The 144,179-nt window shown below is 41.7% G+C and overlaps 5 protein-coding genes across 9 annotated transcripts; 3 read left to right on the top strand and 2 right to left on the bottom strand.

The window, feature by feature from the left end:
* The first annotated feature begins 4,637 nt into the window (after positions 1-4,637).
* Positions 4,638-19,323, top strand: itga6b (integrin, alpha 6b). 2 transcript variants are annotated; one of them, XM_054624275.1, is made up of 26 exons: positions 4,638-4,862; positions 9,924-10,051; positions 10,165-10,244; positions 11,249-11,510; positions 11,869-12,000; positions 12,220-12,433; positions 12,535-12,728; positions 12,862-12,959; positions 13,403-13,530; positions 13,615-13,704; positions 13,814-13,875; positions 14,057-14,220; positions 14,302-14,445; positions 14,538-14,656; positions 14,740-14,896; positions 14,993-15,076; positions 15,169-15,248; positions 15,417-15,494; positions 15,583-15,685; positions 15,844-16,011; positions 16,192-16,299; positions 16,402-16,512; positions 16,846-16,944; positions 17,214-17,339; positions 17,522-17,604; positions 18,512-18,598. In XM_054624275.1, exons 1-25 carry the CDS (start codon positions 4,690-4,692, stop codon positions 17,588-17,590), a joined length of 3,171 nt encoding a protein of 1,056 aa, XP_054480250.1. In that variant the 5' UTR covers positions 4,638-4,689; the 3' UTR covers positions 17,591-17,604; positions 18,512-18,598. The 2 variants fall into 2 exon arrangements, with proteins under 2 accessions (XP_054480250.1, XP_054480241.1); XM_054624266.1 differs by lacking the exon at positions 17,522-17,604 and having other exon boundaries at positions 18,512-19,323.
* An 89-nt stretch (positions 19,324-19,412) lies between these two features.
* On the bottom strand, positions 19,413-29,270 carry LOC129116209 (neurabin-1-like). Its single transcript, XM_054627214.1, is given in 19 exon segments — positions 19,413-20,072; positions 20,794-20,982; positions 21,408-21,612; positions 21,716-21,781; positions 22,010-22,239; positions 22,340-22,476; positions 22,731-22,800; positions 22,890-22,986; positions 23,114-23,242; positions 23,458-23,558; positions 24,072-24,125; positions 24,344-24,481; positions 24,586-24,676; positions 25,493-25,597; positions 25,700-25,820; positions 26,152-26,284; positions 26,961-27,736; positions 27,739-29,083; positions 29,237-29,270. Coding segments are annotated over 18 exon segments (3,918 nt in total). The 5' UTR covers positions 28,781-29,083; positions 29,237-29,270; the 3' UTR covers positions 19,413-19,838.
* A 7,428-nt stretch (positions 29,271-36,698) lies between these two features.
* Positions 36,699-58,032, top strand: LOC129112767 (rap guanine nucleotide exchange factor 4-like). 4 transcript variants are annotated; one of them, XM_054624987.1, is made up of 30 exons: positions 36,699-36,766; positions 41,232-41,374; positions 42,324-42,412; positions 44,035-44,181; positions 48,215-48,287; positions 48,490-48,545; positions 49,399-49,505; positions 49,613-49,734; positions 50,132-50,315; positions 51,007-51,091; positions 51,662-51,722; positions 52,115-52,191; positions 52,777-52,923; positions 53,296-53,390; positions 53,491-53,576; positions 53,810-53,888; positions 54,487-54,637; positions 54,733-54,821; positions 54,921-54,948; positions 55,051-55,126; positions 55,282-55,428; positions 55,683-55,780; positions 56,100-56,225; positions 56,429-56,607; positions 56,695-56,785; positions 56,886-56,936; positions 57,143-57,230; positions 57,511-57,575; positions 57,691-57,745; positions 57,849-58,032. In XM_054624987.1, the coding sequence occupies exons 1-30, from the start codon at positions 36,699-36,701 to the stop codon at positions 57,974-57,976; spliced, it is 2,991 nt and encodes a 996-aa protein (XP_054480962.1). In that variant the 3' UTR covers positions 57,977-58,032. The 4 variants fall into 4 exon arrangements, with proteins under 4 accessions (XP_054480962.1, XP_054480971.1, XP_054480979.1 ...); XM_054624996.1 differs by having other exon boundaries at positions 48,490-48,509; XM_054625004.1 differs by lacking the exon at positions 55,282-55,428 and having other exon boundaries at positions 48,490-48,509.
* A 2,410-nt stretch (positions 58,033-60,442) lies between these two features.
* Positions 60,443-70,061, top strand: LOC129088916 (mitogen-activated protein kinase kinase kinase 20). Its single transcript, XM_054596187.1, has 11 exons — positions 60,443-60,819; positions 62,554-62,641; positions 63,767-63,868; positions 64,578-64,643; positions 64,751-64,779; positions 64,897-65,034; positions 65,532-65,618; positions 67,504-67,578; positions 67,714-67,820; positions 69,270-69,450; positions 69,559-70,061. Exons 1-11 carry the CDS (start codon positions 60,661-60,663, stop codon positions 70,054-70,056), a joined length of 1,530 nt encoding a protein of 509 aa, XP_054452162.1. The 5' UTR covers positions 60,443-60,660; the 3' UTR covers positions 70,057-70,061.
* A 1,194-nt stretch (positions 70,062-71,255) lies between these two features.
* Positions 71,256-104,364, bottom strand: dnah9l (dynein, axonemal, heavy polypeptide 9 like). Its single transcript, XM_054596186.1, has 89 exons — positions 104,272-104,364; positions 103,816-103,915; positions 103,231-103,442; positions 102,905-103,138; positions 102,542-102,709; positions 101,906-102,022; positions 101,528-101,665; positions 101,135-101,259; positions 100,472-100,667; positions 99,631-99,735; positions 99,330-99,521; positions 98,737-98,937; positions 98,271-98,606; positions 98,098-98,175; positions 97,971-98,026; positions 97,665-97,785; positions 97,342-97,511; positions 96,905-97,127; positions 96,686-96,802; positions 96,392-96,478; positions 96,116-96,274; positions 95,826-95,909; positions 95,557-95,715; positions 95,158-95,280; positions 94,771-94,893; positions 94,286-94,510; positions 93,961-94,179; positions 93,547-93,714; positions 93,108-93,233; positions 92,916-93,023; positions 92,691-92,822; positions 92,440-92,600; positions 91,784-91,940; positions 91,513-91,658; positions 91,284-91,400; positions 91,067-91,205; positions 90,495-90,587; positions 90,215-90,409; positions 89,617-89,694; positions 89,339-89,471; positions 88,871-88,998; positions 88,568-88,716; positions 88,337-88,487; positions 88,057-88,188; positions 87,760-87,933; positions 87,456-87,660; positions 86,091-86,256; positions 85,853-85,955; positions 85,350-85,487; positions 85,057-85,158; positions 84,816-84,977; positions 84,485-84,568; positions 83,984-84,093; positions 83,678-83,840; positions 83,411-83,534; positions 82,900-83,042; positions 82,614-82,775; positions 82,277-82,336; positions 82,029-82,202; positions 81,775-81,921; positions 81,358-81,471; positions 81,005-81,148; positions 80,256-80,438; positions 80,105-80,110; positions 79,782-79,883; positions 79,127-79,261; positions 78,790-78,963; positions 78,132-78,264; positions 77,883-77,985; positions 77,576-77,698; positions 77,251-77,455; positions 76,735-76,899; positions 76,450-76,590; positions 76,175-76,345; positions 75,981-76,103; positions 75,685-75,878; positions 75,416-75,564; positions 75,156-75,283; positions 74,932-75,069; positions 74,685-74,774; positions 74,420-74,611; positions 74,205-74,324; positions 73,775-73,834; positions 73,414-73,596; positions 72,752-72,934; positions 72,471-72,586; positions 72,033-72,145; positions 71,769-71,909; positions 71,256-71,560 (listed from the first exon to the last, which is right to left on the bottom strand). Exons 1-89 carry the CDS (start codon positions 104,362-104,364, stop codon positions 71,313-71,315), a joined length of 12,768 nt encoding a protein of 4,255 aa, XP_054452161.1. The 3' UTR covers positions 71,256-71,312.
* Between the last annotated feature and the right edge of the window lie 39,815 nt (positions 104,365-144,179).

Here is a 144,179-nt window from a genome sequence, read left to right on the forward strand (position 1 = left end):
AAGCATTCAAATTGTTAGTTTTATGGGTATAAGACTTTCATGGGATGTTAAGAATGCATTAAAATGCATTAGACCAGGAAGTCTCTTTTATATTATTTTATTATTAGATTCAGTGCCACGAATTGTGTTTTCTCATAATCAACTGAAAAAGAAATATTACAAAAATATGGAGGAAACAGCTAGCTTGACTCTGTGCCAAGGTGTAAAAAGCCACCTACCAGCATTTTTACAGGTTCTGTTTGATCCATACAAAAACTAGTATATAAAGTTATGGATTAAATAACTAGGGAGTTTCAGATATTTTAGGCAGGCTAGCCGTCCCCCCCTGTATCCAGTCTTTATGCTAAGCTAGCTTCCTTCTGGTTGTAGCTTCATATTAACTGTACAGATTTGAGAAAGGTATTATACTCCTTGCAAAAAAAGTGTATTTCCCAACTGGCCTGCTGTTTGTTGAGAAAAGCTGTGTCAGCACTCATTCATCCTCTGTCTGTCCTTGGTCTTTGTTAAAAGCACTGGATTTTTAGCTAACAAATGTTTCATACATTTCTGTGATCTGAATCTGAATCAGCCATAAACTAATTCAGAGATGATCTTCTGCGAACATATTTACAGGCTTACACAAGTGCTCAGGGAAAGTGCATTAATGTGTGGCAGCTGGGAAAGAACTCCAGTTTGGAGTTCATAATGATTGTGAAACTGATTGTGCGTGTGTGTGTGTGTGTATTTATCAGTATCCCAAGGCTATGTGTTTCTACAGCGTCATAAAGACAAACACACCCTACCACTCAGCTCATGCCGCCACACCCTCAGGTGAGTGTGCGTTTGCTTTTCCTTAGTATACCTGGAGCTTTAAGAACAAATAAAGGAAGGGATGTGGCTCAGGCAAGTCTAGGCGCTGATTATTTTAGCTGTGTGTGTGTGTGTGTGTGTGTGTGTGTGTGTGTGTGTGTGTGTGTCAGAGAACATTGCTTTCACTGTCATTCCTCTACTTCAGCACCCAAGGCGAGGTCTGTGCTCCTCTGCTGTCGTAATACTGAACATGCTGCACACAGAGCACACACACATGACTCAGTTCTTAATTCTAGTTAGAGGTAATTAAACTAATTTGCAGTGTGTGTGGCAATGTATAAAGTTTTATCAGGATTCTTGTTTGTTAAAGATGAATTAAAGCTCTTTGAAATAAGCAGTCACTCATATGTATGTAACTAATGATTAATTATGCTTATGTGCCACTCAGCTCCTGAGTTACAAAGCGATCAGGAAGCAAATTGAAACACATGATTCTAACTAATAATTTAATGGTGGTTCATTTAACACTCTGTCTTCCAGTATCTTAGCAATTTTACCTATTTTTTGGTTTATTTAATGTTGGGAACTACATGTTTTTCTCTTTCTCTCATTATGATCTTTGGTATATGCAGGCTTCTGTGTGCCTTTACACTAAAATCATGACTGAATGTAAATAGATTGGTGCTCGACTGGAGCTGCAATGGTCTTTCAGTCTGTTTAAGTGAAGACACAATGTGTGACCTTTCTTTCCCTGGATGATTGTAGAGGAGAAGAAGAAAATGAGGGGATAATTATGTTGACAGGCCGTGGAGTTGAGAATAGACAATTGAAAAAAACATGAACACAATAAAGAATGTTGTTTGTCTGTCATTAAACCCAGCAGTAGTCAATGTCAGACAGAGGAAGTGTCATATGTCTGTTAATTAATTTGTGGTCCTTCAGTTGTCACTGTGTCAATATGTTATCATACATATTCACACACACACTTGTGAGTAACACATCTCACCTCCCTTTACAGTGCTTCTTATCAGTGATTAGGCCTGTTCCTTTTACTGACCTTCTGCAGACAGAGCCCAAATCAACTGCTGATTGTCCAGCAGGCTGCTGCTCTTACCTGGAACTAGAACAGTCCAAACTGAATGGGAAAAACTATAACAAAGATGCAAAAATAGAGTCAATAAGCATCTAACATAAAAGTAACATTTATTCACCCAGCTGATCCTCAATGGAGATCATGAAGACTTGCACATTGAACCACATTCTTCCCCTGTCCATTTTGCCCTCTCGGCATTCCCTTCTTCCACCATTATTTGTGCCTTTTATACTGTATGTGGACAGTTTCTTTCTCCCTCTCCCTTTCTGCCAGCCCTCTTTCTCAGTGTGCAGACAAAGACGGCATTGTCCGCTGAAATGCTGTAATGCTGTGTTGTGGGGACAGGCTTTGGGTCAGCCTCTCACGGAATGCCTTGAAAACCATCTAGTGAGGGAGTGTGTTAATGTGCAGGTCTGTGCCCAGGCTGGTCTCTGCGTCTGTGACTCATCCAATGAGTCAGTACAGAAGACACATGCCCCATGGTGATAACATGTAATGATTATTATTATATTCCTTTATTGATCCCCATGGGGGGAATTCGAGTGAATCTGAGGGAGAACCCAGAAAGGATTGTAACTCTAAATTCTGACTAATTTATGCCTCTGTATTTCTGAACCATGGTTTTGGAGAAGCCAGCTACTGTATTTCAAACACACTTCTTCATATCTCTATTTCTTCTATTCCTTTGGTCAAAATTGTGTCTTTATCTCAGTCTCTGTTTCAATATGTCCCTCCCACTCTATGTCACATTGCTATTGTTGTTCAAAGTCAAAAAGGAATATTGGTATTTCTTTCAAAATGACTATATTGACTAGCTACTGTACCAGATTATCTCTCTTGTCTCTCCCAGCCTGTTGTCTCTACTTCTACTTGTTAATAGCAAGGATGTTAGTCAACACAATTGACTGTGACAACATGAAGCAAATGTTCAGACAGCACTCTCATGTCAACGGATATTTTGCCAATATTTTCCTTTTGTGGGACTTTGCACATGCTTTGTTTACGCCTGTGTCCAAGTTTAACAGAAGTCTTTATTATAGTGTCATACTTAGGCCACGTCCACACTAACCCGTTTTCAAATGAATCCGCATATCTTTTTCTGCGTTTGCACCGAGCGTCCACACTACACGGCGTTTTAGGGCACCGAAAACGAATACGTTTGAAAACGCTCCCGAGGACGGAGAAGTTTGAAAACGCCGCGTTTTCATGATAGTGTGGATGACGGAAAACGAAGAAGTCCGAAAACGATGACGTAGGCACCGGCGTTAGCTATTTGATTGGTTCTCACCAGTTATGACGTGACATTCCCTGATTCGTCACCCCCTTACCACGTGACCCCTTTCTTTAAGAGAACAACAGCCTTGATACCGATCGCCTACCAGGTTAATTCAACATGGAGAATGTGGTATTTGTTACAAATGTTTGTACATAGACGTTCAAACATGTAGGGACTTAGGAGCACAGGTGACCCATGGCCACCCGGAGGGGGTTAGCGGTCTTTGGCTTCAGCTGATATGGAGCGATTAGAGCGGCGTGTCCAGTGACGTCATCAGCCCTACAGAACGGACTAATGACGGACCTGTGTTGACCAAATGTATGGACCCACAATCTAGTAAACTTCATTTAATGACTGTTCATTTAAAGTACATGTGCTGTCTGTGTGGGAGAGATAGAGTTAGACCTGCAGTGTTGTAACTAAGCTTGAAAAATAAAACTTCTAAAAACTTCCACGAAATGTGTCTGTTTGAGTTCATGGAGGAAGATTTTAGAGGAAGTTGGAGGAGTATCAAGAGTAGTGTAATCTATTATCTGTAACCAAGCAACCAATGCACTTCCTGTTTACACCGGCATGGCATGCCCAGTGTACGTGAATAGTCACGTGATATTCGTTTTCAGGGGAGCAAGTCTGGACGCACATCGAAAACGATGCTGAAACGATGTGTGTGGACGGAGATCTGAAAACCCCGTTTTCATTTGAAAACCAGTGAAAACGTGTTAATGTGGACGTGGAGAGGTCTGCAGTCAGAAGCTGACAGTGTGCCCCTGAAGCACCATGTCATTGCTGCAAATGTCTTTTGACAAAGCCTCAGGCATCATTGACCCAGTTAGATTACAGTATTGATCTGATGCAAACGAGGTATTGATCTTTTCCATCCAAAAATGTTTAACTTAACAATAGATATAAAAGCATTACAACAACAAAAAATACACTTAACAAAATAAATCAGATTAAAAAGCACCCCACTGTACAACACAGTGTACACCCCACTGTACACTGTCGGGGCGGCTGTGGCGTAGTGGAGAGCAAGGTAGTTCTCCAATCAGAGGGTCGGTGGTTCGATACCCGGCTTCGGCAGTCGATGTGTCCTTGGGCAAGACACTTAACCCCAAGTTGCTCCTGAAGGCTTGCCATCGGTGTGGACTGGATGTTGCATGAATGTTAGTTAGAGTCTGATGGTGGCATGGTAGCCTGTCATCAGTGTGTGAATGGGTGAATGATATGTAATATACTACTGACTGTAAGTCACTTTGGATAAAAGCGTCTGCTAAATGACTGTAATGTAATGTAATGTAATGTAATGTTGTACAGTGGGGTGTACACTGTGTTGTACAGTGGGGTGTACAGTGGGGTGTACACTGTGTTGTACAGTGTACAGTGGGGTGTGTGCTTGTCAGGTGGGAGGCGGAGGCTGCAAAGTAAAGTGCTCATTATTCAACCCCTCCAGCAGTCAGTCGCACTCTGCACCTCCGTCAGTGAAGACACACCTTTCAGCGGTCCAGTGGAGTTGTGTATCTGACCGTGTCTCATGGAGAGGATCACCTGTGGACTGTGGACGGTCGTCTTTCTCTTGGGATGTGGACGACTGTCGGCGTTCAACCTGGACACCGAGAATGTCCTGCGGAAGACCGGAGACAAAGGCAGCTTGTTCGGCTTCTCTCTCGCCATGCACCGGCAGCTCGACCCGGTGGATAAGAGAATGTACGTTGTTTTTTTTGGAAACACGTTTTGTATGTCATTGAAATAACTCTTGTAAATATGCAAATGAAAAAAAATGTCACAGCTTTGTTGACGACATGTTTAGTTCATTTTTGAGTGTAAGAGTTTGAAAGTTTTTTCCAGAAATGCTCAGCAAATGAGTTCCTTCAGTTAATTCTGAACTGTTCCTTATACTCCTGTTGGAAGTTTAAACCTAGCACTACATCGTGTTAATATTTCCCTCCAGGTTATCTATTTGTGCGTTTTTATTGGACCACAGCAGATTCTTGCACGTCCACATATCTCTCTCTCTCTCTCTCTCTCTCTCTCTCTCTCTCTCTCTCTCTCTCTCTCTCTTTGCTTTGGCTTTAAAGTGCCAAAACATCTAATTGAATCATTGTTGGCATTTTTATGGGCATTGATTCAGAGGGATTTGTCATCCTGCATAAAGGCTAACTGCTGGTTTCAATAACCTGAACATTAACTACCAGTGGAATTCTGTAATCTGGGAGTCTTTTTTTTTTACTGTAATGGACCAGACAGACATACTGGGTTTGTCATCTAAGGACTTTTGCTGGTCCATAATAATTAATGGAGGAAGTATTCAGATTAAAAATAGCAATGCCACAAAAAGTCCTGAATTGAAAATGTATCATAAGTAAAAGTTAGTAACTATCAAAGTGATGTATTTTAATTGTCAAAAGTTAAAGTAGATAATGTATTTAAAAAAAACCATCATTGTATTATTATTGGTGCGTGGATGTGCAAGTATTTTAATGTTGTAGTTAGTTGAGGTGGAGCTGATTTTAACTGCTTAACTGTATATATGGTTTTTAGTTTAATCCATAACAAGGCATTATATTGGTAACCTCATTATAAATGTTATTTATGCCAGATCTTGATTAAATTAAGTTAGGTAACTGTGGCCGCTTAATAAATATAAATAAAGTATTTACTTAAGTATAGTATTAAGGTATATTACACCACTGTCCCTTATACAACATACAATGAAGTTCTTTAGATTATGTCGTTTAAAGTTCCTTACAGTACCAGAAACAGCATGTGAGCATCTAGCGATCTCAATCTTATGATGGTAATGATAACATAAACTATTTGTGCTATAATTAACTGGCGTTTTACACAGAAATGGTCAATACACAGCCTTTTCTATCTTGTAATGGGTCAGGGGATTGGGTGATACTGTGCTCCAAATAGCATTTTGTATTTGTACAACTAATGCCTAAAGGTCACCACAGTGTGTACCACTATAAGATACTGCGACCTATTATGTCCAGGAGTTGTTAAGCATTCCCAACTCGTTAACCTTTCTCCAGACATTGGCAGTGGCACACAGCGGCAGTGTGTGTCCTAGTTTTAGGTTGTGACTAGATTAAAGACACATGGTGATCAGCACAAGACCAAAGCCACCACAAGAACACCCCTGCTTCAGAGTGTTAAGTTAAACACAAGAAAACCTAACATGGCAGGATTCTGTAGATAATGCACACTAAGTTGTCAGTGGAGGTATAAACTGCTGAAACAACTAGGCGATTACAGTAACCGAGAAGTAGTAAAACAGAAAATGAATCCGTCAATTTTGATAATCCATTAATTAATTAGGTCATTTTAAATCAAAAAAGATGAAGAAGATATGCTTCTTTTCCTCATCGTCTATGATGCTAAACTGCATATTTTGAGTTTTGGACTGTTAGTCAAACACCTATTACCTATTGTAATCAACAATTGTGGCTCTGGGAAATTGTGATAGGTATTATGTTATAATACAAGTATATTCCACATAGTTGAATAAGTCTTTTGCAGCATGCTCTTGGCCGATGACCTTGATCCATCAGCACAAGTTTGAATGTGTGTGTGCATGTTGGAGCCGGAGGCCATGTTTGTTTTTGCAAATGACGCTGCTCATACTGCTGTTATAGAGGCGCAATGTGCTCTCGCTGTTGACTGCGTATTTGTGTGTATGCACATGCATTGATGTGCTGCCTGTGGATGCACGTGTGTGTTTGCGTGTATGTGAGTGCCTGTTCGGTGTGTTTAACTGTAATGGTGCTGATGCATGCTGTGGCTGATCATTGAGGCGTTGCCTTGTTGTCAGTCACTTGGAAGAGTGTTAGAGAGCTCAATGTCTTGGCTGGAACATTCCTAACCTGAGGCAAAGAGTAGAGAGAGTGAGAAAAGAAATAGATAGATAGATAGATAGATAGATAGATAGATAGATAGATAGATAGATAGATAGATAGATAGATAGATAGATAGATAGATAGATAGATAGATAGATAGATAGATCATTTGCCAGCCACGCATGCCAACATTTATTCAGTTTTATATATTCCAGTATCGTTCATGCCCCACAGAGATGAGTCGTACGTGTCAGTGTGTGCATTGCATTCCGTGGTCTGTCATAATTGCCAGATGGAGCTGTCTGTATATTAAAATCAAGAATGGAGAGAGGAGGGAGAAGGAGACCGAGTGAGATGTTAGGGAAGTTAAAGAGTTCTGATCCAGTCTGAGAAATGTGTATGTGTGAGAAATAGAACTTGCTCTTGTGAAATAAAGAAGTAGCAAGAAGAGTAAAAGATATCGGGACACACTGTATGAAAGACCAAAGCAAGACATGCGGGCATGTTGAATAGTAATGTCAATGTCATGCTCTGTTAGATTGTAGAAATGGTCGATGAGGGGGATGGAAAGACTGGAGAGTTTAGTATTTCAGTCAACTTTGTGTGTGAGAGTGTACGGTCTGTGTACAAGTATGAGAGTCAGATTTAGTCCTCCCCCCCCACCCTTTTCCTTCAGGTTAGTTGAGGATATCCAACATCAAAGAAAGAAAATAACTGAGGGAAAGAGAGAGTTGATGGCTGAAAGAACATAAATCAGTATTACATCTGGGCACTGAATGTCAGCTGTTATTCAGACTGAGCGGGCCTCGATCCTGGCAGACGGGTGGAGAGAGAAAGTTGGACAACACATGACATGAACCTCTGGATCTGCAACCCATTTCGAGGTCTAGATGATTGGGTGCCTCTGGCTGTTGCTAAGGCAACGGGGCTGTGCCCTAGCCGGCAGCCAGTTTGCTGTTGTGAAAAATGTTTAAAACACACCTCTCTCAATGGGATATCTGGTCACTCTGCACACACACACCACACACACACACACACACACACACACACACACACACACACACACACACACACACACACACACACACACACACACACACACACACACACACACACACACACACACACACACTTTCTCCCTGTGTATTGGTGAACAATTAAATAAACAGTTTGGTCGCTGTCAGTAAGGCGGCGGGTCAACCTTATCACCAGTCCAGTGCCAGTCCCTGCTACATCATGTCAGAACTTCAATCCTCAATCTGTAGCAACAATAATGTGTCTATTAACATTAGTCTCCAATTTAGATTAAAAAACATATTTTATAATTTGCATCATATGGAAAGAACTGCTCCAACTGTCTGCTATCTATTTCATTTGATTAATCAGTAACATAATCTTGATATAATGCTGTTTGTGTACTATTGTTTGTTGCATTTACCCGGAAGGAGTACCACAGTGTGATTATGTAACAGTAGAACTACACGTTTATTCATTAATGTAGCAGAGACCCTAGACCCACTGACCCCCATTTCCCAGAGTCCAATCGGTCCTGGCAGAGCTCTTTCCGTCCATGCTCCTGACTTCCTGTGTCTCTGAGGATGATGGGAGCCTAGATGTATCCACCTGGGGATCACCGTTAGTCACTCATCTTTGAAGTGACTAATTTGAATCAGTTTTCTTCTTTTCTGTTTGGTACGGTAGTGCACGTAGAGGTGGAGAGTTGACCTCTGTCAAGTGTCTTTCCCTCCCCTTGTAGTTTAAAAAAAGCAGGATTGGACACTTACTGGGTGGGATAACGGCACAAATTATAGTGCTCTGGATTTTGAAACAAGGCCAAACCAATCCAGTGGTTCAAATTGGATAAACAGTGTGTAAGTTTGTTTTCCATTTGGATGACTTGATGTAATGCATTTCTTAAAAAGACATTTCTTCACACTTTCTCAATATCTCCTGTAAAACCAATTTGAATCCACCTAATCACTGCAGCTTTATAAGACTGCGGATAACCAGCCATATTTTTGAATGTCATAAGAATTCATTTATTAGTTGTTCGCTAATCCCCATCATGCCCGCTAAAGTGAATATTCACAATAATATACACTGTTACGCTTTATATTTTGACATCTTCTCCTCCCACGTGCAGCTAGTGTTTGAAGTGATGACTGGCTACATCTACACTGCAAACATGCTGATCACATTAGGCTTCACCTATTCACTCTAACTATATCTCTGTAGATTCCTTCCCAGATGGGGTGCGTATCTAAGAATGCTTTGTGTTCCAGCTAAAAATGTCTGTGCAACATTAACTCCTGGAGTTCATAGGACGGACAAAGCATGCCAGAGAGAGCTCCTGGATCATACTGAGAGACAGAGAGGGGGAGAGCGATAGAGAGAGATGGGCACTTTTTAGGGGTAAACTTGCCTTAAGCATCCGTTCAGAGGATGACATCCTTGACTTGTTTGATTTACTCTGTAGGAAACCCTGGGAACTGGATGCCCATCGTCAAGACTTGGATGTGGCATTTGCTCTTGTCCTATGTTCACAATGGCAGCCTCTGTGTGTGTGTGTGTGTGTGTGTGTGTGTGTGTGTGTGTGTGTGTGTGTGGAGATGGATAGAAAGCCTGGTTCAATCAACCACAGCAGGCGTTTGAAAGGGGTCTTTGACTCAGTTGGACCGTGAGGACATGAACATCATGTTGGTGGCGGATGTTTGTGTGCTCGTTTCTGTGTGTGAATGCGGCTGCTGCGTGACACAGTAGACTGGTATGTGTGATAACATAATGTGCAAGTGGAAGAAATGCCAGAATGCTTCTCATTCTGAGTGCTCGATGAAAATGAGTGTCACAGCTTGAACCCTTTTTTTTGCGATGTGCATTTGATCGTGCTGTATGTGCTTCAAAGGATTAATTTGTGTGTCTGCTACAGGCTGCTGGTTGGTGCCCCGAGAGCAAAAGCATTGAGTGGTCAGAAATCTGCAGTGACAGGAGGACTGTACAACTGTGACATTACCTCCACCTCACCTAATTGCGCCAGAGTCATTTTTGATAACAACGGTGAGATATCTGCTGACAACTGTGCATTTCTCAGATATGATTTGAGTTATTTTAAACACTTTCCGAGTCGCAATCACCTCTTCATGTCTATTTGTGTCCCTGTCTCTGTTTAGAGGATACAGCGAGAGAAAGCAAAGAAAACCAGTGGATGGGAGTGTCAGTCAACAGTCAGGGCCCAGGAGGCAAGATTGTGGTAAGACTGTCTGTCTTTGTATCTGACCACAACATTGACATTGAATGACTACAATTTGATATTACAAACAAAGATGTAGAGCTGAAACTGTTAGTTGACCTAATCGATTTGTCAATCGAGAGAAAATGAATCAGATTTAGATCTATTAATCATTTCAGTCATTATGCAAAAGTGGAGAAAACGTCTCTGGTTTCAACTTTCCCATTGGGAGGATTTTTATATCGTTATAAATCTTCGGGTTTTGGACTGTTGATTGGATAAAAAATAGACATTTGAAGGTGGCATTAGACTCTGGGATAATGTAAGAGGCATTTTTCACTATTTTATGATATTTTATAAACTTCACGGTCAAGTAGATTAATTGATAATGACAATATTCATCAGGTTCAGCCCCACAGAAAATAACCCAGTGTAATCAAACTTGCCATGCTGGCATACAGGGAAATAAAGAAAAAGATAAAGATAAAGAGGTTTTTATTGTCATTGTAGTGATACAACGAAATTCCGTTTGTATGTATAACAACATTTTAAATCGTCCATTATTAGTACAGCCATAAAAGTTGTGTCTTGTTGCACTCAATACGTTAAATGCAATGAAGCTCTGAATCAAGAAAAGAAGTTTAAAGCTATATGATTGATCCGAAAATATTTTTTTTGATGAATCCCTCAATTCTTGTCACTACATTACAATTTCGCCCGAGGTGAGGTCTTATTTCGTCCAACATATAATTGTAAACTCGATTCTTTATTTCTTTTTTGATATAAAACAGAGCATATAAAAAAGCAGCATGATCTACTAAAAGTTTCGGCACTTCAACATATATGCTATGTCAAATATACGAGTGATTGGATTATCTGGCTTTGAAACTACTATTTACGGGCATTGGAGTTCAAATGGTAAACCAATTTAGCATCAAAACTCTAATTGGTCATTTCAACAAGCCTTTTTTCCTTTATTCAACATTACCTCAATTTGACTCTGTGTTTTTGTGTTTTCCTGGAAGACTTGTGCCCATCGCTACCAGGATCGGAATCGTGTGGGAGAACTCTCCGAGTCCCGTGACATTATCGGCCGCTGCTACGTGCTTAGTCAGTCCTTGACTATTGATCCCTTAACGAATGAAGAGGGAGACAGCTGGCATTTCTGCAAAGGCCGGCCCAGAGGCCACGAAATGTTCGGCTCCTGCCAGCAGGGCATGTCTGCCACATTCGACAAGGACTACCACTACCTCATCTTTGGTGCTCCTGGAGCATACAACTGGAAAGGTACTCGTGTGTGTGTGTGTGTGTGTGTGTGTGTGTGTGTGTGTGTGTGTGTGTGTGTGTGTGTGTGTGTGTGTGTGTGTGTGTGTGTGTGTGTGTGTGTGTGTGTTTGTGCTAGCTAGCAGCTTGCAGTTATTGAGTAAGCTATGAAAGATTAACTGTAAGAGAACTTAACTTCACATGTGCTTTATCATCAATATATTCCATATGATTTATGATGTTTGCTTTTCATTATAGAAATTTCAGTCATGTGTTCAACATTACCGCTAATTATTTTGTAATGGGTTTTGCATCCCTTTACTACAAGCAAGATCTCTCCCGTCTTCACCTGTCTCCCCTCTCCTCTTTATTTCCTCAACAGGTGTGGTACAATTGGAACAAAGGAACGATTCATTTGCAGCGATGGAAATTTTTGAGGACGGTCCTTTCGCGGTTGGAGGTGATGATAAAAGGGACCGTAACCTGGTCCCTGTCCCTGACAGTAGCTACCTGGGTAATATTACATTACATTACATTACATTACAGTCATTTGGCAGACGCTTTTATCCAAAGCGACTTACAGGAAGTGATATGCAAGTAATATGCAACCCTGCGCTCTTCGTCCATTCATTGCCAATCTAACACCTTTGCTCCTTTGTCACAAAGAAGCGCATTCAAGTACCTGACTACCTCTGACTATGTTAGCAAGTATTCCTTTGTCTCTGTGTCCCAGGCTTCTCTCTGGACTCGGGGAAGGGTCTGACCAATAAGAAGCAGCTCACAGTGGTGGCAGGAGCTCCCAGAGCAAACCACAGTGGAATGGTTGTGCTGCTGAAGAAAGGCGATGACACATCCAAGATCTTGCTTGAAGAGTACACCCTGGAAGGGGAAGGGCTGGCCTCGTCTTTCGGCTACGATCTGACCGTGCTCGATCTCAATTCGGACGGGTGAGTAACGCGGGGCGATGCACACAACCTTTAACTTCTGTTTTGAAAAGAGCGATATCTATTTCTGCATACTCACTAACAAACATGCCCTTGTTTGTTAGTTGGCTGGACATAGTGGTGGGAGCGCCCCAGTTCTTTGTGAAGGACGGGGATATAGGAGGAGCCGTCTATGTTTATGTCAACAAAGCTGGAGATTGGAACAAAGTCACCCCCATCAGAATAGACGGACGTAAGAACTCCATGTTTGGAGTGGCTGTGGAAAACCTCGGGGACATCAATCAGGATGGTTACAATGGTAAGGTTGCAATGTGTTTGTGTGTGCATATGTATACTACTGTCAGCAGGTCGTTCTTGATGCCCATAATTGAATGGAAAATATGTTCTTGTATAACCATGCTGTAAGTCACTGTTGTCTTTCTTGCTGTCAGATTTTGCAGTGGGAGCTCCTTACGAGGATGACGGTGCAGGGAGTGTTCACATCTTCCACGGAGCAGCCACGGATCTCAGCTTTGAGAAAGCCTCACAGGTATGTAATAAACTGGTATTTCATGGCATTTTCCACAATATGCATTTGTGGAAAATCATATATACATTTTGTCCAAATGTGTAATGTTTTTTTTTCTAAGAAACAGTCCAAAGACATGCAGCTTAGGTTAAATGAAGACTCTAAATTACCCGTAGGTGTGGCGTGAATGGTTGTCTGTCTATTTATGTCAGCCCTACCTTCGCCCAATAACAGCTGGGATTGGCTCCAGCCCCCCGCGACCCTTAACAGGATAAGCGGTTACGGATAATGAATGATTGAATGAATGAATGTGGATATTGTCAAGCATAATGCTATTTTTCTTAGATCGCTCTCACTCTAAATTTCCGATTGTTGGTTTTTGATCAGATGCTCGGCATGAATTTGGATGAATACATACTCTGCAGTAAGTGGCTGTAATCAAAATGTGTGTTTCTTTGATTCAGGTTTTGTCCGGCAAGTCATTAGGGGTGAGTCTGTTTGGCTACTCTTTAGCAGGAAACATGGACCTGGATAAGAACACCTACCCTGATTTGGCTGTCGGAACGCTTTCTGACTCTGTCTTTGTCTTCAGGTGAATGAACAGGCACATTCTCACTGTACATCTCTCCTTGTGGTTATTGTCAGCGTTTGCTCACTTGAGTTCTGTTCTCCCCAGAGCCCGCCCAGTTATTACCATCAAGAAGGAAATCAGCTTCACGCCAAAGAAAATCGACCTCACCAACAAGGACTGTGACGGCAGCGCATGGTTTGTGTATATTTTTTCTGTGGGTGCTACGATTAACTTATGAGGAAAAACTGTTAAACACCACGTCAATACTGTGTCTGGTTGTGACTAAACTTTATTGTGTCCCCAGCTTGGAGGTGAAGGCATGCTTCATCTACACTGCCATTCCAGAGAACTACACTCCCAGTCTGAGTAAGCTTAGACATCTGTTTTTAATTAAAGCAACATGTCGTCTTTATAGTGTCTTTTGCTTCTCATCATCAGAGATCCAACAGGAAGAAACCATACGTAGTCATTTTAATGATATACTGTTATATTTATCTGTCATTCTTTATCCTCCGCTTTCTCACGGTCCTGTCTCCGCCCTATCTAGCCGTGGAGTACACCCTTGAGGTAGACGCTGACCACAGGAAAAAGGGTCTTAACCCCAGAGCAACCATCTCTGAGCCCTCTGAAAAGGCCTACCAGTCCAAAGGGACCATCATCATGGACAATAAAGGAGTGAAAAAGTGTATTATGCGTCAGCTTAAAATACAGGTAATAGCTCTCTCTGGAAATGTCTTTCCCCTCTATTCATCAAAGTGCATTGTGGGTGGTGAGTAATGTGTCATTCTACAGGAAAATATTCGAGACAAGTTGCACGGGATCTCCATCGAAGTGTCAGTGGACATCAAGGGCAGCAGCCGTAAACGCAGACAGAGCCCATCTTCTGATCTGCCACCTGTCCTAGACGCCAATGAGAAAGCGATAACTCGATCAGAGGTGCTTGTGCATGAATGATAGATTATATATACATGTAGGTGAGGTGCTGTATCTACGTGATCTCTTTTTTGTCTGTGTGAATACGATTGTAGGTGCCTTTCCTGAAAGAAGGGTGTGGCAGCGATCAATGTCGAAGCAACTTGCAGGTGAAATATCGCTACGGCCATGGGACAACTGACAAAGGCGCATTCACATTCACTCCTCTAGAACTGTAAGATGATACATTATTCGCAAGAGCACCATGTTTATTTCTTCTGTGGCATACGCGATAATAACTTGTGTGTGTCTCTAAAGGGAGGGCGGCGTGCCGCTGATCAAGCTCAGTGACCAGAAGGACATTGCCTTGGAGGTCAAAGTGTCCAATATAAATGGAGATGATGCACACGAAGCCTCTGTGATCGCCTCCCTCCCATCCTCCCTTACCTACTCTACTTACCGCATTCAACCAACTGTGAGTTTCTCTTTCTCAAACACTCTCTCTCTCCTTCACACACACAGGAACACACAGTCCAATGTGGTTCTGATTGGAACTTGTAATTAATTTCAGGAGCGGCATGTAATCTGTAAAGCCAATAAAGAGGGTTCTCAGGCTGAGTGTGAGCTCGGCAACCCCTTCAAGGGTAACTCAGAGGTGAGAGAAAATCATCTTTTTGACAATGTGTACTTCCTCTGCACAAGGTGCACTGTTAATACTTATTAATGGCTATGTATTTGTGCATATAGACGACCTTCTACATTATTCTGGGTACATCATTCATTTCTCTCGATACTACTGAAGTGGTGATTGATCTTCAGCTGAATACGTAAGTAAACCTAAGCTTGCAGTAGTATCAAGGAATATATCACACAAATAAACAACACTATAGATCCAGAAAATAAGTTCCTGAACCGTAATTAATTATGCATTAACATCTGTAGTAGGCCTACATTGAGTTTCTGACTTGGCCTGTGTGTAACCTCTGATCTGACAGGACAAGTGACCAGGGGAATATAGCTCTTATTAAAGCAAAGGCAATGGTGTTCATCATGTTGCAGATGTCTGTATCAGGGTAAGAAACACACACATGGAGCTCATATTCCAAAACACACTAGTATGCACAGATTTGTGCTGCTAACAGCATTTGACTGTCTCCCTAGACAAGCCCAGCCGTCTCAGGTCTACTTTACAGGAGAGATCAAAGGTGAGGCAGCCATGAAGACTGAAAGTGACATTGGCAGTGCCATCACACACCATTTCAGAGTGAGTACAGGACGGCTTCTAGAACAGAAGTGGCTATTTCTTATGTATCCCTCTGTCTCATTAAAATGTTCATGACTCCAGCATTCTGCCGTGTTCTTTAGTAAGATAATATTACTATATCACCTGAGGTGGCACACTGATCCTGTCTTGATTTGCAGATAATCAATCTAGGAAAAGACTTGAAAGACTTTGGCACCGCCTACCTTGAAATCCACTGGCCAAAAGAGACAGCGAACGGGAAGTGGCTGCTCTACCTGATGAAAATCAGCTCCACTGGAGTGGACCAGATAGAGTACTCTCCTAAAGACGTGGTCAACCCTCTTAAGGTCAGTGAAAACACCACTTTGGGATGTGTCGGTCACTCAGCTTGCACGTATTCTTCTTCACTTGGTGTCTCTTTTTAGATAGCAGTAGAGGTAGGTGGTTATAGATGTATATTTTTTATTTGATCAAATAAAAAAAGCTTAAATTGAATGAAATACTCAAATATATGTATTCTTTTCAAGATGAAGGAACCAAGTAACATCAGGAAGAGAAGAGCAGCAGAAAACACCCAGGGACATGTCGAGGGCACCCTTTCACGTTTACTTGACAGCAAGGAATCTATAACTCTGGTAACACCAAAGTTCCAAGTTCTATTACCAGATTTTATGTATATTTGCAACCAGTAGTAGAGGAAATGAGTGGTAACTTTGTGTTTCTTACTTTGTTGACAGTCCTGTGACAATGGGGCATCATGTGTGAAGATACGGTGCCCCCTACGGGGCCTGGACAGTAATGCCGTCATCACGCTCACCTCTCGCCTCTGGAACAGCACCTTCTTAGAGGTAACAAAACAAACTGCAGGAAAATTACGTGTTTTTACATGATTTTTATGTCGGCATCTTTAAGGTATTGAGAATTAGCCTCAGAGTCCTGACTGACTGAAATTCTAATTCTTCAAACGCGGGTTGTTATTATTTTCTTAATTTCTTTCAGTTTCGGGTTTAAAAAAAAAAGATTGGGGTTTTGGGACTTACTAAACTACAATAAAAACTAAACACACAAACATTGGGTTTACTTATCATTAAATATTTACTCTTTTTTGGGGGGGAAACGGGTTATTGCAGCAAATTAGTAATGTGTATTTGATTTGATCTTCTCATTTTATCCTCAAACAGGATTTTCCCAGGCTCCATCATGTGGAGGTTATAGTGACGGCCTCTTTGCATTTCAACACTACAACAAAGAACACAGTGCTAAAAAATGCTGAATCACAGGTAATAAAACACAACAGAGAAAAAGTATTTACAATATGTGACAGCACTGGGTGCAAGAAGGGGACGTGATTATGTATTGCATGACATGGCAGTTTTATACAACAGGCCTTAAATGCTAAAGTCAGTGTATTGTAGTGCATGAACATTAAAAACCTGAGCTTGTGTAGTATAGCTATATAGTGAGAATGAAAAGACATTGGAAAGTGAAGTCTACCCTCTGAATCAGAGATGTTAATACAGATGTTCTTCCACTGTATTGTTTTCCCCAGGCGAAACTGAAAGTGTTCCCACTGCGGCATGCAGCCCAGTTGGGAGGAGTGCCATGGTGGATCATCCTGCTGTCCGTCCTGTTCGGGCTGCTGTTGTTGGCCCTGCTGGCTTTCCTTCTGTGGAAGGTAGGACCGAAGGACATGGGGCTGAGACGCACCCTGTCCAAGCTAATAAAAAACACATCCAGCACTCCTACATTTTCATGAATTATGAAGACCTAGCAGTCGATTTAGTAACACCTACAGAGCAACTGTAGGTATCCATAACAGCAAATACACACAATTTCTAACAATTTTCCTCTCCTCAGAGTGGAATCTTTGGGAAAAAGAGTAAAGAGGACCCGTCAGAAAAAGAGAGACTGACAACAAATGCATAAAAAAAAGAGAGAGGGTAAAATGACCCGGCCTGCCATGAATGAGTGAAACTTTCTCTCTTGCTCCTTTTTTGCTATAAAAGCGTTGCTTCCTGGTATTTGGCAGGCATGGGGCAATTCTCACACTGTGACATGAATGCTGTAATAAAAGCTGACTTTTTATTTCTACAAAGAGTTTATGCTGAATAGATTTTCACACATGATTATGTGTGGATCATTACGGTTTACCTGCATGGCCAGGGGAGGTGAAGAGGAACTACACCACGGGGGCTGATCTGCATCTCTTAGATTTGACCTGTTCCTCTATTTTCACATTCTTTTGCTGCTATCGCACATGCAGGCAACTTTGTCTGAAGGGCTCTTTATATATATATATATATATATATATATATATATATATATATATATATATATACATATATATATATATATATATATATATATATATATATATATATATATATATATATATATATATATATATATATATATATATATATATATATATATATATATATATATATATATATATATATATATATATATATATATATATATATATATATATATATATATATATATATATATATATATATATATATATATATATATATATATATATATATATATATATATATATATATATATATATATACATATATATATATATATATATATATATATATATATATATATATATATGTGTATATATGTGAAAACAGTTGCAAACATGTTTCTTTTCTTTAAGAGGAGGGCAGATGGCTTTTCTACACCTCTGAACGGATTCACTGCTTCTTGGCTGTCATACAGACAGATGAGATTAAATGTCTCATCAACCTTCTTTGCTTTCTCTGAACGCCTTTAAATAGCATTTGCCCCAAACAAAATATTGATTTTGTTTTTCCTCTTTCTTCTTCTTCACAGTGTGGCTTTTTTAAGCGTGCAAAATATGAAGACAAGGTTCCCAGTTACAAGGCTGTTTGCATCAAACGGGAGGAGAGAGCAATAAACCGCAGGGATGGGAACTGGGATAACCTGGAAAAGAAGCCCTGGATGACAACCTGGCATGACAAGGAACATTATTCTTAACAGCCAATGACAATCTGACGCCACACAGATTTCCTGTCGCTTACTGATGAACTCCCAATTTCACCGTTTTTTTCCCATGTCTCGTCTTTGCTCAGCGTGGACTGTAAATATAAAAAAACCCCGAAAGAAAATCATTGATATAAAAAAACAAACAAAAAAAACAAAAAAACAGTTGTAGGACTGACTTCTTGATCAAACATTCTGCTTCAGGGGCTGAGTTGATCTTAGAGAAAGTCTGTATGAATCACTGGAAGGAGAGTTGCAGTGTGGGAGATGGTCCTGCACATCTACTGTCTGTCAGAGCTTTGGAGCTTGTTTTGCACATTTACTACATTCAGTGTTGACTGGGGGAGGGAGGGTGGAATTATTTCTAGAGCTTTTATACAGTTTTTTTTAATGGTTTGGAGAATTATTTTGTATCTATTCTTCATGAGTACCACCTCATGTTACATGCCCTACAGGCCAAAGAGTTTATTTTTTCATTTCCCTATTTCTTAGCGTTTCTACTTTGCATCCGCCGTAACTGTTGATCAATGAGTTGTACTTTATGGATGAACTGCAACTTATGTCGAGCACCATTGTTTTTAAAAATACTAAAAAGTCTCTTTAGAATTGACCTTTTATTCACTGGCTGTAAAAAATAAAAAGCAAACATAAAACATTGTCATATCCATGTCTTTCATGTGTGATTATTGGAGGCCAAATGAAGGCGTTAAAGGCAAAAGGAAGAGGTTTAAAGAGTTATTTATTAATACATAAAAAAAGCATTTACAGCAAATACCTGAGTGCGTAAAAGCAGCACATCTTTAAATATTAAAATCATTCTCAGGATAATTTAAGGTTCATGATAAAAAATAAACATCACTGTAAAACAGTTGTTTGTCACACACACACACACACACACTTTACAGACATATTTAAGTGTGAACTTTGGTGCTGGAGTACATCTCTGCTCCAAAGGTCATTCTATCAATTAATACCAACCAATGTTGTGCATCATAAATGACAGCTATTAAGATGTGAACAATGGAGGTTGTGTGCAGTACATCTAGCGGTTTCTATTGAGTAGACAGACATTGGTTTAAGTGTACTATTGTGCACGTTAGGCTGCAAACACGCCCTCATGCTGGTGGTGTATCTCCGACATCACCTCTCTTTCCTTTTATAAGAGGGACTCAGTTCTTAAATTTTTTCTGCAGCCTCTGGCATCTTTTAAAGACTTCTCCATCATCAGCGTCCTAGCTTTCTCTTTGTCATCACCCTCCTGATCCAAAACTGGGTTCTTCTCTTCCAGCCTCTTCTCTCCTTTCCTCTGTCCTTTTTCCTCGCTTTTCTTTATCTCCTTCAGCTTCCTCTTGAGGGCAGACCGGTCGCTTTGATTGCACACCCCCAGAGCCTGACAGCAGAGACAATAAGGAGAAACAGGGCATGTAAATGTAAAACAGAAGGCAGGTTCAGGACCCTCCAACTAAACCAGATTTTACTGTTAAGTGTCACTACATTAAATAGGTTCACAATCTGCAACAAGAGTGACTTTAACCCAATAAAAGGGGAGAGAGGCAGTTTCACTAAAAAGGTAGTTATAACTAGTAGAGCCTTGCCTTCACACCTTCAATTCAGATTTTACACAAATGTTTAACAGATAAAAAAAAAAAAATTATATATATATATATATATATATATATATATATATATATATATATTATAATCTTAATAAGTAAGGTACATGGCCAGAGAGTTTGTTAGTCTGGAATGGCAGGAAAAGTGAATTTATTAGTATGTGGAAAATGGGGGAGAGTTTACAAAATGTTAATATAAAACTTCTAATCACAGTGGAATCACATTTACTATTTGACATTAGTAATATTAAGTCATTAATTTGCTAAATTAGAAACAGCAAAAAGTAAAAATGTAAAACTACAAAAGTTCTGCGAAGTGGTTTATACAGCTGATAGGTTAAGGAGGTTATACATATTTGAACTAGAAAGACAAAAGAACTAAGTATATATCAGAATACAATATTTCAAGAATGGGTTATTTAATGTGATCAGTGTACCTGTGCCTACCACATTTGATAAATCATTTCGATTCCATCATCATCATCTTAAATCACTCACCTTGAGTTTCTCACTGTCCATGTTGAGAAGCTGTGTCCCATCCACACCTCTGGCAGCGAACTCAGACGCGTACTCGTCCATGTTCATGGCAATTAACCACAGACACACCTGCTGGTTGTCCCACTCCATTACGGGTCGGCTTTGCCACTGGTTGTTGTTATTGCTGGGAACTGGTTCATTGTCCAATGTCTGACAGGACACCAGAGACAATACGCAGGCAGAATGAGGATAAGTGAAGGAAAGAAATGAGAGGAAACTGTAATTAAAAAACGGAGAGAGTAGGCTTGGGGCCGACAAAATGATTGGACAATGAGTGCTCCATTGTTAAGAAGTAAGAAAAAAGGAGAGAAGGTGAGGACAGACTCACCTCGGTGGAGGAAAAAGTAAAAGCGTGAGAGTGTCCAGAGAGGGAGGGATCAGAGACATGACCCACCATGCTGGAGCAGCCTACTGGAGAGCCAATACTCTGGAACCAAGAGAAAACACCTAGGCTGCCTGCACACTCTGCTTCACATCTGTCACATGCATGTTTATTTTAAAAACCTGTCTGTCTGATTAAGATCAGAAAGAGGAGGAGACTGGCGTGCAGGAAAAGCTGTCCCATCTTTTCTTACCTGGTCTCTTCTACCTGTTGTGGTCAGGTACGGTAAGCTGCTGCTGGACACAGACCGAAGTCTCTCCCTGCCTCTCTCACTGTCCACTGCTTTTTCTCTCACTCGCTCTCCAAACCAGGGGAAGGGCAGGCAAGAAGGCATGGAGGTTATTGAACCTGACGGAGATACTTCAGCGGGCTCATCCACCAGGTCACCATACGAACCCCTGGTAGAAAAAAGTAAATAAATTATTTTTTAGTAATTCAATAAAGAAGTTATCCAGTGCTAGACAGAAACCCCATTTTGCATGGTTTTGTTTGTTATCCCACCTGTTGTTCATGGCCCTTTTGCAGTGTTTCTCACTTCTCCTTTTGCTAAGAGACTTGCGAAGGCCACTGAAAGAAGAAAAAAGAAAAAGAAAAAAAACAGACTATAGTTTTTAAAAAGCCCCAGGAACAAGTTTACCACCAGCAAACAGCTCAGTGACACTTCTCCATCAGCTACTGTGGCAAGTAATTAGAAATTCGCCATAGCTGAAAGGCAGACTATAAACGACTATGGCTTTTAAACCAGGATATATGACCCCAAAGCTAAGACAAACGAAAGAGACAGAGACCCTGCACCTGAAGTCGGGAAATTTCTTTTTGGACTTTCTGGATGCGGAGGATTTGCATGGTGAGGGAGTGACCGTGTCAGTGATGTAGATGGGAGGAGTGAAGACGGAGATGTTGGGAGGTTGAGGGCTGAGGGCTGAGAAAGACGAGGTACTGGACACGTCACTTCTGCTGCCCCTTTGCATCGCTGTGGGAGCAGACAGGGGTTGGCTCTCCTGTGGTTTCTGAACTTCAAATTCCTAAAAGCAACAGAGGACATACGTGTGTGTGTGTGAGTTTCACAGTCAGAAACAGCTGATTCAGTGTCGATCCCTCACATTTTACAGCTCCATCTCCTACCTGTCTTCTGAAGCTCTCTCTGAGTTTGTCTCGAGAGGGCGGGTGGCGCTTGGATTTCTGCGCCAGCTGAGCTCTGGCTTTGTGAGCGCTGGAGTCTAGAAGTCCCGTATCAGGAACTGGAATAGACCAGTCTGGATCTGAGACAAAACACAATACCTTTTGCTCCTTCAAAAAGTATGATTTTATCCAAAAGTGCTTTTTTTCCCCCCCTTTAATTACATTGTTTGAATGATACAAAAAGCTTTTAATTTCCCTGTTCTGAATCCATACACATAAAAGGTCAAAACTTTAAATATTATTGGTTTTTACTTGCCAGCAGCTACACAAAGTCAAAGACACATACAGCCACATAAACAGTCTGCTTTACAGTGGCAGCTATTCATCTGCTTACCTGTGACTGAAGTGTCCACAGAGTGGTTCTTTCTCTCAGGTGCAGCCTCTTTTCCCTCTAGCTGTGCTATCTGTGATAAGCAGTGTGAAACAATGACTACAGAGAAATGGCAGGCTCAGTAAAAGTAAATCCACAGTAGACTAAGAAGTGTCCTCTCACCTGGATTTGCAGTCTTTCAACTGTCTCTCTGTGTAGCTTCTCTCTCTCCACCATTTCTCCTCTCAAATCTGCTTCTCTCTTCTCGCTTTCCTCCTCTCTGAAAAAAAAAATCAAACACTATTTGAAAAGCACAATTTGACTCACAAAATACATTCCATTCATTTAAGAATATTAGTCCACAATGCCAAGAGAAATAAACTGGATTGGATGGAATAGATAAATACCTGTTGTGGTATTCTCTGATCAGTCTCTTGGCTTTGCTGTATTTGATCTCGATGCTTTCTGATTGGCTCTGGGCATCAGCCAGTCGCTGGCTCACAACCCTGCACAGTGTCTGGGCCTCCTGCCAATACCTGATAAATAAAGTGAGGGGGCTTCAACACCGTAACCATCAATATCATCTTCATAATGTTTCTAAACAAAATAATCCTTTTGCAGACTTTAGGCTCCCATCAAAGCCTTTAACCTGGACCTGTGTATATACTAACAAATGATCCATTAGTGTGTCTGCCATGGCAAACACACTGCTAATGAAACATGATGAAGCACAGAGTCTGTAACGTCTTACTTCTCTAGTTTCTCAGCTTTCTCCTCTCCATCCTCCACTCTTTCCTCCAGCTCAATCTTGTGGCTCTCCCAATGGACTTGCTCCTCCTCCCATGCCTTTAACTTGGTAGACATGAAGTAAAAAGAATATATTATGAATGTTTTTATGAATGTCTGTGATAAAAATTGCAAAAGGAGAAGGAATGCGCTTCCAAAAAAAAAAAAAAAGAAAAAAAAGAAAAAAGGCCCTTTTGTCATTACGTCACACTTGCCAAAAACTATTTTTATACACTTCTTAAATCCTCTTACTTCAAAATGGTTTTGATAGAACAAACGAAAAACGTACTGCTCTACCACAGTTGGGTAGAAGAAAGACAGATTTTCAACTGAACGGCTTTTGCCAACCCAATTATGTCACAGCGGTGATTACTTCAAGGCAAAGGCAGAAAAAGCAGGGCTGACATGGAGAAGTGTTGGAACACGGCCCATGTCCTAGTAACTCCACACCGAGCCATCTCATACACGCTTATATGGGTCAGACTGTTCCAAATGTGGATAGAAAGGTAGTAAAGTGAGAACAGCTATTGGTTTGTGTGTGATAGAGAGAGAGCTCTAAATCTCAGATGAGTGACCTACCTTTTCTCTAGCATGGTGAAGTTGGACTGCTTTGCTTCGTAGTTTTGACTGAAGCTATAAAGACAGAAAGGGTGAAAACTTTTATTAAACTACAGTTTATATGAGAGGAGATACACCTCTGGTGTGTCAGTATTTGTGTTTTCAGAGATTTATTTTTTGATGCCATGTCCTAGATTTATTTAGTATGACCTGATATCCAACAGAAGGCTTGGTGTATACATCTGGTTTATGGAAGTGAATTAATTAATTAATTAATTTTAGAGGTTATGTACCTGCTGGTATTTGAGGCAGAGCTGGTAATTGTCCAGACTGGAAATAACAGACACGTCGTCCTCTTCATCTTCCTCCTCTTCCACTGACTTCTCCGAAAAGCTACCATCGTTATCCTCGTCCCCGCTTGCTCTTCCTCTCTTCATATATAAAAAACACAAGCAAAAAACAAACAAACAGTACAATCAAACCACATAGACCTGTTAACACGGTTTAAGCTCCACGCTTCTTTTAGAAAACACACCTCTCTGGGTGCTCTATCCATTTCCAGGCTTTCGTTGATCAGTCGTTCCACCTCGCTCTCCACTCCCTCCTTCTCTCTGCCAATCAAAAACCTGCAGGCGAACAGAGAAACCAGTCAAAGCTGTGAGCAATCTCCCCATCAAGGTAAAGCACAGGTGTTGCAAATAACAATCAATTGAAGCATAGTAGGTTATGACCCTGAAACTGAAGCAGCTATCCAGCGGCCATTTTCAAATGTATACCTTTGCTTTTCCTACTGTGACGTGACAAAATGACTTCAGTGAAAAAAAGGCCTATTGTGTTGTTGCAGTATGTTGTCACTGTCAGCATAAACTGCTTTTAATACTAACGTTGGTGATATTAAACATTTTGGTGGTGGACAAACAAAATGCTCATGTGGATGTTTTGAAAAGGAAATTTTATTATTATTAATTATTAATTGTATTAACATCTTTGCTGGCCGGCATCCTGATCTGTACTCTCGGGTGTTAGAGCATTCTTGAAAGTGCCACTAACAAGAGTTATTTGTTAGTACCTGAAAGGCTGGCAGACAGTTTGAACACTGTGATATGCTTAAGAATGGCTGGCAGGAATGTCAAGTGTATATCATGTAGCTGATGAGCTAAAACATCCTCGATGTTGTTTTTAAAAGCCTAGTGTGCTCCTTTTAAAAACAACATCTAGGTCGAGAAAAATTATATTTATCTTGTTACCGTTTCATCTTTAAATAACTTCAATAATATAACAAACATTTACAAGTATGAGTCTGTCACAGTATTTTTTTTTAACTCACAAATAAAATACACTGTAATACATAGCCTCCAAATCACTAATGGGAACGACCTTACGCTCACCCAGTAGCCATGTATACAAACAACGAGAAAGTTAGTGAAACATGGTGAACTTACTTGACAAGGCCTGACGTATTCTTGAGGACTGTGGCTGCAAACAGCTGGGAGACTCCAACCAAACTCACCCCATCCACCTCCACTATCTGGTCATTTACCTGAATCCTAACACACACACACACACACACACAACACACAAATCAAAATATCCTGTTATTAGAGCCAAAATCAATTCCCAGCAAACAAGAGACTGGTGTTTGAATTTACCTTCCATCCTTCTGTGTTGCTCCTCCTTCAGTGACGGTCTTGACGAAGATTCCGAGTTTTTCTAGTCCCTGGTCAGCTCCTACACCCATTCCTATTATACTAATGCCTAGACCCTCCTCTCCTAGAAGGAAAATATATAATATAAAGGAATTTATCCTCATAATAACAACATTAGTCAGGGGAAGACTGACAAACCTGGTTCTTTAAATAAGATGAGAATATGGTGATGAGTCTGTTTTTCAACCCATTATATGACAGCTTTGTATCATTTTTTTTTTTTAATCATAGAGTCCCACTGAATAGTTTAACTAACCCAATATGCCACCACATAGATCCCAGTTACATGATTTCTAACATTCATTCTGGGTCCGAATGTGAAAACATGTTAAGACACTAAAAAGACATTTAAAAACAAAAAGGGAGACAAGACGTGTGAAGGAGCAACTACACACCTTTCCCTATGTCCACTGGAAAGACATCCATCCTGTCCACTCTCTTCTCCAGCTCAAACTCAGCTGAGGCGGACACCGGGTCGATGTCTTCATTGCGTCTGTCGTACTCTGCATTCGAATAAGTGCTGTACACCTAAAAGACAGCATTCAATATACGGTTTAAGTCACAGTGACAGACTTGGCTTATGGCAACACTAATGTTAAATCTAGGCCTACTGAAAATACTGTTTTATTCAATGACAGCTTGTACATGTATTAACCACAGAGCAGATTGTAAAGAGAGCCATCTGCAGCTATTGACACAACAAGACACTATTTATGTTGGCAAATCTGCCAGAGTGCAAGAGAGAGTGAGAGAACCAGGAAGTGCAGACGAGACAAACTGTACATCAATTATAATTATAGGATTGCAAAAAAAACAAAAACTAAATACACACATACAACTTCCTGTTCGATGAAACTACTCATCACAAACTATCTCTAAATGCCATACACACCCACAGGAATGTTTTCTGTGCTTTTATGTCGAGGCACCTCTGAGCCTGAACGCTGACTGAACCAAGCATGAGGGATCATGCCTTTTTCCTTTCTTTCCCACTTATGGATTAGAAACATGGCTTTGGGCTAACACTTCTCTTGAATGGAATTGAAACACCAGCCGGAACCAACAGTCACACAAATCTACTATAAAGAGCTTCCGTAACCGTATGAATTTAGAAGCAAGTGCCACCCTGCAGCTGACAATTAAGTGAATAATGAATGCTAGAACCTGAATTTGTATAGTTTTTCTTCAAAAAGGTTTCCCTTACCTTGATGGGTGCTGAGGTGAACCTGACCTTTCTCTTCTGCTGGTCCTCTGCTGCATCCTCAACATCCTCCTCCTCCTCCTGATCGTCCAATTCAGGCAAACCAGGAATTTCTTCATATTGCAATAAGAGCCGATTGTCATGTTTAGAGTTTTCCCATTCCTGTCTTAAATGCTCTGGGTGAGAGTGGGATTCCTGTGCATACACAAAAGCCTTGTTCTCAATCCCAGCGATTACTGCAGCTCCTGTCTGGTCCTCTTTGCCTCCTCCTTTATCATCTTTTCCATCACTGCCTTCTCTGCACTCCTCATGCTTGACCTCCTCTTGCAGCTCAGATGTCGAACCTTCTTCATTCTCAGTTCTTTCCTTGTCTTGACTGTATGTCTTCACTTGCTTGTCATCGTCCTCCTCTTGCTTTATGCCTCTCTCGGCCCTGTGAGCACTTTCTCCCACTCCTGCAACAGTCTTTTCTGTTGACTTCTCAGCCAAGAACTGTCTGTCCTGCCCCTCCCTCTCACCCTCCCATTCTTCATTCACCTGCTGATACTTGTCTCTTCCACCTTTGCTGTCATCCTTGGTCTCCCTTTTCCATGACATGCTGGCTGATAACTCCTTCTGGTGTTCCTCTGAGGGCACAACTGGTCTACCTTCTCCTGTTCTCAGTTCAACTCCGTTTTCCAACACATAAGGTCCAGATGTTTTCATGCTGTGCTCTTCAAAAACATCATCAACTAGCTGCTGCACAGTTTCTGCTGCAACGTTGTCCCTGTACTTTCCCCCTCATGCTTAAGACAGTGTTTTTCCTCGTTTTGCTCCTTTTCTTCTTCATTCTCGTCACTTTCTGATGACCCGTTCTTCACGTCAACTAGTTCTGCCCTCAGTGGCACCTCAGGGGTCAAGAAGAGGTCACAGGATGCGCTTGCTGTCCTTTCTTCTTCTGTTTGTGCTCCCATGGTTTCACCATGTTTGTCAAGATAGGAGGGAGATCTGTTGGATGATTCACTAGGGCCATCTGATACTGGAGATTTATGGTGAGTTGTCAGCGAGGCCTGTGCAGTAGACTTTGGCAAGGGAATATTTATGAAGGGGGGGTTTATGGATTTGTCTTTATCAAAGCTATCATCTTCTGTGTTATTACTTTTCCCACTATCGTCTTCTTCTTTTTCCATCTCTTCCTCTTCTCCTTTCCCATCTGCTGTCCCCATGCTTCCGCTGCCAGCAATACTTTTTGAAACCTGCCCTCCACCACCTCCAACCTCCATCACCTTGGTCTCAAACAACCTCCTCGTTACAGAGAACTTCTGAGCCAGAGCAGCTCTGTCAATATCCACTATCTCTTCTGATCTGGATGATTTGTCTTGCAGAGAAGATTCTGTAGATGAAATGTTGGCCGCAGTCCCCAGGACGGACGAGGAGCTGATGACTGAACGTCTGGATACAGATAAAGTAGAAGTTTGGAGCTGTAGAGTGGGGGGAGTAAGGTGGGGTGTGGAGCCAGAACTCTGCACTGGACCACCATCTTTTTTCAGCTGCTGGTTGTCCATTTGTAGGAAGATGTTGTCTCTGATCTTTGTCCCCCTGGTGCTGAGGACTCTCCCTCTGCTGCCTGTGCTGGCAATGGTGCTGGTGTGGGAAATTATGGGATCTGACAGACTGGATGGCAGCATGGTTGGGGGCACAGCAGAGTGCTGGGCAGAGACAGTTTTGGTTCCTGGTTGTTGACTAGTGGCAGTGTCAAATGAACATTTGATGGCATGGAAGTCAGACTTATAGGTTATCCTGTGAGGTGAGGCGCTTCGGCCTTTGCTGTCTGTCCGCATCATCTGGGAATGGAGGATCTCTGAAGTGAGAAAAACTCTCGGGCGAGCTTTTCAAAGTTTAAAGCAGCTAAAAGTAAAATGTTGAGCAGATAGATAATGTTCGAGGATTTGCTGGTACAGTGGAATGGTATCAATAAGGCAAGGAATATGCTGGGATATTTGTTTAAAAGGTTTAAGTGTATTTTAAGAAGTTATACTGCATTTGTTTGATGACAGCAGGTGACAAAGGCAGGCTCTTGGTATGGAAACTTCATTGTCATCAGGGAATCTGTAGAAATTGATTCACCATCACCCAGCAAGAGTCTCCTGGAAGAGTGGTTTGAGAAAAAGGTAAAGTGCTACACATTCATTGAGGTGAACTGGCACTAAAAGCGTTAATGCAAATGATTGCCTAGACAAACCATCAAGTGTCTTGCTATCAATGCAACATTGAAATTTACAGGTTTCATTCACACTTACGAAATTGGAAGTTTAAGGACTGTGAGCACCGTCAAAAACACCAAACCATCAGGAATTTTCTCTACACAGCGTCTTACAATTAACTTATTTGGACTTTGGCGCAGCAATGAAGTCCTCTGGACAACTGCTGCGTTCGCGTGCGGTCGGAAAATGAACAGATAAAGTAGCTACACATGCATGTGTAGTGTCTTTACTTACTGTTATTCAATACATATAGCGCAACAACAAAATACTACTACTACACATGTGCTAAATATCTCAGGGGGAAAATGCGCATCTAACAACAGTAGTTTTTATTGAGCCCTTTTTGCTCTTACTGTCTTAGCATTATGCGTCAAATAAAGAAACAAAACCAAGTATTTTTTCAGTTTTTGTTTACTCAAATTGCTCCATTGATTAGCGTTACTCAACCTCAATTTGATAGCTGGTGTATTTGTCCCTCTCTTCAGTGCAACTACAGCAAACCGTGAAATAAAGCGGCAATGTTTTGTGCCATTAACCTTGATGCTAACTAAAATTACGACGGATTTGAAGGCAGCAAATCTGGGACTAACCTGAGTGCGTCGGGTCGCCCTGAGTGCCAACACACCGCCAATTTAACTTAATAATTAGCCAGTGTACACGAATGGTAGCTACGTAGCATGTCTTTACACCGTCCTCGACAGCTTCCTCTTACCGTGGAAGTGTTTGTGTGCTGACGGCTCCCTCGCTGTGATAAATACTGACAGATGGCGACTCATGTCTCTAAATACTGTAAATGGATTATCCTCTGGGTAATCCTGTGTAAACTACTCCAGTAACTGCGTAACAATGACTGAGAAAGGGCACCAGCCTTGTCGTTTATTTACCTACAGCAAGACGTCTTAACATTTTTGGTCACAGCTGCAGCCTGTTCAAAACATTGTGATAAATGACCATATGCAGAAAGTGTGAAGGCTAATAATAATATCTATCATAACAAATACTGCTTTATTGCCATTTGTACTGTGTCTCTCTATGATGGCTAGTAATTGACATTGTGGCATCATGCACTGTCCATATCATCTACTGTGATTGTATTGTACACTACTATACAACATGCAGGTTACTGCTACATGCACTTACCTTTACCTGTCTTTCAGCATCCACTGCCAGCGCTGCCATCTGCTGTGTGAACCGATATCACTGTGACAGAGGTTCTGCTGGGCTCAGAGGTAAGCTTTGTGTGAATATTCACCTGTCTGCATGATGCAGGGCAGTGCAGTCAGCCAGCCAGATCTCACACTATCTACCTGTGTGTGTGTGTGTGTGAGACTGTGTGAGGCAAACAAGAGCAGTGATGCAGCACCTGCTGATGTATGAGTGTGTGTGTGTGTGTGTGTGTGTGTGTGTGTGTGTGTGTGTGTGTTCCTACCTACCTGTGTGTGATGCCAGTGGGTGAGTCGGTGCAGTATCTATGTCTGTCTGAGAAGCTGGCTTTGTGGCAGATGGACTGGACTGGACTGGACTCAACTGGACTGGACTGATCCGTGTAGAACCGAAAGAATGGTTCTGCTTGGTGTGACCTGGATCTGACTGGAGACCAGTGTCCCAGGTGGCATTGGGACCTAGTTGATATAAATACTGGCCAATCACAAAAGCCTTCTTCTGAATGAGGCTAACCGAAGGAGGGAGGGAGGGGAGGGAGGAAAAGTAAATTGAAGTGAAGCAGAGATGGAAAATGAGGGAGTGATGTTATGGTGGGTGGCAAAGTCAATTTAGAGTTTGGAGAAAAAAGTGAGATCGGCAGAGTAGACTGAGACAAAGACTGAAGGCAGCAATGTAACCTAGATTTGTAGTATCAGTGGAAATGTGACAGAGAGTGGCAATCATATGAAGTGAGAGGTACCAGTGGAGAGAGCAGTAAATTAAAGCTGCTGGGGAATAATAGCAAGTCCCCTCTATTTAACTTAGCACCGGTATTTATAATTAATGCGGGAAAATTGAGAAATACAGGGATCTGTGTGTTCTGACATAATCCTCAACTCCCATTTCTTCAACCAGCAGCAGGTCACCTTGACTTCTCCCCTTCTTCTTTTTTTTTTTCCATCCTCAAGCTCATAAGAATTTATTTTGAAAGATTGGGCATTATGACAGTCATGTCTACACACACAAAACTGCCGTTCTATTTGGGTCGGTGTTGACTCATAGTGTTGAGCTGGATGATGATGATGATGATGATGATGATGATTAAGCAGGTGATGGGATGGTGGGGGTGCGTGTAGGAATGAACCTCCTTTCACCTTTTGCTAATCCACACCTTTTAATGACTGCAAATTAAAACAAATCAATCACTCAGTACATATTCTTTCATGAAATATTTTAATTGAAGGGAACCTTGTAAAATGTTAGTGTTTAAAAACAATATCAGCTGGTACATGGTTATGTGATACTTTTTTTTAACTTTCAAAGTTTGAAAAAAAAAAAAAAATCCTAGTGGCTGTAGTACTAATTACATTTTTTAATCCTTCTTTGATGACCTGCTACTACATTAACACTGTTAATTTAAAGAGTGTAATTAGGTGGAAAGGACAGAGGCTTTCTTTATACTGACATACTGTCTGACAGCTGATGATGTCAGCTGTGTGTGTGTGTGTGTGTGTGTGTGTGTGTGTGTGTGTGTGTGTGTGTGTGTGTGTGTGTGTGTGTGTGTGTGTGTGTGTGTGTGTGTGTGTGTGTGTGTGTGTGTGTGTGTGTGTGTGTGTGTGTGTGTGTGTGTGTGTGAGAGAGAGAGGCTGGATTTGGCAGACTGTCATGCCCCATATGGTTATCTGTTCCGTCAACCATATTTAGAGTTTCCCAGCTTCACGAGGGAATTGCACTCAATCTCTGAGCATTAAATGTAGACACATAGACACACACACACACACACACACACACACTCCACTCGATCCATGGCTGGGATGAACACACAAGTCAGGAGTTTAAATGAGCAGTCCTGCAGCTCTGCACAGTTAGTTTATACGCTGCTGTGAATCAGTCCGGCGTGTCCCTTAAACAGCACTTTTTATAGCTCCAGTGTTGGTGCATCTATGAATCCATAAACAATGATACTGCCACTTTGTGTCTAGATGTGTGTACTGCACATATATTGCTTTAACAACATCAGTAATAATGATGCAATTCTGTGTAGATGAATATGCAAAGCTTTGCACTAACACTGACAGAGTTATGGATTCAATTCTCACCAGAGTCATACACGATAAAAACTGATCTTCATCATTTGCTGATGTGCTTTGGAATGCTTCCGTATTGATTTTTTTTTCTCCTGCAGAAACCTGAGATGTAAATACAATTGTGATTGTGTTGTTTTTTTTGGATATAGTGCAGTAGACAACAACTTTTGTAGAAAAGATGTTGTGATTTTGGGACAAAGTAAAATCCTTAACAAAATAATTAAATGGTTTGGATCAGTGTATGGATATATTCTACAAAGCACATTCTGAATGCCAATAGATAAGTCTCACTTATTTTCTTATTCATGCTATAGTCATTTATCTTTCTTTTCTCCACATTTTTCAGTAGGGGCATTTTAAAAAATAGAACGTTGGCAATTCTGAGACAGCTGGGGCTGACACACAAACACAGACACACAAACAACACACAGACACACACACACACACACACACACACACACACACACACACACACACACACACACACACACACACACACACACACACACACACACATGCATGCAGACTTAATTTTAACAATATGGTGAAAATTTGCTCAATCACCCTTGGGTATTACAGTCATGCGTGCTGAAGTGCTATTTCAAACAGATGTAGTAAGGCAAGTGTAAGCACACACACACACACACACACACACACACACACACACACACACACACACACACACACACACACACACACACACACACACACACACACACACACACACACACACACACACACACACAGTTGCAACAGGTCCACACATTCTAATTCACCTGATGCAGTACAGTAATGGCTTTTACGATGTCCGCATGGACGCGGCAGGGAGAAATAGAGGGTCTAAGTTGGAGGAGTTTGAGATGCAACAGTAATTGTCCTGCCTCCCTTGTGTCTTATTCATCATGTTACAAACAATTCTTATCCTCCTCTTTTCTATCTGACCTGCCATGCTTTTTCTTAGCAGACTCTGAACACAGAGAAAACTCTAAACTCCTCTTAAAGAATGTTTTGCTCCCCTCTCCCTATTTTTACATAGCTCAATGCATTGGACATTAGTTATGTTTTTAGGCAATGCTTCATGCTCAAAACCTCCCTGCTCCTCCTCATTCTCCCTCCCTCCCCCTCTCGCTCCCTTGCTCCCTTTGCTGCGGTGGCTGCGGTCATCCTGGTGACAAGCTGCTCTATAGTCTCACTCTCATCTCTCTCAGGTTTAAACAAAACAAGGGACGCTAACACTGCCTTGGTACTGTTCATACATCATTTCACATGAGGCATCATTCAAGGTCACCGCAGTTGCATCTCGCGCTGATCTATTTTTGGGCACATAAACGCCTCTTTATACGGAAACAATGTTCATATACAACTTGTTTATGCTAGTTGCCTTATAGGAGAACTTAATAATGACAATGTACTGATTAGGCTCCTTTCCTCCTTTTTCATAACAAGATTGGAGTCTTACCAAATCCTTTCATCATTGTGATAGTTTGGTCAAGAATATATATATATATATGTATATATGTATATATATATATATATATATATATATATATATATATATATATATATATATATATATAGGATTATAATATAGTTCTGGTTCACCACATATCTTCATTTTAGTTATGTCTTAAAAAAATTAGAAAAAGACATAACTAAAATGAAGATATGTGGTGAACCAGAACTATATTATAATCCTATATATATACATATATATATACACCCTGTTCTCCTATATAAGTTAAAAATGTATACATTTCTATCCCTCCCTTTTCCTCATGTTCCATGCCACGGTCATGATTCCTGCTATCCAACAATGCCATGGAAGGGGACTGACATCCCATTGAAATGAAGCAACAGAGATGTCCTCATGCTGCATTGCACTTGTTGGGTTTTTACTGTAGGGGGCAGAAGCAAAAGCCTGCCTTCACTGTAGTGTGCACTGCTCAGAGACTGTATATAAGAAGGGTACTTCTTATATACAGTCTCTGAGGTACGTTTTGCAACCTAGTTTAACTTTGACTCCAAATACACAACATTTTATTAAAAATCTGCCGGTTTCAGACAACACGCAATCAGCCTGATTATAGCCTAAACTGGCAGACGTAGGTTGTCTAATAATAATTGTTAGTTTTATCCCATGTATTGTCCCATAGTGGATGACAACCAATGCAGCATCGCGGAAGCCCCATGACGTCCCGACTTGTTCCTTCACGTCTGGTACTTTGACCAATAGGAGTACAGAGCACTATTCCATGCACAACTGTCAAAATGGCAGGCGAAAGAGGAATGGTGTTGTTGATACTGCTAGGTGGAACTCTGAAACAGAGAGGGTTTTTTTCTTAATTTTTTTAGGCATCACACACCTATCAATTGTGTTTTTACATTCTTGTTCCTGGAAGTCAGTTCCTTGCACCCCCTTTTGAATGACATCACACTGTAGTTTGTCATGTCATTCATCCAAGTCACAGCATGAATGTATGACTATAATCATTTAATCCAACACAGTGACAATTGTAACAGACCAAAAATATTGTGTATTCTGACCCAGCACAACACTACTCTTTGGTCCTCAGGACTTCAGAGAAGACCACATTTGCAACATATAATCTACGAATTGCTTCATGAGATATTTACCTTGCCTGCTAGTTTGGACATTTTTAACTGGTCAAATCGAATGCCAATCATATGGAATGAGCGTGCAAGAACCCTGTGGGACTGCAGATTTATTTGTGATTTATTTGAGTGACAATCATTTGTGGAACACGTTGCCGCCACCATTTGCCATCAGCATGTAACCACTGCTCGTAGATCACTTTTGTGAAACGAGCCCCTTGTTGGGGATAAATCTATTGTTTGATTGTTTACATTCCAATGTTCTCTCTTGCATCACAGGGAGCTTCTCTGTTGAATGTTTACCCTGAAGTCATGCCAGAGCAACTTCAGGGTAAACAGACGACAAGGGGCCCTCTGTGCTGCTCTGCACTCAACACCCATGTGCACACCACTGGTGTACACATCCTTTGAAAGCACCTGTAGTTTCATCACGCAAGTATTGAAAGATTTAATCAAATATATATTTGAGTTTGTTGATATTGCTTAACAGATATATATTCTGTACACATGACATCTATTGCATTCTGTCCATCCTGGGAGAAGGATCCCTCCTCTGTCGTTCTCCCAGAGGTTTCTTCCTTTTTTCTCCCTGTTAAAGGGGTTTTTTAGGGGAGTTTTTCCTGTGCCGATGTGAGGGAAGGACAGAGGATGTGAGGGAAGGACAGAGGGGGGAAGGACAGAGGATGAGGGTAAGGACAGAGGATGTGAGGGTCTAAGGACAGAGGATGTGAGGGTCTAAGGACAGAGGATGTGAGGGTGTAAGGACAGAGGATGTGAGGGAAGGACAGAGGATGTGAGGGTGTAAGGACAGAGGATGTGAGGGTGTAAGGACAGAGGATGTGAGGGTGTAAGGACAGAGGATGTGAGGGTCTAAGGACAGAGGATGTGAGGGAAGGACAGAGGATGTCGCATGTGCACAGATTGTAAAGCCCTCTGAGGCAAATTTGTAATTTGTGATTCTGGGCTATACAAAATAAACTGAATTGAATTATCAAACAGTAGGTCTTAATTGTATTTCTGAGCCTTACACGTCCTAGCAAGCTAATTATATTGTACTAGGGGCGGCTGTGGCGTAGTGGAGAGCAAGGTAGTTCTCCAATCAGAGGGTCGGTGGTTCGATACCCGGCTTTGGCAGTCGATGTGTCCTTGGGCAAGACACTTAACCCCAAGTTGCTCCTGAAGGCTTGCCATCGGTGTGGACTGGATGATGAATGTTAGTTAGAGTCTGATGGTGGCACCTTGCATGGTAGCCTGTCATCAGTGTGTGAATGGGTGAATGATATGTAATATACTACTGATTGTAAGTCGCTTTGGATAAAAGCGTCTGCTAAATGACTGTAATGTAATGTAATGTACTAATAGGCCTACAACTGAAATCTTAATCTATTCAAATCTAATTTAAATTGCTCCAACAGGCATTTTTTTATTTCTCCAAGCATTGCACTGCAGTGTTTGGGATGCTGCTGTTGTTGTTGTTGTTGGTTTTTTAGCCCTACAGTTGTCCTCAGAAATCCCATAAAGGCAGACTGACACAAGTCATGGAGGCAGCAGCAGCAGCAGCAGCAGTCTGTAGTCTGTGTGAGGCTGCTCCTGGGAGCACAGGGGCGGGGCGGGGAGGGAGGGGAGCCGGAGCACACGTTCATTAACCGGGGAAGATGGTCGCGGTGCATACGTCTCCTAACTCGTCTCCGTCGGCGGAGTGGATCTGCTGTCTGGATAAAAGGTGGGTGAATACACAACACGACACCACTTCCATGCATCCCATGCATCCCATGCATCCACATCGATGATTGTGTGTTTCCTTGTTTCCTCCACCTCTCATTCATTCATCCGCGTCAACGTGTGAGTGTGCAGTGATGGCAGATGGGTTGTTTTTTTTAACCTACTATAGGTTACTGTCTTTTTTTCCCCTCCCAGTGAATAAAATACCCCTCAGACAGTGCTGGTTTAAGGCTGCAGTGCATAACAACATGCACCTCTCTCTCTTGTATCTGCACGGTCAGAAAGGCGTTGGTGGCTTCGAGGTTCACCGGGATGTGTCTGCACTGCATGGGCTGTGAGAGATGGCTGATAAGACCCACATGGTTTACGTCTTTCTGCTTAAATCAAATAGTCATACATTTTTAAAATACTACCATGGGGTGTTTGTTGGTGTTTTTCCTCAAAATAAGGATTATTGGCAGACATGTGCATTGTTTTTCCTTCTTCTTCTTCTTCTTCTTCTTCTTCCATTTTTGCCACAGTGCTGCATGTGAGGATGTATTTGTCTGATCTGACTGAACAGGTTAGAATAAATGAACAGCTAGTTATTAACTATTAAATAATTATTAACAGCTCTTCACAATCCAGAAGCTGCAGTGTTTAGAAACCCTGTTAGTCCCTCATTGTATCTGTCAAGTTAACATTGAAGGTTTGTGCCCAGAAAGCATAACATCCAAGGGAGAGGACTTGAATAAATAAAGAGGATGAAAGGTCGGCTATACACTAGTTACTGTAGATGATTTGCACCTCACACCTGAAACAAACAACGATACATAAGACATGCACCCCACAGCTAACACCCACACATACTGTAGCCTACACACCTCGCTATGACACATCCCCACGTTACTATTGGCAACCGGAAGCTACCATCTTGTCTTCTCATCCTCACCTGTAATAAAACTGGATACATAATCTAAGTGCTGTTATATTCTGTCATTGATGGGAGTAATTAAGTGTAGGGCTGCAACTAACGATTATTTTCATGTGTGATTTATCTGATTGTTGATTTCTCAATTGACTGACTGCTTGGTCTATTAAATGTCAGAAAACAATGGACAATTGCTCATCATGAATTTCTAAAACCCAAGCTGACAGTCCTAGATCTAAAGATTCAATTTGTTATCATAAAATACTTAAATAACCACCAGCTATTCACATTTGAGAAGCTGGAACCACTACATTTTTGCTTAAAGAATTAGTGCAATTACATTGACTGCTAATTGTTTTTTCTGTTGATTGACTTTTCTCAATTAGTTGTCTAATGGTCTCAGCCTTAATTGAGTGGGACTTGTTGTTGAATGTGGAGAATTGAGTAACATGACATAAAAATCATAGTGAGAGGGGTGTGATCCTTACTGTACTGACATTTTTACAATTGTCGTACAATCCAATGTTTACGATAAATTATCTTCCAAACAGCACAGTACAGAACTGTATATCTTAAACTAAATGCAGCAGATATGCAGCAGTAGGTGGGTGTCAGTAAGGGCAGCCGGGGTTGTAAGATTAGACTGGACAGTATCTTGGATATTGCAGACCACTCAGTGCTCGTCAGCTATGTGCACCTCCTCATTCAATCAATATCCATCTCTGTGTGTGTGTGTGTGTGTTGTGTGTGTGTGTGTGTGTGTGTGTGTGTGTGCTTTCGTAGCTTACAGTAGCTGTTGATGTGAGGAGTAAGAGGCGAGGAAAGGGGGAAGCTAAAAGAAAGGCAGAGGTTAAGATACGACTGACTAATAAATCTCTCCCAAGACATTTATTGCCAGTGAGTGTGAAGCATGTGTGATAAGATGAGATTTGTTTTGCAATAGACGGTCCAGTCAACACACACGTACACACACACACACACACGTGCACACACACACACACGTGCACACACAGCACCAGTCCAGATGCTGGTTGAGCTTTAATGTCCCTCTGCTGCAGGACCATAGAATCACAGGACATCGTGACCAGTTCAAACACAGTCCAAGACAAAAGCAATTTGAAAGTCAAAAAAGTTAAACATACGGCCTTAAATAAATAAATATTATGTATGTATGGTTAATAGGTTTTAATTGCTAAATTGTAAGCTGAGCTGTGCTTATGCTGATTTAATATTCAGCGGTTTTAACAGGATCACAGGTTGCTAGCGGCCATTCAGATGGGTGTCCAAAAGAGCTGTATACATACAATTCAAGGGTATTAATCTGCCAGCTTGTGAAATATGTTGTGTTGAGGCTGTCTGACATTTTGGCTGGCTGCCACAAATCAACCGATGATTTATTTGTCTGGAAACAATGATTTTTTTATTTGTTTTTCCCAGATGGATGTTTCCTAAAACAATCTGCAGAACCTTCTGGTGTCTCACGCTTTTCTCTTCAGTGTGCCGGTCGATTTAGTAAAGTGTGTGTGTGTGTGTGTGTGTGTGTGTGTGTGTGTGTGTGTGTGTGTGTGTGTGTGTGTGTGTGTGTGTGTGTGTGTGTGTGTGTGTGTGTGTGTGTGTGTGTGTGTGTGTGTGTGTGTGTGTGTGTGTGTGTGTGTGTGTGTGTGTGTGTGTGTGGGGCGCCATCATTTGTGGTTGAAAACTGAGATCTCTGCTGACATACACTGGAGGGGGCAGAGGACGGGAGAAGTCAAAGAAGAGAGACAAGAGGGATGGAGGGGGTGTAGGATAAGGTGAACAGCTCTCAGGTCACATCCGTCTCTCACCAACAAGGGGAGGCAGATTCCTCTGGACAGGCAGGGAGCGAGCAAGCGGAGGACAACGACCAAAGAGGACAAGGATTCAAACAGGGGATTATAACTGACGGATCTTAACAGATTCCCTGTAAAGGGATAGGTGAAGGGTGATGCTGGTATTGCCCATTCAACCCTGCAGAGTTAACCACCATGTCTCTCCCAACTGCAGTGTGTGGGAGTCCACCTGTCTACACCATTAACCCCCAGCCTACACTGGGATATGACGCGCTGGCGGAGCACCAAAGGCCAATGCAGAGGCAGTAGGAGGATGATTGGAGGATGAGTCAGGGACAAAAAAAGAGATACAAAAGAGAATAGAGAGAATAGGCAAAGACCCAGCTGTAATAGCAATGAGCCCGTGGCAGATGTTGTGGGGCTGGAAGATGTGTTGTGCAGTGCGGCCCTTGAGGCTAAGTCTGTGTTTATCTGGGAGTACTGTCCTGGCTACTGAGGACAATCTAATACTGCTGGGGGACACATATACATGTGTGTTTATCTCTGTATGTACAAGTGCGTGCGGGTAAGAGGGGAGTCATCCCTGCCCGTGAGCTTGCAAAGCAGAAATAAAGGGGGTTATAAATGGTGGATGGTGAGTGCAGGCGTGTGAGTGGTGGGTCTTAATGGATACAGGGAAAAGTGGATGTGCCAGAAATGAAGAGGAGAAAATGGGTAGCTTAAAGAAGAAAAAAGGCAAGTCTGAGAAGAGGAGAGGAGAAAAATGGATGGAGATTAGAGAGAGAGGGAGTCTAGTGGAGGCAGACTGAAAAGTGAGAGCTGGGAGGAAAGGAAGGGGAAGAGAGGGGATAGACCGCCTCTCCGCTGTGGAGGAAGACGCACACAGTGCATTAGCTATTCTTTATGAACACACACGTTCAAGGATTAGAAAATAAGTGAATGAACGGGCCTAACTGCAGTGTGTGCGTTACTCTACGGCATTTTTGGCTTTGTAGTTTTTCTCCACCACATGGCAGAGCAGATTGTTTAAGCTCTCAGATCAAACTTCTGTGGGCTCTCCCAAGTAGACGGCCAATAATGACGTGTGTGTGTGTGTGTGTGTGTTGTGTGTGTGTGTGTGTGTGTGTGTGTGTGTGTGTGTGTGTGTGTGTGTGTGTGTGTGTGTGTGTGTGTGTGTGTGTGTGTGTGTGTGTGTGTGTGTGTGTGTGTGTGTTCAGATTTAAGCATATTAGGAATAGCAGCAGTACAAATGAGATCTTGCATCAACACCCTGTGGGGGGTCTGAGCCGAGAGAAGTAACGCCTGCAGCTTTCCACTGTTATCGCATAGACACCAGGCCGAACAATGAAGCAACCAGTAACACTCTTTTTTTTTTTATGTTTTAATTAATTAACTGCTGACACACACACACTCACACACTAACACTAAAACCATGGCGTTTCCTTTTATCTCTAAAGGACAATTCAAACCTTTTTTTTAATGTTTTAATTAATTAACTGCTGATTGCAAATATGTAGCGTTACAGTTAACCACTTTCCAAAGCATACCGTGTATTTTCATTGATTTCTTACCCTCCATAAAACAACAGAGTCGCTTAGAATAGATAATCCATCACAGTGAAAATTACATCATGCAGTTAATCATTTTGTTTAAATACTTTTGCAGTTCATATGCCAAAACATGAAAAACCACAGATGAGGCTCTTCAACACCTAATGTTCCATCTAATGATTGTTCTCCCCTGCACAGGCCCTCTGAGCGCTCAGGAGAGGATGTGGACATTATCCTGACCAGATTGAGAGAGGTCAAAGCCTTCCATAGGTTCCCACCTCCGCTCTTACTGCAGATCTGTGCCTGTGCCTTCTATGAATGCCTGGAGAAAGGCATCACGCGTATGTACATGTGTAGACACACCAGCACACGCGCACACACACAGATGCACAAATGGTCGGATTATGAAATGAAATAATACGGTTTTGGTTTTGGGTGCGACAATAGATGTTTTTGACGGTGTCAGGCTCAGATTAGCTCTCTATAGTAAAGCGTCATCATACAGTATATTCAGTTTATGTTATAATGCGACAGTCGTGCTGCTGAAGATCCCTCTACTGTTTCTTAAGACTGTTTCAGGCATTGGAATGCAAAGTACTGTTATTTTAATTCATGTGTAGACGACTCTCCGTACACAAATCCTGCAATCCTTTTTTTTGACACATTCGTAAAATATAGATGTTAATTATTGCATTATTGATTAATATGTCAATTATATTTCAAATGATGTTCAGTAATGCCATGATTGTTTCCCAGAGCACAAGATGAGGTCTTCAAACTGTTTAATTTAGATATTCAATAGATCTTCTTCCTCTATAAAAGAGGGACACATTTCCCCCAAACTAAGAAGCTCGATCCAGTAAATGTCTGGCATTTTTGCTTTAATAAAGGATTTTCACTATCACGGTTTTTATTTCATTTTTATCAACGAAAAGTTGTTTCAGCTCTAAACCTTTGCAACTATTGTTTTTGTTATTTATTTAAGCCTACAATACAGTGGGCACATCTTCCTTTTTCATTAAGCAGAGATAATTAAAAATATCTCCCAATTGGGGTAAAAGTGATTTATTGTCTTACAAAATAATTATCTACACAACATCTAAAGCATAACTTAAATTGTCCTTAAAAAAATACTTATTTGGCATACTGATATTTAGGATATTTTGGGGGTTTTGTTTTACAGTAACACCAGAAACCCTGTGTGTTGAAATTCAGCTAAAATATCCTCACCAATGTCAAAATCTGGGTAAACTTCACTTAATAGTGTTTTATGTATTTTACTGCCCGCAGTGTTTCGACAGGGAGACATAGGCACCAGCTGGTATGCTGTGCTGTCTGGCTCTCTGGATGTCAAAGTGTCAGAAACTGCCAACCACCAGGTAAGATACCACTCAAGAGAGTTTATTCTACTAAGATGTTTACATGGCCAATGGAAATGAATCCTGAAAACATGTTGGCTCTTTTAATGATTTAGCCACTATTAAAAAAAAAAAAAAGCTTTTTGATATCTCCTTCATGTTGTTTTTAAGATTTTTGGATTGCCTAGATTGCCTTCCTGTTCATCCTAATGAATATGAATATGAATATGAATATACCATGAATATTCACATTTAAATGCAACCGGGGATAGTCCAATTAACTTTACTTGTGGTGGACTTGTGTGACAGTGCGAACACAGCCTCACTCTACAATTTCTTCTACCAACTTCTTTAAAATAACTGTGTTGCGTACATATCAAAAAACAACATGATAAAACTATGTCTTTCATAATGTTTAAAAGTCCCTCCCACCAGTAATGTGGGGTTGTCTTTTGGGCATGCTTCTCTTCAAACTGTTAAATTGTTGGTTTGTACAACCAGTGTACTGTGGGGCCGTGTGTCGCAAAATTGACAAGCATTCTCTGAACATGCTGTATACATGAAAGTTAAATTATATCAGCATATCCCACATGTCCTCATCGTAAACTGCTCCATTACGAAAAGGACTAATTCAAGATATTCAAACGGATTATGCTGTTCTTATGACCCATATCAAATTCGGAATATTGTCATATTCTGAATTAGCTCATGTCTTTCTGCTTAAATATACCAGAGCAAAGCTGCCACAGTACAAAGAAAACAGTCCACTGAGAATTCTGCTTCCTGCTGCATGTTTTATCGTTTATGACAGAGTGTGGAAACAGGGTTATACTGTATAGTACAAACAGAGGAGAAGAGGGACGTTTGGCAAGCGTGAAAGGATTTGTTCCCAGTTGAAGACGGAGATAAGAAGCCCTTGCATTGTGAAATGTCCTTTTCATGTATGTAGCCCTAGAGTGCCATTGGTGGCCTAGTTTCTGTGGCTATATTTGAAATGTCAGTTTGGACAGCTGAAAAGGTATTTGTTTAAATCATTGGACTATGGGAATGTGTGTGCACATGTTACTGCGTGTTTGCTTGCCTCTAGCCTGTCCAATTATAAACAGCACCCAGAGATGTTTTCCTTACAGGAGACGCCGTTTACCATGCACTCATATTTTAAACTATTTGCATTATTTACCATATATTAATCTGTCTGCTCTTCATGTGCGTCCATTTTTATAGTGCATATCTTTTGATATATGAATCTGCAACTAATTTGATAATGGATAGATCATTTTCATCACTTTTTGGAGAAGAAATCCAAACATTCTCTTGTCTAAGCTTCTAAAATGTGTGTGTGAGGTTTTGGACTTTTGGTTTGATAAAACAAGACATTGGGCTCATAATAATTGTAATGTGCATTTTAACTGTTTGATGTTATATAGAACTAACGATTAATCGAAAATGTAATGCAATTTAACTGATCATGAAAATAAGTACTAGGTGCAGCTCCAGTAGTGTTACGTTGAGAAATGTTACTACTTAACAGAACTTGGATAATTATTACTCCTGTGTGGAGGGACTCATTTCTATCTTATTTAAGCCTTACACAAATTGACTCCGACACATTCATTCTCTAATAAGCGACAGTATGTGTGCAGGATGCAGTCACTATATGTACTCTTGGGATTGGAACAGCGTTCGGGGAGTCCATCCTGGACAACACGCCACGCCACGCTACAATCGTCAGCAGAGAGACCAGCGAGCTGCTCCGTATCGAACAGAGGGAATTCAAGAGCCTCTGGGAGGTGAGAGACCAAATTGTATGAGCTACTCTACTTCATGTAGCTGGTAGTATGAGCTGGAACCTTCGTGATTCAGCATGAACTCTGTCTTGGTAGCGTACCTAAAGCTTTCCCTCTTTGGAACACAAATCTCTATTGAGACTGCAATTTCCACCCAACCTTCCACTGTAATTGTGTCTTTAACCACAAGAGGGCTGTCCACCATAACGGTGCCTTTCTGTTCCACCTATTGGATACACACCTCAGGTGACACGCGTCACTGAGCTGATAAAGGCGTAGAGAGATGGAGAGGAGTGTGTACGTACAATACATGCCTTTATGTGTTGTGCTGGATGTCTGTTGTTTTCAAAGCTTGCGCAGTATTTACAGTACAAGATGATGTATCAAGAGCAATACAGTTATGCGTTATATGTCGAGTGCAGACGCTGTAGTGGGAATCTAAAAGCATCAAGGGAAGGGATCATTACGCTGCTTTTTTTTAATTCTCAGATGCATATTGAATCTAAATATTACTCCTTGCACCTCCATGAATAAAACAGCTGTGTGCTAGGGTTTACTCCTGGGCTCTGGTACTTATGGCAACACATTTAGATTGTGTTATAACAGTCAAGAAGAGGTTGGATAATATCCTAAGGCAATCAGACTGATCGTCATTAAGGTTGTGAAATTGTAGAAATATACAGTGAAACCCTGCTTTTTTTCACAACAGACATTTTATTGGGTCAGTGCAGGAAAAGCACAGGTGCAATTAACATAATAACTTGTACTTGTGCTTTTCCTGTTATTAGCAGTCAAAATTGCCTGTTGAGATAAAGAATGAGTTACAATGATCTGGCAGTAGGTAATAATCAAATGTAGACACTGGGGGCATTACAATATGTAAGAGTATTGATATTCCTGGCTTATATTGGTATGCTGCAGATTTAATTTCCATCAATAAAACACATCACACGGTACTGTTTTATTGATTGACTTGGATGGCAGATTTATCTGATATAACAAACAGAGACTGTATCATACAAATTGGTGGATTCAGCAGTCCGTAACATGGCTTTGGCATTGTAGAAGTGTCTCAGTGGGCCTCAAGGTTAACCTCTCCATTCACTGGGTCCCTCTCACAGAGGAAATGTTGGCAGAGCAGTGAATCAGTTTACTGTGGCTTCACAGTCGGCACCCAAAGACTACACGTGTCTGCCCTTTTGTTTGGTCAGGCAGTTTCTTATCTTTGTCAAATCCAAATATTTTAGATTTAAAAGTAATTGTATTTTTTTCTTTTTTTTTTATACTACCATTATTGGTTCCATACTTATAATTGTCAAAGGTTATTTTATTTCTAATTAAAGCGAAGTTTTTAAGCTTGTTCTTGTTCATATTGAGGTGAGAGTTTAGGCTGCAATCAGGTGTTCAGATGTCCTTCTTGCTCAACATCGCTGAAGTACACTTACTCACTTTAAGTCCCAGTGAAATGGAATATTTGAGCAGTTTACAGTTAAGAGAGGGATTTAAATCTAATTCACATTTGATTGAACCGCTAAAAATTGGGTGGGCTGAGAATGAGCGTGATGTGAAGCCACAGAGGACTGTGTCTCCATTTACACCCAATAAGTGAGTTAACCAGACCTCTGTAGCTCGCTCCTCAGCTCTGCTTCAGGCTCGCAGCTCAACGCTACATTAGCCAGCATAACCACTAGAATCTCCAATGTTATAGGAGTGCAATGCTAAATCAATGGAGTTTCTTGTTTAGGCTTTCATTTTTTTTTAAATAATTAAAAAACAATACTCGCTAATATGAAACATTACATTTTGATTTCCCTCAGTGATGAAGTAAAGTATATGAGGCTTTGATTACAGCTCTGATTAAATCATGCAGCAAATTTTTGAAAATGTTGGTTTCTAGTAGCTGACCTTGGCCGTGTGTTATACATGGGTATAAATGTTTCAAAGGTCATTGTCAAAGGTGTTTAACTCCACATTCAGATCATATATATGATTGAGGTATTAATAAAAATGTTTGTTATGAATCTAAAATTGATATGACTGTGGGCATTGTTTATTTTACTGTTGACAAACCCTTTTGGTAAAAGATTTCTTTCAAAAAAAATGCTGTCTTGATGGCTTTTCTGCTTCCAGTGTCAGAACAAAACAGATTTATCTTTTCACTTTTGCGATTTTAATGTAAAAAAAAAAAAAAAGTGTTGTTATTTCTGGATGAATGGAAATTGGGTTTGCTAAAACGTGATATCTCCACCTCTGACACAGGAAGATATAAAAGCGAGTTAAGACAATAATTGGTTATTAAAGCGTGTGTGCCATCTTATTATTGGGCTTGTAGTGTGCTTGTTTGTCAACTAAGTGCACTCAGACTCCCAATTTGCTGTCTATTTTAGGCAGTAGACAAAGAGCAGAAAAACATAGCCCGAAGGTTGTCCTCGTTTGAAATCTTATTCAGCTCATAGTAAAAGGATCTTTGTGTAATGTGTGTATGTGTGTGTGTGAATGGACTAATTTGTGTGCATGTGCTTGTGTGTGACGAGGACTAGAAAGCCAAAGGATGAATGCAGTCATGTGTTTGATGAAAAGATTAAAGGAAAAAAGCGCTGCTCCATAATTCTAACACTAAGTGAAAGAGGGATGAATAAACACGGTGTTAATGTTAAACAGTGTGTTGTTTCTGACCGATATATTTAAACCTGTAAACAAACAGTATTTCAAACAGCAAACTGGTCGGTCTGTACTCTGGCAACTCTTTCTTTTGCCTTTCACCTGCTCTACTTTTCTCACCACTTCCTCTCTCCTGTAATGGCCATGTTGTGTCTTTTGCCAGCCTCCTTCCTCTCCTCCCTCCCTCCTCCCTCTCCATCCTCACCCTCACTACTCCTTTCTTTCCCTCTTCTGTCTCCTTCCTCCTCCTCCACTAGAGTAGCTCGGTCATACAGAGACTCAGATCACCGTGGTAACCTGTGAGCGAAAAGTGGTTTGGTTTCGTGGCTCGATCACAGCGAGAGAGGGAGAGGGAGAGTGAGAGACACTGGGGCGACTGTGTGTGTGTGTGTGTGTGTGTGTGTGTGTGTGTGTGTGTGTGTGTGTGTGTGTGTGTGTGTGTGACGGAGAGAGAGGGAGAGAGAGGGCAAAGCTTGTTTAGAGCAGGATGCTTTCCGGTGGCCTGTGTGTGAGTTGTATAGTTGCAGAGGGCAGCTCTATGGGTCTTCAGCATTAGCGAGAGTGTTAACTCAGGTGAGTGAGTGTGAGTGAGTGTGAGTGTGTGTGTGTGTGTGTGTGTGTGTGTGTAATGTTGCAGTATATGTGTAATGTTTCTGTGTATTTTATTTTTGTTGTCTTTTATAAAAATGAAGTTGTTTAGCTTTGTTTGTCCTGGCGGTAATGTGTTTGTGTGTGCAAGTCTTTTATAAAAAAAAATGTGTTTGTGTGTGTGTGTGTGTGTGTGTGGTGTGTGTGTGTGTGTGTGTGTGTGTGTGTGTGTGTGTGTGTGTGTGTGTGTGTGTGTGTGTGTGTGTGTGTGTGTGTGTGTGTGTGTGTGTGTGTGTGTGTGTGTGTGCGCTCAGAAGGCACGGGTTGCTTGGTAACGACCTTGCAGAAGAGCAATGGCACATTCAGGCTCAATATTACCTGCTGTCTGTATCTCAGTGTTCCCGCCAAAAACATGCAAATACAGTTTATTGTTCTAAACAGTGTAAGAGCAGCATCTATACACAGCTCTGCATGATCTCATCAGCCCCGGTTTGAATGCTGCTGCGAGCGTGTGTGTGTGTTATATAATGTTAGTTGTTCCGCATGTAAATGATCTTGGTTGTACAAAGGGCTTTGTTTTGAGGGGCACTTGCATTGTGTGTCTCCCGGAAGTAACATTGTGTGTGCGTTGGAGGGAGACAGAAAGAAACCTTTATACATTTTGATGTTTAATAGATGATTATATCTCATAAATGATGCATCATAATAATAGAGGTGTAAATGTCTATAAATCTCTTTAAAATAACGATTTACGTCTAATATGATGTCTGTGTGATTTATATTGTAGAAATATCGTCAGAGCTTGGCTGGACTGTTGGCCCCTCCTTATGGAGCTATGGAGAGTGGTTCCAACAATGACAGTGAGTAGACACACACACACACACACACACACACACACACACACACACACACACACACACACACACACACACACACATATATACAATGTTATACGTGTAGCAGTTGAGCATGTTATAGCCTTATTTTTATCTTTATGAATGGAATCTGCATCCTGCAAAAATCTTCTCAATTCAACCTAACAACATTTCTTGTTCTCCTCAGGACTCACTGACAAAGACAACATGAACTCAGACTCTGCAAACAAATCTCACAACAAGGTAAATAACTCTCTTTAGCTCACTGCTGGAAACTGAAGGGTTTGTCTTAGATCTGTGTAGAAAGTAAGTTCAGCGTGGCAACTTGATCCCTTAAATAAACTCTGCCAGCACGTTTCAGAGAGCTGTGCCCTTCCTCTCGGCACACAAAGCCTGAATGAACCAAACTCACAACCAATATACTGTTGGCCAGGAAGCCTCAGTGTGTCTCAGTTTACTCTGTGACTCACTACTTGGTCTTAGTCTTGTATTTTAGTCTCAACCAGTAGATGAGAGTTTTTTTAAATGCTGCAGTTGCAAACAGCGCAGAGAAAAGATAGTAAACCGAACAATAGTGTCATAAAATTGTGCACTGCTGCATACTCTCATGTTCGTGAATGAATCAGAATGCCAGAATGAATTTCGGAGGTGCCTGTGTGTTCGGAGAAGAGACAAGTGATGACTCACAGCTGTGATCCTGTGTAGTTATGCTAATGCATGCACATAGACCAAAGATCCCATCTGCCCAATTAGCAGGCCTTCCTTTGTTGTTTTCAACAGCAGCAGTGTGTGTATACACATCTGCCTCTCTTTTTAAGGTGCAGGTGTGCAGAGGATGTGTTTGCATGTATGCACTGCTTTTTTTGACATGTTTTTTTCAATTACGAGCATTGTATAGTTGCTGCTTTATTGTATGAGACAAGCATTAACCTGCAATGCAAACATTTACATACATCGCTTAAAGAGTGTGGTTTTTTTAATCAAAATGATCAGTTTTATTGTGCGGTACAGCCCGGAGTCAGCATAAGTATTGATTTTGGATTACAGTTAACAAATGGTTCACAGCCCTCCCCTTATGTCACTGTGTGTTCTGTAGATCCCTTCTGAGAAGCTGCAAAGAGCGGGGAAGGTTCTCCGTAATGCCATCCTGTCCAGAGCCCCACACATGATCCGAGACAGGAAGTACCACCTCAAGACATACAGGTAAGACCATGTTTGTCTACAATTCAAATTGTGTTTTTACAGAGAAGTATGCATCCAATAGATTTAGAAAATGTTCTGTGGACCTTATTGTTGTGTGTGTATTGCAGACAATGCTGTGTAGGCACGGAGCTGGTTGATTGGTTGGTGCTGCAGAGTGCCTGTGTTCTCACACGGTCCCATGCTGTTGGGATGTGGCAGACATTACTAGAAGAAGGGGTGCTCAACCACGGTAACTAAAACTTTCGCTTTCTTTATTGTTTTTTCTCAGCATAATGGAAGCCATTTAGTTTCAAGATACTCGGAAGTTGCCAAAAACACACAATAGTCACATCCTAAACCTCTATTGCAAAGCAGCCAAAAGGTATCTCTGTTTGACTTTGAGTTTGAGTGTTGGTTTTACTAATTCTGAACATCACCGCAGTTAAAATGTCTATATGAATAACAGCATGGAAATTAACTAGGAGATTTGAAGCAGGAGTAAAAAAATAGATTTCAAATAGATTTTACACTTCAACGAAGATGTCTAAAATTATGTTCAGGGATAAGAAAACAGCTGTGATTGCTAAAAAATCACTAGGCATGCACAGTATGTGTTCAAACAATGTGTGTGTTTGTCTGCTCCTCAGTGGACCAGGAGCTGGGTTTCCAGGACAAGTACCTGTTCTACCGTTTTCTTGACGATGAGGAGGAGGACACACCGTTGCCTAGTGAGGAGGAGAAGAGGGAGAGTGAGGAAGAGCTGCCAGAGACCATCCTCCTCCTCGCTCAGATTGGCCCTGACGCACTGCTGCGCATGATCCTCAGGAAATCGTCAGTAACAATTAATAATATGGCATGAACTTACATTACACTGACAACACATTACTAATTGCGTATATATTACTTTCAAGTAAGTCAAACGGGTTAATTAAAGCATTTCCCTTTCCTGACACTTTTCATATGTAATTTGCCACCTAAAGGATGGAGTGGCCAGATGCATCTGTTAACTGTTGCACTATTTTATTAATGTTTGAATTATGCTGGCGAGTTGGCATATCGAACCAAATGTAATCCAAAACCGATAATGTGAACAAATGATCCGCTGTGGCGTAGTGGAGAGCACCCTCCAATCTCCAATCAGAGGGTCGGTGGTTCGATACCCGGCTTCGGCAGTCGATGTGTCCTTGGGCAAGACACTTAACCCCAAGTTGCTCCCGAAGGCTTGCCATCGGTGTGGACTGGATGTTGCATGAATGTTAGTTAGAGTCTGATGGTGGCACCTTGCATGGTAGCCTGTCATCAGTGTGTGAATGGGTGAATGATATGTAATATACTACTGACTGTAAGTCGCTTTGGATAAAAGCGTCTGCTAAATGACTGTAATGTAATGTAATCTGTAGTAGCTACTTTCCAAACATAAGGATGTGTGATTATTAATTTTACTGCAGTGTAATAAGAGGTGAAGCATGCATGAAATCTTCATGGTGAGTGAATTCTGACAAACCTCTGTGTGTGTCTGCAGGCCTGGTCAGAGGACAGGGGATGACCTCGAGATCATCTATGATGAGCTGCTTCACATCAAGGCCTTAGCTCACCTCTCCAACACTGTGAGTCAGCCAGTCCACTTTACTTTTAAAGGGACAGTACAGGTTCACCAAGAAGGCTGTTGATTAATCAGAACCACTTGACACAGTCTTTTGGTTTTTAAAACCAGAAAGAGAACTTGTAGTCACTCGCATTAGCTTTTCTCTTGCCTATGTAATAGCACACAGTTTTACACCAATCTGCCCTGTGTTGGTAAGAACTCATGTGGGGGAGTCCTTAAATCTGTGTTGTTTTTGTTTTCATGCTCCATGTAGTCCTAGAATCAGTATTACATTAGATACAATCACATTATTACGATAATGAAAAGTCACATGAAGCACATTAAAGTGATTCGCAATAGGCTTTTCCATTTAACTGTTCTTATTCCTCATTTCCTTTTGAACACAGTGCTAATGACTATAAATGTCACCAAACTCTAAAAGTCTCATAAAGCAAATCTCTCCATGTGCCGCCACAATGTACTGTCAGGACCCCAGGTCTCTTTTAGTAATCCTGCATTTTACTGTTCCCTCACATATTTCTGCAGTGCAGCTAAGTCCAGTATGACTTGAGCACTGTACTCTGGTTTGCAGGTGAAGAGGGAACTGGCGAGCGTTGTGATCTTCGAGTCGCATGCAAAAGCTGGAACCGTGTGTGAGTCTGCACTTTGTCCTAGAATGCTTTTTTTTTGTGTACATAGTGATCAGAAGGGGTTTTCAAAGGCTGACACAAAGCCCACGCCTAACGCAAAAATCTGACAACTGAGTCACTTACTGTAATTAGCTGTGGGCTTCAATTTGAGCCCGTTTTTTTTCCCGTGTATTTTGGCAACTTGTCAACAGTAAAAAGTATGCCAAATGATCTATTAGCAGTTCTTGTTTGAAATCTACCCATGGGCGTGCAAACATTACTGGATTACTTTGCTACCATAGAAAATGTGACCGTTCTCAAGGTGTGCCTCACAGTTTGAAGAACTCTGGTGTACAGAATTTATGTTTTAATCATGTATGTGGGGGTGATATACGTTTGTCCTCTTTATCTTCTAGTGTTCAACCAAGGAGAGGAGGGGACATCATGGTACATCATCCAGAAGGGCTCTGTCAATGTGGTTATCTACGGCAAGGTGTGTGTGCATGTGTGTGTGTGTGTGTGCTTGATTGCATTCATCCACCTACATGCTAACGTTTCTTTGTTTGACACATGAGCATTGTTACAGTTTTCTGCTTCATTTGGTAATATCTCATCTGTATGTAATGGATTTAAGTGTGTAGCTGATCTTGTCTGTATGGAGCACACTAGCAGTATCTGCCCTGTGGGTCTGGGAAACACCAACAGTGGAGTTTGCCAAACTCTGAACAGCTCACAATGACTCATCACTACGATTAAATAGCTTAAGGGATTGCACGCATACAAACTTTCACACCACGCCGATTTACAACCACTGCACAGGCAGATGTACTGCACATACACATGCTCACGTGCATGCCAACACAGTGATCAAACATGCACACAAACACACATGCACCCTGCACATGCTCACACACGGACAAGTACAGATGACTCATCTCAGTGTTGTGTGCTCCTGCGCCTTTCTGACTTTTCTTCAGGGCTTATGATGACTAGTAAACTGTGGTTGTGTCCGAGCTTGTTTGTATTTCGGAGCGTGTTGGTTTATGTGTGCATTCATGTGTGTGTATGTTTGTCTCAGGGTGTGGTGTGTACGCTCCACGAAGGTGATGACTTTGGGAAGTTGGCCCTGGTTACAGATTCACCTCGAGCCGCCTCCATCGTCCTGAGAGAGGACAACTGTCACTTCCTTCGTGTCGACAAGGAAGACTTCAACAGGATACTCAGGGTGGGCAGATGAGGTGGACATTTATCCTCTGATAGGATACAAGTGTAGTCGCACAAGCACCAAATTACTAACTTCATACCTAACTGTTTCAAATACTGCTATCAGCAATGTGTATTCATAAAGTCCCTTCTAGGTCAACATTCTTTAAGTTAACAGTAATATGCATTCTGTCGAACACTATCTGTATTTCCTTATTATGGGCTGTCTGAAGCATCTCACTGCACTAAATGCGAGGTGATGCTGCCTGACTGTGATGGTTGTCTCCCTCTTCTGGTAGAGAAGCTGTATTACATTTTTAAAAAGCTGCATATTTGCATTTGACATGGAGTGATATTACTGATTTTGCACATGCATTTTGTTGTGTGTTTTTAGGATGTGGAAGCCAACACAGTGCGGTTGAAAGAGCATGAACAAGCTGTGCTGGTGTTAGAAAAGAGTCCTCGCGCCTCCACCCTGGGAAGCATCAAGTATGTGTGCTAGTGTGAGGGGTCTTGGGTGCATAATAAGTGAGTAAGTGAACAATAGATTGAATCTCTCCCTCTGTCTCTCTCACCTCACCTTTTGTAGGTACACTGTGATATCAGGAACACCAGAGAAGATTCTCGAGCACTTCCTGGAGGCCATGAGGATGGACATACATCACAGTGAACCAGGTAGACAAATAGAACATGAATAGGCTAGTATGCACAATGGACGGTAACCAGAGATAGTCCAGACGAGCTATCAAATGACTTGAAAGGAAAAAGGGAAGGATGGAGGGACGGATTAGCGAATTTAATGGATTAAAGATGAAGGAATTTTTGCGACCTTTTGAACCTCTTGAATTCCCTCCTTTCCCCTCTGATCCTCCCCCCTCTCACTGTCTGTTTTTCTCCTTGTCTGTTAGACCCAGCAGTGGATGATTTTGTCCTCATGCACGGTATCTTCATGCCAAACAGCCAGCTGTGCCCTCTACTCATGGCACAATATCCTTTCTGCCTCTGTTTATGTACGACATTTCCTTCTTTTTCCACACGCTGTGGATACTTATCAGGTCGGTACACTCACAAATTTAGAGCTGTTGACATACCCACTCAGACATGGACGGACATGTCTATTGTCCACTGCATACTTCAGTATAACAGTGCTACTGACAGCTTCTTGGATTGCGCGACTTACCAGTGCTGTTTATGGAAGCGCTGAAGCAGCACTTGACCATCCAGCACTAATGAACTGCTCACAGAGTGAACACCTCCCTTCGCACCATAGTAACAAGTTGTAATAACAGTTGCAGAGGTCTTTTCTTATTGTCGTAGTCATTGTAGTGCATGTGTTCAGCCTCCTGTGTTTTACCACTACTGCGCTGATGATTGTGAATAATAAAATAAAAAAATATGATTTTTGTTTCCAGGGAAAGTAGATGTATTCTTATGCTGCTATAATATGGATTTAGCCGCTGTAAAGTTCCTCTTATCCGTTCTGTGGTTGTACAGGTTTTGAGCATCAGATTGGCATTTAACGAATAAGATATCACTGTCACCCTGTGTGCTACGTCTTTGTGTTTATCTTTAACCTTGTGTGCACCTACCATGCGACCTCTCCGCCTGGCTCTGAACAGGAGAGGTTGGAGTATGCACTCAACAGTAAGAGGAGGGCCCTCATTCTGGCCCTGCGCTGGGCTAGCACACACACGTACCTGCTTCAGGAGGAGCCTGCTGCAATCTCTTTCCTTGAGGTGACCAAAAGCAAGCTTTCAGATGCAGTACATTACGTGACTTACACAGATCATAGGCCTGGTCTGAGTGTGATCCTTCCTCTCTGTCCCTGTAGGAGCTGTATGGGAGTTTATCAAATGATTCCCGGATTTTGAGAGGTTTGAAAGACTTTGTCCCTGACCTTGAGAAAATCGTCAAATTACAGTACGTTTCCACGCTCTTGCACTTTAAAGTTTCACTGTGATGTTCAATGTACCAGCTACATTTATTTAATTGTGTTTCTATGCATTTTATATTTTGTAGTTCGGAAGAAGCAAAATCTATAAAAAAGGTACTTTCAGACTACTGTTTTCAGCATAATTCAATAGTCAATTGTACATGTTGTCATTGTGATGTGGGTGTTGACTAAACACTGTCTTGGGTAATTCAACAGAAAACTCTAATACGACAGTTCAGCAATGGGGACGAAAGACTGCAGAAGAAGCAGCCCATTAGGAATCACGATGACAGTAAGTTTGTGTGTATGTGTGTATACATTTATATATCTATATATACTCTGCTTGTGGCAAGACCTGAGACAAGATATTCCTGGACATTTTTATTCATTTCAGCCATCAAATATCAGTAGTGTTTTATTTCAGTATTATTCTTTGTATGTGTCTAGTCCTGTTGAAGGTGTACTGTGGTGATCACACATACACCACTATCCGGGTTGCCGTGGCAGCGACTGGAAGAGAAGTGGTCAGCGCCGTGGCCGACAAACTTGGCACCACTGATGAGCTCGTGTTGGTCCACCTCAGCTCTGCATGTGGTAAGAATACAGAATGGTTTGGATGTGAAAGAGCAATTCACAGCAGCGTTACCTACAAACAGATTATAAGTTATTTCAGTTGCCTCTTGTTAAAGAATATTCCCTGGAGACATTATGAAGACTATTAACTGTGCATACAATGTGTACTGTGTGCAAGGAGGAGAATTTCAGGTTTGCTATATGAGAATAGTGTTACATACTGATCTAAGAGTAGGAACGTTCTGAGGAAAATTAACACTCTTTTTCTGTTACAGAAAAACAAATCCTGAAGCCTAATGACGTTTCAGTGTTTTCTGCTCTGAGCATCAATGGCCGATTGTTTGCCTGTCCTCGGGACCAGCTCAGCAGTCTGGTAAGAGATGAAAGCTTCCTGTTTACTTAGAACTTCCACTGTAGTTTTTATTAAACGGCTTTACAATAATACCTTGCACGCTTTCTTTATTGTGAATATACTATGATGATGATGTATTTACATGCATGAGTTCATACAGTGATCAATAAAGCACAGCTTGCCATTACAATGGGTCTTTGTCACATGACATTGTTTGAAAGAAGCTATGAGTAAAATGTTTTGATTGTAATAAATGGATTCAATAATATTTAAAGATTATTTTATGTGCTAATAAATTTGCACAAATGTGTGTATTTGTATTTCCTACTGTGTGTCTCAGACTCCTCTTCCAGACCAGGAAGGTCCTTCTGCAGGCTCCATGTCAACTTTTGAGCTGATGAGCTCCAAGGACCTGGCTTACCAAATGACCATGTATGACTGGGAGCTCTTCAGCTGTGTGCATGAGGTATCATAACATATGCATATACACACACTTAATATGACAACCCCAAGTCAGTAGTAGAAAACAAGCATGCACAGTGTTGCAAAATTCTTATTTTACACTTTTCTACTCTACTGCTGATTTCAATGTTGATGATAAAAAAATAAAAAAAAACCTATAACTCCAAACCTGCTCCCCCTTAATGCATCCTCCCTCCTCTCCCCCAGCACGAGCTGCTCTACCACACATTTGGCCGGCAGAGCTTTAGAAGAACCACGGCTAATCTGGACCTGTTTCTGCGGAGGTTCAACCAGGTCCAGCTGTGGGTGGTCACTGAGGTGTGCCTCTGCGCACAACTCAGCAAGAGAGTCCAGCTCCTCAAGAAGTTCATCAAGATAGCAGCACAGTGAGTGGGACCGGCTGGTGACTGTTAATTAATACACTTAGATGACAAGATTCACTTTATGGCTCGCTTGTGTGTGTTTGTCCGTAGCTGTCGGGAGTTTAAGAACCTGAATTCATTCTTCGCCATCATTATGGGGATGAGCAACCCCGCTGTCAGCAGATTGAGCCAGACCTGGGAGGTAAACTATGTCTGGATCTCCAGTGAACTTTGAATGTATTACACTATTGCTAAAAGTACTACATTCATGTCACTGAGCTCTTCTGTTTTTTCCCCGACAGAAACTCCCCACCAAGTTTAAGAAGTTCTATGCTGAGTTTGAAAGTATGATGGTGAGTTGCCTAAAATGCAATTCAACACTATTGTATTGGGTTGGTAACAGAAATCTATAGAGGGATTCATTTAAAACCAAAACCATACCATAACTACCTGCACAGATGTATCACTACGGATTATTAAGAAATGTGTTTTTTGTAATTTGGGTGTCCTGAGATCCAAATGTCTTAGAAATGAGCACTGTTTATATGTTTGGTGACAGGACCCATCAAGAAACCACCGCTCCTACCGACTCACTGTCACCAAACTGGAACCACCAATCATCCCCTTCATGCCCCTCCTTCTCAAAGGTACGACTCAGTGTACAGCAGTTATTCTCAACCTTCGGGCTGGAGTCAGCTGGTGGGCGGAGGTACTGTCAAACGGTTAGATAATAAAAATATGTGTATAGTATTTTGCAAACTTAATATTCTTTCATATGTAAAAGTGCTCAAGAATGCACATAAATTAAAAACGGGGTGAGAGTTAGCAGAATATTTATTTGGGCCTTACGGCATTTTTCAGTAATTAGAAGTGGGTCTTAAGTTACAAAAGGTTGACTGCCAATGAGTTTCACTTATTTCTTTACAGACATGACATTTACACATGAGGGCAACAAGACCTTCATTGACAGTATGGTCAATTTTGAGAAAATGGTGAGTTTCTATACACATTGAAAGATTCATTTTAAGGATATGTTTTATGGGTCATACTTTTCTTCTCTAACGTTGGATGTAATATCTAAAGAGCCTCTTATCCTTATCTCTTCAGCGTATTATAGCTAATACAATTCGCCAAGTGAGGCACTGTAGAAGCCAACCCTTCAGTAAGTCTGCTTATTACTTTACTTTTATCACATTTCCACGCTGCCTTTACACAAATCTTTCCAATCCCAGTTGTTCCTTTTGTTTCCTCTCTTCCTTCATTAGATCCTGAGATATGCCAACCCAACAAAAATCAAGCAGACGTACGGGGTTACGTGAGGAAGCTCTGCGTGGTTGACAACCAGAGGGCACTGACGCAGCTCTCCTACAGGATGGAGCCTCGGCGGACATGAGCTCCAAATCTTCCACCATCATCGCCTTCTCTGTGACGTTAGCATTAAAAAAAATACACACACACATTACCTGGATAAAATAACATGACTGGCCGTTCAGTAGAAAATCAGACAATGACTTTAGCCCCCCCCCCATGGGCTATTATGGATAAAGGACTTAATACTGTGCCATTCAAAGCCTCTTCTTCCTGGACAGGCAGAAACTGTTCGGCTGCTCTCTTGTCGCTGTGTCTCTGAGGGTTTTAACTGTAGTAGTTGTTACTGTTTGGGACCTGTTAGATAGAACTGTAATGTATAGAACTTGAATCAATATCCTGCATGACCGAACTTCATAGGCTTTGTGTTCTATACAGTGGATTTCTATCGGAGAGTCCTGTAATGTTGTGCTACCCCAAATGAGCCCTAGTTTACAATATATTACTGTACCTGCCTGTAAAGCAAACCTCACTCTCCTGGTGGTCCTACTCATAGACAGACAACACAGAAAACTCCATAAACCGTAGTTAACTAGACTATTCATTTTTTCCTGTTAAATATGAAATCTGATAATACTTATTTACTTTATGAACTACATGATTATATCCAAGTCTTTGAACATCTTTAGGATATGATGTCCTTTAAGTAAATATCAGTGTCCCTTAACTAGTCGGACACTTCAACTACTAAACAGAGTATTAGTTGGTTAAGCCAACTAAGCCCTAATTGTATTGCAAACAGTGTTCAAATTTGTTACTACAGTATTGCGTTTTATTTTTGCATCGTACAACTTCTGTAAAACATGACTTGTTCTAGTTGATGAAGTTGGTATGATCTGTTCTGAGTTCAGTTGTATAACCAAACCGTACTCCTTTGATTTGAAAGCACTGATCCTAGATCCGGAGTCTTAAAGGCAACTTATACTTTGAGGGGAAATCTTGTCATCTCAGTCCGTGTAATTTTATTTTTATATATGTGGGTGTAGCTTGTGAGCGTGTTCTTCAATTTCCTTTGATCTCAGGAGCTTCTGATGTGTTGGTGTGTGTCGGGAAAACTGCCGTGTGGCTGGCTCTCCCCAGAGCTGCCTGTAACTGTACTCGTATGTGTGGTCTGCCTTGTAAATAAAAAATAGCTAATTTAACAGTGCTTATGCTTCGGTGACATTCTTCAAAATGCGTTCTTTCCCTGTAAGTGGTAGAAAGACTAAGGATGGTGATGCATATTAACATGTACAACGTATTTAATACATACACAGACTGGCTTCAGCTTAAAGGAGCATTGAGTGACATCACTAGGAGGTTGCTTTACAAGCGGCAAACATGAAGTTTGAAAGATTTGCCAGGGACGGTCTAATGAATGATGCAATAGAGCTGCATTATGTGACTTGTCGTGGCATCCAGCATTTCTGGAGCTTAAAAAGTCTGGATATCTATATAATATGAGTGACATTTTCTTATGAATGAAAAAAGGAATTTGCTTGCAATATGTGGATTAGAAATAGAGAATATTGTGCACATGTGTTGGTGCTGAAGTGAACTACTGTAGATCTGAGTGAATTTAGCGGCGACACTGACTTTCATGCTCCCCTGATGATCTCTGTCCATTTAAAGAAAAAACCTATCTCAAAGATTAAATAAATATAACAATATAATATAAAAATGAAATACTCTTCATGGTTCCCAGAGGAGGAACCTTTTTTTTATTGCCTTTAAAACACCCTAATGCCATAATTTCCACTTGCAGACAATTCCTTTTGTGCAAAGACAATTTTGTACTATGGGGTGTAGTGACTCATTGCAGCTTCTTGGAGTCATGTTTTATTAATGCAATGACTCACTGTTCTGTCTCCTCTTGCAATTAATTGCTGTCTCTGACTGAGAAGAGTCCCAACTTCCCAAAGCTGTTCTCACCTGTCCCTACACAGTGATGTCAGCACGGTTATCTTGCATGATTATGTCACTGGGTCTTTTCCTGTCGGGCTGAGTAACATGATGTCCCCTAGCCAGCTTCTCTGGTGAGTAAGTGTGTATGTGTTTGTTTTTAGATGCAGACGGTTTTAACGATGGATTTTGATATTTGAGGCAGTCACCCTCATTGCTAACTGATTTGCTATGTCTGACACGTTATAGGCCAGAGCTGTATATCTGTGTGTGTGTGTGTGTGTGTGTGTGTGTGTGTAGAGCTTTATATAGACACAGTTATCCAGGAAGAAGGAATGCCCTGGATGCCAGTGACCATATTTGAACAGTGTGTCTGCTACAGGCAGACTGCACACACTGACTGCAAACCGTAACTTACACACACTTAAACACTCACCTCTCCTTCATCCTCACGCTCTGTGTGTAAGCCTTTGCGTTGTAGTTACACCGGATTGCCACTATCAGGCAATGTAATACCTTCTGTCTTCTATTGGTGACAGGGGGGCTTTGAGTTCTCCTGACTCACAGGGAGCAAACTTCTCTCTCTCTTTCCAGCCCTTTCTGGTTTCTTCTCTCTGACAATCTGTTCTGCTGACTGACAACATCCACTCTGACCCTGTGGAGGAAACGACCCCACTGCTCTTCATTTCTTATCCTTCGCTCTCTCCGTGCTGATCCGTGACTTGTATACTTTTGGGGCAGCGTTGGTGGTTGTGCCTGCACACTTTTGTGCTGTGTGTGTGTGTGTGTGTATATGTGTGTGTTTGTGTGTGCGTGAGTCAGTATGCCATGTCGTCCCCTGGCTCGTCGTTTGTGCAGATAAAGCATGAGGACCTGCTCTTTTATGAGAACTGTGGAGGAGGCAGCTTCGGGAGCGTCTACAGAGCCCTCTGGATATCCCAGGACAAGGAAGTGGCTGTGAAGAAACTTCTAAAGATTGACAAAGAGGTAAGGAGGAGACACACACACACACACACACACACACACTGCAACACACTGGAACACACAGAGCAATCATACACTTATGCAGCGGAGACACACAAAAATATTATTTTAAGATCCAGAATATTTAGAAGTTATGGACTCATCTGTAGTTTACACTCATTTTTTTTGATTCTCTTTGGACAGCCAAAGCCCCCTCTGTCCCTCCCTCCCCTGTTGTCTGCCGTTGAACATGTGTTTATCTTAAACATACCTCTCCTCGTCCCCCTCCTCCGCCCGCTCTTTGTGGATGGAGCAGTTTTATTTATGCCAGCACTCCCTTGTTCCTCCCATTGTATTTTAGGACGAGGTGTGTGGTCATTTGGGGCTTTATGCACTGCAGTTAAAGCTGGGTGGTATGACCTGGATGCTAGTCCAACAAAATTCCCTTCTATGTTATTTAATATGGGCTGATGGAGGCTCACGGCCCAGTGTCAGGAAACTGTTAGGAGTTAGCGTGACCTGTGGGTTAATCGGGCATGGTGTAATTGTTGTGGCAGCAGATTGAAACATGTAAAGCATGCACATGTATAACTAACTGAGGTTGAGAACATAAAATGCACTGTCACGCCTGGGCCGAATGCATAAACCAGAGGGAACAAAATTTGATTTGTTGTTTGACTTATTTCTCTCACACTCACTTTTCTCACACCAACCCAAACACATGCAGGGTGGCAGACATGCATAACTGTGTGTGTGTGTGTGTGTGTGTGTGTGTGTGTGTGTGTGTGTGTGTGTGTGTGTGTGTGTGTGTGTGTGTGTGTGTGTGTGTGTGTGTGTGTGTGTGTGTGTGTGTGTGTGTGTGTGTGTGTGTGTGCAGTTCATATGTAAATACAAATTGATGGATTATGGGAAAACTGCCGCTTAGTGGATGGTTTTGCTGCAACACTTCATGTAAAACTGAACTGCTTGTGAACACTTGTACTAAAATCATATTTCAAGTCATCTTTGCACAAGCGTAACATTTACACAGTGGTGGAAGAAGTACTGAAATAATTTACTCAAGTAAAAATAGCAACTCCACACTATGATTTTACTCTTATTATTATTTTGATTGCACTTATAAGACGTATATTTACAAGTTGTTAAGCAACAAAATATAGCTTTAGTAATCATGCAGAATGGCCTCCGTCAGTGTTGTATTATCAGATGATCAACTCTAGCTGTCAGATAAAAGTGGAGTTAAAGTATTAAGTTGCATAAAATAGAACTACTCAGGTAAAGTACAAGAACCTCAAACTTGTAAGTGCAGTGTTTGAGTAAATGTGAAAAAAATGCTCTGAACTAATAATCTTACATGTCGGAATAACAAATTGCTCTTTAGAAGAAAAACTTTTTATTGAGAAAATACTGAAGTGTATTTTATTTGTGTGATTTCATGTAATTGATGGTTGGGTATTATGTTGCTTGGCAACAGTTACACATTCCACAAATGCAGAGGGTATGACCTGCTCAGACTAATAGCATGTTTGTCACTGTGATGTCGAAGAGTTTTGTTTGGAAACTCAACCTGTTTTATGAATTGGATAACAAGTCAGAAACTCAAACTTTTATGTTTACAGTCTTTCAGTAATGATTTACACATTGTTTTCAAAAGGAACATGTTTCCTCACCAATGTCAGATACTAGAAAACTGAAGGAGGATGTTAATAAAGTTGTTCATATCCCTCTGTTTCTATTGTTTCTTGTCTCCTCGTCCAGGCTGAGATTCTTAGTGTCTTGAGTCACAAGAACATCATTCAGTTTTATGGAGCCGTGCTGGAATCTCCCAACTATGGCATTGTCACAGGTCAGACCCCACGTGTGTGTGTGTGTGTGTGTGTTTATGTAATTCATGTATCCTTTCAGAACATACAACCTAAACATGTGATTGTAGGAGTAATTTAATCTAAAATTTCATTCCGATAAGAATTATCTTTTAAAGAAGTGCTCTTTAAATTAACATGTGTATAATTATCTTTGGGGTTACAGCCTCATGGATATAAGTAACAGTAGGTGCTAAGGTCAGGTCAAGGTTTAAGGTGAGGCTGAAAGGGCAGATTGTCCTCATATAAAACTACACAAGTGTGTATGTGTGTGTGCATATATAGGCGCCACTTACGGACACGTTAGCACATGCTATGATGGCCGTGTCTTTGTGTGTGTTTTGAAGTATCAGTGTGTACGCAGGTCCTTGCTGTGTTTCCTGGCAGGACATTTGTAACTGAGACCAGCATGTTTGGATGTGGTTGTAATCCTTGATGGGGTCATATGGTTAAGATAAGGCAACGACACACCACTACAGACTTGTCCAGCAACAACTCTGACTGCAGCTGATGCTAATAAAATCCAATGCTTACTAAAAATAAGAGTACAGTACGTAAAAATAAGATGGAATTTGGTGCCAGTAAAATGCATTTTGCCGGCCATTTAAAAGGACAGATTTATCCATGTTCTACTCATCAGACTCCTTTCATTTGACATAATCCACTGTCCTGTAGTTGTCGGTTTTTAATTGTCAGATTTAACAGGAAAATGAGAAAGGTTACGAGTTCAAGAGATAATCTGAATTAGACAGTCAGGGTGTGAAGGTTGGGATCTTCTCCAATGATTTGAGTGAGCTTCCCTGTTTAGGTCTCTGAGCTGTGATGTGCTTATCTGTGTGTAATGGTCCTCAAACATTATAATACATTCATGTAAACTACCCTTTTGCAGTTCAGTTGTAGTTTCTGTCACTCTGTTCGTAGCATCGCAGTCACTTCTATTAAAAATTCTGTCAGTTAAGTTACATAGTTTTTACACACATTGAATGATATCTGCTGTAACTTCATTACAAAAGTGGATATATATTCTTTTTATAGACAGTGTTTTTTAAATGCGTAGCCCTGTTTTCCTATAATGACAATTGCCTCTGTGTGTTTGTGTGTTCTTGCAGAATATGCCAGTGCAGGATCTCTGTATGAGTACCTTTCCAGTGAGCAGAGTGAGGAGATGGACATGGAGCAGATCATGACATGGGCCATACAGATAGCCAAAGGTACACTTGGAGGAGTTATATTACTATTATTATTAGTAGTATTCAAAATAATAATAATATTACTACTAATAATAATACATATATCAACAACATGTTGCCTGTTACAATAACTACAACCTCAAAAGGCCAAATAAAAGAATCGACTAAAACTACAAAAATACAGAACAGTGAAACATATTCATTTGGACATATAGCTGTTGGAAATACAATTTTTAAAAACTTGGGGAAAGAAAAGATGAAGCAGCGAACAACAAACACAATAAAAAGTTGGCAAATTTACCTTGCTGATTACTGGGGCAGTAAATGGTGGTGGTACAATAGTAGAACGTTTAGATTTGTAAATGAAGGTAATGAAACAGTAAAAATCAACGGTCAACACTGTCAACTTTTAGCCTCAGTTCATTCAGTGAATTTTTGGGTCAACCTGAAGCTCACATCAAAAAGAATCCCTCTGAATCAGCATTAATGACCCACTGTGTCTGTGTCTGCTCTCTGTCTGTACTTTCCTTTTATTTTGCTGTGTTTGGGACATTTCTAGGCGTCAACCTCTATAAAAATAGTAACAACCAGTTCATCAAAGGACAACTTTGAATTCCTACTCATTTTGTCTTTAAGTGCTGGAAGGAAATTCCACCCGAAAACAATCAGAATGAACATCAAAAGGTTGTAGTTTTTTTTGGTCAGGTATTGATGCTTGATTTCCTTCCAGGAATACATTACCTCCACGCAGAAGCTCCAGTCAAAGTCATTCACAGAGACCTCAAATCACGGAACGGTAACACAGTAACTCCTTTTCTTATGCACATCTAAACAAGAGTTCGCTTTGCCATTAGTCTGTTAGTTGTACTGTGTTACTATTGACTGGTTTCCTCTCTTTTACAGTGGTAATGACAGCAGACAGAGTGCTGAAGGTGTGTGTGTCTTGTGATGTACAGACGACCTCAAAAATAGCTGTAATGTATTTTTTATACAATTCAGGCACACCGGTATTTCTGTGTTTTCTTCACTGCACTCTGTTTGGATTTCAGATCTGTGACTTTGGGGCTTCTAAGTTCCTGTCTCATACCACACACATGACGGTGGTGGGCACTTTTCCTTGGATGGCTCCTGAAGTCATTCAGAGCCTGCCTGTCTCTGAGACCTGTGACACCTACTCCTATGGCGTGGTGAGTTGGTAGAACTGAACAAATATCAGTATTGTGAGGCCAGGAATCAATCCTCAATAATTTTTGGGAACTGACCAATATCATTTTAGTGACAGCTGGAATTCAATTATTGCTCAGATTTGTTTTAGTCAGATTTTCTTTTATAAGAAAGTTTCTGATTTTGCAAAATGGCTTTTTGTATTTAAATGACATTAAACATCTAAGACGTTTGTGTTGAATTAAGGAAAAAATATACATTATTTTCTCAAAGCATTGTATCAGAAAAGTACTGTTTGGTATCAGTATTCGTTATCGTATCAGCACTAGTATGCATTCATTAGAAATTATTCTTTGCCTTAATGTATTGGGTATTTTGGTGCAAGTTTTTATTGCATTTCTATCAAGACATCTTCACAACTATTCAGGAAGGAAAGTTGCATAAAGTAAAAAGACAGCTACTAGCAACACATCAAAGAAATCATGTCTGAATGAACCAACACAGTCTGTTCTGTGGCCAGGTGCTGTGGGAGATGCTGACTCGTGAGGTTCCTTTCAAAGGTTTCGAAGGGCTGCAGGTTGCATGGCTGGTGGTGGAAAAACAAGAGGTAACCCCTACACACACACACACACACACACACACACACACACACACACACACAATGCACACATGAGAGCACACCTTCCTGAACTCACTGTCAGCATGTAGACCCATCAGAGTTTGAGAAGGCTGGAGGAACAATGCGATGCTCTCATGGTTTCCACTGCGAGCTGGTGAGGCTGAGGCTGGGTATTTTTAGGCCTGATGTCAGTTCTCTGCTCTTGTAAGGCCTGGATACACAGCAGTGGAGCTCGGCCAGACCCCCCCCGGCTAAAGCCTTTACGAGAGAGAGAGAGAGAGAAGGTTGGGGAAAGAGGAAAGTTTGCAGTGATAGGACGGTTAATTCAAGAGGTTTATGGGAGCTGGGGGATGATGGTTATACAGTGTATGTGTTTCAGTTATTGATGTGCCTGAATCCCCAACAACACACACACACACACACACACACACACACACACACACACACACTGGGGGCCAACAAACAACTCTGAGAACATGATTCCTGCGTAGCTGTTGGCTAATCTCCAAATACTCTCCCTAAATAACTCTCTCTCTTTCCCTTTCCCAGTCTCCCTCTGATTTTCCCCTCCACTGCTATGCCTCTCCTCCTGACCCTCTTACTTGCCCTCTCTCCACTTAGGGTCAGTTTTCTCTGGGGATTAATCCTGAAATACCACTGTTTCCATTCACTGCACTGTACTATGGAGCTGTCTGGGCTCATTCAGACTTTGGGTGATATGAGGGGTTCTTTTATGCAGGGAAATGATCCAAGCAAAATGTCTTGGTTTATTGGTATGTTATAAAAAGATATAGATGGACCGAGACACTTTCAAAAGTATCCATTTTACCTCATTAACCGATTGAGTGTGCATCAAACAGATGTTTAGGTTAGAACTTTTTAGAACACAGATAACCTAGTAAAACAGCCCCGTCTCATAGTGTGCCTGTTTTTTCCCCCTGTAATATTGCTAGTTTTAAAAGGCCCAATATTTTCTGACAAAGTTAGAGCAACGTTGGATATTTCACATTAAAGTTTTCTGTATTTTTTTAATTCTCTGAGCTCTTCTCACTGGTTTGAGATGGGTGGGACTTGGAAAAAGTGATGTCACGTACACTGTGTTCCAGAGAACCAATCAGGATTCCAAACTATTTGATTCAAAATTAGATGACTGTGGTGTGGCTGTTTCCTTGTGTTTTCAGACCACTGTAAATCAAATCTGATCAAACCAGACCCACATAGTCCTGATGAAGCACGTTAGCTGAGTTTGAGTGTTTTTAACTTTTAATAAATGATACCTAAAGATTTTTTAGCCACACTTGTGGCCTCTTGCTATTAGTGAATGATCACCATCATAGTCCTCAGAGGATGACTCCAACTGACTTTGATGATCTTTTGACTTTTACTCATCAGGTCAAAAGTTTTAATTTGCTGAATACTTTTGTTTATGACTAAATACCTGCAAAATTGATGAGATCAATCTTAGCTGTACTTTGTTTTTCCTACTAATTAGCAAATGTTTGCATTGTAACACACAAAACTAAGATGGTGAACAGGGTAAACATTATTCCAGCTAAACATCAGCATTCAAGCATTTATCACTGTGAGCATGTTAGCATGCTGACCTTAGCATTTAGCTCAAAGCTTATCTGTGCTTCAGCACAGCTCCACAGAGTTGACAGCGTGTCTGCAGACTCTTAACTTTAATTATTGCTTTTTTATTTATGAATATTTAGGCTTCAGAGAAAAAACTTTGAGAGATTGAAGACAAGTTTTTAGGGGCTTTAAATGGTTGTTAGTAGGATTCCATTTATTTTAAAAACAAGGTGTTACTTTGAGACTTTTTTTCCCATTGAAAATAAAAAAGCTTCTTCTTTTGTGTTTGTGTATCTAGAGGCTGACCATCCCCACCAGCTGTCCAGCAAGTTTTGCAGAACTGATGAGGAAATGTTGGCAAGCAGACCCAAAGGTAAGCAAAAATGGACAATGGTTACAGTGGTTAATCTCCTAGAAATGTCTCTTTTGCCTCCCTACATGTTTAAAGACATTAAAAGAACGCGTGTCAGCTGGTGTATTTATCCTGTGTGCATCCATGTACCTACAGGAGCGTCCGCAGTTCAAACAGGTGCTGGTAAACCTGGAGACCATGGCCAACGACAGCAGGCTACCGGACCAGTGTAACTCCTTCCTACATAACAAGGACCAGTGGAGGTATTTACACACACGCACCATCTTGTAGACATAAAAAAAAAGAAAACAGTGTATCTGCACTGCGTCTGGGAATGAGGCAGAGTGTATAAAGTAAAGTCTTGCTCAGAATGACAAATGCAGTCCGTGATTTATGGTACTCCAAACTAAAGTCAATATGCATGCACACATTAAACATAGTCACACACGTGCATGCATACACAAGCTCATTGGACTCTAAAGCTCAGGAGAGAAGTTGAATGTGTGACCCTGTGCTCTACTTCGGTCTATAATAAGCTCTCTGGAAAGTGTCCATGGAAGAGATTCCTCTGCTCCTCCACTCTGCCCTCACTCCACCACGGGGAGAAAGACAGGGGAGTGGGGGGGGGGAGGTAGACGAGCAATCAAGTATGAGCCGGAAAAGGGGAGAAGTTCAGAAAGCCATTGGGTGCATGTGAAATCTAAAAGACTGAACAAGGGAGAAAAACAGCCGGTGGCGGGAAGCGAGAGTGGTCGGACAACAGGGGTGAGACAGGGCAGAGAGAGAGAGAGAGATAGAGAGGTGGAGGAAGGAGCAGAAGAGACAAGGTGCGAGATTCTGTGCATACTTAACATGAATACAGCGATGCAATCAATTGTGAGTGAAGTTTGGGGAATGGGTGGAAAAAGTTGGACAAGGAAAGGGGGAGGCGAACAGGAGGAGGGGGGAGGAAGAGTGAGGGATGTGAAGGGGCGGGATGAATGAATAGGGAGGAATGGAAGGAACACAGGAAGAGGTATGGCTTTGCGTCATATCTGTCTATATTTAGTTGCTGTGTGAGTTGATTGTGTTTGTGAATGCAGGTTCATGGACAGTCACTCACAGCTCAGTGACCTCTTGTGGTAACACACAGTACTGCAGCTGAATATTTCACTTCTGCAGGAAGTCAAGTAAACTACTCAAAAAGTATACAAAAATAAATTGTTTCAGTGTGCTCTTGATGTACAGTGTTGTCCGACAATGCAGTGCACCGCATAAATAAAAACTGTTGTAAATCTTGAGAAAAATATTTTGCGGTTACACTGAAGGATGGCAGTTTGACTGACATGCATCCATGCATGCATTGCATAATTTCCTGTCATTACAACATTTTAAAGTACATCGATTTTTGTGTAGTAACTGCAAAAGTAGTAAACAGTGACGATTACTATACAACCTTTTCTGTATACAATTTTTTTTAGTACTGTTTTGAATTACATAGAGCAAACTGCGTTGCAGTTGCAGAACTCTACAGTATCCACTAAAGTAAAAGTAAAGTACATTGGTCATTAGTGATCTTGAGAGCATTAACTTTTGAAAGAGTAGCATTTTTGAACAATTTTGCATGTGACATTTTTATCAGATTTTTTTTTGTTGTTAACTTGCTGTTAAAATGAAGCCACATCTGCATGAACAAACACCCAATAGATGACGTTTATTCTGTCATACTCCAGGTGTGAAATTGAGTCGACCCTGGAGCGCCTTCGGAAGCTGGAGAGGGAGTTGTACTCCAAAGAGAAGGAGCTGGAGGAGAGGGAGAGGAGGCTCAAACTGTGGGAGGAGAGGCTGATGGAGCGGTCCAACATGTCTCCCAGTCCGACCTCCCTACTCATGGAGCGCTCAAACATCTCACCAGTAAGTGGAAGTTGATTTAGTTTTTTCAGCTGTCTAAACAGATGATTCAAATACTTATTTTAATGATCTTGGCCCTCCTCTCCTTCCCTCCTCCCTAACTTTGAACAGTTCTTCACACCAATGTCCATCGGTTCCTCCGGCTCCTTCTTCCGCTCGCATTCTCAAGACTCCAACAGTGCAGGGGTCAGCAGTGCTGGCGTCAGCTGTCTCCTCCGCACCCTCAGCAATGGAGACACGGAGAGGGGGAGCAGTGCGGTGCTAGATAGGGGGGTGGGCTCGCTCGACAGCGGGAGGCTGCATGCTGTGCTCCGAGGGTTGCAGGGGCGGTTGGGAGAGGAGGACGGGGAAGAGGAAGGCACCCTGGAGGAGAAAGGCTGGGGGCAGAGGGAAAGAGATGAGACTGGGAGCTTGGAGGGAGGAAGGGTGCAGGTGACACTCAGGAGTTTCCCAGGGGGGGTAGTTGAGAGGGAGGAGAGGACGTGGGAGGAGGGGGACAGGGAGAGAGGAGGGATGCAGAGGAGCAGGGTGACCACCATCGTCCGAGGGTATTCGGGGGGTTCGGAGAGCCAGAAGGGGAGAAGGAGAAGGAGGGAGGATGGGAGATAGAAAAGATGGGGGACAGGCTAGAGGAGAAAGGGATGGAGGGAGGCGTAGAGGGAGGGAGGCTCCCAACCATGTTCAAGGGTCTCCATGGGAGTATGGGGGGCTTGGGGGACATGCTATCCTTAGACATGGACGAGATGGGGGAGATGGACAGACTAGGTGACATGGACATGGACATGAACATGAACATGGGCGACCTGGGAGTGATGAAGGTGAGGAGTGAGCTGGGGGTCAGGGGTCGCAGGAGTGACATGGGAGTGGTGCTCCAGGGAGTCAGAGGTGACCGCAGCGAGGCCATCAGCCAAAAGATTAGAGGTGAGGTGGGGGTCATCGGTCACTCGGGGGTGCAGGTGAGCATGCGGGCCTCGTCCAATCAGAACTCTGTGAAGAGCTGCAGTGTGCGACACGGAACCAAGATCAACATGGCCACCGCAGCCATGGACATGATGGAGCTCGACTGGTCTGACAGTGACTAGATAACACACACACACACACACACACACACACACACACACACACACACACACACACACACACACACACACACACACACACACACACACACACAGAAATACACACACACACACACACACGTAGAAATACACACAGAGGCCAAACTAGAAGGATTTTGACTTGTTAGCACATACAGCGTCTGAGCTACAGTATGTGTACTAGAATCTCCAGTTTAAAAAGAGCTGGTTTACACACATTTCTTTTGTTAATTCTTTTTTATTGAATGGATGAATACTATACCCATGTGTACTGTGAAGTAGGAAGGAGCGATAAGACAATCAGAGGTTGTCTTGTCTTGTTGTCAGAATGACTTCACCTGTGTAATTTAATGTGCTATTAAAACTGCTGCATAACATACTGTAAGAGGTACAAGTGTTACAGAATAACACACTTGAATGGCGCTCTAACGAGGCAGCACTGTCTGATTTTTTTTTCTTTTCTTCTTCTGCTTAAAGAGCATCTTGTAGTTTATAGATTTGATTTGTTCAAAACAAGCTTTGACTTTATCGGTTCTAACTGTGATCTAGTGTGTGAATTTTTTTGGCATTTCTTTCTGTATATTTTATCATTTTTCAATAAAAAGTGAAGAAACTCACCCTTTCAGTCTATGTGAATACATTTTCTAAATTGAATAATAAGGATGACATATAAGCTGAGGATCACACGTGATTACATGGTACATACCGACCGTGCCCAATAAAATAACATCCCTCTCAACTTTTGAACCTTGACCCCTAAACTCCCTCTCACACACTGAGCAGCAGAGCCACTCCTGCCAGCACCCACTTGGCAGGCCTCTCCCTGGTTTTGAGGCTGAAAGTCCAAACATATGTGGGTCCTCTGATCTTGGTCTTGTAGAGCGGACACTCGTAGATGTTCCGGGTCTCCTGGCGGTCGTTGGGCACAGCTCGGACTGAGATGACGGGCATGGCCGGGGTCAGTTCCTTGAGACGGGCTTCAGCTATCACCCCAGCCTGAGTGTCCCACCTTGCACCTGTGAGAGGAGGACACAAGTGATGAGGACAGGACACATGGCATGTTAAAAACTAGGGGATCTTAAACATGACCAGAGGGGGCAAATTAAGCTTCCAGTCAAAATGTACAAAGATAGGATAAGTATGTTTCTCAAGGTTCAGTAACAGAAAAATGGCCCTCCATGTTGCCCCACATCAGAGAGGAAATGAAGGGCAGTGTTTGTCTACCTTCCATGTAAAGTCCATAGACGTATGCACCCTCCCTGGCAGGTTGGTTGAACTCTTCCTTAAACTTCTTGGTCACATCCACCGTCAGGTTCACTTTGTCCAGGGGCCACTCGTTCTTACGCGCCAGAGACTGCATCACCGCTGGAAAGCCAGAAAAATATAAAAACAAAAATAGGATTAATAGCAAGTACATTAAAAGAGATGATGGGAGAGACACGAATATATTCTAGTCAAGCATAGATAGCGCTCTTATTTGTGTGTTACCAGTGAGGAAGGACTGTGGGTTGAAAAGTCCTGACAGCCAGACCACACTAGGCAGAGACAAGTCCTGAGTCCAGCTGTCCAGCTCTTTACAACGCTGCAACACATCATTAAACCTGACACACACACACACACACACACACACACACACACAAACACACAGATTATAGAGTAATGTCAGTTTTCTGGAAACTGTAAAATACAGCTACTGTAGATAGATTATATCTATATGTAATGTAAAACAGTACAGTGTCTCAAACAGCTTGATTAAGTAATTTTTCACTATTTAAAAATGAATCCCCTATTTTTAAAAGCTCACATTTAAACTTACTGACAGATGGACACACACACACACACACACACACACACACACACACACACACACACACACACACACACACACACACACACACACACACACACACACACACACACACACACCATATAGCCAGGCTGTAGGTGGAGGGGTAGGCCAGCTTGGTCCATGTATCAGGGACGTTGTCAAAGAAGAGGGCTGATTGCAGTTTCTCCATCTCAGAGGAGATGGCCAGCTCACCCTTTGAATGCACACATTGAAGATGAGACACTTGTGCATTTACTGTAACAAACAGCTGTGGGATTCTTTTGACACTACAGTGTATGGCAGCATGGGTTTGTGCGTCAGACCAAGAGGGGCCCACTGTACGCAAACATAGAAACACACTCGTGGGTATGAAGCATACCTTGAGTCCGAGGTCAAGCTCCTTGAGCGAGCGCCGTATCTCAGAGATGAGTGTGTTCATGCGCTCACACTCCTGGAAGCAGACCAGGATGTAAGGGGACCGCTCAGCTGTCTTAGAGGTGATGTCGGACATGTTGTACTCCTCTGGCAGCTTCTCCAGCACCTCATCTAAAACCGTTTTCACCTGTGGGAGGGTGGTTACTGGATTAAGTGATGTGGTTTTCCCACATTGTTTTTGTGAAACCAAAAAGTTAACTGTCATATTGTGCAAACTAAATATTTTGCTGATTTCAACACAGACAGAACAGGAAATCTATCGGTACCTGTATCTTCCATTTATGATGTTTTTTTTCACCTGTCATATCATTATCTGAGTCATGTGATTGCCTCCCATTGGTTGTTTATACTATAGAGGTGTGGCCACACCTGTTTTGTTTGTTAACTGCCCTAATGAAGACCTGCAGTGGTTCAAACTTGGTGGCTCTTCTAATGATTTAGCTACTAGAATAAAAGTTTTTAAATATTTCCCTCCTCTTTGGTCTAACATATTGGATTTCCTGTATTGCCTTTCTGTTTATCTTTGTGTGTTGTGTTTGCCAGGATTAGTAGTTCATGTACAGGTTCAGTCAGTTGATGGCGTATTGGACACGTTGGTGTAGCTACCTTCTCCTCCAGGGTCTGTGTGACTCCCTCCCCCATCACGGCATCAGGAGACTGCAGCTCCAGCAGAGTGTGGAAAAGGTTATCTGACGTCACTGTCAAGAACTCAATTTCTGCGTTGGGGTGCAACCCATAATGCACTGGGCTCTCGTGGGGCAGCATCTCATCTATGAAATCATGGTAGCCCTGGACATGTAGAAAAATAAATGGTGAATGCCGTACTTTTATTTACAGAGTTTTAAAGTATGACATATTTAGTGGATGGACTATCCTTTTTTCCACTTCTGTCCAGACCAGTTAAATGTTCAACTGTAGGGAGAGCTAATGAAAGGTAAACTGTGTCAAGCTATCCATCTCTAGTTACCTTGTAGTCCAGGTTGGAGGGGACAACAAACCCAGGAGCCAAAGAAAGCTTTCGGTCAAACTGAGAAAAAACAACAGAGAGATGAATATCAGCTTGAGATCTCTAACAGAGTACAAAACGTTTAATTGTACTAACCCGAGTAGCCAGAATGTCTTGGTCCAACGGTGGCCTAAATCTGGCACGTCTGCTTGCCAGACACTCGTTAGCTTGCATGTGCCATATCTGGCCCAAAAACTAGCCAAATTGCAGCTAACTGAAGCCGACTCTCAGTCCAAAAATCGTCTTTTTGTTAGCACTCCAAAAACACATTTAAATCTGGCACATTTCACACGTGTTCCTCTTGTCCTAGAACACAGCTGAGCATGCCGACACCCAACCCCAATCAGCCACACATTCACTTTGTCTTTCTCTCCAAAACAAAAGTACAAACCTGGTTGGGCTGCATATATTCTTCCAGGTACGTTCTGCAGAGCCGTCTGTCCCAGTCATCAGTGATGTGTCCTCCGTACATGATCTCCCCAAACAGATACCTCAGGTCCTCCCATGGCACCTTCATCATCATAATCATTATGTAAATCACTGATATACAATCATCATCTCTAGTATCCTCATTATGCACTCACATGCATCATCAGCACACCCCACCTGTGCGTTAGCCTCCAGGTAGTTATAGAGGACGTTAACTGATATGGTCAGGTCTCCAGTGTTGAAGGGGTACTTTCTGTTCCAACCTTGGGATCCAAACTTCCTCCTCTCTGCCACACAGGCGTGGAAGTAACACAGAGAGAAGAGGATGGTCTTGAACTCCTGCTCGCGGCTGCACTGGTCCAGGATGTCCTAGAAAGAGACCTATGAGTTAATAAATAAACAAACAAGCAGTACTAGCACGAAGGACTCAGCCGACACTCACCTGGTCAAAGTTGTCCAGAGCAGCATGCAAATTGGCATGCATGCCTGTCGGAGGTTCATTTGTAATCTTAATAGCGTTTTCCAGAATGCCCTGAGAAAAACATATAACATCTGTATTTAATGCTACTACTTAACAAAGTAAAGAACTCTAGCATGTACATCAAATATACCTGGGTGCCTGCATTTATTCCATGTATATATATGCTTGATGCACTGATGACTTTACCACATGCACACTGCATCTCTACCTGTGGGATAATGTGTTCCTGGGGCGTTGGCGCCGGCTCAGCGCTCATGAACACTCTGTAGTCTGGATTACTGCCCTCACAGCAGCGCTCCAGGAGCTTCTCAAGTGAACCCAGCCAGCGAGCAACCAGGTGGATGTTCTACAGGGAGGGGAACGAAAAGACATCATCAAAATCAAGTTTAGCACATTGACAGTGTGAACATATTATTGCTTTTCAAGTCAGACCTGCAATATAACCCAGTGCCCCTCCTTGGCAGCCATCTCCATGGCAACCTCAGCCACAGCTTCCTGGCCCTGGCCTAAAGACACGTTGTGAAGCTTCCCAAGGTCGATAGTGAAACCCAGCTTCCTCCCTGGGAACAGGAATGTGTTGATGTAGATTAAAACCTCACACAAATCTTCATGTGATTATGCTCCGACTGAAATCTATCTATCCATCCATCCATCTATCATCTATCTAAGATAGTCCACTCTGTTTATAGTACCGAGTGACTCCACATCTTTAAGTGGGTCCACTCCAGGGGACAGGATGAAGAACACGGGTGAGGCTGGACCACTTTCTCTGAATGACTTTGCAAATTCAGTCTTTCGGCCCTCTGTATATTTCACCCCAAGTTTCTCCTCCACAAAGTTCCTACGGTATGCCAATAGGAAGAGCAGAAATAGTCTGGGTTTGTTGAAAACTGATATAAAAGTTTATAATCCAAAAGGAATAATCACACGAAAACATACGAGGAGAAAAAACTCTCCTCACCTAAGAGCATAGGTCATACGATCAGGCCTCAGGGCTCTCATCATGATGAGTTTCTGCAGGGAGCTTTTCCCTTTCCACTCCTGAGGAAACTTCTCTTTCTCAGGACACTCAGACTCCACCATCTTCTTCCAGCGCTTCGGTGAACCTTCGATGTCCCGATCCAGACCACGAAACTCATCAGTGAAACTCATCACCTGGGCAACAACAAGGCACAGCAGGTTGTGTTGGCACAAAATATAATTTCCAAATTTGATCCGGCAAAAAGAAGTCCTGTGTGGATGTGCATGTGCATGCACCTTGATGGCGCTCCACGCTGAGTTGGAAAGAAAGTCCAGGGGACTGACGTAGTGGTGGTCAATGTTAAAACGCAGCAGGAAGTCCAGCTCTCGCATGTCTATCTCTTTACTCATCAGGAGCAACTGAAAGAGAATGAACAGAGTCAGTCATGACACACACTCTCTCCCCATCGCTAACACGGACACATACACACCTGGAAGGCCAGCTGTGCAGTAAAGGTGAGCTTGTCTCTTTCAAATAGACCCCTGCTGATGTAGTTGAAGGTGGAGTAGGTAACACAGTCTATGAGCGTGTTTACTCTTCTCTTCACATCCTCACAAGCCTCCGCCATCTCCACCGCCTTGTGGAAAACCATGTTAAAGGCCTGAGAACAAGAGGGAGAAAGTTTATTGCATAGTTGGTAATGATCATTGCATAAAATTCATCACAATATGAATGTTGCTTCAGTTTCTCAGTTGAGAACCAGACCTTGAGGCTGAACTGGTACATGGGGTTGATCTTGTTGAGATCGTTCATGATGAAGTAGAGCAGCGAAGCTCTGACCGCAACGGGACGATAGTGTTCTCTGGCTTCGTTGATCTTCACCTCATTGACTTTAGCTTCCAGGACCTGAGAATAAGGGATGGAGGGAGATGGAAGAAGAGACGGATCATGGAAAAATAAGTTGAAGCATGAAAGATCCAAAACAAGTGAACTTACTTGTGATATTCAATTCAGGCTGTAGCAACTAAGCACACACATTCATCCTGTTACCTTCATCTCGATCTCGGCAGCAGTGTGCTTGGTGGTCTCGAGCTTCTCCACCAGCACGTTGTCACCCAGGAAGTTACTCTCTGCAGCAGACAGCCTGGACAGCAGCTCGTCCTCCAGGAGCTTCAGCTCAATCTTGAACATGTTCTGCTGTTTGGTCAGATCACTCTGCAGGGAGTTTACACACACAGGTTGGGTCATTTTGGAGAATTGCTTCCTCTTTATAGCAGTCTTCCCTTTTATATACTAAACAGAGGTAACAATAACAGCAAAAACAGTAACAGTACTGTTGGATGTAATTTAATATCTTAATGAAAACTGGTCGTTGAGGCGGTAGAAGCTGTAAAGTTATCTTAAATCTTAAATCTAACCTTCTAATTCTTTGGGCCCCCACTACTATCATCATACAGTATATTGTAATGGGTAGACAGATAAACAGTGGATCATAACGTTTTAGGACCAAGACCAATTTGCAATATCACAAAGGTAAAGAGGATCTTAATAACTAACTGACCCCACCTTAAGGTGCTCGAGGTCGGGTCTTTCCTGATTCACCACCTGGGCCAGCAGCTGGTCCTCTAGACCGTCCCTGGTCACAGTAAAGTTGATGAGCGTCGTCTGGGCTTGAATCTCTGGCTTGTAGTGAGGATTGGCCAACTTGGTGTGGAGGATCAGTCTGAATCCTGGGTGGAAGAAACACTCCTTGTCCCCGACCTTTATACAACTGTGAGAGAGCGGTACAGAGGGAGGAAGTGTAAAGCACGAGAGGAGAGGGCAGAAGACTGAGAGGAACAAATGATCGTTTTTTATTGTGTGTGTGTACGGTACACATGTGTGTCTATACCTTCCTTTCTTGATGGTGTGTCGTCCCAGCAGTGGGTCAATAACCGGGTCAATGGTCTCCTCCAGGTTCTCTATGAGGACAGTGTCCCCTGCCACTACAGCCTGTTCTATCACATCTACATATCTGGAAAAACATTTAATATATGAAAAAATGAAAAAATACACAAATAGTGTCTCTTCTCACAGACAGAGAAAATAAAAGTGCTGCTGAGAGCTAGAGCATCTGAAATATAGCATCAGTTCAGGGTCTGTATTGAAAGCTTTTCTCTCGACCCACGGATGTAACAGTGGAAGAAGAAAACCCTCACCCTCTCTGCCCTAGATTGACAACCTTAAGGCCGCTGCCATGGCGACTCTTGATCCACTTGATGCCTTGCAGCTGAGGGTCAATGAGGAGAGGCCAGCGCTCACCTGCACACATGATCCAAACATTGACAGTCGACAATACCGAGCAAACCTCGCACTGCACAGTTTACTGTCTGTGATAAAGGGACTATAAGCACCATGGTGATGTGATATAGTATTGTAGTATTTGTATATTTACTGCCACTACTCACAGTTTATGAGGATGGTCGCATTCTGAGTTGACATTTTATCTCCTGGTAAGCCCTCATTGTTCCACTGGGCCACCATCGCATCATCAGTCAGCATCAACACTGGATCCAAGCCTTCTGTCATGGGGATGAGCATCTGATGAAGAAATAAGCAAATTTATATCAGATGTGATCATCAGTGGTTAGAAATGTCACCAAACATCATCCCCGGTCTGGGCAGGGCCTTTCCCCGAGAGGAAAGAGCGACAGATTTCAACATCATATGTCATGGAGCCAATTTTCTCCTCGAAAAATTGAGGAAGGCTGGTGTTTTGTGTACTGGAAGGTTTTTTTCTGCGTCAATTGTCTGCAGAGAACTTTGAGCAAATTGGTTCACTGAAGGGTTAATTTCTCGGGGCTTCATGTCCCCACAAAACCGCCTGTTGGCCACAGATTGTAAATCAGGCGGAAATATTACAGATTATTAAAACCATGTGATCTTTCTTCTTCCTTTGGTGGCCGTGGTTTAACCAGACAGAGGGCAGTGAATGTAATTGTGGAACTAAAATAGTGATGAAGAGGGGAGACTTTATTTTATTTTTTATGAAGGAACGATCATTTCTCAATGTGTTTTGGTCACATTGGAAATTTAGGAAATATTTCTTCATTGTAAGATTGTGACCTTCTGGCTGCGCAGGAAGGGCATCCACAGGTTGTCCTGCAGCTCTCTCCTGTACTTCTTGGAGAAGGAGCCGGCGTACGAGATGAAGGCTGCGGTTAACAGGACATCCCCACTGAGAGTTTCCTCCTGTTCGTGGTACTGAGCCACTGAGTGGGCCCAGCGTACATTCTCACTCTGAAAAGCAGCATACATGCAGTGAGACACTTTATTATACAAGAAGCACCCCTTATTCCCAACATATTTAGAATACAACACACTACACTAAAACAAAATGTTTCAATTCAACTTTAAGGAACACAAATCAAACTAAACTTCCATTGGTCGTTGCTGTGCCCACCTCCAGTCCTTTCACCAGCCGGTTGGCGAGCTCTATTGTCTTGTTGGTGCGGTTGACCTCCTCCTGAAAGCGCAGTTTCTCTGATGTGGCTTTCTCATAGGCTGTTGTCAGAGTTTCCAGGCTACTGTCCAGCTCCTAGGAGAGATAATATGATGACTTGTGGCCCAGGATGTTCCTTAATAAATATCTCTTAACGCTGTGCAAGCTGTAAATGACCTGACAATTAATGTAATAAAACTAAAATTGTAGTGTGAAACCACACATTAACCTGTCTAGAATTTGCGTAGGAAGGTCTGCTATTGCCGCTAAATCAACAAGATAATAAAACACGTCCAGGAGCAATCATATTTCTAAAGAAGCTGCTGCAGGAGAAGGGGTAGTGGCAGTGGATTAGCAGAGGACCTTTAAAAGTCACTGCCACCAGCAGTAAAATATGAAGAGCCAGTAGGACCTATAAAAAGCTATTGCCCCTTTGAGGCAGACACGCCAGTAAAATGATTGGTCTGGACATTTTTGCGAGAAACAAACAAACTATTTTTAGTAAACAGTAAATATGACAATCTGCAATCTTACTGTATTAAAATATACGCAAAGACAGAAGACACTGAAAAAAAGATAAAGAAAAAGAAAGGAACAGTTATTTAAACAGACATACAGCAAGTTTCTTCCTGATGGCCTCTAGTTTCTCAGCAGCCTCGGCCAGATCAGAATTGGCCTGAGACAAACACATCCTCTTCATCTCCACCTCACATAATACCTGTGGACAAAACAAACACGCACACACAGACCAGTTTGACCCATTACATTTATAGGTATATGTATAGTGCAATCAGTAAAATACCATGTAATTCTTCCAGACATGCAGACAAAACTATAACCATAAAACCAATTATTCTATATGATAAAATATCAAGCACACACTGTGTATTTGATATCCTGTTATATAAACAAAACAAAGTCGGTGAACTTTGTACTTACAAAAATCTTCCCAGGGCAGCAATAGATGGGGAAACAGAAACAGAAAATCAACAAACAACAGTAACACAGTACACTGAAAAACATCACATGCACAGCGGCATAGATCAGTGTGACACTGAATATGTATGACAGCTGGTGACCATGTGTGTACCTCATGGAAGCGTATGATGTTGATCACCCAGGCACAGAGCCCCGCAGCAGCAGAGGACTTCTGCCGCACAAACTCCGGGTTGAACTCGGGGTCACTGAGGTGGTCGTCTCTCACACATCTCACCGTGGCCTCGGGGATGTGCTCTTTGTCAAAGTTCACCAGAGCCTGCAAGAAGTCGTCCACCTGCATGTGCAGAGGTGTGTGTGTGTGTGTGTGTGAGTGGATTACATAAAATGGTGTCACCTCACGATTTCGTATATGATACTTTTTGCAGGCTTTTTGGATTCTAAATCAGGATCTGGAATTGAGAAGGAAATTAAATAAAAGTTGGCACAATTGGCAACTGTCTTATTTAATACAGTGTATAGATAAAACAGAAAAACTGATTTAGCAATGGGCCTCACTGAGATAAAAAGATCTCTTTTACTAGAGGCCAAGCGAGCAGCAGCGCACAGAACATAAAATATAAAGGTTGTAAAACATTCAGTATAACACAGCCTTTTAGCAACATAGATGAAATATGAAATTGGTAATCCAGGATCAACAAGGCAGTCCATACATCATCACAAGAAATATGAAAACAGATACACAGTAAAGGAGGAAGAATAAAACCGCAATAAGTCATTTCAAATGTGACACAATATTATTTCAGCAGAAAGAGGAATATTTATTTGTGAAGGACTTTTTGGCTTTGTGGTTGGCAGCCATTAATCTAAAAACCACTACGAGACGTTGCTGTAAAATATCACCTTGCTCATGACCATCTTGGAAGCCTTCCAGCTACGATCTTTGGGGATTCGGCCTTGGGGAGAGAGCAGCACCAGAACAGCTGCTGAGACGTTGGTTACAATAGCTGGAGGGTTGGGGAACGTCCTCAGCTCTGTCAGGTTCAACTGGAATAGCACACACAAACATACAAACACACACACACACACACACACACACACACACATATATACTTGGATTGAGCTTTTCTTGTGTATTCGCATCGCTAGCAAAGGGCTCATATAAAATGAATTGAATGAAGTAAAACAAATAAAATAAATCAGCTGTGGCGACAGGATTCAGGTCTGTTTATTTTATATGTACACAAGTGGTTTACCCTGTTTAGTGTGTTGAGTGCTGTGTTGGCTGCCTGCAGGGCTGGTTCAGCCTTGGCCAGGTCGTCCTCAGTCTCCTGCTGCTGTTTGGTCACTTTAGCTTGGATCGCTGCCACCTGAAGAAACAAAGCAAAGACACAAAAAAGTGAGAAGTCTACTATTTACTCTGAACGGATTGTTGTGAGTTTGGCTGATTTCTGTTCTTCAGCCTATGTATTGTAAAGAAGTGGCATGAAATTAAACTTAATATGATTTTGCTGATCCAGGACTAAACTTCTATTTTTACTTTTGCCCAGAGGACACACACACACACACACACACACACACACACACACACACACACACACACACACACACACACACACACACACACACACACACACACACACACACACACACACACACACACACATTCTTACCCTTTGCTCCTCTGCATCCGCCACAGCTCTCTCTTGGTTGAGTCTGTCTGTCTGTTGTCCTATTTTAGCTATGAGAGCCTCTATGTCTGTGTTCCTCTGCCACAGCTCCACCTCTTGCACTGCTAGCTTGGCTTTCAGATCCTCCACCTGAGCGAGACAGACAAGAACAGACAGGGATTTAAAAACAACATGAAAAAGGCAGGAGAGATTGGAAAGGATATATGTAGACAGACAAAGTAGACATATCGTCTGACCTGTGATGCAGTCGTCTGAAGTTTTTGTAGGCCGTTCTCTAAGCGCTCCATCTTCTGGGTCAGCTCTGTGCGTTTTTTCCCCAGCAGGTTGCCATACAGCTTCATAAACTCCAGGAAACTCTTTGGGGTGGTGTAGTTAAAGTGTTTCTCGTTCTGTTGGTACTTGACACTCACCTGTACGACCGAGAGATGATGTCAGAGAAGGTGTCAGGAGTGGTCATCACCCATGGTGCTTTGCAACAACTCACCTCATTGACACTGGTGTGAGCGTAGGAGATGAACTCACTGATAGAAGCACGCACATTTGGCTGAAAAGGATAAACACACACAGGCATTTGGGGAATTATTAAACTGGCAGGCATCGGTTAGAGAAACTATATAATCTTACTTGACTTAATAACATTTACAAATCTTACATTACATTTTTTCTTCATATTGGATACAGCTTGTATATTATCTGCCTTTCCACATTATGTTTCTACTATTAAAGATACATGTTTCTATTCCTAAACTACCGAAGAGAAGAGGAAAAAGCTAATCTAATTAAAGAAAGTGAATATGAATGCTAGGTGAATGAGCTGACACCTCCAGTCCAGGTATCTTCTCTACAAAAGTAGTGCTGACAGAGTGCAGGGCGAGCTGCGGCCAGGGGTGGAACCAGTTTATGGCTGTACAATTCACCAGAGCCGGAAACTTTCGTGCACGTGTTCGCAATGTGAACCCAACTGGGGAGAAACACAAGACGACCTGGAGGACAGATAAGGTTGGTGGCAGATATATTTTACAATCAATGATATGGGAAATGGGTTTAAATAAAGCAGGTATCATATTACACTTTCTATATTATATAACACATAATAATGTTTCAGACCTTGAGCTGTCTTCGTATCCTCTCAATAAAGAAGCTCCAGCAGTTGTCTCTGCTATCTATGAGTCCTAATCCTCTCAGCTCCATCCGGATCGAGGTCACAATCATATCCACATCTTCATCGCTAAACAGGTCTGGAATATCCCCTAAATAACACAAACAATGCTGGCTCAAAATGTGTATTTGACTGCCTATCTCTCCGTCTGTCTGTCAGTTGATTATATGTCATTTAAAGTGAATTTAAATCAGATTAAAGTTCTTCTACCAGCCAGTGTATCCTGGGAGTGAACCTTCATGATCCATGCACCACCCCAGTAATGAAAAATATATTTTACGATACGATTTGGCAATGGCTCTGATTCCAACACTTACGTTTATATGTATCTAACCCGTGAACAATTCATCTTCTCTGCTCTCAATTTAAAAAACAATGCGGAAAAATTAAATGTGTCTGATGAGGTTTTTATATACTTTGACACGCTTAAGCAGGAATTGTGGGTCAGTGTAGCCAAACCTGAGGCCAGCATATCATTGATGAGCACCAGGAAGCGTTCATCTGGAATCTGGGCGTCTGTGTGAAGGAACACTGTCCCGATGTTCTTCACGCCGACCTTTATATACAACGCTGCTATATCGCTCTGGAGATGAGGGGTTGCAGAAAAAGCACAAAAGATACATAAGTATTGCATACTACAGGTTCCTCTGGCATTAAATTGTATATCAAACAGGGGGGTGACATATTTTCTATCTATTGTGCATGCATGTGTGAATGCATGTTTACCTTCAGGTCATTGATGCCGTAACCTTTACGCAGAGTGATCTGGAAAACTTCCAGCAAATTGAGGAAGGCAGCCAACCGACACAAACTCTGCTTCCCACTGCCTCCAACCCCCACCAGCAGAGCGTTTCCATAGGGGGCCTCCAGGATACGACTGATACGACATCTGAGCACAAACACCAGAAGTAATAGTGTGTGCATGCACTGTGGTTTCCATATGTGCTAATCAGTGTAAATCCTCCCTTTGTACTTGTCAGCAGACTGTATGTGTGCATCTGCAATTTACGTGCTAGTGTCTCAGTGTCTTACACATGCTGGATAGCTTCTTCAAACAGTACCAGGTCCATGACAGCGTGCAGCTCATTATAATGCTCCAAAGCGTCAGCCAGCGTCTTCTGGAGTTTCTCCCAGTCTGAGGCCTGTCAAGACAAATAAACAAACCTGGCTCTGTTGAGTAAGGGCAGCAGTGTCCAAGTTAACTGTGTGGTAACTTCCAGATGCGCAAATTAAATGAAGTTCTTATCAAGACTTGAGTCAATTAACTTTCAATTCAAACCCCATACAGAAATGAAAGGTAATTAGTTTGCCAATTAGCATGAGTGCATTCATCCTCATTTATTTTCTGACAGATTAGACATGACAGCAGAATTTGTGCCATAACGTTTTTTGAATACGTGAGCAACAGTTAATCTACATAATAAATTGATTAAAGTCAAAAATAATTAAGCTCACTTATTTTATTACCACAGTTAATAAAGAATAAATTGATGCGTGAAAGGAGAAACATGTGTGTTTATGAATGCCTCGAACCTGGTGATAGCGAGGCTCTCCCACTCCCTGGGCAAAGTGACAGTACACCAAAGGCTGGTGGATAAAGATGGACTCATCCATTCCCTGGAAAAATATTGCAGAAACAGAGATGTGAAAAACAAAAGAAAAAACAGAACATGTCACAACTAAACTGCCCTTCAATGGCTAGATACAGAGCAACTATTTTTAATGATACAGTATGACATACTGTTTTACAGATTGCCTAGAAACAACATCTGTGTTGTTACAAATTTGCAATCTATCACAAGGGGTTTCTGTGTGAATTGTCATTTTAAAGATAAACACAGTCTGTATATATCTTGTTTCTTACCTCAAAATATCTCTTGCCAGTGTCCAGCAGGATTTTGTTGAAGAGTTCCACATCTTTCTCTTCCATTAGTTTGTCAGAGTAAACCCTGGAGCTCTCATGGAGCCACAGGTGAACCAGGTCCATCGGATAACGGACACTTTCCGGCAGGGCAAACAGGATACCCTACACATCAACATACATAGAATCAATAATCATGTGATTCGGTTACAGTTACTTGTGACATTTTTTGTGTGTGGGTTACCTGGAAAATGTTAGACAGGTCTCGCAGGTTGAAGATGTAGTGGAAGCGTATCGCTGTAGGGAGGAAGTTCTGACTGATCTTTTGGTGCAGACAAATAGCTGCCTGGATTAGCAGAACCAAAAGATGGATACATTTAGAAACAGTTGGATAGATTTTGAAACAGACAAACAGACTGGCATTATTACCGAATGGATAGAGTGACAAATCGAAAAATAGATCAATATTTGCATAGATTGGAACAAAGAAATCCGGTTTTAATGTAGACAGATGCTGCATTGATGGTGTAGGTGTACCTGCATGAGAGTTCCTACTGAGCGGGAGACACCGTAGCTGAATCCTCCCTGAAGGAAGTGAGCTGACAGGATACTGGAAAAGATGGTGGCTAATGCATCTGCACTTGGGAAATGTACTGCAAATACTGAGAAATGCCTCTGAAAGGAATGAAGAGAGTATGACTTACCTAAACATAAAAAATAAATAAAAGTATCTGTCAAACTACTTTCTAAATGTAACTATGATTTAGAGCATTCAATCTTAGAAGTAGCACTTAGCTTTCTAGGACATTCTAAATTGAATTTCTAATTCTTTTGCTTGTTTATAATGTCTTTGTAACTTAATTGCTTCTTGCTTTTTACGGTTCATTAAATCCATCCTGTTTTCATTTGCAGCTTGATAAATGACTTTGTAAAAATGCTTTAAAAGCTAATTAAGTGAAGTAATTGTAGTAGAAAAAGCAATGGTCTTTGTACATGTGTGTATGAATGTGCCATATGCCTGTATGCATGAACGACTATACCTGAAGTCTGGGGTTGATAGAGAAGCTTCCAGCTGTTGGGTTCATACAGGTGATATACTGGCAGTTATGTATTTCCTTCAGTACCAGGCGTTGCCTGTCATACCTACAAAGGTTTTGTCTACTTAGATTAAATTCAGTATATTAACAGTACAGAACATGTGTTCCAGATGTTGGTGTGTAATTGTACTGTACATGTATGCAAAAGGAGATACTTGTGTGCACTGAGTCTCTGTCTTACCAGTGGTTGTAGTCAAGGTGCTGGCGTATGAGAGTGTGTGGCTGGACGGTCCCATAAACGTCCACCTCAGGCATGTTGAGGTCGTCTATGAAGTAGATGAGTCTCTTAGCGGTGGGAGGAGCAAATTTACGACCAGCTTTCTTCTCCAGGGGTTTTTCCAGGACACCTGAGTACCATATAATGCAGAAGACAGTTGATAAAAATGACAAGAAAAAGCTGTGGGCGCTGTTGTGCTCGCAGCAAATGATAAATGAGTTATGGATTTTAAAAAGCAGTCTGCACTAAGGAAAGAATATTAAAAACACGAGAGCAAATCAATTTCAAAGTTCAGCGAGTCAGAGTAAAAGTTTGTATTCAACTTTCCAGCAATATTAAAAGGACCAAAGCATTGCAGTATGAAAAGAGATGTCAATAACACACATTGATACGAGGGTCAGAACCTTATTTGTAGCTGGGATTTTTTTTGTTCAATCACATAATATAAATATATAATAGAAAATGTAACCAAAGCAAGGGTATTTTTAAAAGAAGGGTAGAGTACCCTATTTAAAAAAAAGACCACTTTCATTTTAAAAGCATTCTCTATAAATTATGTCTCTTATTTACCAAGCAAAACACTGACCATTAATAAAGGGAAGTTCTGTTCAAATTTTCACAATCCCAAATCCATTGTATTCCATCTGTTATGTATGATGCTTGCAGTTCTCCAGTGTAGCTTTAAACTAGCACTGTTATACCTTGAATGATGACCCATCCTTTCCACTTGGGGTCTGTGTCCTGTTTTGCTGGCTCTAATTTGAGGGAGATGTGCAATCTGGTTGTCCGGGAGACATGGTGAGTAGGCTGCTTTCCTGTTTTTCTTTAATGTGAGCACCTGTACTGATTAGTTTTCCTGAGGAGGCTATTTGTGTCACCAAGCTGTGTTATGTTTTGTAATGTGTTTTGTTATGTGATTTTTGTGAAACAGAGTCCGGGTGCTCCTGTATACTCTGTGAGTAAATTGCTGCTGTTCTGTCCCTGTTAGGTTAAAGAGCAGATTCCTTTTGGAGTTCATTGGGGGGTTAGAAAGTGTGGTGATGTAAGCGGATGTAGATGGAAAATAATGAATGCTAGAGCTGTCGGTAATCCTGGTGGGAACCCCGTTTTTATGGAGTGGGTGTGACCACCCCTCCATGTTTGTTTAGTTTAGTTTATGTATTCTTTAAAAATAAATGTGCTTATTGGTCTCCATTTATATTGCAGCCTTTGAGACGGGGTTGTAACCCTTGCAAAAACCCCACTGTGCCAAAAAATAAATGGAATTTATTTATTTTTATTGAGTACAAATCCCCCTAAATTGTTTGTACTCATTCCTGTAATTCTTACGCTGCAGCATGGCCGATGTGGTGTAGTAGTTGAAGGGGACTTTAGCCACCATGAAGTCCTCCTTCAGCTTGGCGACTTTATCAGACACCAGGATGGTCTTGCCCACTCCGGCGTTGCCCACTAACATGATAGGCTTTCCTCTCAGGAGCAGCAGGTCCATGAAGTAGGTCAGACAAATGGTTTCTGGAGTGTGAACCAAAACAGTCTGAAACACAAAACACATGACCTGACTGCAAGGGCTTGTTCACAATGTGGTCAGTAATGAGTTGGAAACATGAAGTTCCCCACCACACACATCATTTACCTGTAATGGTACATCAGGCTCCAGCTCAAACGGCTCCATCTTCTCACTCCAGGGAGTAAACTTCTTTGTCTCTGAGTCAATGAAATAGTCAAAGACGGTGCCCTGGGATGGAAACTTCACCGCTCTCATCTCTTTAGACCACCAGCGGCTGAATTCGGCACGATAGTCATTCAGCTTGACCATTTTTGGGGGGAAAACAAAATATCATTACATAATAATCCAAGTTATTCTACTATGTTAAACACTGTAATATAAAAAGGAGTTAGCTCTTAAAGCAAACATTTTGTCACCACACACATGATCCTGGAAGAGAGCTCCTCCAAAGGCCCAGACACAGGCGAAAACAAAGTAGATCTCATAAAGTTCTCGTGGAGAGTCAGCAGGAGTGTTGTCCTCTGTCAGCAGGCAGTCCAGCAAGGAACACAGTGTCTGATTGGCCAAAACACATACATGTAACATCTGATTGGCCAATACAAAGTGCCACATTGTTCTCTTTGATAATATGCAAAAACACAACATAGAAGTTCAACATCTGTGTGTATGTGAGATACACAATGAGCATGTTGTGTGCTCTCACCTGCACCATGCTGGTCTCCGGTATGGGAGTGATGGTCTTCAGGTTGCAGCGGACTTGTTCCAGGCAGTACGGCACATACTTATCAAACAGAATAGTGAGGTTGGCTCGCTCCGATTGGGCCTGTCGGGTGTCTATCCAACTCGTCACATACCTGTGAATACAGTTAAGACAACACCTCTAAACAACCGTCCCATGATTTCACAGGTGTGTTACTGCTTGTGTGTGTCTTACGAGCTCCAGCCAAGGTCCTGTGGGTTGACAAAGAGTATCCCTGCCCTAGAGACAGTAGCTGGAGTAGCAGCCTTCAGATGAGAGATCTCAAAAAGCAGACGCATGGAGGAGGACAAGCTGATCCTCTCGTTACTGGCAAGCGTCAGAACCTGGACAGAGGAGAAGATTTAAAGTAGGCATGTTCAAATTTTTGTTTGTGCTTTGGGTCAGTTCATGGAGAGATGAAGATTTAAACCCCCAGGTAAAGGAGACAATCCAGCATTAGAAAAATGGAACAATAAGAGAACAGAGATGCACTCTGACCTTATTGTCATCCATAACTGTGTTGAGTGATTCGATCCACATAGGGTCAATATCTCCATCCAGAACAATCCATTTGGGTCCATCATGACCCACTGAAGTCAGCTCTCTCATGGTAGAGGAGAACAGACCTAAAGTAAAGCAAAGAGTAAAACATACAGTGGCATATCGATACCATCACCACACCATCACTAGGGCAAAATAAATTTCCCATTCTATCGCTTCATTCTGCAAAAAGCAAACTCATGCCAAATTCTTCCCAAAACTATTCAGATAAGAGCTAACTGAATAAAAAAAAAGTACTTTGATAAATTCTAATTAATTCTGCGGAGAGGCTTGGGAATAAATTATCGTCTTGGCATCAACATAAGTCCTGCTTGACAGCGATCCACAATCTGGAGTAAAGAGTGGTTCCCTCGATCATCATTTACAGTTGATTAAAATCCTTGTAAAATCCTCGAGGTTCCTCACCATCTTTCCACTCTCTGGTAGCAGGGTGCAGGTATCCAAACAACTCGTCTGTAGTCACAGCTTTAGGGTTGATATCATTCCATACGGGCTTCATTTTCATATTTGCATAAGTTCTATGGAGAGTCTTCAAGATCTGATTAATAAACATTATAAATATAAGACACACTGTTTTTTTCCCAAAAGCAAATCCCTTATTGTCACTCTGGAAAGTCTGTAGATATGACAAAAGTGAAATTCAACTCTTCCATGAATGTAGCATGTAGTAAAGAGAAGTTAACCTGGCTCTTTCCAGTTCCTGGTCCTCCTACTACAAACACAGAGTGTCTGACAGCCAGCAGCTCCTCCAGCTGGGTCACCTTTAGACACACAAACACTGAATCATCCTGGATATTCAATCATGATATTAACTACTAATTTAAAGCTAGTCTGGGGAACTTTAATGAACTCAATTTAATACTGATGCCTCTATATGACCTACATAAGTAGACAAGACCAATAGTGAAAATATTGGCTCATTATTCTTAATGCTTGTCATGGTTTGAGGTATCTTAGGGGAAATCTGGTACTCACCACGCTTATCCACTGGGACCACCAAAATCAACACAAAATTAAAATTCCCCACAGCAGCTTTTTCATATTTCTCACAAGTTACCGATGAGTATGTCTTCATTCATGTTCCCAAAGGAATTAAGGATACTATGCATCCTGAGTTTAAACTTGCAATTCAGGACTTTAATTATACTATAATATATAAATAAACACAATGATTAACTTTGTGCCTTTTCTTTTTCACCAAAAACCCCCAATCTCTTGGTACCGCGACTGAAAAATAGGCATTTTAATTTCTCACAGAGCAGAGGAGCATTTATCAGGCACCTTAAGTATGAAGTTCTCCTCAGGCTGCAGGCGCAGTTCACTGACTGACTGCCGGACAGCGTTCTCCAGCTCAGGGTCTCTTTTCCTGGGGACGTCCAGCTGAGGGAACAGGTCACTGATGAGCCCGAGGAATATCGGCACGTCACTGGTCACTATCTTAGGCAGGTTAAAGTCCCTCAGAGCCCGCATCAGCACCTGGCCAGGAAATACAATTTTTGAAAGCCACGATGCAAATGCTCTTACAAGCCATATAATTGCACCCAATTGTTCTTCACTATACCTGTTCCTCAGGTCTGCTCCGGTCCTCTCTCTTCAGAGATCCAGCCACAACCAGGACTGATTTGATAGCCCTCAAACCCCAATCATAATGATCCTAACAGTTAAAGGGAATGAACAGTTCAAGCAATGAAAGCAAGGACTATCTTTTGTCAATTTCTCAATAGAGTATTTTTTGTCTTCCAGTACAGATGATAGCCGATATTAAAAGCAGCCTAACAGCCTTTAAATCCATCATAATGAGCAGGGTCAAAGACAAAACATATTGAGTGCAAGTAAAATGAGTAAATCTTTTCATATATGTTCACCACGTGCAAAAGATTATAGTGGAATAAGTGGGCTGTGATGATTAATTGCTTTTTATGAGCTTAAAATGTATCCTTGGAGCTGTAGGTGTTGCGTGCTAAATGTGCACAGTATTGCCCATGACGGTTGGCAACAGGGACCTGTACTAACATTTTAATTCAATTAACACCCATATTATCCTTCAAAATAGTGTCCATCCTGTAAGAGCACAAGGAATATTTAGAGTATGTGCAGTGCCCTGTTAACTAAGTAGAAAGTGGCAATATGTACCTGCTTGGACAGCAGCTCCTTACAAAGAGTGTAGAGACTAATGAACTTGCGTGCCAGCAGACGAGCGTCTATGAAGCCTTCTGCCACCAACATGATCTCACAGATCAGCTCAAAGTCTGGGATCACCATGGCACAGGGCCTGAACAGAAGGCAAACGTTTCACTTTTGTATTTATTAACTTAAAATCTCTTCTTTTCTTCCTCCGTTTATATCAGACCTGAATAGAGCCTTGAGGTTCTCTGGGAGCTCAGCCCTGCCAGCGTAACCCGGGTTCAGAGTGATGAAGATCCCCACCGTTGACTTCAGCTCAATCTCCTCTCCCAAGAAATGGAACCTTCACACACACAGTAACAAGTACAGATGACTAAATAGGTCTGTGGAGAAATCTGGAGACTGGATTAGCAGACAAATTAAATAATTCTTTTTTTCATTATTTCCACATGTACCTTTGCTTCTTGTTGCGTACAGCGTCCTGTATAGTCTTGACCTGCACAGCTACCACTGACAGCACTTCCACTGAGATCCGGTTGAACTCATCAAAGCACCCCCACACCCCTGTCTGAGCCAGACCTTTATAAATGTTACCTATGGACTGGAGATATGTGACGGAGACAAAGGGGGTAAGCGGAAGAGTGGAATGCACATAAACAACAATATGATTGGAGTAAATATGACATATATGGACACCACAGAGAACATCTGTATTGTCGGTACTACCTTGTAGTCCATCTGTTCTGAGCAGTTGAACACATATACCATGATGCCTAGGGAGCGTCCAAGGTCTTTGGTAGTCTCTGTCTTACCGGTGCCAGCTGGGCCTGAAGGGGCACCACTCATAGTCAGATGGAGGGACTGGGTCAGGGTGATGTAACACCTGAAAGACAATGGACAATGAAAAAACACACATTTACAACTAATTGCATGGGAGCTACCAACTTTCAACTATTACACAACTTGACTCGAGCACTTAGTCCTGGGACCTCTCTCTCTCTCCTGGCTGTCGGTGCCTCATTCCAGATGTTGGATCTGAATCACCGTCCTCTGAGAGATTCAGCCTCTCCTCTTGGGAGAGGGATCCCTCCTCAGTTGCTGAGTTGATAATATTTTTACCCAGTGACAGTTTTTTATATGGGGGAGTTCCTCCAAGAACAGAGGTTGTCGTATGCCGTACAGATTGTAAATTACCCTGATGCAAACTTGTGATTTGTGATATTGGGGTATATAAATAAAATGGACTTGACTTGACTGGGAGTCCATTACTAATGTCTGTCTTCACCTGCCACCTCTGTCTATAAAGTACACATCTTTACTAATGCTTACAATCCGTGTGCATGTGCATTGGTGGACCATACAGTACTACATAGTATGCGTACCTGTCAGTGAGCGGAGTGATGACCAGTCTGTTAGTGTTCCCCAGGTATTCATAGCTGAACTGAAACTGGGCGTCACAGATGTTGATGTAACAGTGTCTGGTTTCGTCATCCCAGCGGTGGCGTAACTGGGAGAGCCATGCAAAGGCCTGACCTGTTGTCACCTAAGAGAAAAATACAGTAAAACCAACAACAAGGTCCTCTTGCTTGTGTTAGGGGTAATTCAGAAAATGTATGTTTCATTTCAGCATTACCTTCTGAGTTATGAGATTGGCCACTACGTCTCGAGCATGGACATCAATGGTGCAGACAGTCATAACTTTCTGTCTGTCTCCAGGAGTCAAATCTCCAAGCAGCATGTGGATCAGTGAGTTCAGCTGTGTGATCTTAAAAAGAAAACAGAATTAATCAGTCAACAAAACAACCAGTGTGTTCACACACCCTCCTCACAGTATCTTACTCTGGATTAACAGCGCTACCTGTTTCCTGTTGTAGTCTTTGAGAGCTGTATCAAATCCCTCCTCCACCCTCTCAAAGGCAATGCCAACATCGGTAGCCCACCACACCTGACTACCAGTCAACCCTACCTAAAAAAAACAGATGGCAGACAACTGATCATTTGTGGGGTTCATAATGTTATATATAATTCTACAGACTGTACATTATCATACCTGTGCAGGGTAGTCAAACAGCCACTGGTCTCGTGGTTTATCCTCATAGGCAGCTACGGCCTCCTGGATCTCTTTTCGGACTGTGCAGCGCATGGTGCTCTCTAAGGCACTCAACCAACACTCTGCCTGAAAAAAGACACCAAATGTTAAAGCAAAAATGCAATCATATACAATATTTGAAAAGGGCATGCAAATTATGACACGTGGCAACTGTACAAACATACAATTATATACACACTGTACAAAAATAAACTATACAGAGAAAGTTATTAATTATAGCAAGGCCATAGTAATGTTATTACAGCCACTGGTCTCGTGGTTTATCCTCATAGGCAGCTACGTTAATTATAGCAAGGCCATAGTAATGTTATTACTGATTACAGCAGTGTTACTATACTTGAATTGTCACACACAGAAATCTGATTTTTTCCCCCAGTACCTGTCCTTCACAAACACATGGCTCAGAGAATGGAACGTATTCGCCCTCTCGGCTGTACATCCCTATAGCAACTGCCTCCCCATCGTCCTCCCCTCCTCCACCTCCTTCTGAGTCCTTGAAGCGAAGATCTGCTATGTTGTCAAACAGTTTCAGCAAGTGTCTGGTCACCTGGAAAAAACACACAGATGGTCTATAATTCCATTTACACTTTAAAGGTTATGTTGTTTCGAAGCATAATCTCTCGACTGGAATTGGACGTAAACAAAAAAAGGAAATTGTCTCGCATTCTTATCTTTATTGACATTCTCCGCTCCACAAGTCACTAACACACATATATACTGTAGAACTTCAATGTGCTGACTATCTTTCTATATGTTCTCTCTTGGAAAACATAATCAAATTGTAAAACGTCACCTGTTTGGGCTGTGTTCCCTTGGAGACAATCTCTAGCAGGTCTGAGGCAGAGACAAAGTAAAACCTGGGGAAAGTGAGTCTCTTGGTCTCCAGGTACTCGGCCAGGGCCTTCTCGCACACAGACAGCCTCTGCTGCAAGGTCTCCAGGTTCTCCAAGAAGCCGGGCCGGTTGGTCACCTCGACCACATTACTGTTCTGCACCACCTCAGTCATCAAGCTCTGGGTGGGAAGAGTAGGAGTAAAATCACACAACATATCACACAACAAAACAATGCAGTCAGGTTAAAGAATGTAGGCTGGTGCTCCTTTATGTATAATGTGTTACCTGGAAGTCAGTGTGAATTCCCTGGAAGCGCTCTGCATCATGGGCCAGCTGGCAGCGGATGTCGTGGCTGTTGGTGAAGATGCTGTTGAGGTGGGCCCAGGTCCTCTGGACAGACATCCAGGAGGAGATGACCAGGTCAGCCACCATCAGCTTCCTCTGCCATCCACTCACCTCGGCCTGGAAATACTCTACGTACTTACTCATCAGGATGTTCTGCAGCTGCACCTGAGCAGAGATAAACAGAACAGCTTTAGATGATGAACTGTAGGAACCCTCTTTAATGCATGTTCAGATAAATGAAACTACTAATAACCCGTCAATATGTTTCTGTGGATTTTCTGTATGGAATAGTTGCCTCCTTAATGTCATGGAGACAGACTGACATAAAAGCACACTTCAGTATTAAAAAGAATTACTGAAATAATGCACTACTGTTATCTTCTAGATATCATTTTAGATGAACACAGTTTAGTAATCGGGCTCACCTGGTTGTCCTCCAGTGTTTCTATCAGATTCTCATCGGCTTTGAGCAGAGGGGTTCCTGTGCTGGTGTGAGTCTCATATGACAACGACATAACACTCCACGTCTGGGTTATCTCTGCAAGCACCTGAGGAAATAAAAGGAAACGCAAAATGTGACTTTTGTCTTTTTAAGATGAGAAAAAACACACACATCATAAATTATAATGATGTTTTGTATGTTCTGCATAATTATTTAGGATTTCATCCGTCTTGTGCATCCAATTTTTTTGGGACAGTATTTGTCAATATTTTTGGAGATCAGAAATAAAAAAAATTAAACATCTTTTAACTCCTCTCTGTACCTGTAAATGCAGGAATTGTGACTGATTTTTTTTTATTTTTATACCTACTTTCTCTATGGCCATTTCTTTCACAGCCTTGTCCACTATGTTTTTGACCTCATCCTCCACACGGTGCAGCTGTAATTCCAAAAGGTCCCCCAGGGTGGTGCCCTCCCCCATCACAAACCTGACCTGCGGACCAAAAGGAATACACGGCAACCATGAGTGTGATCAGATTTCAGATGGGGATAATTGGGTTCACTGAACCGTGCAGGTCATTATAGGCCTGGACATGAGCTGGCGGGATGGTTGAATGAAGGTAGAGGGAAGACTAGACCAAAGAAGAACAGAACTGATCTCAATAGAGTGGCAAGTATGGTATACGGTGCAGAGCATGATCATTGATGAAACATTATTAAATCAGATGGTATGAGACATTGCGAAGCAGCAGCTGAGATAGTCTCATACCCGGGTGGTGTTCATAAGCTGCTGCCAGTGTCTTTCTCTGACAGCCGAGTTTTGCAGCTCGTTGACGGCTCTCAGAGAGGTCAACAGGTTCTTCACAGTCGACTCTAGACCCATGTAGACGTCCCACAGCCGGACCTCCTTATCCAGCATCTTCATCTCCTTCAACGTGCAACAGAGGAAGTCATGAAGTATGAGAGAAATTCACTCTTTTTCTCAACTCTGGCAAAAAATGAATAATTTTAATGTTTGGCGATGGAGGCTTGTCATACTTTGGCGAATCGCCTGAGCTCCATGTCCATCTGCTCAACATTGATTTCTTTCCATGGAGTCTTGGTCCAATCCTCTATACTGGTCTGGCATGGGGAGCAGAATGGAAGCATTTAATATGTGATTCTGGAAAGTGTTCTTTCCCCCCATAGTCTTAAAGGTCATCCATAAGTTTGGAAACTCACAGCCAAACACTGAGCCTCACTATGCAGGACCTTCTGTCTTGTTTTAATGGTTTATCCATGAAAATCAAACATAGCTACGAAATCAAAATGTGCTGATTCACATTTACCTTCACAAAGATGACCATGTCCCAGACTGCTTTGACCAGTATGATGTCAGAGCGACACTGTCGCAGTTGCTTGTAGTCCGGGAAACTGACCTCAAACAGATCAGCTGTGTCCTGCAGCTTCTTCATTTCTGCCTCCATCACTGCTACCACTCGATTAGACTGGAGACAAAGTCGTTTTGAATGGTCATGTTTAAATTATACACTAATTTGCAAAGCATGACTTTTAAACTTTTCTTTTTAAAAAGGTGGTTAAAAAGTATGTCTCCCAGTGCTCACCTTATCAATTAGTTTATAATGCTCCTCCACATTGATCTTAAAGATTGGCTCGACACAAAACTGTTCCCTGAATTCATGCTGCTTGACCTAAAGTATGAAAAAAACCTTCACATTCAGGATTCTTTGAAGCTGCAGTTACTCAGCATAACTGTCTCCATCACTCCATCTAGAACTGGGCACACTGGGGGGTTGTTGTGTCAGTCATATATAATGCAGGAAAGAAAGTGAGACGATTTCAGATATTGAGCTCTTTGTAGGAGGTTGACATTCTACCCTGCCCACACACAGCCTCACCTCAAACCGAACACATTTCCTGCGTATAACTGAAACTTCATTTGATTGTAGCGGTGCCACTTCGTGTTTGACTGTGAATGCAATTTTTTTCAGACTCTTCCACTTCTCTGGCAGCTCCTGTGTTTTGTGGTAATGAAGGGGAGAAAGTTAATGTAATGATAAATGTATATATCTGCCAGCACTCATAGAAATGTGTGTAATTTGTGCATTGGTTCACACTTCTAGCTGTGTGTAGACGCTCTCTGGCAGCTGCTGTTCGTAGGTCTTGAGGAGCTCAGCAGTAGACTGGAGAGGTTTGAAGTGCTGCTCGTTGCTGATCTGCCTGTCTCGTATGGCCATGAGGTGTCCCATGATGTCCACAAGGCCTGCATAGTCGCCATCTGACACCTTGTTAGAAAGACCGTGGGCCGTGTCCTGGACAAAAGACGATAATTCTCTCACGCTGCAGGATAGAGATGAAGGAGGATGATGTCAGTGAGGCATAGAACAAAAGTTACTTCAATGATGATTTGAAATAAAAACAATCTCTTGTAGTAACTACTACAACCCCTTAGACAATTTCAACAGATTGCTTTTTGGCCAGTGTGGGCCGTAGACCATTCTATTCTTATCTGTTTTTGTAGAAATAAACATTTCAGTGTGCATGCGTGTCTAACCTCTGGTTCACGTGGTTGAGCAGGTGCTCCTTAAACATCCAGCTCCACCTCTTGATGACATTCATCAGTTGGTGCTTGAGGGGTCTGATGTCTAGCTGTAGCCAGCCACAAAACACTCTCCTGTCCTCCATCTTGCTCACTCGCACATACAGAGACTCAAACAGGTTGATCTACAATGGAGAATGATGCAGTGACTCACAGACATTGATCAAAGACGGAAAGACCGGTGACGATGTTTCCACTGACTGGCTCCATTAAAACATTACATTGTGGTCAAGTCAATTTAGGTTAATGACTGTTCAAAGTACAAATGTGAAGCACACCTGTTCTTTGAAGTTGTCCAGGGTGGGTGGGTTCTTTTTCAGCTCATAGTCGGCATACAGCTCGGCTTCCTCTGTACTTAACACGTGGCCGTACAGCAGGAACTGCCTCATAAATTCAGACCTGTGAAAGTTGATGTGAAAAGGTTGAATTCTTTTCTGAAGCAAATATCCATATAAAGGATATTTATCATTTTTCAAAAGTGAACGGCATTATGTTCAAGAACTTTTATTTGTGTTTTTCTTTTCAGTAGAAAAACAATTTGATAAAAGTAAAATAAAAGTGACAGAGAGCCATACGTGTCTGACCTGTCATCAGTCCAGAGGTAGCGATAGCTGGCAAACGATCCCTGATATTCTCTGACCTGTAAAGCAACACAGTATTTACAACTGTAAGCATCATATATGAGCTTCCCTAAGTAGACAGAAAACGTACCTTAGTGATAGCTGCGCGTGTCCGTGAGCGGATTACATGGCACATCTCTGACAAATCCTCCATTTCATTTATGTCACACTACAAGATAAAGAAACAAGGTCACATATGACAAGGGCCTGTGTGGGTGCAGATACATTTCTGCCTATAAACCTCTAATCTAATCTGTACAGCACCTGATAGTTATCCAGCTGTTTATGCTTTGCCACTCTGGGAATGAAGGACGCCATGTTGGTGATGTTGGCTACCATCTTATCCACAATATCGTAGAAGTTGCCACTGTGGTTGAAGTCCAACGAGGGGTCAAAGGTCATCTCATTGCTGTTGAGCACCAGCTGGACCTCAAACAGCGGTGAAATGCGCTGGGCTGCGTCTGTGTTGTCCAACAGGTACTGCAGCGAGCAGCGTACGGCACTAGAGAAGCCTGTCAGGATCATTCGGTCCACATAGTCAGTGTAGGCCCGCCACTCACTGCTGTCCAGGTCTGTAACACCGAGCAGGGACTGGCTTTCCTGGAGCACAGTGGAAAAGGGATTTATTAGAGGGAAAAATAAATATGATAATGATATATATATATGAATACAAGAATTATCAGGAGTGCTTAAGTCCTTCTCTCCAGCACCAAGGGTAAGGTTGATATACCTGCAGAAGTTCGTGTATTTCCTCCCCTGTACTAGTGATGAGAGTATGCTGTTTGGAAACACTCTCATCAATATCAGAGAAGATGAGGAGAGTAGAACCACGGCTCTTTCTGGTGATGAAGGCACGATGACTGAATTTTCCCATAAGGGCCTGGACGGCCTCCACGTTGGCTTTACTCTTTTGGACACGACTAGAAATGCTCTGGCAATAGCAAAAGAGAGACACTCTTACAACCAGTAATTAGAATCCCTTCAGTTGACAGCTGCATGCTGCTTTTTGTTTTAGGAGTGTTTGCTATAATTGAGGAAAGCTGGCTTGGACCACATCAGGAGAACGCCAGGATTCATGGCAGGCAACAGCTTCAAAGCAGGTTTTGATACTGCCGTTGAACAATCTCAAATAAACCATAACTTTTTATGCAACTGAGACAGGATCTTTTCTCTAAATATATCTGAATATTGTAAATATGCTGCAAAAAAAAGTAAAACATAGGCACTGAAAAAACTCAATAGCATTACACTTTGCACCTTTTGTTAGTTGACCATACTGTCAAGAGATACACTTACTTAAAAAACAAAATAAATGTTCAGTACCTTGACCAGGTCCCGCGTGGTCTGGATGTAGTCCCAAAGGTCGTCCTGAGCCCAGCTCAGCACCCGGAGAGCCGGATCCAGCTGTCGCCTTGTCCCATCCATCTCATCTTTCACCAATCCCAGCTCTACAGCCAGGATGGTACTGTGGAGCTGGTTGTACCATTGGGTCACCAAGGTCAGTGTCTGTGTGTACTACAGGATACATTACAGTGTTAAACCTTAAACTCTGGTCTTTTTCAACATATATCACAGGTCAAGTTTGACGCTATATCCAATGCAACACCGAAGCTTAGTTACCCACCATGTAGAGCCTCTCCCGTTTGGAATAGAGCTGGAGAGCTGATTTAGGAATGTTCTGGTTCTTCAGCATCCCCAAATACTTCACCTCCCTTAGCACTGATGTCAACTGGGGACAGGCACAGAGACAGGAGGAGAATTTGATGAATCCAAAGTGCAGTTAATTGTTTTGTTTTCTTTTAATATGACAGCCACAATCTAAGTCGATAGGATCAGCATCTGACAATGGAAATCTCATTAACATGGTAATAAAGTGCACACACACATAGACAGTGCATTATCTGATGCTCATAGTACATCAGATAAATAGTTAATCCCTGGATTATAGTGTCTGATTTTGATGTTGCTGGTTATACATATTCATTGCTGCTGCACTTTGTAATCTCTCTTGTTTGTTTGATTGGATGTTGAGTTCATTTTGTGATTTTCCTTATCTGTTCATATATTGTGGATATTGCTGCTAATGCAAAATAGTTTCTCAGTTTATTGTAAACAAACCACTGTTGCAAATTCTGGTAACTTGAGACACACCAGCTACCTGATGCTGAGAAAAGAAATTAAGCTAATTTAAAAGCTTTCATAAATGATATATCTTATCATTTTGTAGTAATCAGTGATAAGTTGCAGAAGAAAATCATAGTTCATGTACACATTTTAATTATTTGACCTCTTATTCGTGGTGTAAACACAGACATGTTTAATCGTGACTTGTATAGTCAAAGGTTTATCATACATTTCCCCATTATACTGTAGTTAAATGTATCCAACAGAATTAAATTAAAACTATTATTTGTACTCTGATTAGTATGTTAAAATGTCTCTTCTGTAATCTTCTATGCTCTTACTGCAGGACTGAAGTTGACCTGGAACAGGCCTGTGTCTGTGTCCAGTGTGAGCAGTGGTTCCTTTAGGTGGCTTTGACAGATGTCCTCCAGGCCCTCAGTCCACTCTGAGAACAGCTCCTCATCATGCTGGTCCAGAACCTCCAGAACATGCTCACACTTTTGGAGGACACTGTCTGCTTCAGCACACCCCAGAGGCCTGGAAGGGAGAGAGGGAGGAAGGGAGGAAAAAAGCCAAAGAAAAGATAGACATAAATGTCATCTGTATCTTGTATGTTTGACAAATAAACTGTATCCTTTCACTTTGTATGCCAGAAATGTATTCCAAAATTATGATTAGCAACATTTCCTAAACCTGATGCTCATCTACTCAAAGGGGAACTCCACTGATTTTACAAGTGTGTTTGCTGCAGGTGGCCCATTTAGAATAAAACAGACGATAAAGCAGGTTATGCTTTAGGGCGTGGCTACCTTATGACTGACAGGTCGCTACCAGTTTTCATTTTATAACTTTAACCCATTCAGTGTGTTTTCACTTCATGAAAGTTAATTATAAACTTTTGGTCACCTAAAAATGTTGTTAGCTCAATAATAATAATAATTAATTATTGTTAGCAATTAATAAGATAATTATGTATGTGTGATATAAGTGTGGTTGGTCCGTACATATGGGCCAGCTGGCAGAGGTTGCTACGATTGGTGAGGATGCGATTCCGAAGCTCCTGTGACCATTTGAGGTTTCCGGCCACTGAGGGCAAATTCTTCCCCAGGACAGTACAGCCTGACCGCAGCTGAAAGACAAAGGCTGAATTAACTTGACTGGGTCATATTCATTACATTAAGTTAATACTTTTTCCAAAGACGTTTGTAACACAAGTTTAGCTAAGATCTAAATTATAATGCAATAAGTGTCTTATTAAACTCAGTTCCATGTTATGGCATTGAGGCAGCTGGCTGAAGTCTGATCATAGGGCTTTATTTTTGTAAATTCTATAGGAAGTGCCTCAATATTCAGATTTCTAAGTAATTGAGAATAACTATTTCTGTTCTGTCTCTTACCTCTTCTCTGTGTTGATCAAGAATAAAATGACAGTGGTCTACTTCCTGCTTGAAAATGTCCAACAACACGTTGTAGTTAGGCGAGAACAGCTGGTGGATCCTCGGTCTCTCGAGCAGGGTGCTGAAAATCTTCAACAACTAGATGGGACATAAAGCACTGCAGTTTATTTTAGACACTGAGGTAGAATGATGTACAAAAAGATATTTCTGATTTACTTTAGAGATTCCCTGGCTTTTAATCTAAGCCACCAACAAGTTAATGAACAAGGAACATATGTGAAAGAGTGTAACATCATGATCATCACCTCTCGACATGGAACAATTTCAATAATCCCAGTTATGGGATTTGTTTAAGGGGACATGGTGTAAAAGACAAACCTTAAAGGTTGACTTCAGGTTTTTGGAGTGCTGGAAGGCCAGATTGAGGACAGTTCCCAGCCTCTGGTCAAAATCTCTGTTCTGCTCCATGAAACGCCTGTAGTGGTGCACAAAATCCTGGACACAAGAGGGCATAAAATAGGAAATTATGGATATTTTCAGCCCTTCCTCTGATTAAAAAAGTCCACTTATATCATTAGGCAATGTTTATTCCACTACATTTTCATGCAGTACTCTAAATTCTCCTTAGCTGAGTTGATCAGTATTGGCTGGAATAACACACACTTGCTAAAAGTATATTATAACACAGATCAATTTCTGATTCAGTTCCAGTTTTAATTGGCTGAGTCACACTGGAAGCTGTTGGAAAATTAAATAAAATTGATGCACCGTCTGATGACTGCTGTCACTGATTCGTGCGTGTTGCTTAGCAACTACTTTGCTTTGCTAGTTTTCAATTACTGCACAGCGTGGCAGAAAAATAACATCTAATTGTTATTTTTTATAATGTGGCTGTGCCTGCGAATGCCACTCATAAATTGCTGTGAATCACAACCCTTTGGGTTTATTGATGACAGAGCAGTGTGACATCAAAGACAACTGTAACAAACAATTCCACCACAGTGTGGGCCTCACATCATCAGTATAGTCCAGGGGGTCATATTTGCTCTCTCTGAGGGCCCTCCAGCGGTCATGAAACTCCTCACTCATACTGAAAACCATCTCACTGAGGACTTTTCCTCTGGATCCACCCAGTTCAACCTTCTCCAGTTTCAGAAAGTCCAGGGCTGTTGCAAAAAGTTCCTACAGATAAGAGAAGAATAGCAACTGATGGGTCAGGGTGATAGGATGGAGGTAATCAGCCATCGATGTAAATGTGATGGAAATGATGTCTTCTTGGAGCAAATTGTTCTGGCATCTTTTTACAGCCAGATGTGGAAATGTCTAATCTTCCTATAAAACTAACAAAAACAGAGCATTGATTATCAGCCCATGCACCTCGATCATAAGCAGCCTATCCATGATGCGGTCTGAACGCTGGAACACAAGCGTAGCCGGAAAGTCCCACAGCTTGATGGCCTGGCTGTGTCTGTAGTAGTTGGGGATCCGCTGCCGGTGAGTGTGAAACAATTGCTTGAAGGTGCGCAGGACTGAGATGGTTATCTGGACTCTCTCCACCCCCTCCTCCAGCTCCATCTTAAACAGCTCTTCTGGGATGAGGTAGGCAAAGGCCTGGATTCAGACACACAATTATATTAAGAATATCATTGATAGATATTATTTCTCCCTCTCTGTCACACTTACATTGGAATGCATCACTGTACCTTTTCGATGATTAGGTTGCAGAACTCCTGCAGGAGGACCACCATTCGTTGCGGAGTGCAGTAGTACTGAGAACGGCTCCAGATAAGACAGAGTGTGTGGAAAAGAGGAGGCAGCAGAGCGTCTACCTGTGGGAAACTCCTCTCTTCAAGGCTGCTGATCAGTCTCCTGAGAGGGCGTAGATACAGATCTATGTCCTCTGCTTCCAGCACCGCTATGATAATCACATACAGAAGTAGTAAAAGATAACAAGATGCTAATAGGGAGGTTATGTAACATAATTAAAATCATACAGTTGTGTTCATAAATTGGCAAATGTGATTGCCATGTTGCCAACATCTGCCTAATGAGAATGATGAACCACAAAGAATGCAAGGCAAAGCTTTATTAGAGTAAATGTATAAAATTAAGATAACATAGAAAAACACACATAAGTTATTTTTGTACTTGAGGAATACAAATTATAGCTGTACACTCTGGATGTATGAGCAGCACATATTAACACGCCGACTGAGAGGTTGGGCTGTGAGAGACTAGATGATAGAATGAGTAAAATCATTAATTAGCACTGCTTAATGAGGAGTTACCTTCATTGACTTTGAGGCAAATGTCCTTGAAGGACGAGTAGTAACTGCTCTTGACTCTTCTCAAGATCTCCATAATGTGCTCCGCTTTGGGGCTCTGGATCTGAAAACATGGAAATCGTAGTAAGATTTATAGTCAGTGACCCCTTTATGAGGCACACCTGAACAATCTGTTGAAATTCAAGAACATCTCTGATGTAAATTCTACATGCAAACAGTTAAATTAAATGATATGTTCATTACTCAGGTCATTAGTGGAGTGTATGCAATGTCCTGCAAACACATCTGGGGTCTTTTGACATAATAGTTTTGACCTTTCAAGCTTCAGACTTAAAACCTGGTGTGATACCCACTCTGTAAAATTTAACACACCTCTTTTACTGGTACTTTAAGAACTGCAGTTTCAGTTTTACAATTTTAATTGCACCCCTGCCAACTCCCACAGAACCAGTGTCATACTTGTGACTGAATGCCCAGCAGGTTTTCCCTCTGAGTGGCCCAAAACTGGAGCTCCACGCTGGGGCCTGGGTGGTCTCCCCGCTGCAGCACCATACCAGAGTCTTTCTTCAGGACGTTCCATATCTGTCCAGACCACTGAACAATCAGAGTTTCTATAGAGTATAACAAGCCATGGTCCAGTGGCCAACCAGAGGGGCTGAGGGAGACAGAGAGTGGGGCGACGGTGTGGGTGAAAATGGCAATATGGGCTTTGGATGATGAAAGTACAGTAGGCAAACAACAAATAGTACTATAGTATTATTCTAGTAAAGTGTCATCACAGTCAGCCTAAATAATTCTACTAGTTTGACACAACCAACATTTACAGTTATAGAAAACTTGTAATACAAAGAATATTTGACTTAATTTAAACTTGCAAAGTTTCATGGTGATATCTAGTTTAGGGGTTTGTAACGGTGAACAACACTCGGGAATTTCAAAACTTTTACCTGTTTTAAAAAAGGTGGTTGCTAACAAGTGTCTAAATGAGACTACAAAACATCTTCAAACGACAAGTCTGCCTTTACAGCCTCATTGTGTGTACTTGCACTGTGGTGTAGTTTGTCTATAGCCTAATCTTAGTTTTTACTTCTGCCAATTGCATACACTTTTCAAAATTCCATGAGTTGGTGCTCATTAGTGGACACTATGTTGCGTGTAAGTATCAAAGACTTGTGTTTGCCACAGAGCTAATTTTCTGTAATAATCCAGTGGAAAAATCCCATTGGCTTTTTGTCGAGGGAACCAGTGCAACGCTTACTTACGGTGTTGGCCTACAAAACTACGTCATCCCTGCTGCAGTAACATGGCGACCGGAAATGGCAATTGACCTTGCTTCTCTTTTTTTTTATTCCGAATCTTGTCAGTATTTTTTCTTTACACTTGAAAACTTATAAATATCGAAAAAATATGTTCTTAGCCTAATTAGCATAACTAGGATACGTAATGTTTTATTTATCATTTCTTAGATTTATTTTACTTTTTGCTGTGCCAGCCAGGAAGTATGTCACTTCCGGCTACCAGTTGAACAGCTGTGAGTCGGTTAATGGTCAAGATGACTAAAATAACTTTTAACCAATCTGGAAATGCAGTGAGTGGCGTTAAATGGCTTTTAAGTTTTTACCAAAACCATTTTGCTAAAAATAAAGAAAAGTTAATAAACTTTAATTTCAGCTTTATAGTAACGAAAAACCTCTCCTGGACAAAATGAATGGACACCATTTTTGCGTCAGAAATGTGCATGAGTACAAAAATACACATTTAGCTAGGCTATTTAGCTAGGCATGCGCACTGACCCGAGTGCGATGTCACGTGTCCGTGCCCTCTCCACGCACAGAGGAAGGGGCAGCAGGGTTCGTCCCTCAGCGCGGCCTCTCATCGTCACCAACCTGCTCCTCAGCTTCTCCAAGTGCCTATGGATGTCATCAGACACCACCCTCGGCCAGTCCTCGTGGTTCAGCCCGTTGGACAGCACACACACTAGCACCTGTGAGGTTTATTACACACAAGCTGGTTAAAGTGGACACATAAACTGTAATACCAACCCACAATGCATTCCTCCTTGTCTTCTGCCATTCTCAGTTAGGAATCGCACATCTTCATTTCCTGACAGCTGTATGAGCGTATGAGTTGGACACACACACACACACACACACACACACACACACACACACACACACACACACACACACACACACACACACACACACACACACACACACACACACACACTGGCCCACCTCAGAGATGACAACAGGTAGGTGCTCCATGGGGTATCCTGGCACTTCCCCCAGCCGGAGTTGTTGTCTGAAACCTTGCCGGGCGATCCTCTTTACGCCCTTCTTTAGCACACACAGTAGCTTGGTCCTCCATGGTGGGGACGTCTTCACAGATGCAAAAACAGTAGGAATGCTTTCAACAGCATTGAAAGCACTAGAAATAAGTAGTGACTTATTTCAAAAGATGTGTATGTTAGATGGAGTGTAGATCTCAAGCACAGGAGGTTTTGTTTAGGACTAAATGCATCTCTGCACGTCAACGTTTTGTCTTGTTGAATAGCTAAATGCACTTTTAGTTATCTAACTGTGTGTGCATGACGATGTTTGTAGACAAATTCTCATCTCGTGAGGGTTTTTGCTGCTATCTATGTTTAATTCACGGCGTCTTCATGTCACCCAGGCAAACAGAAATGTGAATGAGAAATGTGATTCATCATAATCCAGTCTGTATGTATGCACAGTATCTTTACCTCTGCGATACTAGTATACAGACTTTAAAACATACTGTGCAGAAAACAATAGATGAAATCTGCCATTAAATATTTACTCAAGGCTATAACCATAATTGAATTTGCCCACAAAGTTGACTTTAGCCAAAAAAAAAGGAGATGAAAAAGAAAATGACACATATATGATAGCAGGTACCTTACCTTTTCTTATAAACTGAGTTTAGGTCTGTGCTAATGACCTGGGGCCTGTGTGTATTTCTTACCTGAGCATCCCCTGCATGCAATGTCCCTCCAGGTCCAGTGAAGAGCAGCAGTCTGTTGGTCCAGATGTGGTCCAGGTAATCCAGTATGATCTTCTGGTTCTCCTCTGCTCCAATAAAGCGGTTCCACTTGTCCGTCTTCACTCGGAGCACACAGAAGGCCTGCTCCCGAAGGAAGTCCACCCTCTCATCTGACAACACCACGCCAGCTTTGAGATAGGGCTCCTGGGCAACACGCACTCCTCCAGGCCCTCCACTGCCCAAACCTCCACTGTTACTGCTTGTGCGGTGGCCTCAGCCATGAAGACTCGCGGGAAAGAGAAATAAGTCGACTACTACTTGATCTGGTGTGAAGGGGATGTGAGACTAGGAAAGGGAATCACACAGAGTGAGATAAAAGGTAAAAACTCACCTCAACCCTTCTTAGCAAGATCAGAAGCTCTAACAGGATGTTTCCTCTATCATAAAATGTGTCTCCTCTCGTCTCCAGCTCTGAGGGCTATCAGCTTGAAAAGTGACCCACACCTTGAAGGATAGCTTAACTCAATGTGACACAGCAGTATGGGCTGGCTTCGTTATCCTGCATGGCAGAGGCTGTTTGTGAAGCCTGTATGGCCTGTAACCCTATCCTGTAACCCAAGCCTTCAAGGAAGACCCAACTACAGTGACACATCCAGGACAGGTAATGATATTCCACTTATAATGCATGTATAAGGTTTTCAGTTTGATAGAAGTATATAGATTTCTTTATTGGTTACAAATAGTATCATTTGTGCGGGGCAGAACAGTTTTATATGGAATTATGACATTGTTTGAGGTTTCATATTTTGATATGTGGAAGAAAATGTGGTAACTGCTATTTAAAATAGAGAAGTATCTTCTAGTCAAATTCATCCAAATACAGGAGAGGAGGTATTTTGTGTAAGCTCTCATTCTAACCTATGCAATGTTACTCATCACCACATGGGGGCAGTGTGGTACAATGTTTCTGACAGCGTCCCTCAAATGTAATCCAAAGTGACCCTGTCCATGACATCCTATTACACATGTTATGGCATATTTATATGAAAACATGGGGAAATGGGACATTTCTCTGTGTTACTTAAAATACCACAGCAATGAGTACCCTTTTAAAGAGCCCTCACTTTCTGAGTTTAACCTTTATACATCAATGTAATCATATAACAATTTAAAATGGGCAGACTGTACAAGGCAGACCTTTTCTGGGATGTCTGACATTTAAGTGTATTGCTAACCTTGTGGTCTTACATGTGATCCATACACGGGGTTATGCAATGCCCACAAATAGATGTTATAAGCGTCCCCTCAATAGAAGGCTTGTCAAAACCTAATGATTTAACCAATGTAACATGTCCTCATGTCTAGTATTCCAATATCGTGTCTAAATGCAGTTTAAACATTTCCCAATAGATTATACAAGATTTCCATGTTCATACAGCCACTTCATTTTCTATAATCACTCCCCTTTGGGTTCACGTCTGTTTTAAACATTAGAATGCAATTCATGGAAGTGATTTTTCACTCAACATGACGTATATATGCTTAATGGATGTAAATGACCTTTGGAGCTTCATGTCTTTATTTTTAACATAAGTGTTCAGCATTCATCACCAGCAGTGGATACAGTCTTTCCATTGTTCACAACTCTGGTCATACCAGCCAATAATCCATGGCAGTTCTCCAAGGGAATTTGTCCTTTCTGAAATCTATAATTCCATGCCTCACTCCGTTTGCATAAGTGAATGTGTGTGCGTGTGCGTACGTGTACGTGTATGTTCTTTACACACTTTATGTTGTGTGTGTGCGACATAATGCAGCTTAAATGAATGTCCTCTGTGTGATATGTCAGGGTGCAGTATGTTGGTATTAATGTGTGTTTCTACTATTACATGGCTACAAAAGTGTGTGATTGAACGTGTGGGGCTTGTGTGGGTTTGCCTGTCCAGAGCCCAAGGCTAGTGAGGGTGTCCCTTGGGTGTCTCAACACACACACACACACACACACACACACACACACACACACACACACACACACACACACACACACACACACACACACACACACACACACACACACACACACACACACACACACACACACACACACACACATTGTATCTAAGCCCATTTTGAGCCAGCTGACAGCAGGAGCATGACTGCCCATCTCTCTGTCTGACCTCATGCCCAATGTCAGCTCTGCTCTGTGGGGATGGAAGGACGGAGGCCAGAAAAAGAGATCTTAGGACAGTTGGGGGGGGGGGGGGACACAAGTGGAGCAGGAGAGGGAGCCAATGGAGAGACAAAAGGGGAGAAAGAGAGGGTGTACGCCGGTATGGAGAATGAGGAGGGGCAGCGAGCTTACAGAATACAAATGAGACAGAGAATAGAGTGATGATGGAGCTGAGGAGATTAACCGGAGTAGAGATATGTACTTGGCCGGCTATTTGTGATAAATATTCACGAGTAGTTCTGAACAGAGTCATTGCTGAGTAATGTAAACAGGCGGAATAAAAAGGGCAAACGGAAAGAAATGAAATCCTCAAGCAATATTTAAACTCCCAGCTCTTGACTGTTACTGAAATATCACCTGTGGGTGGATTTAATATTATGCTCCAATGTAGCATAGCAAAGCACCATCCAAACTCTCTCTTTTTTTTTAAAATCTCTCAGCTGTGTGGTTTTATCCTGAAGCGTCTCCCACATTTATTTCCTCCTCCTCTTGTTCCTCCACCTCTCCTTCTCCATCTCTCGATGTTGCCGTTTCCATGGCTACGCGTTGCTTGACGATCAGCCTGCCGCTCTTGAGTCCGACGCTTCAGCTTGGCTGGCTCTCGGTCTCTCCCCTCAGCCGCTCCTCTCCTCCTCCTCCTCTCCTCCTCTCCTCATCACCCCTTCCCTGTCCTCAGTCAGGGGAGGAAATTACATGTAGATGAGCTCGAGGTCTCTGTACCTTTCAACCGCTGGGAGTCGCGAACAAGTCCGCGCTTTACTACTCACCAAGGCCTTTTTCATTTTGTCTCTTAGTCCCTGGGGAACAAGGCCGATTCATGTATCACTGAAGCAGTTGGACTCATGGAAGGCAAAGAAATGGATAAAAAAAAAGGATGATGGAGACGAGGAATGGAGACGAGGAAGGGGGGGTTGACAAAGATGGCAAATGCATGCACACTGTCACAGACAGACACACACACATGTAATGATCATTTCAAAGCTTGCCTCCTGTTGCTGGCTGACTACCCATGAAACCCAACCATGGCTGGCGATTGCCGTGTGTGTGTGTGTGTGTGTGTGTGTGTGTGTGTGTGTGTGTGTGTGTGTGTGTGTGTGTGTGTGTGTCCAGATGGTGCTGACCAGCCGTCCCTCCCAGGGAAGATGAAGTAAATGGAGCGATTACAGTAATGACCGACACACACATCTGTCTCATACCTCTGCATGGCTGCCAGCTCTTTTGGACACACACACACACACACACACACACACACACACACACACACACACACACACACACACACACACACACACACACACACACACACACACACACACACACACTCACTCACTCACTCACTCACTCACTCACTCACTCACACACACACACACACACACACACACACACACACACACACACACACACACACACACACACACACACACACACACACACACACACACACACACACACACACACACAAGCACTATTGGCTGAGATACTTGGAGTTGATTAGAGCAAGCAAACCCTATTATAATATGCATTTATATATGATGCCAATGTATTTTCCAGTTTTGCAGTTTGCTATTTTATTAGGGTCCAACAATGTGGAAGTGTAAGCAGCTTGTTGACACCTCAGGCACCTTACAAGGAGAGTCAGTTTGGATGAAATGTGACCCCTCTTGTCAAGGTGACTCTGCTTTATCCCTTTCAGTTTCTTGCTCTAAACATTGTGTTCCTCTTCCTCTTCCTGTCTCTGCACCCCCACTCAACTCTGCAACATTCCCTTCCTCCCTTTCATCACTCTAATCCGACCCACTTCAAAAATTGCCCCCTTTCCTGTCTATTCATTTTTTTTCACTTTCTACATCTTTGTTGTTTTTCTCCAACCATAAATGAGTCAAGAGAGGGGGACACTTTTTTGGGGAGCCACCAGTGGCAGGCGGTCTCTTTGTAGTCGGGTGAAAAGTGTCACCAGCAAGCCCCTTCCTTATCAAACGTCCCTTTTGTTCTGCAAAGGTCTTTCCCCCTCGGTCTGGACTCAGTGATATTTGAGAGGCAGGTCCGTACACACAGGAAGGGGTTAGAGAGCACGGCCAATCTCCCAGGATGTGTGTGTGTGTTTGTGATTTAAAGTCCTGAGCTTGCTCCTCTCTGAGTATATCAAGTGTGCACGCGTTTGTGCTTTCGAGTTCAGGGGACCCCGGCAGCTTGTGTTCAGAAACGCTGAGTCCTCGCTGACCACTTCCAGGATGTAGTTCAATAAGTCAACACTCTGTGTAAGAGAACACCTTTATTTCACCGGCAAAGTGCTGCAGCGTCTCCTCTTAAATCTGCAGATACGGTATTTTCTGTAAAAAAAAAAAAAAAAAAAAAAAAAGACAGCATTGTTCTGTGCTGTGGTAGACACAGGTAGTTTCCTCTTACAGCAAGTTCACCTCTCTGGAGGCTCATTAAGTTTTGCTGAGACAAAGAGATGCACTGGAATTTAAAGTTGGGTACAAAACCTCCCCTTTATGAGGGGGGGAGGGTTTGTGTTTTGGTTTTCCAGTCGCACTTTAATCCTGTAGATGGGGCTGTTTCTCTTTCAGGCTTCAGAGAAAAACCCAGAGATGGTCTAATTCGAAATCTCTCCCATGCCTCATCCTCTTGCTGCTTATGAATACCCATATAAACTCTGGGGAGACATGTATTATGTGTGTTTCTTGTCAATAGCTGAATTGGATTTGGCATAACTCCACTGTGGGCATATAGTAAACATACTGCTATGCTATTCACACTGATACTAGAACACACAAAGCAGTAGAAGCGTGTTTGTACAGATTCAGAGTGCTCCCTTGGTCTTTCTCATAGAGAAAAGTATTGTTTCTATTGATTTATCATTATCTGCTCACCTCAGAGATATTAAGACCATAAAACAATAAAGGAGGAGAGGGAATACACCTGGGTAACTTTCAACCAATACAAATGACACATATGCGGCCGTCTGCTGTGGTGGATTCATTTTGAGAGCAGCGAGAGCAGGAGAGGTGAAAAAACGAGAATGAAAATTTCCATATCACACATTGTTTCTTTAACTTTTAAAGAGAAGCGGGATGACTAAAGCTCATGAGCAGAGCTGTTTCATCTCAAAGACATCTACCTCTCCCTGTGATGTGATTAGAAAAAGAGTAATAACATATTGCGGCCTATATATTTTTCACGCTCAGTGATTTAGCCAAATGAGGTGAAAGGAGCCGAACGTTTCCAATGGCTCCAATAAAGTATGTCCGAGAACAAAGCAGCGTATTAGACACACTGACACACTAAATGTACCACCACCCTCCTCTCAAATGACTAAATTACTTTGTCTGATTGGCCGCCACAGTGCCCCGGCCATCACATGTGAAAATGTGCTAATGAAGGTAGACAGAGGGGAAATGATAGACTAAGGTTTCACTCTGATGAATAAAATCGCAGGGCACAGAGTCTGATTGTCTGTCATTTGGCTGCCATTCATTTGCAATTATGGCAGTGGACGGCAATTAGTTTAATGTTGCATATAGGTTAACTGCAGTGCTGTCCGGTGTCCTTACCAGCAGAAAAACACTTGTTCTTCCACTGTTATTTTATGAAAAGTGAACAATTTTGCACTGAAATGATTTTTGGGAAACTCTTTGAGTAATTGTTGGTTGAGTGCAGAGTCTAGACCACAGGCAGGGTTGGCTGCTCAGGAGAACGAGGCAATCATGTGGCGTGTGTTGTCTGCTGCAGGGTCCTTTTGGATGTTGTTGGATTTTTGTGATGCTTGACTACCAAAGAGGAAATTCATCAGCCACAGAGCAACATCATTGGCAAGGAGTGAATGTCCTGCTCAAGGACACTTCAGTAGAAGGGAAGCTTGTTGTAGCACAGGCTCAAAGCCCTCTGGGTAAAGGATGCTCTCCCTGCTCGCTTCACCAAACTGCTACACCATCACACATTGTATTTTAGATGATGCTTTCGGGTTGTCCGTATGTTTGTGTGTCCATACGTAGAATTTGGTGGTTCAAGGTCACTGTGACCTCAAAAACAAATGTTTAGGCCATAACTGAAGAATGTTTATACTAATTATTACAATATCACACAAAGATCTAATAGGATGAAGTGATGATATTTTGGACAGACATGGATGTAAACTGCAACTTGACTGGTTGTCAGAGGCCTCAACCAAGAGACCGTGTTTATAGTTTAGCCTTGTTGGATTGATTGCCATGACATTTTGTACAGACATTTATGTTCTCTATAGAATGGATCATATGGACTTTGGCAATTGCCTGGCTTTTCCCCTCGCACCAATATGTAGTCAACATTTTAGTTTTTTAGAGAAATGTCTCAACAACTGTTGGACGGACTGCCATGGAGTTTGATACAGATATTAAAGGAGCCCAGAGGATGAATCATCCCTTTCATCTACCACCATTGGGTCAAACTTATAATTAGTGAAATGCATTTGGTTTATAACTAAATACCTGCAAAACTCCAGCTTGACTTTGTGTTTGGTGGCAATACGCAAATGTTAGCATGCCGACACTCTGAATTAAGATGGTGAACATGATAAACAGTAAACCTGCTAAAAGTCAGCATGTTAACATTGACATTATGAGCATCGTAGCTGATGTAAGCATTAGCTTCATAGAGCCCCTAGCATGGCTGTAGTCTTTTTACATCAAGCCACAGTGCAACATCGATCATAAGACCGAGCCAGCTTATAAACCATGTGGAGTCTGAAAATATTAATGCAGCTGTCTAGAAAGATGGAAATTGAGATATTGAGTCTAAAAACACACACAAACAAACAAACAAACAAATAGATTAGTCATTGATCAGGGCTAAGCTTTGATCTCTGTGTGAGAGCATGCCACGGCTGATCGATAACTTTAATTCGGCCTCAAGTGTGTGTTTGCACGATTCCGTCTCCATCACCTCTCACGCCTCTATACTTGTCACACGCACGCACACACACAATCATATTTTATCTTCTCTCAGACCCTCACATACAGAATTTAACGCACACACATATACGCAACAACCTGATTAGGCTGAGCCACAGGGGTTAGGCCTAATGACAAACAAACTCAGCGTGTGCACAAACACCTCAGCTTCTCAGATGAAATATAGATTTTCCTCTGTCCCAAAAGCTGATGGGTATTAGGTGAAGGCATGTGTGTGTGTATTCGAGTGAGTGTGTGCATGTATGTTTGTGTGAGTGAGTGTGTTTGCGTGCGTAATCTTAGTCTCCAGATTGTTTTTTATGGAAAGAGGAGGTACCAGGGGGAAAGCATGTAAGTGACTGGATGCTGCTTTGTTACTGTTAAAGACCCTCTCTCCAGGGACTTAGTGGGTTAAATAACTTTGGTTTTTTTATCCTTGTGTGTGCGTGTGCGCATGTGCTGTAGGGCGTGTTTGTGTGATAGATTAATAGGACGGCCGTCCTGTCCCATGGGAAATACATCAGTATTGTTTTTACTGATGACAACTCCTTCAAGATTACTCAAAATGTGCCTAATGAGTGTGTGTGTGTGTGTGTGTGTGTGTGTGTATGTGTGTGGGTGGGTTTGCTTCTACCTCACACTCTGTTATGAATGATTGAAAACCTTTATTGCTCCCAAGAGAATTTGCTTTACACACTGGGCCCTCTAGAAAACCCTGAAAACATTGCACGTATACTGGACATTTTTAACATATATTTATAACTTAAAAATGTAATTTACACATCAAACAAATTAAGTGCATCTAATTACAGAAATGCATAATCAATGTCATATGAATTGTTAATGTTGATAGTCAAAAGCAGGAAGGCTAGTTGGTTAACTACATGCCATATTGCTGCTGAAAGCCAAACATTCAATGAACGCTGCTTCAGTAAAATGCAAAAAAGTTAAGTCTGCACTAATCAGTATCTGAGCTTCGTTCATGTAGAATGACATTCTGACAGACTGCTCAACTGAAGGTGAATAATGAACCTCAAACATAAGATCACATTGAAGATGCAGTGTTTTCCCATAGTGTATGTAATTCCCAAATAATATTGCTATGAGTAGGTGAAGTACAATATTCTTTCCCTTTTCAATCAATGACTTTATGACGTCTTTCATGTTATTTCACCCCAATTTAATTCTATCTAAAATTCATCAGTTAACAAATTCAACAACTCAAAAGATTGTATCATCAAAACCACGAGTATTTAGGGATTAAGATGACCCATAACTTTTAATTATAATCCATAACCTTTACTTTCATGCCGCCAATGATTCAGTTCACCCTAATGCTGGATATCTTATTTCGAAATGAAACTCTTCAAATTGTTATAAGCCCTTCAACATCTGTGTTGTGAGGTGTGTAATGTCTTGCATCCATGTGTGTAACTGTGGGATTGTGTTTTAACCTGCTCAGCTCACCGTAGGCTAAGATAAGTGGCTGTCTGGCACTGGCATCTTTGATTATCTTTATTTATCCCTCCCACCAACTGTTTCTCCGCACACACACACACACACACACACACACACACACACACACACACACACACACACACACACACACACACACACACACACACACACACACACACACACACACACACATACAGAGACATACACACGCCCTTCCTGCTAAAAAGCTAATCTTTTCGTGCTAATGAAAGGTATTGGGTTTCCTAACAGGCTTTTAAAGGAACGTGATGAATTGAGGGATGGATGGATGGTGGGAGGGGAGAAGGGACACGGTGAGGGGAAGAAGTGAGAGAGAGAGGTGAGGTGTCAATAAGCACATCAACCTGATCCCTTTCAGACTCTGTGGTGTGCATATGCTGCTAATGTATTCATTTGTGCACGCACACACGCACACATGCGCACGCTCGCACGCCTTCAGCCGCTCGTAAATCTCTGGGCAAAACATAAAAGCAAGTCTTTTGGTGCCAATAAGCCGAGAGATGGATTGCCAGAGATGTCTCCACCTTGACCAGTGCTGTGATAAATGCCTGAGGGTTTGTATGCATGCACTCCGATGTATTACATCAGTTTCGGAGCTGTAGGCCTGTGCAGATTGGTGCAGAACTACTGTTATTAAATGCATTTTGTGTTGCGGAGAGAGAAATTCATGATGTGATAGTTGCCATTTTCAACACATTTGCGGGAAGAAAATATCTTCCTTTACAAGAAACCCTAACTGAATACAAAACAGTTAAACGCATTAATTAGTAACAAGCTATTTGCTATAGTTGATGAGATGTTGTACTCTAAGTCCTGAGCTATGTGTGAGTATGGTATTATTACAAATAATACAAAAATAACAAGAATAGTTTGACCTTGGATGGTGTCCAAAGTCCTCAAATTGTATCTAATTTTCCCTCTGTCCTCCACCGCGTTCGTTCCTCCAGGTGAAACCATCGGGGGGTGTCTTTGGGGATCATGAGCCCCTGCTCTCTGCTGCTCTTTCCCCCTTTCTAATAAAGCTGATAATCATTTGTTTCCCAATCACATTAGCATGCCAGTAATGAGAGGGGTAAGTCAACCATTAGAATATGATCCATAATTCATTGTTGACTCCCGTTCATTACCCCAAAGTCACTCCGATGAATGTTAAATAAGTGTGTGTGTGTGTGTGTGTGTGTGTGTGTGTGTGTGTGTGTGTGTGTGTGTGTGTGTGTGTGTGTGTGTGTGTGTGTGTGTGTGTGTGTGTGTGTGACGTTGCATCTCTGTTTATCATCTGGGGTACAGAGCAGTGTCAGCCTACGATGTATTGTTTGTGCTGATGGAAATGAACATTATGGACTGCGTACTCTGTCCCTTTTTCCCTATGCATTACGTAACTTGTGAATGATGCAAGCAATGTATTTAATTGGAAATATATGCAAGGGTGCATTACTGTGCATCTGTTTATGTGTGTGTGTGTGTGTGTGTGTGTGCCTCTCTGTCTCTCCCTGACTGCCTGTCTCTATCGTGAGTGAAGCAGACAGCTGTTATCAGTCGCTGACAGAATCCTCCCATCAACCCCCTCCTCCCCCTGTCAATCACTGCACATTGTCACCAAGTCGTCATTTAAATAGCCCCCCTCTTTTTCCCCCCTCTGTTTACTCAAGAAATTTGTGCGTGCGTGCACGTGTGTGTACATGAGTGAATAATAGAAAAAACCTTGCCCTTGCTTCTCTCCTCTCCAGGAAAAAGACAAACACTGCAGGTTGATTAATACATCAGAATTCCCCAAACACCTTCATCAGGTTCCCTGCACTGCAAAATTACTCCCTTAATAAATAAATAGTTGTTAAAACCAGCTGGAACATCATTAATGTCCGGCTCCGAGCCAGAGGAAAGTTTCTTCAAGTTTGTGTGTGTGTGTGTGTGTGTGTCTGTGTGTGTATATTTTGGCAACCTCCTAATAAGATGCCTGTGTTTCCCTCCATTAGTGGTTTATTAGATAGCATGGGTCGCTGAGGTTTGTAAAATACAGTAGCTTAATTTAGCACATTTGGCACTGGGGGGGCGTAGGGGACTTAAGGGAGTATCACGGGCACGGACAACTGGCCTAGCTTGAGATGTAAACTAGTGTTGCCAGCAATAATAGGTGAGCTCATAAGCGCGGCCATCATGCCCTCCGACAAAGCATGTACTTAATGAAACACCTCAGAGCTGCTGATGACTGTGAATATAATTACATGTTACTGGGATTTTTAACCACCCGACAAATGCCTCTTAAATGTATGCTGCTGTTATAAAGGTGGTAATCTGCTGTTCTATTTTTCTTACTCTCGGCCGTGGTCATTGCTGTGGTGGTGCACTGTGCGATCAAACAGGGTCACCAACACAGAGATGCTTTTTTTTTTTCTCTTATATTCTGTTAATGGAGCAGATTTTGCGTAGTTGGTTCTCTTTTATTCTAAAGAATCCACCGGTGTGGCTTTTGCAAATGTGTAGAATTATTCCCTTCCAGGTGAAGACCTACCTGACTCTGGATGTTTAAAACAGAAAATGCAAGAAAGACATTCATGAATTGGGTAAAGGTTGGACCACTATTGTGAGGTATTGTTGAGAGAAAAAAAGAAGCAAAGTGGATATTTTTTTATTTGAACGTGATGCATATCTTGCCATTTCCACTAGCAGATAACCTACATATATACTGGAGGTTGATTCCATATTCCCTGGTTAAGAAAAATGCTTTTATATATGAGGACCTAAGCAGTGCAGTCTATATAACAGATCAACAGAAAAACATTCTCAACACACTTCAGTAAGCATGAAGGACAAAGTGTGTCAATACAGAGTGTATTGACACACAATGTATTGTACATTTTTTGTGGACGGAAGAAAGACACACCTAGTCTTCTTTGTTCGTTTGACCTCAAACACACACACACACACACACACACACACACACACACACACACACACACACACACACACACACACACACACACACACACACACACACACACACACATCATTTATAGCTAGCTGGTAAGTGACAGATGGACCCATTTTCTCCACCGTTCATGTAACCTTTACTGTCTGGGGCTATCAAAGGTCACTCCGTCAGACCTGATTTACTGTAGGAGCACGGTGCTCTCTCTCTCTCTCTCTCTCTCTCTCTCTCTCTCTCCCCCTCTCCCTCTCTGTGACTCCGCACAGTACTTTACATTAGTCTGTCTCTATCTTCAGCCCCTTGCACTGTATGTTATTCATAAATGCGCTGTCAATTTTATATGCCGGTGTCAAGTTTGAAAAGGAGTCATTTTTCTGTAAAAGTCACTCTCTGGCAGTTTGCCTACTAGGACCTGGTATCATTTCCACTCAGCTCAACTGAGAATGAAGAGGTCACATTGCTTGTAAAGGTATATTCGCTGGATTACAACGCTATCAAAGCCTGTATGTATGGCGTAGCAAAGCAACATGGCGCTAGGATAATGACGTTCTGATGCTTCTGTCAGCCAGTCCACCACTTTGTTCCAGACTGAAATATCTCTGCAACTGTTTGATGGATTGTCATGGAATTTGGGACAAACATTAATATCCACCTCAGAATGAAATGTCACAAGTTTGGTGATCCCTCAAATTTTCAATGACCAAGACTTTGGTTTATGAGGTTATATCTGCAAAACACTCCCATCGTCCTCTCCATTATATTTCCATATAATGGATTATAATGCAGAAAGGCTCTGAAGCCGTCTGTATGGCTTTCAAATATTCATTCTCCTGTCGCTCAACTTTTCTCATGTAATGTAATTTTTTTGCTGAGTCGACACATGTAGGCATAATTTACTCCTGTGTTGTTTGTTTAAATGTGCATGTGGCACCTATTCAACTCAATGATATATTATTTAATTTAATTAATTTATAAGCCCTGGACTAGGGCTCGGGGATATTGAGAGAATCAACAATAATACATTTTACCACAACATAGACCTGCATGAAATCCCCCCCAAAAACTCATTTTATTACCAGTATTTTTTCCTTTTCCTGAGCTTATTCTATTCTTTGATCCTCTTCATTCTCATCATACATATTTGTCTTTTTTGCTGTTATCCTGTTCTTTGTCTCTCACTGTTTTTCTCTACTCTGCCAGGTGCAGATCTTGGTTTTGGAAAGGACAGTGTATTCCTTTTTTTTTTTTTTTTTAACTTTATTCGACAGGAAGAATGATGGGCATGGTGCCACACACTATAAAGAGCAAAGGAGAACCAGCTGAGGCAGAAAGAGGCAGGATTTCAAACCAAGCCCTTTTATCATTGTAATAGATGTGTTTGAAGTGTGAGCTGGTTTGACAAATGCCACTGAGACAAAACCACAATTGACACGTCATTGTGTTGTTAATGAGCAGAGTAACACTTGAGCTCAAAGTAGTGCAAAGCTCATTCATGCACACAGCTCTACAATGGTGTCTGTCAAACATGATGTGTATATGAAGGAAGAGGAGTCTGCAGCAGATTGGAACGTCTATGTAAAGACATTTTTCTGGGTGAGAAAGAAAAAGAATGGGAGCAATGTCTTCTTTTCTTCTCCATAGGTGTGAGAAGCTTCTGTATTGTATGCTCTTGAAGTACACCGATCGATCCGGTGAAAGGTCGGTCAGTCACATATTTCACATATTTTTTTGTTGGTCACATTTTGCCACCGTCACATGATAGTTTTACATTGGCACACAGCAGCATAGACTGTAACGCCACAGCCTCAGTTTGAATAAAGAAGAATAAAGCTCACAATTTGTCACAACTGCAAGACCAAAATGAGCTGTGCAAGAATAACCTTAAAAAACATTCGGAATAACTAACTTATTCAGACACTTATTATGTTTTAATTCATCTCCATGCATGCTTCTCAGAGTTATCACGGGACTGGCTCGTCTGCCAACAGCATGGCGTCTTTCCTTAGCACAGTCCTGCTTATAACGGAGCCAACAGCTAATGTTAATGGAGGTCGCATTGCTTTGATTATGATGCGCTCAAGCTTTGCTCAGTAAAATGAGTATTGGTTGACGGTAAATTATAAGTCATAATTTTGTGTTCAAATGTAATCTTGTAAATGTAGTTTTTTGAATGAGGCCTTGAATAAATACAGTTGTGTTAACTATTTTCTTTTTATTTAAAGCAAGTATTTAGGTAAAACTACTAATTTATTTCCTAATAATGTGAATAGTGTGTTTGTATGCAACTAACCACTATAGATGTAACAGTGAAAGGGTAACTTTTAGAATTTTTTTACAGTTTACACTGATATCAAGATGGTTGAAATTATTCTTTAAGTTATTCTGGAGTCTTACTGTCAATATATAGTTCTTATAAAACCGCAATAGGATGGTCAGACTTTTAAAATATAAAAAAATCGAAATTGATCAAGAACATTGCATCCGTAGTCTTCTCACATCTAGCTGAACAAAGACATACCGTGTGCTATTGACAAAGCTATAACAGTATTTCCCTTTTAAGTGACCGGGGGAAAATGCTAAAATCTCATCTCATGTTGATGAAGAGCTGTTTGCACTCTGTGAGAATGGAGAGAAGTTCGATGGAGGACAGGAATAAATTTAGCATTACTCATCCTTTTAATGCCGTCGTCTCTCCATCTCTCCGTTGCATTGCTTCCTCTGATGTCATGCCTGTTTGCATCTCATCTGCATCCATTCACGTCCCATTTGTCTCCGTTGACTCCTCTCTCAGGTTCGCAGGCATCTTTTGTCCTTGGCTTTTTCTTCTTTATTACCTCATTTCATCATATTTCTTCTCTCGCTTTTCCTCCCTCTTCTTCACGTGTTTCCTCTCCTTTGTGAGATTGTTATTGCAGATCCGTCAATATTCACAACGTGCGGCCAAGGCCTCGAGAGCTTTAATCTCCCAATAAACTCAGAACTTCATTCTCACCGGTAATGTGTGTTAGTGAGAGCAACATATTGTTTTTTTGTTTGGATTTTGGATATGTGTCAGCAGTGTCGCATTTAAAGCGCCTTCCCAGGGCTTTAGTTGGAAGCCTCTGTTACACTTTAGTGTATTGACTCATTAGTTGGATATTTACACATCAAGTCTGCCGCTCTTTTGTTCTCAGTGTATTCTAACGTGTAGGCAGTTTCCTGTGCGGTTGTTGCCGTGCCCCGTTGCTCTGTGTGTGTCGGCGTGCACGCTGTAGTGTGACTGTGTGCGTAACTGTCAGGAGCTGAGTGCTTTGAAGTTCATCATGCTGTGTGGCTTTTGGAGGGAACAATAAGAGAGTATAAGACTCCCTTGTTAATCCTTCCGGGAATAAACAAAAGCGACAATAGAGCACTTGTTGAGTCTCTCCACCGTCGAAGCTCCAAAACGGAGCAACATAAAATGAAACGCTGTTCTTTTCTTTTTCTGCACATTTGCTCTATTGTGGGATCTTTATTTCTAGTCTCATTGACGAGCAGATTGTCAGACTTCATCTGTTAGCGTGTTGGTATTTGTTTGTTAGTTGCATGCACAGCTGCTCTGGATTTAACCCCTGTTGGTTCATTAAAAGAGGATGCACGTGACATTTATAAAGAGCTCAACTACTTAACAAGCAGCTATACTCAGACTCTCTCCCTCTCCCTCTCCCTCCCCCCCTCTCTACCTCCCTCCCCATGAATTATTATCCCTTACGGCCTGTAAGTAAGTCTGTGAAAAAGCAGTATTGCAGAACGCTACATTAAACCCATTTACACTGGATACATTTACGCCTAATCTATGAGACTGTTTAATGTGAGACCTGTCTCATAAATAACTATCAATACTTCTCGTCATTGTAATTATTATTGCACAGAGTGTTTCTTGTCAGCCGGCTACCTTTTGCCAAAGCAATCCACGAGGCAGAAAAAGGACAATCTGTCACTCTACTTTACAGCCCGGTCCCCTGGGATTTTGCGGAACGAGCACAATGTCCTAAAATGCAAATATGTACCCCGAGCACAAAAAAAAGAGCGAGAAATACATTCTGCCCTCCTTGAAAGTGTTACATGAAGGAGGCGTATCTATAAACAGGTTGGAGTTTGACATTGAAACAATGCTGGCTGGGAAGTTAAGGTTGTGGTTTTGAAAAAGTCATAAACATTTGCTTTTCGTTTTTAAAGCTCTAGCCAAAAAAGTTTCCTCCTCTGGGTAGAGGTAAAAATTTTGTCTCGTTCTTTTTCAACTACAATGCAAATTCTACACTAACCTTGGCACAATAAGTTTAAGCTTCCTTACAGTAATGACAGTTATATCTGTTGCCGTCAATTTTTGAGACTGAATTATGAATATCCCTAGGTTATTATCATTATTAAGAACAATAAAAGTGCCCATTTAGCAAATATGACTTCAATGTGCCGGCACCATACAGTCCACATTTCTCAGTTTGTTTTGCATGTCAGTGAGTATTCAAACAGGTGAGCTGTATAATCAAGATTCATCATTATTCACAGATGGATATGCCAGATATGCCTTACGTTACTGTAAAGCATGAGGACGGTTACCTAGCTTCACTTAGTTTACACAAATATCTCCTGGGCCTGTGCACTTTACAATTGAATTCATTTTGACTGTACAGAATTTCTCTTGTTGTGTGATGGTGCAGCTCTTCATTTCTTATTTCGTCTCAGACTAAATTGCTGTAACTGTAGCTACGAAATTGGCATCTTTGAAAACGTGACTAAAAAAGACTTCAAGATTCAATACGGCTGGACAGCATGAAAGAATCAAGTTAGTTAATAGAATCATCCTTCCCAGTCACACACACACACACACACACACACACACACACACACACACACACACACACACACACACACACACACACACACACACACACACACACACACACACAAACTTTAACAGTGGTGTGCAGAGTCTGAAAGGTGCGCAGTTAAAATATGTGAGAAGTTCTTTTGCATGTCTGATGTAGAGATGACGTTGAAATATAAAGGTCACCAGGGGAATCTTTGTCTCGCCTTAAGGCTGCATGTTGAAGGAGATATGAGTTATCCATTATTGATCATCACATCTTTTTTTATTCTGTCTATTGTTCTTAAAGGGGCTCACCGGCAGTACCTGTGAAATGTCTCTATCTCTGTCAGTCTACATAATTTAAGTTACCTTATGCAAAGAATTCAGAAGAGCATTCTGATATATTCACCTCATCTTTTGAAGTTTAAAGTACACATGTGTTATAATTTAAGAAATAGATTCTTTAAAATCTAAGCTGGAGATTAAATATTGTCCTAGTGTCTGAGCAGGAGAAACAAACAAAGATGTGTCCAGCAAAAGCCTGAAGTGACTCGATCGTCTCCATCTCATATTTACGCTGTTGCTTCAAGGTTAATCTTTTATGTCAGGACCTCGCCGTCTGTCTCTGCCTTTCTAGTTTTCTCTCCAGTCTCTCTCTCTCTCTCTCTCTCTCTCTCTCTCTCTCTCTCTTCTCCCTTTCCCTCTGTTTCTGCCTCAGATCAATGAGCTGGATGACTAGAGTAAATCTTAATGGTCAGGGTGTGTGTGACAAAGTTTAGACGTTTGTGTGTGCATGAGTGCACGTGTGTGTGTGTGTGTGTGTGTGTGTGTGTGTGTGTGTGTGTGTGTGTGTGTGTGTGTGTGTGTGTGTGTGCGTGTGTGTGTGTGTGTGTGTCTTCAGTGCAGGTGAAGTATTGCTCGCTCAGCAACGTCCTGCCCCTTGGGCACCACCACACGCCTGCCTGCCTGCCTCCTGTCCAGCCACAATCAATTTCACAGTCCCACACACAAACACAAACACACACACACACACACACACACACACACACACACACACACACACACACACACACACACACACACACACACACACACTCAGACTTGTATAGATGCACCTACACAGACAGACAGTGTATTTTGTCCTCCTTGACCTTGAGATCTGGATTGTGCTACCTTTTCGATTTTTTCGGGAATATGCTCATTGGACTTTGGGTTCAGCATTCCACTGTGAATCCCTTTGTTGAATTGCAACTTGCTTTTCAAAAAGAACAGACAACAGTTGTTTTACACATGGTTTTCACAGTTTTCACTCATGTAAAATCCTTGAAAGTTTCTTAATTTCTCAATTTCTTAATTTCTCATAGACATTTTTTGCTTAAAGTACTTGAATTTCTACATTTTTGCAACAATACATAAAAGATCTATTGCTAAACTTTCACAATATATATTTTTTCTGTGTTGTTGTAGAAGGCAAGAGACCTTGTAGTCTGCCACTTTGTAAATGTTGTCTGTGAGCTTCTGTAAAGCCTGCTAGTTCTCATATTTTAGTTTTACTCGCTGTTGTAACAGAACTCAACCTTTACCCGTGGCTCAAACTGTGACGATGTTCAGTCCTTGAATTAGATGTTTAACATGGAGTGGGAACCCTGTTTACAGAAATCTAGTTTTGTATAAACATATACAGAAAACAGGAAATCAAACCATTATAATGATTATAAGCTATAATAGAAAACAGCTGTCCCAACAATTTGCCTGGAATTTACATTATTGGAATGATTTTAATCTGATGGAAGATTGTTAGGTTACATATTTCAAATGATTCATCACTGAGCATGAAATGCACTCATTTCAATTTCCAAAATGTTTACATATGATTCATTTAAGCTCCTCCTTGTGAATTAGAATTACTTACACTTGCAACCTTTATGAAATATGTGCATGAAAAGCCCTGTCAGTAGTTGGTTTGTAAAACCATAAAATTGAGTTGAGATCGATGATTTAGACAAATTACTTTTGTGTGTTTATCAACTGGTTACTATTCAAAAACAGCCATATTTTACTCCAGTGTTTGTGGACATTACTGCTGTAAACAAACAGTTTATAGCATCAGAAGACCTTAATAACTCATGTTGTGTAATTCTGTCTTTTTTTAAGCCCTGCCAATCAATTTCTGTGATAGCAGATTTCAGGTCAGTGTTAAATTGTGATATAGTCGGCTCAACCTGTTGCTTAAACATATGCCGGTCACGTATTGTGATTGGGTCCTTTCATTACCTACTGTTTCACCAGAAGGAAGCCATCAAAAGTTGAATGAATATGAACTTGTAATATCTTCTAGATAGATTAGGAATATTGTGTTCTCAGTCAGTGTGGTAATATGAATGAATACACTAGAGTATAACAATCCTGAATATTTAAGTCAAAGTGGATAAGGGGTGCTAAAAGTGCTCAAAATAATGGAAAGTTTTAACATCTGCTATTCTTTGACAACTAAGTTCACTCCATCTGCTATTTAAAACCAGGTTAAGGGGTAAAAAAACCTCCAGAACAAGCGAGCAACTGGAGAATGTTTTATCAAATTCAAAAATATGATGGCCTTCGAAGCATTCTTAATAAATGGATTAAAACTGTATGTCCAAATTCATCTTATGATCAAAAATATGAATTTTGATAGACCAGCCCAAAGTGAGGAGTGTGTGTGTAAAAGAGTCATTTTAACAAGGCTCTAACACGACAAATTCTTTAGATTTAATCGTATTATTTGCATTAATAAGACAGTAACACCTACAGTCTTAAAGTTTTAAATGTGCTCATGTACTGAAAGTGTTACAGGTTGGAAGTGAGGTTAGATACACAGTCGAGATCTGATAAACACTGAAAAGTTCTACAGTTAACATTTGATTTTACTGTTTGTTCATGCGAGTGTTTGAGTGTATGCGGCGAGGCAGCTGCAGCATCTCTCCTCTGATTTTATGATTACCACATTTCATGTTTCCTGCCCATAATTGTAGACTATGTCTTTGCATATCTATATTGGTCTGTGAGTGTGCTCAGCGTGGGTTCCTCGCTCCAATCAGCCATTCATCAGTCATTTCAGTGCAGACAGATCTTCATTCCGTGCAAGTGAAAAAGAGCCTGATAAACTGTACATCTGCCTTATCCTGAGGAAGACGGAGAGACCCCACTGTGCTTGGATGGCATTGGCCAGGTGGTGTGAGTGCAAAGTGAGATGAGTCGAGAATGTGTATGTGTGTGTGTATGTGTGGTTGGGTGGGGGCGCATGAGGTAGGGTGTGGGGCGGCATTCAGCAGGCACCTGCTGCTGACAGGCTATCATTGAAACGCTGCGATCCAATTCAGATTCAGTCCCCCCTATGCTGCTTTGAAGGGCCATGTGACAACTCCTCTCCTCTCTCCTCTCTCCTATTTCCTCTCTCCTCTCTCCTCTCCACCTCTCTACGGGTGTCCCATCATTACCTGCTGATTGCAGAGCTGTCATTCCTCGCGTCTGACAAGCTCGCTGATTGGCACGCGTACGGGTGAGTGTGTGCTCATGTGTTTGCCTCATGCCTGCTGTCTTGAGTCTAATGCATGTGTGTTAACCCATCTGTGTGGACACCTGCGTGTGCATGTGTGCACCTAGCCCTTGCTCTGATTATGATTGTAGTGTGAGTGAGTGCCGGGGCTCGAGCAGAGGAACGGGAAAGAAGAGCGAAGCTAGGCTTTTGTTCTTAGGAGAGCGACCTTTTGGGAATAGCAGCGCGACTGAACACTTTGATGTCTAGTTTTTATCTATTTACACAAGTCTTTCACATCAGTATCAACGTCATGAATTATAGATGGACTGCTTTGATGTCTAATTACTGTACATGTGTTCATGAAGCATGTAGCATTCTGATTTTGACAGATTACCACCATCTAATTGTTTCACTTAACACAAAGGCAGAAATGCATCGCAACATAGAGTACACAAAAGGAAATTATCTTCTTCTACTCATAGCAAAAATGAGTAGATCTATCTATATCTATGAGTCTTTAGTAAAGGAATGGAAACAGAAATGTACAGGGTATGCAGCAAATGGAAGTTCAATGGTTGGTTGTAAATGCTTCATTAAGTATCTCTCACAGGGATTCGAAAGACACCGTGGTCATTAAAAGTGCCAGTGAAGGGAAGTGGCCTGATTGGCTGTTTGACCTTTAAAGGGTAATTGCTACTTTTAAAAACTAATAAAGACTCTGAGAGACTGAAAGGAAGCCAACCCCAAACAATAAAGGTATGTTTCTCCATAAAAAAACATGGAGCAAGTTATTGGGAAATGGCTCTTAAAAGGAATCAAAGTGAAAACTGCCGATTTTTGATTCCTCTGTCTTTCCTTACCTTTTAGCTCTTAAATATTTCAATCATATAAAGTCAACCCCCTTTATGTTGTAATGTGCACTGTTCTTATTTATAGCAGAGGTTGCTGCATTTTGTAAAAATGAACCCTTGTAATGCCTATGAATGTGTTAAAAAGACTTCTCCTCCAAAGCCTAATATCCAGTTTTCCTGTCTGCTAAAAAGGGATTGAGAGATTTAAGTAAGAAACTTTGACAGTTTTACTGGCTCTGAGTTAAAAGGTGCCCTCTATTCAGCTAGCATGAAAGTCCGACTTTGAACAGCACCATTTTGGAATATAGATTGCTTTCAGCACCCAGACCATTGTCGCTTCAAAGCCGCCTGAGTTCTTCTTTTGGCTCTCCAGCTTTAGAAACGGTGCCTCGTAAAAGACGAATAAAATTGAAATGATATGAGACTGGAACCGGGGATGATAATGGCCTGAAACTGTGAGACAAGAGGAGAAAGACAAAAGGGACAGGGAGAGAGGATAGACAGAGAAGTTAATGATATAAGTCAGTGGACTTCAGGGCAACTGGACTGTTAAATAGCTAGTCTTAGATGAAATGGACAAAAAAATTTGAAAGGCTAAAAAAAGCAAAGAAGATTGAGACAGGTGGAAAGATACAAAGAGAGGAGCAGACAAGGGAATGGTGAACTAGTTAAGGTTCTGTGAGTGAGGTCAAACAAAGATAAAATAGAGACAAGTGGGTTAAAGGGTGAGAACAAAACATCTACAGCTGAAAAACACCTAAATATTGTAAAAGTAAACAGCTGATTCTGAGTCTAGAGGAGACAGTGTGGCCTCCTCGGCGGCTGTAACCCTTCAATGGCGCCGCCGAGCCAGTGCAATTCTGTGTTTCTCCTTAAACGTACCCATGACAAACATCACCACTGACGCCACCCTCACCAGAGTGACTAGCAGGCACCCTGTGGTGGTGATTCAACATCATTAGTGAACATGACTGGCTGTGGGCATTAGGGACGCGACATTACCCCACACCATGTCGTTTGCTAATGTTCTGGAAAACTAGATACCATCTTTTCACTTACCATCCTTCACCCACTGAATCCGGTGGAAAAAAGAAAAGAAGGGGAAACCTGGCAGGAAAAGAGAAGACAGAAATGAGAGAAGGGTTTTCTACAAATGCTCCTGGGTCTGTGCCTTCATGGGTGGGTCCACAAGTGCTTGAAATAGCATAGAAGAAAATAATGAAATTCAGAAAAGCAGAAAAACCAACACGTGCAGGGTTTTCATCTCTGTGTGTTTGCTCCAAGCTCATATTTCGCTATTTTATCCTCCATCCTCCTCAATCATAATTCATCACACACAGGTTGCCTCCCATAGAGGCTTTGTGGGCTCCACAGCAATAGGAAGAGTAAGCCTGCTATCTGCTAGATCCATCTTTAATGTTGCTCCTCCCTGCCACTAGATGCAACATCTGTGAAATAGGGGGAAATGGTGGAAAAATTCCATTTACAAAAAGACATCTCACAGCAAAGGCTCACTTATCTGTGAGGACTGAAGCAGCAAAGGCGTTTTTAAGTGTCCGTATTCCTGTGCGTCTGGGTGAGTTTGTGAGTACTTTATAATGTTTGGATGTGCCAACCCAACTTGCATGCACGTGTGTGTGTGCACGTGTGCACAGGAGCGTGCCTTAGCAGCCCCACAGTAAGCACTCTCATGTCAAGGCTATCATCATCTCACCTCCTGCTATTATCACCCATTCTGCCAGCCCACTCCCAGCTAAATTAATTTCCCCCGCACAATCTCTGCCGCCCGCCAGCACCACCCTGACCAACGCATTTCTCTGGTATTTGTATGTTTTTGCTCCTCCTTTTTTCATCCGTGTCGGACAATTCAATTCTGTTTTCTGTATAAACAGCATTCTGTCGTTCTGTTTATACCTTCTAAGAGGTTACTTTGCCTTACTGAGAAGTGTCTGCTTCCAGAGTCTTAGCTGCTGGACACGCTACTCATCCACAGAGATGAACAGAGTAAGAAGCAATAAAGGAGGGACAGATTGGAAGGCAGACTGTGATTGTTGGGGAGCCATTTGATTGCATTGGCTTCGCAGAAACCCATTTGCACATCATTTCCATTAAAAAGCAGTAGACAAAGACATGGATGGCGGCTACGCAGCGGCTCTGGCTTCTATAATAAAACGTGTCTTCAGAGTCTCTTTGGAAAAGCTTTTTCATTTCTGCCACATGGATAGTCCACTGGAAAACCCACTTATGACTGTTACACGTGCAATTCTTAAATGAATATGAAGACGGCTAAGAAATGGAATCCAGCTCAGACAATTAGATGCACCATCTGCCTTGTCTTCCACCGGTCCCCGATGCGATAGGAGTAAATACCAGCCAAGATAGTTAAGTAAATGCCACCGACCCACTGGTTTGTGCTTGGAACGATGGGCTCCATATTAATATGGCTGTATCTGCTAGTATGTTTCTGTGAATATTTGGTAATGTTTAACGAGAAGGGCAGAGGGAATTGTTAGCTTGATTAAACTGGGCCATATGCTCCAGTCACGGCAGAGGACCCCAAAAAAAACAACAACACCAAAACACAACAGCAGCCCTGAATCACAATGAAGATGCACTCATTTGCCTTCTGCTCACAGTGGATGCACTGGACCACATGAGGTCTGTCTCCTTCTCTGTCCGTCTCTATATGTGGGCTCTATTTTGGTACTGACATGCAGTGCAAGACGCAGCTTTGTGCCAGCAAAGTAACATTTTCCTGAGGTGGTGCAATACTTGTCCTTGTGTTGTTTTCATATTTTTCAAGAGTTCAAATACTGCCTGCCTGCTTAGAACAGGTCGCCAAGACAAAGCTCAAAGTGCAAACCTGTTTTTGTTTTGTTGTCATGGAGTCGAGCAATATTTTAATAGAAGGGATCATCAAACATTTGTGGAAGAAATTGCTGTTGTGTGGGACCTTGTAATGTGAGAGCAATGCCTTCTTTAAAAGAATTAATCTTAACTGTTATTGAATTATAATATAACCCTACTGTTGCTCAATAATGTCCTATAGGCTACTCTGTCTACTTGGACAATTAGTTGGATTGCCAGGTTGCAGCGATGTAAGCAGGATCCATGTCATGATAAACAGACAATGGAGAGGAAAATGTATGAGGTAAACCTAATCAAAACTTGAGTAGCACAATCATTCATGCGCCACAAAGCTATATGGAATCAAGATTAAAAGAAAAGGGACACGTTCCCTAGTGACCGTTTGGAATATATTCCAAAGAAAGCGGAACGCATTGGGAGACAACTCTTGAGGATTTAAGTCTTAGTTCTTGGGATAACGAGGATGCCTGCTGGGATCTTGAAGTACTTGAAAAACCATAGGAGATAATAAGGTTTGTTAAGTATGTTAACGAGTCCTCATTAGACTCTATGCAGCAGTGTTTTCGCTTTCTGTCCATCTCTCCATTGGATGGATCTTTCAGTGCAACATACCATCAAATGTAGCCCATGTTTAACCAGGTAGGACCCGTTGAAATCAACAATCTCTTTTACAAAGGCGACCTGGCAAAGACAGCAGAATAAAAGACAACAACAATAACCACAAGAAAGAAAAGAATACATAAATTCGTCAAAATATTGAAATACCTACGTACAGAGACGAGAACAAAACTGCTTCATTGGCCATTTTACTTATAAGAGCTTTAAAATCAATTGTCTTTTTAAAGGCAAATCCTATGTGAGCGAAGACGAGCACGTAAAAGCTTTTTGTCTGGTTCACTCTGAGCTCTTGGAACAGACAAGAAGACCATATCTTGTAATCTCAGACTATAACTACAATCAGATATCTGAAATGTATGCTGGGATTCACCCATATGAATGAGCAAGTACAAATGAACCAAAACGATCAGCGAACCTACAATGATGACTTACAACGATGAGTGGAGACTTTATAACAAATAGCTTTAAATGTATGACACTTTGATACCTTTTGATAATACATTCCCTCTTGAGCTGAAGGTGGGTTTTGCAGCAGCTATGAAATTGTCAAAAATCTCATCCCATATGCACTTGTCCTTGTGCTCTTGGATGTGCTTTGTACCGTGTGCCTTGATTTACAAAAATAAGACTTTATGACTCCGATATGTCCTCCGATGGGTCTTGTCTCACTCTCTGAATTAATTTGATTCATTTATCAGCTCCCTTATCTTTCCATTTTCCTTACCTTCATACACTTAATGTATCTCCTTCCCTCCTTGGGCATCGCTGTACTGCATTTTTTCCTCTTGTCTCTGGCTCTGCTCATCTCTCTTTCACATTCCCTCTTTCCCTCCATCCATCCCAGCATGCTGAACTGGGATGAATGAACCTTTCCGAGGAACAATGCCATTACAAGCATAGATCCATCCCTTTATGCAGGCGTGTGTTCAAGTGTGTGTGTGTGTGTGTGTGTGTGTGTGTGTGTGTGTGTGTGTGTGTGTGTGTGTGTGTGTGTGCACACAGCGAGTCTTGGCACGCGGTCGCGCAGATTCTTCCTGGGGGAAAACACGGATGCAACCTTTTGTTTCTGCTCTTGTTTTGGATTACAGTTTGTTTTATTAATGCTATGGTAATCTGGTTTTCCCTCCTTCTTTGGTCCCTGTGCCTCTCAGAATGCAGGAAAGCTCAAAGGACAACCATTGATCTAAGCGGCTCTGGAGACCCCGTGCCACTCAGCCAGCTTCTACCGTGTCAATCTTTCATGAATGCTGCTGGAGGAAAGTGGCCGTTGGGGAACCGCAACAGACAATTTGCTCAAAACAAAGGAATGGAAACATAGCGGAGCCACCAGCGGAATGGCCAGGCCCTCGTGTGGCTCCATGGCCAACTTGTTTTTTCATTATACGCTTATTTACACTGCTGCTTTTCACTTGGATGAGTGATATAGAAAATACCCGCGGCTAAACGCGTTGCAGAATAAGCGGAGTGGGGTGTGTGTGGTTGTGAGGAGTACTTTGCTGCAAATATCAATCAGTGTTTGAACATTTTTCATGCTCCACTGTCAAAAGATTTAAACCAAACAGACAGTAATGTGTTAAGCCTTGTATTGGACCTGTCTCGACAGCTTTGGCACAAGTGGTTTTAGGATGGATCACCAGTTTAACCTGCAGATTATTCAGATGCACACCCATGAATGCACACATGCATGTTAAATGTTCACAATGCTGAACGCAGGCAGTGCAGTTGAGCACATGAAAATGTGTAAATGCACACATTAGAATAGCGTATCTCCATCTCCCTCCACCTGCAGGAGAAAAGTCTATGAAATATTAATTATAACGCACTATCAAGACTATGTGCTTGGCCTACTGAGAAGTCCTGTGCGTGCATTTGTGCCTTTCTTTGGGGTTTGTGTTCAGCCTGCTAATGACCACTGTTTTTGAGACCTCTTGCCCCTCTCTCTCTCTCCACTCTTGTCCATCGCTCCCTTCTCTGCCCCTTTGACCTCTGACCTTGTGCCTCAGCCTCCTGTTTCTCCCCTCCATTCCATTCCGCTCCACCTCTGCCTCCCAACCTCAGGTTTACACAACCTGCCTTGAGCTCCGCTGACACCTTGTCAATGTAAATTGAACCCCCCCCCCCCCCAACTCTCCATCTCTCTCATTTCTTAGCCGTCTTTCTCGTTTCACTTCCTTTCAGAGATTATGTAGTAATGAGGGTGTTTCGCTCGTACAGCAGGACCTTTCTCACCTCCCTTTCTTTAACGCTCACATTTTCTTTCTCTCTCTCTTGCACTCTCATGTTGTCACTCTCTCCTGCTGTCCCCTCCCTCCTTCTACCCAGTGTATCATTAATTAGGAGGGTATGTGGTTGTGTGTGGGCCAGAGGTGACCTGTGTGTTAATGTGAACAGAGGGACTATGAGCCTGGTGGAGTCTCTGGCTTGTTAAGTGTCTTTGCAAGCCATTCTGTGCTTTTACATGGCTCAGTGTCAGGAGGGACAGAATGAGAAAAGGACTAATTCTGCTAGCTACACGTGAGGCCATTGTTAATGAATGGATAGGCATACAGTGGGAAGGAAAATAATTCAACCTTAATGGCAACATTTGCATATTCAGATTTTAGTTTTAACTATACTTGAAGATGCCAAGTTTATGTATTTGATGTGAGATCATGCAGGAGTGTAAAGTACTTGCCTTTTCAGGGATGTGTTTTAAAAGTCTACCTCTTTGCTTTGCTTTTCAAAGTATAGGAAGATATTCTCCATGGAGGCTCTGAGGTCTGTACTAAGAAGCAGGATTTGGGGTTAGCGAGGTAACTTAAGGTTTAACCATGTTTTTTTCAGGGCTACTTCACAAGAATACATTGAAGCAACACATTTGGCCAGTCAGTTATTTCTCGACAGCTGTCCTTTCTGCATTTGTGAGCTGCAACTTTGTTGCTTTTAGCCTTGATTATGTGTTAAACTTCATCATATTTGTCCAATACTATAGTTTGCTCTTATTTTTTTTAATATGCCTCTCTGCTGACAGTAGTATAAGTAATAATATTAATAACTTAATTTACTTGTATTTATATTTAAGTGCTTTGACAGACAAAGCAAAGCTCCATGTTTGCGATTGGTCTTATGTTGCTCATGGCTAGATGGAGAAGCCCAGGGTTAACTTACCGAGTCGTTAACTACCATCCGCTGAGTGCTTGTTGCGACTGCGGTTGTTAGGAATGACCACTTATAGAGCTATTTTTCTCCTCTTTGATTACCTCCTTAGACCTGTGTTGAACCTTTTTGCATCCTCACCCTCCCTGCATACATTACTTCCTTTTACATACAAATATGCATCGCATTCACCAAGGCATGGAAAAGAACATGTAATGTGTTTTTGAGTGCAGACTGGAGAAAGCGGTCTTTTGTCAGTTATGCTCTATTATCATGCATTTGGTTCCTCAACAAGAGGCTGGCCCAACGTGGTAGAAAATGTCACCTGTCACATTAGATGATAATTGTACTGAGATGAAGGCAGCAGAAGGAAGAGGCCCTGCTAAGCTATTCAGCTTGTCTCTCTAATGGGGCTGCATAAGTAAAAAGCACATGTAGGATAACGGATTTTGCAAATGGCTCCCCACGTTAAAAATGAAACCAGAACTTGAAGTGTGTTCTTGGTCGGTTTGGGGGGAGTGGGGGGTGAAGCACAGTGTGTGTGTCTGAAAGGGAGGAAAGTATGATAGCAATGCTTGGAGTGTTGTTTGTGTCTGTGGCTGCATGTCTGTGTTTAACAGACGGATCCATGTTGCCCTTTCACGGTGGAGCCAAGGATTCCCATGGTGCTCAGGGTCAACTCAGACTTCCATTGACGGATGACTCTCTAGTGTGTATGTGTTTGTGTGTTTCTGTGTGCAGGTGGGTGTAAATGTTCTGTTAATCCAGGTCATAGCCATCTACAGAGGAGCTGTCACAACAGAAATTGCGAAGTGAAAAATGTCTCCATACATGTGCATGCGTGTCTGTGTGTGAACATATGTCATCTCTCTCAGACCTTCCTGCTCTCTCCTTAAAGAACACCGTACTTATTTAACACATATTGCAAATGTGCAACGTTTAGATCAAGGGTGCAAATCAAGAATCCTGTCTGACTCTGCTTTCTTCCGTTATTTAATTATTCAGGGCTGGTTTCAGCTTAATCAACAAGCTATCTCTTGGCTGATTGCCTCTGGGTTTGTGTGTTTGTGCTGCGTGCATAGGTATATGTCGGTGAGGGATTGTAGAGTATGGCTGTGTTCTACAACATTATATCCTCAAGCTCATTCATTGCAGGCAGCGACTAACCCACCTCACCACATCCGCATTAAGCCGCCCCTCTGAGGGCTCTTTACCTGCTCCCTCCGGGCACTTATGTTAGACTCAACATCTTTAAAAGGGCAGCCTGGTGTAATTATAACACTCACCTTGCTGTTGTCAAGGTCCTACATGGTGAGGGGGGAAGGAAAGCATTCAGAGGTTATGGTAGGTATACTTACAGTATGATTTGTGACACTTGACCCCATGAATCATCATGTACTGCATGTACGTGGTGCCGTTGAATGTATTGCATTGCACATACAGGTGTGTATCATCGAGGTACTCTTAATAACAGAAACACCTGTGTGCATGCAAAGCGATTCATCACAGACCACATCCTCCAATGATGGAAGTTGAATCAACACCTCTCTAAAACGGTTTGAAGAACCTGAACATTATAACCGTCGTGATGGTCAGATCTATTGCAGGACTGTTGTATCAGACTGCATTCATTTAAGTTTTGTGATATAAAATAATCATGACAGCAGTATTAACAAACACGCTTTACTTTATTACACATAAACTCAGGCACTCAGAAAGAGTGGAAAAGTACTGTAGAAGGTCAGAAACTGCGTGAGAGCATCCCCGCGTCTACACGCCAAGTGCAGAACAGTCACACAAGAACAGGGAGGGCCTGAGACACACACATACACACATGATGAATCAACCACCTGGCTTAAGGAGTAGGCAAGGTCGTACTCTACGAGGACAATACCCTCACTGTAGAAAACTGACAGTAACAAGATAAGGAAATAGTACAGATTGCCCGAATAAAACCAGTCCAGACCAGATTCGCACATGTACACTCGACAACATACACACACACTGAAAGATGACAGCAACCAATGGGACGTGAGCCAGTGTGGGCGGATATGCCCAGAGCTCCAACCAGGCCGCTTATAGCTAAAACAAGCTCCGCCTGCTACTTTAATATTTGACCAATAGGCTCCCTAACGGAGAACCTATGAAATCCGCTGCGCACCTTGTCCAAGCGCCTTTTTCCGGACGTTCAACCCTGTTGAATGTTCTAATTAGGTCCGTGCACGTATAACTGCTCGGAAATGCAATATTCATGCAAAGCTTAAAATAAAGCACTTTTGAACTTAACTCAAAACAAATCCTTGTCTCTGGTGTCTGACGAATCCTCAGCACAACATAAGCCAGGTGTATCGGACATCTGGGTGTATATATATTTTGATATATATAATTTTCCCTCTTTTCTCGGTCAAACTACAAGCCTTGGAACCCAGCTCAGTACTTTTTCTGTTGTACTTGTATCTGCTCAGCCTGCGTAGGTCTGCGATTGGTTCCTCCTTCCATACTGCAACAGTCAACTGCTAAAAAAATCTTAACTTGGCTCAATTAGGGCTGAAAGCCAATGAAAGGTAATTCGGTAAAAGCTTTTCAGAACTGTAGAATCCTGGTTCTGAGTATTTTGAACATGTACTCACATGGACTTCCTGGATTAGTAGGAGCACGTCCGAAAGCAACACAGCTGCTTTCTGTGTTTTTCAGAACAGCGTTATTTCCGTCGGACACAACAGGGGCCCTTTTGGACTGGTGCAGAGTTTGCCCAGTGATTGGTAGCGCTGGAGCATTTCCCTATTATTACCACTAAACTGTCATAGAGAACATTACGCAGGTGGTTGTTAGGTTGGGAACTAGACTTGCAGGGAGTTGTGTGTTTGTTGTCTTTTTGTTTACACACAGAAATTGAGAAAAGGGGAAGTCTACTACTGACCCAGTTAGAAATAGAGGGAGGGAGGGAGGGAGAGAGATCGCTTAGGGGGAACGCTGTTTGTTTTAATGGCTGAAGCATGGTTCCTCTCTCAGCTCCAAATGAAAAGTGCTGAAACAGACAAACACGGCAAAAGGCACACACACTTATTACAGTCTTACTTTATGTTTAAGTCATGAGTCTCCACTGCTCTTTTGCCAACTCAATAAATCCACTGCTGCCAAACCCACTTCAAAGCCCCACACCCACCCTCAACCACAACCCACTACACTACATCTAAAAATGTCCCTTGTCATTTTTGGTTGGAGCAGATGCAAGCCACAAACTCCATGATTCTACCATTTCTGTGTCTGTTTGCAATGGTTGTGTATAAATAAATGTTGTCAGATAATATCAAAATATTGGATGCTTACACACGTCTGCAGCCATTTGCTGTTCATGCTCAAAGTTTCCCCCGCTGGTAATGAAGACCTGCATTTACTACAAGCCTTGTGAGCATTTCCTGGCTCCAGGGCAATGTAAAATATGATCTGACTGCTCATGTCTCATGCTCCCGTGTTTTTTAAAGTTGAATTCTCAGCTCTCAGTACTTTACGTGGTGTGTACAATACTATTATTACCAATAGGAAAACCGTTATAAGACTAGACATCGTCTTAGATTTTGGATATCGTAACATAGTTTAAGTGTGTTTTCTTTGTTTTAATGTCTGCATTACAGTAAAATGATATAATTTTCAGATGTTACCAGACTCTTCTAGATGTTTTAATATTTGCCTTTACCCACTTAGTTGTTTTATCCACATTATTTTGATTTCTTATCAAAAATCTCATCGTGTAAAAATGTTGCACCAATGGTAAACCCTGTCGCATAGTATATATAGTTATTGAAGTATTTGGTCAAAATTATTGTGATACTTGATTTTCTCCATATTGCCCAGCCCTACTCCGTTTGTTACCAACTGCAATGCTTTTTTAAGTTTAATTGCACTCTATATTAAGTGTCAGAGTGAGAAAAGCAAATTTAAAATGGAATTGAAATATCTTCTTATTGTTCTGACCTTTTGCCTCACCATGAAATGAAAAACGGATTAATCATGCAAATAGGCTGAAAGCTCAGAGGAAATAAAACATACACACACACACACACACACACACACACACACACACACACACACACACACACACACACACACACACACACACACACACACACACACACACACACACACACACACACACACACAAACACAAACAATACACTTTATAGCTGAGTTTATTAGGGGCCAGATAAGCCCAATCAATGTCAGCCAATTATTCTTGCTGCTCTAAGTGATTAGCTGAGCATCTGCTTTCCCTTCTCTGCGTCTGTTTATGAGATGTGTGTCTCTGATAGCTTTATGCTGAACTGTGTCTCCATAAAGTGACCATCAGTGTTCAGTGATGAAAGAGCCTCAGCGTGTTTTCCCGCCTGTTTGATGAAGTCTGATGTTAACGCCTGTATGCTGACAAGCATCAGAGTAATGAGTCTTCTGATTTGGACTTATAAGTGCCCATGTTGTGGTACAGGAGCTTATTTAAGGCAATTAACACCTTGTGGAAGATGCGTTTGTCATTCTTCTTTTTTTCAGGGGGAAATATCAGTTCACACTTGTTGTTCTCTCATAGCGGAGCAGAGTATTACATTAGAAGGGTCGCGTAAAGGACCGGGCTTTGTAGAGTAATGGGAGTTCAACAGCACTCAATGTTTGCCAGGATTGGAGTTCAACTTTTTTTTTAATGCTGAGAGGTTTTTAAATGTGTATGTGTGCGAGAGAGGAAGAATTATTTCTTTCGCAGCTTTTCCCGGAGAGAGAAAGAGGAAAGAGAATAAGAGACAAACAGACCAATGAATCCGAGTCCTTCCTCTTTTGCCCTCTTTTCCTCGGGTTGATTCACGAGTCAAACACCTCGAATCGGGGCTCTGTATTTGATGCCCTTGAACACCTCCCTCCACTCCTGCTTTAGCCCACATCCAATCCCTTTAATGTGCAGTGAATAACCGCTTTTAACAGCTAGTTCAGGTATGATAGAGTGTGGGAGGCGGCGACCATGAGGCCAGGGGATGAAGCAGGCAGGAGGAGGACTCTCATATATAATGGATGGAACAGAGGGTCCGTGTTCGGCTTGAATATGAATGGCCTCCCCTGCAGTCACCTGGCTTGATCAGGGCTCATATTTACACCTCAGCGACATGCTCTGAATGTTAACTCTCTTTCTAGTAGGAGGCCCTTACCATGATAACTTATAGGATAACTTAGTATAGGTCACTCACTGGGGACGACAACCGCTAGTTTCTGTTAGTTCTCCAGAAAAGTGGCCCCTGTGACTAATTTATTATTATTATATATAACTTTGATAAATGGTTCATTTTGATGTAGGACAGCATATGTAGTTGTTGCTGACAGTATTTGCAGCTGTTGAAGTTGTTTAATACATTTAGTTTCCAACTGAGTAATCCAGCCCCATTCTAAAGGTCACAAAATACCACTGGAGTGATGTAAGAGAAATAATGGAGTAGACTTAGTTCCGCTACAAAAATGTGTTTTTGACTTGTCTTTAATCTTACCTTTATTGTGAAATAATGGATAATTTTACCTCTTGAAAATTGTTTTCCAGCAAATGTGGTTCAATATTACAGCAAACACAAGAAGATTTGAGAGATCTCACTCTGTAGACATGCATAGGGGATGCAGTTTTGAAACGGGAATAAATACCTATATAAAAAGGTATTTACAGAACGTTAATACATAGAATGGCTACTGCAGACCATAAATCGCATCAAAATGATGTTTGATTTTATGAAAATAAGGATTATGAGAGAAAATAACTTTATTTAAATGAGGCCATCTGGAAAGTTTAGAGAAAAAATGACTGGTGGGATTGCTAACAACTTAACCTTAATCAAACAAATGAAGTGTTGTAAAAAGTCAAATATTTCCCTTGGAAATTTAGCAAAGTAAAACGCATTCGAGCACCTCGATATGGCACTTAAGCGCAGTATTAATGTGCTTAAATGACTTTGCAGCACTGATCAGTTGCTGAAGGTATAGTTTTACCCCCCACCCAGTGTTCACTGAATCAAATCTATTGAACTTCACAGTTTGTTCTGCACAGCAGTAGGTCTTTTATTATGTCTAGCACTTATTTAAATAGCTCACAGCCTCCAGACAGTCAGGTTTTTGGCTGTGAGTCACTTTGTAAAAGAAAAATAAACAGGTTCAAAATGTTCTGTCACTGTTGGTAACTTGACATTTCTAAACACAATGCATTCTGTAAAATGAAGAATATGTGATAAATAAAACCACTCGATATTTGCTCTGTTGGTATTATTATAAAGTGGTCAGAGGAGACTGGCTTGGAATTTTAAAGGTGACATATCATGAAAAATGCACTTTTCAGTGCTTTTCAACTTAAATCAATTGTGTCCAGAGAACCCCAATGTATGGGAAAAGATCATCCTTTGTCTCTTTCTCTCCTCTTCCATCTATCAGAATCATTTGTGCATCAACAACATGGTGAAGATGCCGTCTTGGAATGTGGCAAGTTTTTTTCAGGCATTTGTCCAGATTTTGGGACATTTAATAGACATAAATGAGGAATCAATCAATTGACAAAAAAATCAACAAATTAATCAATAATGAAAATACTTGTTAGTTGCAGCCCTAGTTGAAAGTCATGTTTTTAAAGGAAGGCATAGTGATCTCACTCCACTGTTGAAAGAAATGCAAAAAACTAGAAATAATGAGCTCTGAATATTTAACCCACAATATCTTGTATTATTAAAAATATCAAATTGTGTAAAAATGTCTGGGGAAAAAAATGAAATTTGAAAACTGCAGAGTGTCCATCGACTTTGTTTAACTGATTGTCAATGATCCAAACTGCCTGAGATGTAGGCTGCTAGTGACTTGTTTTCATTTTTGAATAGTCTGCTGATTTCCTCAATGAATCGATTGATTGTTGTGTCTCAGCAATATCCTAACATTTTAAATATAACTGAGCAGAACCCGAGGGGAAGTCTTGTTTTGTTTGACCTAAAGCAAAAAAATATTTAGTTGACTATAACATATGATGAAGAACAGCAGCAAGCACCAGGGATTTTTTTTGCTTTCTGAGACGATTAGATATTGAAACTTTTCCTGCACTCTCTTTATCTGGTTTCATGATCGTCCTGATGTCTCTATTGGCTGTTTGGTTATGAACTAGTTCTGTTTTGCTTCATTTTACTCATATCATCAAACTGCATACAGACATGAAGCGGATAGCTTCCCAGTAGGTGCACATTCAAGTACACAAACAAACAGTCATCCACACAGCCGGATTAGGTTTTCGGTCAGAAGCCACTGATTACAATATGTTTATTACTCTGCAGGCCAACTGCAGAGCTCTTATCAAACACGCACACATGCGCACACAGTTGTCTCGCTGCTTGTGAACTGCAGCTTTCTTATTAAAAATTGATCTGCAAGCTGTTGTGTGTCGCTGCTTCGCTGAGGAATTCATTACCTCTTTGTCATGCGCTGCTGTCTCTCACATGCACACGCACACACGCCCGTACACGCACACACACAATTTATGCACGCAGCATGCCCGCGAGCAATCCCGACCTGTCGTATAAAACAACACCCTTTAGTTTAGAATATTTGAGATGCAAACAAACAAATGCTCCAGTGAGAGAAACTGAGAGAGAGAGAGAGAGAGAGAGAGAGAGACGGAAAAAATAAAATAATAAAAAGATAGAAAGACTAAAACAGAGATGGGCTGTAGCAAACAAACAGGCATCAAGATGTGTCAATGGTGTTAATGAGAAAACAAAAGAGTAGAAAGCATCCCTCAGTCTTCCCTCTTATATCTGTTTGATGGTAGTTGTTTTGAAGGCAAGGAGGCCAGTGTGTGACGCTACACATCCCTCTCTCTTCATTCTTCCTTGGCTCCCCCTCTCCTTCCCTCACCACCCTTTCATCTTCTCCATCCATCTACTTGAACAAATCATTACTCTATCTTCTTCCATCACGTCTCCCTCGATCCATTCTCTGTCTCTGCCGAGATGGCCTTCACTCTCCTATCACCTCTGTCGCCCACCTATTGGTTGTACCTTTATTTCTTCAGCTTCAAAGCTGCGATTATGTACAAAAGGAAAAAAGCCACACGCTGTAGAAATTGAATTCCGGTTGAATGATTTACTCCATATTTACCTTCAGGTCTTGTGTATTAACTAAGACAGCACGGATTGAAATTCAGCCCCACGCCTTGCAACCTGCCAAGTGTCTCTGAAAACCTTGTTCAGAGTGGAGTGCGGATGAAGACACAAAGAGAGAGAGAGAGAGAGAGAGAGATAAGGTAAACAAAGAAAATGAGAGGAGACCAGCCGGTTTGTCCGCCTGTCTGCTCCTCTGTCTGTCTGTCCGTCTCCTTCGGCTGTAATGACCTCTCCACATGATCAATGCACCTCAAAGAATAGCCGTTCACCTTCTCCTGAGACTGTCATTTTCTCTTTGTCTGCCACTTCTAAATCACTCACTTTTTTCTGAATATCCAGTAGCTCAGCAGCCATTCCATCTCTCTCTCCCTTTTCTGTTTCTCTCTATCACGTCCTGTCCTTCAGTTAGCTCCCACTGCCCCTCTATTACTCAACAGGCCACGTTGCATCTCAGTATCTCTGTCACTTTCCCCATCCTGGCCTGTTTCTTTAATTACAGCTGACGGTCTGATTCACATCTCTGCCGATTTACACTCTGCCATCTTGTAAGATATACCTCATCCGTGACATTTTAAGTGTTTCTCCAAAAAAACGTTTGAACTTTTTAAAGGTTAACTTTAGTATTTTTCAACCTGGACCCCTTTCTCCCACGTTTTTGTGTCTAAGTGACTAATAGGGGACAACAATTTTCGAAAATTATAGTATTGAGGGAGAATGCTGCAGACAGCATTCCTCACTATCACTTTACGTCCACTAAAAGTGCTTGTTTTGGCCCCTCACATGCTCAGATTGATTTGACAAGTCTCGATTAGGGAGAGGACCCTACCAAGAAATGTAGTTTTTGTTCTTTGCCCTTTGCTATGATCTGCTCTGTTTATTGAGTCATGTGACTTGTTGCCGAAAGACAATGCTGGAGTACAGAAATCGTAGCACAAGTATTTCTAAAAAAGATTTTCAATATAATGGCTTAATATTTACCTGCTTTCGACCATGTGGATGCGCTGCGAGATTCCACAAAGAGCCCGCTCCTTAATGGAGACTTGGTTCGACACAATAACAAACAGACTGGATCAAGCAAAAGGTAGAGAATTGTTTTTATTTCACTGTACGATCTAATCCATAAAGTTGTCAGATGCTCATAATACCAATCTGAGCCTGTCGTTGGCAAAAGCAAGCGCTTTTAGTTGGGTCAGTGGTAAATTGACTGTGAGTGATTGCCCTGAGCGATCACATTATAGCTTGTTTCAGCGGCTGCAGTGTACACATGGAACACTATGGTCCAGGTGGAAAAATACAGAAGATGCCCTCTAAAAGTGCAGTCAGTAGGCTTTGGGGGGATATATTGGCAGAAATGGAGTAGAATATTCATAACTATGTTTTCATTAGTGTTAATAACCTGAAACTTAGAATTGTTGTGTTTTCATTACCTTAGAATGAGCCCTTTCTATCTACACAGGCTGGTCCTCTTCATGGAGTCTGCCATTCTGCACTGCAATGTTTCTTCAGTAGCTTTAGACGTACGTCACCAACAGTGGCTCTAGATTTGCATTTCACGTCAGCCACTGTAGATCTCTTCAAGCCTGGCACAAGGGACCAACCTGGAACAGCATCGCTGGATGTGACTTAATCCAACCTTTTGGGAAATAACGCTTGTTTGCTTCCGAGAAGATGGAGACAACTCTCATATTTGCCTACCAACATTTGTAATGCTCTTTTAATAAACACAATCAACACAGCTGTGTATTTCCCCACATTATTGCTTTACTTTACTTCAATTAATCCTGTATTGTGTGTGTGTTGTTGG

The sequence above is a fragment of the Anoplopoma fimbria genome, chromosome 3, assembly GCF_027596085.1.
Source record: "Anoplopoma fimbria isolate UVic2021 breed Golden Eagle Sablefish chromosome 3, Afim_UVic_2022, whole genome shotgun sequence".
NCBI classification, from domain to species: domain Eukaryota; kingdom Metazoa; phylum Chordata; class Actinopteri; order Perciformes; family Anoplopomatidae; genus Anoplopoma; species Anoplopoma fimbria.

What these genes read in the sequence shown, in the direction of transcription:
- LOC129112767 (XM_054624987.1), top strand. Translation starts at nt 36,699, where the DNA reads ATGGTCGCGGTGCATACGTCTCCTAACTCGTCTCCGTCGGCGGAGTGG. An exon ending in TCCACCCTGGGAAGCATCAA is followed by an intron (nt 53,391 to 53,490) that starts GTATGTGTGCTA and finishes CACCTTTTGTAG; the next exon opens with GTACACTGTGATATCAGGAA. An exon ending in GGGACCAGCTCAGCAGTCTG is followed by an intron (nt 55,781 to 56,099) that starts GTAAGAGATGAA and finishes TGTGTGTCTCAG; the next exon opens with ACTCCTCTTCCAGACCAGGA.
- itga6b (XM_054624266.1), top strand. Translation starts at nt 4,690, where the DNA reads ATGGAGAGGATCACCTGTGGACTGTGGACGGTCGTCTTTCTCTTGGGA. An exon ending in TGGAGCATACAACTGGAAAG is followed by an intron (nt 11,511 to 11,868) that starts GTACTCGTGTGT and finishes TTTCCTCAACAG; the next exon opens with GTGTGGTACAATTGGAACAA. An exon ending in ATTGATCTTCAGCTGAATAC is followed by an intron (nt 15,249 to 15,416) that starts GTAAGTAAACCT and finishes CTGATCTGACAG; the next exon opens with GACAAGTGACCAGGGGAATA.
- LOC129088916 (XM_054596187.1), top strand. Translation starts at nt 60,661, where the DNA reads ATGTCGTCCCCTGGCTCGTCGTTTGTGCAGATAAAGCATGAGGACCTG. An exon ending in TTCTAAAGATTGACAAAGAG is followed by an intron (nt 60,820 to 62,553) that starts GTAAGGAGGAGA and finishes CTCCTCGTCCAG; the next exon opens with GCTGAGATTCTTAGTGTCTT. An exon ending in AGACCTCAAATCACGGAACG is followed by an intron (nt 64,644 to 64,750) that starts GTAACACAGTAA and finishes TCTCTTTTACAG; the next exon opens with TGGTAATGACAGCAGACAGA.
- dnah9l (XM_054596186.1), bottom strand. Translation starts at nt 104,364, where the DNA reads ATGGTGCTGCAGCGGGGAGACCACCCAGGCCCCAGCGTGGAGCTCCAG. An exon ending in TGTACCAGTTCAGCCTCAAG is followed by an intron (nt 76,346 to 76,449) that starts GTCTGGTTCTCA and finishes TCTTGTTCTCAG; the next exon opens with GCCTTTAACATGGTTTTCCA. An exon ending in CACAGACCCTGGAGGAGAAG is followed by an intron (nt 72,935 to 73,413) that starts GTAGCTACACCA and finishes ACCCTCCCACAG; the next exon opens with GTGAAAACGGTTTTAGATGA.